The sequence below is a fragment of the Sceloporus occidentalis genome, unplaced genomic scaffold (assembly GCF_023333645.1).
Source record: "Sceloporus occidentalis isolate IW3139 unplaced genomic scaffold, rSceOcc1.0.p SCAF_30, whole genome shotgun sequence".
Lineage (NCBI taxonomy): Eukaryota > Metazoa > Chordata > Lepidosauria > Squamata > Phrynosomatidae > Sceloporus > Sceloporus occidentalis.
This window is the reverse complement of record NW_028317010.1, coordinates 4126081-4247976: the sequence shown is the minus strand read 5'-3', so window position 1 is coordinate 4247976 and position 121896 is coordinate 4126081. Positions and strand designations below refer to the sequence as shown.

The 121896-nt window shown below is 39.3% G+C and overlaps 1 protein-coding gene across 1 annotated transcript; it reads left to right on the top strand.

Annotated features, from left to right (window-relative positions):
• Positions 1 to 22027: 22027 nt before the first annotated feature.
• On the top strand, positions 22028 to 93780 carry LOC149298935 (solute carrier family 22 member 15-like). Its single transcript, XM_089486786.1, has 12 exons — positions 22028 to 22111; positions 31683 to 31829; positions 43210 to 43342; positions 44067 to 44231; positions 45142 to 45271; positions 45419 to 45634; positions 50708 to 50848; positions 54219 to 54298; positions 72872 to 72980; positions 80803 to 80875; positions 91783 to 91935; positions 93745 to 93780. The coding sequence occupies exons 1-12, from the start codon at positions 22028 to 22030 to the stop codon at positions 93778 to 93780; spliced, it is 1467 nt and encodes a 488-aa protein (XP_089342912.1).
• The last annotated feature ends 28116 nt before the right edge of the window (positions 93781 to 121896 follow it).

The window sequence follows — 121896 nt, the reverse complement described above, 5'->3', positions numbered from 1 at the left end:
GAACTAATTTATCTAATTCTGAGGTGTTATTTTCATAGCTCTCTTGTGAAAGCGGCCTGTCAAATTAAATGCTCTGTAAAACATACTTATGAGGGGACTAATTATTTACTGGGTTCATATCATTATATTTAGAAGAAGTGATTTATTATTTGCTCTTGAATACTCTGTACTTCTTCCAAATTTTGCACAATGTATCACTGAATGGCTGATGCAGATTTTTTTGGCAGGTTTTCTATGCAACTCAAGGTTATTAATGCCACTTAATGATCCCCAAGTTTTATGATGAATTTACTTAACTTTGTCCCATAAGGATTCAGATGCCAAGAAGAAACTCAGGACAGAATGTATGTTATACAAACTACGACAGAAGGTGCATTAATTATAGTAGTTATTAGAAAATATTGTAGTAACAGTTTAATAGTGGTTTTAACCCTTTATCACCGATCGATATAGTGCTACATCGCAAAATTCTGGCAACTGACGACAGAAGATGTAATACTACGTCATAGAACTTTAACCATCTGCAGGGCTAAATCGTTTCCGCTATGCAGGAGTTCAAGCTGTCAATCTATGTTCCTTCTGCCATCTGGAAAAAATGTATGGCCCCAAGCTGAGCAATCGAGTATGACAGAGCTTAAACCGAGTGCTGGACTCACCCACACTCTGACAGAAACTTATTTCATATTTTTTAGTGTGAGCAGGAGAGCAGGGCTGCACGGTGATGGAGATTTCCACAAGAGCTACAACAGGCTGTCACAGCAGCCTGCAGGAGTATGTAGAGCGGAAGAAACTCTAAAAGAGCTGCTGCAGTTGCACTTATCCTGGACAAAAAAAATCCAAAGCAGCGTTGCAAAGTCTGTTTGAAACATTTTTTTTTACTACGGCAGAATACTATAGTTCATTACACTGGGCTATTTACTATTTAGGTTAGAGATTCATAATATCAAATTTGAAAATATTACAATTTGGAAAAACATATGCACACCATTACTGTCCAAATAAATGAAAATCCTAGGCCTGGGGTGTCCAAGTTTTTCTGCACACTAACATAGCCAGATACCTGAACACTAACATACTCAGACATGTGTTCATACACTAACATATTCAGAAACACACGCATTTTCACTAATACATTTTCACATACTCACATACCCAGAAAAGGCACATTTACACACTAAAATACCCACATACACTAAAATACCGAAACAAAGACACATATTCACACACTGACCAACACACACAGAAACGAACATATCCAGACACACACACACTGACATACCCAAAGACACATATTCACACACTAACAAACCCACACATACTAACATACCCAGACACATACACTAACACACCCATACACACACACTGACACACCTAGCTACACAGACATGTACTAATATACCCAGACACACACTAACATATGATACGTTGTGCGACCCTTCTCAACCATGCTTGCTCCTGGAAATTAGCGAGATAAAGAGGTAAGTCCAGAGCATGCCTTTTCTGGGTGGCAAATGCCCCATTGCCCCCTTGGATCCACCAATGGTTGCCTTTGTCATGAAGGGGTTAATACATAGTAGAAACCATAATTATTCTTACTTCCGGAAAATACAAGAGAAATACAATCTCTGAAGTCCCACAAAACTCCAGGCACTTGCTGCTTTTCTAACATATACACTGATTAGCTATAACATTATGACCACCTGCCCAATATTGTGTAGGTCCCCCATTTGCCACCAAAACGGCCCTGACCCACCGAGGCGTGGACTCCACTAGACATCTGAGGTTGTGCTGTGGTATCTGGCACAGGACATTAGCAGCAGATCTTTTAAGTCCTGTAAGTTGCGAGGTCGGGCCTCCATGGATGCATCCTGGTGCCATGTGTTCTCCGGGTACGTGGCGCACATGCACCCGGCCATCCATGTGATGTATCGTAAATAAAACATCTTTCATCAGAACAGGCCACCTTCTTCCATTGCTCCGTGGTCCAGTTCTTATGCTCACGTGCCCATTGTAGGCCCTTTCAGCAGTAGACACGGGTCAGCATGGGCAAACGCAACAAACTGCGATGCACTGTGTGTTCTGACACCTTTTCAGCAAAGTGAGCTACAGAAGCTTATCTGTTGGATTTTACCACTCAGGCCAGCCTTCACACGCCAAGTGCATCAATGATGCTTGGCCACCCATGACCCTGTTGCCGGTTCACTGCTTTTCATTCCTTGGACCATTTTTGACCACTATAGACCGGGAACACCCCACAAGAGCTGCAGTTTTGAAGATGCTCTGACTCTGTTGTCTATCCATTAGAATTAGCCCCTTGTCAAAGTCGCTCAGATCCTTATGCTTGCCCATTTTTCCTGCTTCTAAAACACCAACTTTGAGGATGAAATGTTCACTTGCTGCCTAATACATCCCATCCACTGACAGGTGCCGAGTGTATTAACTTCACCTGTCAGTGGTCTTAATTTTATGGCTGATGAGTGTATCTTATAAAATATTTTCCTGGGCATCAATTTAGGATACTCAAAGCTTCCTGGTTTTAAAATTAACCTTAATAAATCAGAAGCCTTGGCCTTTCCCCTGTTTAGTTCTTAGGTTCACTTAATTAACATTCATTTTGGACTGAGGGTCCACATCCTTTTGGTATCTGGGAGTTAATATTTCAGTGAATATATCTCAGGCATACAGAAACTGTTGTGCAGTGTTCTGACTTTTTACTCTCTTTTTCCATGGAAATGTCCTTTAAACCCCATTTTAAGCCTTTAGATAAGGTATACTTCATACAAATGTATCTATCCTGGCCTATGTTGTATAAATATACCAGCCAGACAATTATTATTGAATATATATTGAATGAAATTAGAGCTATGCAAAGCTTTGCATTTCAAACAAATATTTCATGAAAATCAAATTCAAATCGAATTATGTGTTTTTTTGTTTGATTAGAGGGCCAGGAGTTCTATTGGTACCCATCAGCTTCCCATCATGCACAACAATAATAATATTCAGAGATGTAGAAAGTTATTGGTATGCGGATGACATTTACTATGAACTGTTTCTGGCAAGGGATTAGAGGAAGGAGGATTGGATGAAGATGGGAGCAAAATGGGGACTTGAATAGTTCAAAAGCATAGAGCTCTGAGTTGGCACTGGCATTGAAGGAGGGAAAAAGATGGGAAATGGAAAAGCTTTTTTAAGGACGGTCTCACGGACTTCAGCTAGTCCTTACCTTCTTTGACCCTTTGTGGAATGACTCCCTGGATTCTGCTTGTGCTCCTGGCTACCTTCACAGATTTGTTGTCCTCGGCTTCCCCTCTGGCCTGTGAGTCATCCCGCACCCTCAGCCTTCTTGTCTACAGGAGTTTGTGTTTGTCTCATACTACCCTCCAGAGACTCCCTTTCCCTTCCATGACTCTTCATAAGCTACTCTTGGGCCAGGTAGGTCCATAACAGTAAGAACTGGCTGTTTAGCTTGACTTACCAACCCCTACCCCACTACCATCACTCTAATGGCTGGGAGAGGGTTCATGTAAAATATAGCTAATGTCCTCTTGAAACTTTAATCAACACTGTGCCATTGTATTTTTTTGTAGCCTTTAAATATATGTTGCTAAAGGACTAAAGGCTACAGCACAGACAGATATGGTTCAGTATTAGAAAAGCAAGGATCAGAATGTTTCCTCCTCTGCATTCTCAAAATTAATTCTCCCTTCTACTCTTCTTCCCTATAACACTTCAAATGCTAATGCTAATACTTCCCAACTATCCCTTAATATCTGTGATGTGGGACCATTTTCTGATCTTTTGACTTTATATCCCTGATTTTGTTGTTGATTTGGCACTGAACAAGCTATGGTTAATGTGCAAAGATACACTATATGACCAAACGTGTAGACCCCTCCTAATGATTGAGTTAAGGTATCTCAGCCACAACCCATCGCTAACATGTGTATGAAATATATGGAATGCCACCGCCATAGACAAAAATTGACAGTAGAATGGGCTGTATTAAAGAGAGTGCAGCAACTTTAAGAACACTATGATATGTTGATATATAGGATGCCACCTTTGCCACAAGTTCAGCAAAGAAGTGGTAGACCCCTCACACTATAGAGTTCCAAAAGCCCTCGGGAAGAAACATCAGCACAAGCACTGCGCGTTGGGAGCAGCTGCACACAAGCAGAAGATCACTATGTGCAATGCCAACCTTTAGGTGGAGTGGCATAGGACTCTGGAGCAGTTGAAAAGTGTGCTCTGGAGTGATGAATCATACATCACTATCTGGAAGTCTGATGGACGAATCTGTGTTTGGTGGATGTCCGGAGAATGTTACCTACCGTAATGCTATCGTCCATAATGCCATCTTTGTGGCATCAGTTTTGGGAAGACCCTTTTCCTGTTTCAGCATGACTATGCCCCTGTGCACACGGCAAGGTCCGCAAAGACATGGCTTGATGAGTCTGGTGTGGAGGAACTCAATTGGCCTGCACAGATCCCTGACCTCAACCCCATCGAACACCTTAAGGATGAATTGGAATGCTGATTGCAAGTCAAGTCTTCTTGTCCCACAAAAGTGCCTGACCTCACAAATGCCCTTTTGGCTGAATGGGCACAAAGTTACACAGACACAATCCAAAATCTTGTGGACAGCCTTCTCAGAATGGTGGAGGATGTTATGGCCACAAAGTAGGGGCCAACTCCATATTAATTCCCTTGGTTTTGGAATGAGATGTCTATATAGTTTTGTGCTACAACCAAGGGTTAAACAGTTCATTTACCCCAATGACTTATTTTAAAAATCTATACTACAATGAAACCATTCCTGCAAATGTTGATACCTTATTGGGCAAACAAAGATAAAAAGCCACATAAGCCTTTGGGACCCCAAAAGTCTCAGATAGAATTACCATTCACCATGATGTCACACACATTACACAAAGGTACCGTGGTGAGGTCCATATACAGGCAAAAAGTGAGCAAAATAATCTTGTTAATTGGTTTAAAGATATTCACCAGTGCATCCAAGTGTCTTACAGATGGATATAGCCATAATAGCCCAAGAGAAAATGAAGCCTATTGATGTAGTTGAAATGTTTTATTGGGCCAGTGTGGAAAACCAAAGGTCTCGTCTCTAGAAATGTACGTGCAACCAATATACATATTTAAACTTGAATAATGTTAAATAAAATTTACGTTGCTATTGCATTGTCCAGATGCAAAATGACTCTTTGTTCTGAATACGGACAATCATGCAAAGTGTGTTGAATAGTATTCAAAATAGAGAGGGGGCCTTCAAGAGGGGTAAGGAAGTAATGTGAGTAATGCGATGAACTACACATATGGAGTAAGCATAACCTCTCTATGGGTATGGTAATAAACGCCAAGATGTAAACGATACTGCCACCTGGTGTCCACAATAAAACACTTAACATTAAGATTTTATTCACACATTTTCTTTTTGCAGCAGCCATTATGAGAAAGATTAACTGTAAGGGGTAGAACATGGAAAAGATTGCAGTTTGGTTATAATAAATGTGCTGTCTTACAGGGAAGAATCATTTGGTTTAAAAGCTGGATAGTAGATTGTAAAAGAATCTCACAGGCAACTCAAACAGTTAATTAACAATGTGACACCATATGGAAGTTGCAATAGTTATTTCCAACTACCTGTCGTGAGACATTTATTTAAACATTTTTATATTTTTTGCACCAGTTAAAATATACAAAAGCTGTGAAATGTACAGCTAAGAACGTGAAGAGTTGAAACCCAGTGTCAAAAAAGTGAAAAAATAAAGAAAGAAGCCAAAATACTTTCCTTTCTGGCGGTCGGGTCTATAGCTGCAACCCTACAAAACACTCTCCACGGAATGTTGAAAAGGGGATACAAAATAGACTTCTGTCTAGGGGCGCTTAAAACCACGATCACGAATAGCTCATATACCGATGTAAAAAAGAAAAAAGGAAAAAGAAAAAATATATAGTGTAATAAAGTAAAAACAATATGACTCCCGCACAAAGCTTCAATGAATGCACTCACAATGTGGATAAGCTTTTGGCGCGTATATCACAACCACTCCTCGGTATATATGTTGTTCCTTTGGCTCCACATATATGCAAGAAAAGAAAATCTAATAGGGTGATATCTTTACCATCAATATGTGTGCTATGCAGTAATGCACTCACATTTAGTAGAGGAATATCAAGCTCATCTGGTTTCTTGTCCTGCAGTGGAGCTGATCCTTTGATGAGGTTCCTGAGAAGTTATGTTGGTTTCCACAAGAAGATTTCTTCAGTATTCCGGTATAAAAATGAATAAAGTGCAAGTGCTTATGTATATAATAAATAATATATATTCTTAAAATATATGCCCAAAAAATAGATCCAAAGAAGCGGGATGAAGTAAATAAGTAAATAATTTAATCTGGGACTAAGCCCTTACCACACGCTCGTCGGCAACTACACCATATAGGTGTTAACAAAGTTGTCCCGACGTGTTAAAAAAGTACTTGAACCATTAAAAATATCATAAATAAAAAATATATATAAAAATGTAGTAAAAAAGACGAATCAAGTCCAAAATGAACGATCCTCAACGCGTTTCGCCGTATATAGAGGCTTCCTCAGGAGGTATGATTGTGGCCGAGTGATGTTCATCCTTTTATGTTTTCCCCGGTCGCATCGTCTGTGTACTTTTCGTTCCGTCCGTCTGTTGCCGTCACGTCATCGCGTATTCGTTATGCCGCGTGCGTGCATGCTGTATGTCCCATCTGTGTGTCATTTTTCATGTTTCGTATCTTCCTACCCATACAATGTATCGAGTACGTATTTCTTCTTGAATCTACATGCGGTGAGGGATCACATATCCCGGGAACAAGAATAAAAAGTTGAATTTGTTAATACCATGGAGTTTATTTTATTTGAAAACCGGAGGGACGGATTTCGGGGGAGGGGTATTGGTATATAAATAAGATAAACAATCGGCTAGTGGAAATTACAAATACCCATCATATGGGCGGTTCATCATGAAAGACATGATTTTGCACATTTAAATAGGGGTAAATCCTAATCCATAGCCTGGTATATCCATGGCTTATACAAGTGGGTTTGTCAAGACTATGGATCCAAGTGGGTTTGTCAAGACTATGGATCCAGGCTATGGATTAGGATTTACCCCTATTTAAATGTGCAAAATCATGTCTTTCATGATGAACCGCCCATATGATGGGTATTTGTAATTTCCACTAGCCGATTGTTTATCTTATTTATATACCAATACCCCTCCCCCGAAATCCGTCCCTCCGGTTTTCAAATAAAATAAACTCCATGGTATTAACAAATTCAACTTTTTATTTTTGTTCCCGGGATATGTGATCCCTCACCGCATGTAGATTCAAGAAGAAATACGTACTCGATACATTGTATGGGTAGGAAGATACGAAACATGAAAAATGACACACAGATGGGACATACAGCATGCACGCACGCGGCATAACGAATACGCGATGACGTGACGGCAACAGACGGACGGAACGAAAAGTACACAGACGATGCGACCGGGGAAAACATAAAAGGATGAACATCACTCGGCCACAATCATACCTCCTGAGGAAGCCTCTATATACGGCGAAACGCGTTGAGGATCGTTCATTTTGGACTTGATTCGTCTTTTTTACTACATTTTTATATATATTTTTTATTTATGATATTTTTAATGGTTCAAGTACTTTTTTAACACGTCGGGACAACTTTGTTAACACCTATATGGTGTAGTTGCCGACGAGCGTGTGGTAAGGGCTTAGTCCCAGATTAAATTATTTACTTATTTACTTCATCCCGCTTCTTTGGATCTATTTTTTGGGCATATATTTTAAGAATATATATTATTTATTATATACATAAGCACTTGCACTTTATTCATTTTTATACCGGAATACTGAAGAAATCTTCTTGCGGAAACCAACATAACTTCTCAGGAACCTCATCAAAGGATCAGCTCCACTGCAGGACAAGAAACCAGATGAGCTTGATATTCCTCTACTAAATGTGAGTGCATTACTGCATAGCACACATATTGATGGTAAAGATATCACCCTATTAGATTTTCTTTTCTTGCATATATGTGGAGCCAAAGGAACAACATATATACCGAGGAGTGGTTGTGATATACGCGCCAAAAGCTTATCCACATTGTGAGTGCATTCATTGAAGCTTTGTGCGGGAGTCATATTGTTTTTACTTTATTACACTATATATTTTTTCTTTTTCCTTTTTTACATCGGTATATGAGCTATTCGTGATCGTGGTTTTAAGCGCCCCTAGACAGAAGTCTATTTTGTATATGTACAGCTAATCAGGAAGACGGAGGTAAGCTGCATCCTGGGATTCGTCATTTTTCAGCATGACAGATAGGATATGTATGGCTGAATGCTGTCATACAGTTGTATTAAAATATACAGATTTTCTGCATGTTTGGCACTAAAGGTTATTAGATCTTAGACCTTTAGACTCTAAACCTTATAACAACCACTTTTAGGACCAATAACTGCAGTTAAATGTTTTTGAAATGTAATTGATGAGTCTCTCACAGAGCCGTATAGTTTTGTACCCCTTATCTATACGGACTTGCTTTTACTCGGTAACATTTGTGCCTTTTGAACTTCGCTTCTAGCTACGGGCACATCTCAGTTGGTTGTAGATACAATGCAGAATTTGTGGTCCCTTCTATGATGGCAAGCTAGGACAGCAAGGATGGTCCTGGTACAGCAAAGCATTCCCAATCGTGACCATCATACCTGGGATCACTCACGGTTTCACTCTGAGTCTCAAGGTTTTTGCCCAAATTTCAGGGTCTTAGGGTGGAGGGGCAGATTCTTACGGTCACACAGTCTGGAATTTACTCCTTTCAATCCTACTCTTCTGTGATTTGGTGCTTTCGCTAGCCAGATTTGTATCAAGTCCATCAGTCCAAATCAGACATGTCAGCTACAAATATCTATGGTATGGTACTGAAGAATGACAGCCCACATATATATATAAAGTATGCTCTCCCACTAGACCAACAGGTCAAAGAGCTTTTAAACAGTGTCCCAAAAAGAAAGACATCAAAGATAATCCACAATACCAAGAATAAGCACCATATTGGCACAGTCTAACTGAATTCCTAGGTATGTACTAGATATATTCAATCATAGTTAATAAACTGGAGCTGCAGGAAAGTTTGTAGAAACATTCGATGGTTTCAGCTCATTGCATTCATTATGCATCATAAAGGACCATCCTTAAAAATGTCTCTACAAGAAGGTTTGGGCTTTCAGGAAATCTCACTGTTTTAAATATATTGCATACATGGGTATAAAAGCCATTCTTTGGGATTGGCCCTTTACGATGTAAAATGAAGTCAGATAAACTGCAACTCTGCTGTCAAACTAATTTTATCACTTGTCACTAACCCAATACAACAACAACAATAGATAACTTTCCCACTGCTTTGCTGCAAACAGTTGGCAATGTATAAAACAAACCCAGTAAATGGTGAAGGACAGGTACAGTACACGCGAGAAGCAGCTAATGGGAAATTATTTTCTAAGGTCAATGATTTTTCCCATAAACTGCACTGTGCAGTCACCTAGAAGCTATTATATTTAAACAGGTACAATAAAGTGATGCTGTTCTGTGCAGTTGCTAATAGTTCTATTGGAAACATTACACATATTTTACATAAATCAGTGTTAACAGTTTCTGTACTTTTGCATTGTGCATCGCTGAGCAGAAGATGTGCAAACCTTACTTTCCATATTAGAAAGGTTTACTTAATGGTTTTATTAAGTGTTAAAAATATCTAGATGCACCATAAAAATATGTTGCCATTGTAATAACCATATATGGTCTGTAGATGTCCTCAGAGTCTACTTTGTGGTAGGAACAGAGCCTTGTTTGTGAAATAAATGTAGTGTTGTAAATAGTAGATAAATGGAACAGAAGGTTGAATTTGTACATTGACAATGTTAATGGAGTGTACAAGACAACATAAAAACATGGAGACATTGAAAGTCAATTGACAAAAATTTAACCCTTTGCTGACAATCGACGGTCCAGGCACGTCATGTAAAAACAGATAGATTACGACAATTGACGTGCCAGGACCGTTCACTTTCTGCACCTAAACGGGGCTGCTATATTGCCTCCATGTTGAGGCATTCAGCACCACGAGATCGGCATCAGGGGCCATGTCTGGCCCCTCCCGGGGGGGGGGGGAGTCTAGCATACACTGTATGGCGGCGGACGCCCATTTTAAAAAAGAGTTTAGGAGGCGATCAACAATCACCTCCTAAACTTCAATGGTGTCGCGGAAATCCCTTTACAGTGAAGCATTCATTGACACAGAAGCTTGTGCCTGAGACAACTTACGCTGTTGCAGGACAGACTACATATGAGCAGAGAATGAGAAAAGACAGGGAGATAGAAAGAGAAGAGGGGTCAGCGCTACGGAATTTGATGGCGCTATATAAAACAATATATACTATATTTGCTCGATTATAAGACGACCCCCCAAAATCTGAATATTAATTTATGAAAAAAAGAAAAGGCCTGAATATGACGACCCGATAGGAAAAAAGTTTTACCAGTAAATGTTAATTCATGTAAACTATGTGAACAATTTTTTTTAATAAAAGCTATGATTGAGAAAAATTTGTTTTTATTTCCTTTTTTTTTTTCAACCTGCCCCCCCCCCAGTTATGCACATCTGCCCCCTGGCTTGCCACTCTGCCCCAGAAATGCATTATACCCCCTATATGCCACTGTGCCCCATGATATGACTTTTAACCCTCTAAATGCCACTGTGCCCCATGATATGCCTTTTGACCCCCTATGGGCCACTCTGCCTCCAGAATTGCCTTATACCCCTATATGCCACTCTGGAATTTAGGGCGTTAAAAGGCATATTATGGGACAGAGTGGCATACAGGGAGATATAAGGCATTACAGGAGGCAGAGTGGCGTATGGAGGGTTAAAAGGCATTGGGCAGAGTGGCATTTCTAGGGGTCAGAGTGGCATATCAGGGGCCGAGTGGCATATCTGAGGGGCATTAAGCATATCAGCGGAGCAGAGTGGCATATCAGCGGAACAGAGTGGCACATCTATAAGTAAAGTGCATTATGAATTAAGGGGGGGACCTTAAAATGGCTATTGGTTTTCTGCTGACTAACTGTATAATAGATATCAAAAATGTTAAAATACACGTATTCCTGTTCATTAGGTTTTCTTTAAAATAGCACCAACTTTAAGGGTGCAGCCTATAATTGAGCCAATACGGTATATGTTTCTTTGAGGAGGCACCCTCCAAAATGCTGCACCCAGGCATCACTGGTGCTCACACCTGGGAACTTTCTAGAACATGCTACCCCCTCTTCTGGGGGAGTGGCTTCATGTTAAGACAGAGAAAGTTGCATAAGGGTGGGACTAGCCCACATGGGGCTTACTCGGCGAATGTAGCAATGCCATACGGTTTAGTAATATGCTCCACTAATAATACATGAACCCATATGGACAAAGCGGAGATCTGCTTCCCTAATTTAGTTAATTACAATCTTAATTTCACAAAAAGATAAAAGCAGAATATACTGTACATTCTTAGACAAAATCAATCATCCACAACATGCAGGTAAAATAGCCTTTGTGTTTATGGAATTGCAGTCATTTCAGAGTCTAGACTTGACTTTGATGTGGTTTTCATTTATAAATCCACACTGTCCAAATTATTTCTGGAGGAATCAACAATGTGTCTAGGTCATTTTATGTAAAGGTATACATATGATCATCCATCTTTTTCTGATGTACTGTAGAAGAAACTGTGAAGCCACTTCAGTCTTGCCTTTATGGGCATGAACTTGCAATAGATTTTATCCCACCATGCATTTCTGCATATCACCCTTTTTTAACCAATAATGTCAATAGTAACTTTCTTACTTTCGCTAACTTTCAAAAGGAAGCATTTCCTAATTTACTTTAGAAAAGAAAATCATTAGCAAAAACATTAATCAGGAGCATACTTGCAGGCTAATATGTACATTCCAAATACAAAAGCAAATATTTTTGGACATACCATGCTAATAATGAACAGAGTTTTGTTTAATTTCCAAAAATGCTTTAAAAAAACTCAATTTGCAAATAGGCTACGTGTAAAAATGTTACAGCCATTTAAAATGTTGTCCACATCAGAAGACATGCTAGATAATGGTGTAGCAAAACACTCATAAGCAATGTTTTTCTAAGTAAAAGGTACTAAGACACCTCGGCATGGGCTGCAAGTCTGTTTTGGGTTCCCTCGTGGAGTCTAGAACCAAGAGTGTGTATGATGTCACTGGTGTCCAATACATGCTACAGACTCTATTTTCATTGTAACACACTGCTTTCCTTAAAGTTGCTATTCTAAAAATGTCCTTATAAAGGATTGCTTGGTATAACTATTGAAAAAAAGTGTATGAAAGAGAGAATAAGAAAACATTTCAAATAACTTTCCTAAGACTAATATAACCACACCAACATCATGTAGGTTGACCACATTTCCTAACTGCTATTCATGGACATTTACTTTCTTACTTACACAAGTACATTGCCACAGACGTTGGTATAGCATGACTCCTATCATTATACAGCGAGTAAGACAGTTGTGCAGCTTGACGCCTATCATTATATAGTGATCCAGAGACAGACAGAAATACAGCATGACTCCTATGATTATAAGTGATCTAGATACTGACAGTGGAACAGTATATACTTGGGCGCTGAATATTCCACACATATTTGCCTGTTCCTATGTGTTCTTTGTGTTTGGTTTTCTCTTCATTTTCTGGTGTTTTTCTAGCGGGGGTTAATACAGAGTTAACACTGTAACAGTATGCAGCAGCTTTGGCGCCATGATTTTAAAGGTCCGTATGTGCGACACTATTGGTCACCGGTAAGGGGGCCTCATCTGGAATCAACCAATGAAGACCAGCTGCTGCCTTTTATTTGTCCTGAGTCTAAAAACGCCCAATGTTGTTTGTTTTTTTTTCTTATACGGCAATAAGTACAAGCATATTGCTATTTTAAAACTGGTCATTCTACCCCATGTGCCATTTGGGACATCTTGAAGCCAGTTAAATTTAGCCCCATCAAATCATATATTTTTGAAAAATAGACACCCCATTATATTTCTATCAACAGCCTGAACCCCTTGATGACAATAGCCGGTCCGGGCACGTCACGGAAAAACAAGTCGTTTACGACAAATGACGTGCCAGGACCGTCATTTGTTAAAATGGGTGAAAAAAAACCAAAAACGATCCGTGATCAATTTTTTCACCCAAACGGCGTTGCTGTAATGCCTCGACCTCGAGGCATTCAGCAACGCCACGATCGGCACCAGGGGCCCCTCCCCGGGGCGTCAACATCCGCCATACATTGCATGGCGGCGGACGCCCGTTTTAAAAGTGTTTAGGAGGCGATCAACGATCACCTCCTAAACTTAAATGGTGTCGCTGGAATGCCTCGATCAGAAGGCATCCAGCGACACCAAACACTTACCCCAGGATGCCGCTGATCTTCACCATCAGCAAGATGTCGGCGGCCCGGGAAAAAAAACAATAAAGATGAACTCTGGCTCCACTTGCAGGTTAAATACAGGTACTGCATTCAACCATGCAAGTCAATGGAGCCCAGCTTTCTAATCACAGTGTGATTAGAAAAATAAAATAAATTTAAAAATAAAATAAATAATTAGAAAAAAAATCGTAAAAAAACCCAGTAAAATGTAAAAATAATTTCCCACTGATGTCACTATCAGGGGAACCTTCAAGTTGAAAAAAAAAAATAAAAAAATTTAAAAAAAAGGCAAAAAAATATATATAAAAAATATTTTTTTGTGAGCAAGTCCTAAAATTAGCACATTAGCTTAAAACAATTCTCGCATGGAAAGAGTTAAAATACTGGCATATTAAATGCCCATGGGGTGTCTACTTTTAAAAAATTTATGATTGTATGAAATTGAATTGGCCGGGTTCAACAATGTCCCAATTAACACGGGGGGGAAAGGATGGCCACACATCTAATTTCCAATTAGAAAAATGCACACTTACCAAATGTGGCCTTTTAGTTCCCCCAAAAAATGACAAACCCATGCATGTGGGGTATCACTGTACTCAGAAGATGTTGCTGAACACATATTGGGGTGTCATGTGACAGCGGCATATGCCAGGAGCTGTAAATTCATACATAACATAGGTGTGTGGGGGAAAAACACACACAAAAGAATACTACTGCAAACTTTGAAAAAATTCTGGTGGTAAAATGTGTGCATGCAAAGAGTTAAAATACCAGCATTTAAAATACCCTATGGTGTCTAGTTTTCAAAAATATATGGTTTTGTTGGGTACACTGAAATGGCCCGGCTCAAAGATGTACCAAATAGGGCATGGGCAGTGGATCCCCAAATGCCAAAGTTCAACATTGAAAAATGCGCATGCCCCAAATGTGGCCCTTTTGCCCCCAAACAGCCAGGCAAAATCATTCATGTGAGGTATCGCTGTACTCAGGAGATGTTGCTGAAAACATATTGGGGTGTTTTATGATAGTGACTTATACCAGAACCTTTTAATTCATACCTGAAGTAAAATGTGTGTGACAAAACAAATCCAAAAAAATGACTTCCACAAAGTTTGCCAAAGACTGGTGGTAGATATGGTGCATGGAAAGAGTTAAAATACTAGCATTTGAAATACCCTGGGCTGTCTAGTTTTCAGAAATATATGACTTGATGGGCTAAATTGCATTGGCCGGCTTCAAAGATACCCGAAATGGCACATGGGGGGAAGAATTACCAGATTTGGAAAAAATGGCTTTGAAATAGCAAAACGCTACCTGTACTTATTGCCCCATAATGTGTACAAAAAAGCAAAAAAACATTGGGTATTTCTAAACTCAGGACAAATAGTAGAATCTATTTAGCAGGTTTTTTCATTACCTTTTATAGATGAGTAAAAGATTTTTGAACTAAAAGTTAAAAACAGTCATTTTTTTCGAAATTTTTCACCATATTTTATACTTTTTTTAATAGTAAATAATATGATACAATCAAAACAATGTCATCTAAAGAAAGCCCTTCTTGTCCTGAAAAAAACAATATCTAATGTGTGTGGGTTCAGTAAACGGGAAAGAAGAAAATTACAGCTAAACACGAGCAGCGCAGAAATGTTAAAACGGCCATTGTCACGAAGGGTACAAAAAGTAAAATTAGCCTTTGTCACGAAGGGGTTAATCAAACTTTGTGGTAGTAATTTTTTGCGTTTTTCCCCACAAACATTTTACTTCATGTATGAATATATAGATTCTAGTACATATCACTTTCAAACACCCCAATATGTATTCAGCAACATCTCCTGATTACTGTGGTACCACCCATGCCTGGATGGGTCAGGTTGTTTAGGGGTGATAAAAGCAACATCTGGGTCAGGCGCAATTCAGTTTTTGAAACTGGAATTTTGACATTTATAAATTCTGACCCCACAAACTATTTGGGAGATAATTGAAACCAGACAATTTAATTTACCCCATCAGTCCATATACTTTTGAAAACTAGACACCCTAGCATATTCCAAATGCTGGTATTTTAACCATTTCCTTGCAATACTTTTACCACTAGCCTTTGTTCGTAGTAGTATTTTTTGGGGTATTTTTTGTTTTCACACACATAGTTCTTCAGGTATGAATATAATAGTCCCTGGTATATCTCACTACCAAACAACACCCAATATGTGTCCAGTAACATCTCCTTAGTACAGTGATCCATGCATAAGGTCACATTTGGGAGGTGCACAATTTTTTTGTTGAATTTTGACATCTGGTCAGTTTGTGCCTATGCCCTATCTTTGAAACGCAATTTACCCGATCAAACCATATATTTTTTCAAAAAAAAAATAAAAAAAGACACCCCAGGTGACCAAATGCTGGTGTTTTAACTCCTTTCGTGGCAGGATTTTTGGAAAGATACAGTGCCAATTTTAGGACTTGTTCATGAAGATTTCTTTTAATTGTATTTATTATTTACATATCTTGAACGGGATGGTTCCCTTTATGATGTCGTGGTGAAATCAATAGGGTGTTTGTTTTGAACTTTATTAAATTTTTTATTTATTTATTTATTAACTATTTTTACATTTTCAATTTTTTTATATTTTTTTTAACTTATTTCACTGACCAGTGACTTGCATGGCTGACTTCAGTACCAGTAGTCCATCTGGAAAGACCCTTTGGGAACTCTTATTTTGAAAGGACACTGCCATCTTGTTAGAGGCAGCAATGCTCCTAGGAGTGATCCAACGGGGCCCTTGTCTTGTTTTTGTGTCGTTCTATCTAGAGGCACTTCAGCAACACTGGCTAAGTTTAGGGCCGATTGTTGAGGGGGGTTTAAATCACCACCGCTACCATACATCCTTGGTATGCAGTAGATACATTTGCAGCACAGAATCTATATCAGGAAGTTTTATCACCTTTACAGTGGTTATATTGAGGAAAGTAAATAAATGTCATGGTAACCCCCTGAGGCTCAGGACACATGGCGGGTATGTTTGAATTTGGGAGGGGGGCACTGGTGGATTCCTGGGGAGACTCCTTACTTGTCTGCCCAGTCCCCTCTTATGTCTAAATAACCCGTCTGGTCTGCCCTAACCAGACTCCCATGGATTAACCGGCTATGGGGGCTCTGCAAGCCAGGAAACACCCGATGCGCCTTACCAGGACCTAGCTGCAATCTTTTGGAACTGTATGGGGGCTATGAACCATGGTGATGCCTGCCGACAATTTAAACTGCGTTGCTACAGACACCTTTTGTCCCACCACGTTGGTCTTTTGAGATTACATTAAGTTTGTGGCTAGCAACACTTGGTGTGGGTTACAAAAAGGGAGCTCGTTTGGGAACCCTGGTTTACCCAGCGTGGGTATGGAACTCTGGCTTGGCTACTGCGCAGACTCTTCCCCGGGGAAGTTTCCGACATTGTTGCTCTCCATTGATACCCCTGGGATTGACACCGCTCCCTCTGGATCCCCCCAAAATAGCGATTGCTGGCCATAGATCTTTATGGCGGAGCCGGGTTGTCTGGTGGTTGATGAGATACACCTTATCCTATGATGCATTGTGTATAAACAGAGTTCTGTTTTACCCCTACATTGTCTGGACTAATGCTTGCAGGGAGGATTACAGAGGATTAACCCTTAAACAACTGGGCATTCACAGCACAGAAGATTTCTACGGCAGAGCTACTCAGCCCGAGTACAGGTCTGCGTCACAATAAATAAGGAATTATTATAAGACGATTATAAGACGACCCTGATTATAAGACGACCCCCCAAATCTGAATATTAATTTAGAAAAAAAAGAAAAAGCCTGAATATAAGACGACCCTATAGGAAAAAAGTTTTACCAGTAAATGTTAATTCATCTAAACTATTTTTTTTTAATAAAAGCTATGATTGAGAAAAATATTTTGGTTTTATTTCCTTCTATTTTCCAACCTGCCCCCCAGTTATGCAGATCCGCCCCAGAAATGCCTTATACCCCCTATATGCCACTGTGCCCCATGATATGCCTTTTAACCCTCTAAATGCCACTGTGCCCCATGATATGCCTTTTAACCCTATATGCCACTGTGCCCCATTATATGCCTTTTGACCCCCTATGTGCCACTCTGCCTCCAGAAATGCCTCATACCCCTATATGCCACTCTGGCATTTAGAGGGTTAAAAAGCATGTTATGGGGAAGAGTGGCATATAGGGAGGCTTAAGGCATTTAGGAGGCAGAGTGGCGTATAGAGGGTTAAAAAGGCATTTCTGGAGGCAGTGTGGCATTAAGGGGGTTAAAAGGCATTTCACAGAGCACTCTGCCTCATGCCCCCCATTTAACACTCCCCCCCCCCAAACTTACCGGTGCTTCTGACTTCCCTGTCATGTAGCCGGGGCAGCGTGTAGATCCCACACACTTACGCTGCAGCCGGAAGGAGGCATGGCTAGCAGCGGGGGTTGTCTGCGTCCATCGCGCAGAGCTTCCCCGACTGTCAGAGATCAGAGCTCCCCGCACCGGCACCGATGCGGGGAACTCTGATCTCTGACAGTCGGGGAAGGTCCGCGCGATGGATGCAGACAACCCCACTGCTAGCCACACCTCCTTCCTGCTGCAGCGGAAGTTGTCTACGCGAATCGCGTAGACATCTACACGCTGCCCCAGCTACACACCGGGGAATCAGAAGTACCGGTAAGTGGGGCGGGGGGGGCGGAGACAGGAGGATCCAGGTCCCCTGCAGCTGCGGGGGATCTGGATCTTAGTCGTCTCATAGTCAGACCTATTTGAGGTCTGATTATAAGACGACCCCGATTATAAGACCTCGTCTTATAATCGAGCAAATACGGTATATTGATACATGATTATATATTATTAGAGCTGCAGAGAATTAAAAAAAAAATTGTAAAAAGTAACATTTCCCCAAACCTAGTGCCTTATTCACATTTTGTGCTGGTAAAGTTCGAGCAAGTGTTTTGCATGTACCTAATAAGATATTAGGGACAATAGCTTAGTAAAGTTAAGTAACCTTTGGTTGTGTGCTACAATTCTCATTATGCGCGTGTAGGTGTTATAGTATAGCTCTCATGAGTATACAGTTAGTCAGACATGATACAGCATAACTCCCATCACTATATCCTTAGCCTGAAGGTTGTACAGTATAACTCCCATCAATATATACTGAGCATGATAGTGGTATACCACAACTCCCATCATTACATAGTGATCCAAAGACAGTGGTACAGCTTTACTCCTATCATTATATAGTGATCCAGATACTCAGTGGCATCGCTACAGGGGGGCAATTGCCCCCCCCCTAAGATATTCCTGGGAGTCTGTGGACCTCCATCATCACCTACCCCGGCGATCTGCCCCTCAAACTGATCATCATATAGCTATAAAAAGTCACATTCCCTTTTTAAAAATGGCCGATACTAATTTTTAATCCCACAATCCCTTTGATCATGGGGTTAAATTTAGCCAACGGTTGAGGGAAGCAAATTTTTGAAATCCTGATGAACTGCAAATATTATTAAAATCAGCCATTTAGCCTGTGCGGTACGTGAGTAACCATCTCATCCCTGCAGCGCCTTGCATTTTTACTGCAAGACTTATTTTTGCTGTAAAAGTGATTTTTTTTTCTCCCTTTACCATCATTTCTTTGGGATTGTAAGGGGAAAGAATGGTGTGTGCTCCTGTGAGTGAATGTATGGAAAGTATGGTGTGTGCTTCTGCGAGTGAATGGAGATATGAAAGGCGTGTGAATGATCAGTAATTAGAGTTGAAGCCTTGACGTGGCATTACTGCTCACGTAGGAAGTTAAAATATGGCACAAAAAGTACACATTTACAAAAACTACACCCCTTGGCGCATCAAATGAGGGGTTGTATGTGTTTCTAGTACAAACCTGGAGTGCGCAAGACACAAATGAACATGTCGCTATGGTTAGAAAAAACATATTTTCTAGCCAAAGCGACATATTCCATCATTATTTGTGCACTCAACTTTTGACCTAGAAATACATGTAGCCCCTCATTTGAAGCTCCAAGGGGCGTAGTTTCTTAAAATGGATGAATTGTCCGAATGAGGGAGAGCATGCGTTAATATGTGGATGAATTGTCTGAATGAGGGAGAGCATGAGTTAATGTGTGGATGAATTGTCTGAATGAGGGAGAGCATGAGTTAATATGTGGATGAACTGTCTGAATGAGGGAGAGCATGAGTTAATATGTGGATGAATTGTCTGAATGAGGGAGAGCATGAGTTAATGTGTATCATAGATGTATAATTGTGGAAGGGCAAAGATGGCACTAGCAGGATGTTTGAGCCTTGGGGACCAAGATGGCACAGGCAGGGTGCATATGGGACAAAGATGGCAAATCTTATGTGTGTTATCTGGGTGCTGGCCAGGTTCTATGTGGGCAGTGTGGACGCCAGGGCTGACTTTGGGGTGTGTAACCTGTGATCTATGCCTGTAATTTAGGGGGTTTTAAATATACTTTTAATGCTGTGTTTTTATGTGAATTCCAATTGATCTACACCTGCAAAGCTGGGTTTCTGTGTTATTCTGTAGATCCATATCTGGTATGCTATGTTTCCATACATTATTTATGTATACCTGCAAATACAGGGTTTGTATGTCTTGTTCAGTTGATTAATACCTGCAAAGCTGTTTCCATGTATTTATTTGATCTATACCTGCAATGCTACGTTTCATATATTATTATTGTATACCTGCAAATACAGGATTTGTATGTCTGATTCTGTTGATTTGATATATACCTTCAGTGCTGAGATCACAAGTGAATTTCAATTGATCTATACATGCAAAGCTGGGTTTGATGTGTTGATCTATATATATATATAGGCAACAGGGACTAATATTAATATATATATCGGCAACTGGGGCTAATATTAATATATATGGGCAGCAGTGGCTAATAAATATATATATATATATATATATATATATCTCAGCAGCAGGATCTAATATTAGGCCCTGAAATCATTTAGTGCAAAAGTTAAGGTATTGTGTTGTTTAAAGGATTTCAAGGATTAGTCGTACTAAATTGTGGCTTCAGGCTTCCCATGTTGAATGATCAAGTATTGTATTGTCCAATAACAAAAGTATCATTCCATAGCACATTACTTTTGGCAATATATATATATATATATGTTTTTTCAGTGGTATGATTTAATGGTGGAAATTATTAATGCCCCCCCAGTTTGACTGTGGTATCTTGTGTGCCCCCCCTATATATTGTTTCTAGAGTCGCCACTGCAGATACTGATGGTTGTATTCACTCTTGCACTCTCTCTTAATGTCTCCCGATCTTCTCTGCCAATCGGTTCAAAGTCCCTATCATTTCATGCAGCTTCAATTCTTCTCTTGCCTTTTTTTTTCTTCTGTCCTCTCCGTGGTACCAGCTCCTCTGACCAAGGCCTCATGGAGCATGTCCTCAAAAGGGCAGAAAAGTTTGTTCAGGGAAGTTCCTGAAGCCCTTGCCAGGAGACACACCTGCGCATTTCAGATCCAGGTTCTCTGAGCCATAGCGGTTCAGTAAAGCTTGTCACAGGGTCACAGCCAATCTCTTCAGAGGTAGCGACCCTTCCACAAACTGTACTGAGTATCGTCAGCTCAGTGAAGATAGGTGAGACACAAATGCTGGGACAAAATTTTGCCAGGCAGTGCCTCAAAAATCAGGATAGTTGGCAAGAATGATATTGCAGCATTAGGCACAAGCATCTGCCCCCCTTAAGGTGTATATTGCATGGAATTAAGAAACCATACACCACAACATTTCAAATGGCCAGAGGGTCACCTTGGTTTTAGAGGTTGCAGAGAGCAGGCAGGGCACAAGGCTTTTTATGTGACGTTGTGACCAATAGAAATTTTTTTTTTGTTTTAGGGCTACACTCATACCCACCAACTATTTTGAGATAACAGAAATGTAAAAGATAGACTGTCCCTCCTAAAAGGACACTTGGGAGGTATACCATACATTAAAAAACAAACAAACTAAAAAGCTTTATGCACAATGTGCTTGTTAAAACAATCCCAGATCGTTGGTTCATCTATAATCCTACTTTAAGAACAAGCAGACCGGAAATCTTCAGCCTACTGATAAATTCGCTGCATCCTAAATCACTGCGAGTTTCGTGAACAAATGAAATTAATGCGTGTCTAGAAAAGCCCGTATACGCCCCTCTTTTACGAATCAGCCAATCAGAAAAGCGCTGGGAACCAACATCACCAAAACAAATATGTACGCTTGACTTGCTTCCAAAAGGAGGCTTGAAACGCATTTTAAAAAAAAAACGCGCAGTGAGAGGAAAGCCACGTAATCTACAAACTGCGTGACGTCAAAGATTCAAGGATGGTAGCATGTCATTCACTGCGTGACTGACAGCCACATAACGCATCGGCTGCTGCCAGCAAATGGATCTGGATGAGGCTTTTCGGTCTGTCGGAGAGTTCGGCCGCTGTCAGAAGCGGCTGACTGGATTCCTGGTGCTCCTACAGGTAGGTCATTTAAGTAAGTTGTAGGTGGGCCGAAGGAGCCGTCTGGCGTTTCCTTATCTGTGATCTCCTGAGGGGGCGCTAGAACCCAAGGAAATACCTCCGCTAGGGGAGAAAGCTGCAGAAATGCGGCCCCGGACACCAGCCGTCACACGGCCCTACAGCCTGATTGAAGAGGTTCACTTAACTCCACCCAATACGTCATGCCCTTTATATACATATACTGATAAAGTGGGTGTGGTTAAACCTCATGAGCTGACAGTCAGTGTTCTCTGCCCCGCACAATGTGATAGCTTAGAGCTTCCCCCATAGCTTGGCTGAAGAAGTTGCTTAACTTCAACCAATACATTCTGATCTTATGGCTAATATATATGTGTGTGTATATATATATATATATACACACACATATATATATATATATATATATATATATATATATATATATACATATATGTGTTATATGTGTTAGTATAGTAGGTTGCTGCACCTCTTGTGCAACGGAGCTGATGGTCAGCGTTCTCAAGCGTGCACAATGTGTTGCAAGTGTAAAGCAGCGAGATATTGACACCACATCTTCACACACACGTATGTTTACAAGATAGCTGGAAGATCAATCAAGTTACGTATACCTAAAATTAAACGGTTCTGGGGTTCCCAGGTTATGGTGTATGTCCCATTGTACAGGACCCTAGAATAAAATCAATCAACAAATAATCTGTAAAATGTGATCTTTACCAGTCGTTTCAGAAGACCCCCTGGTTACATTGCTGCTGCCGCTTATTGTAGCTTTAGTTTAGTGTCAGTTCAGTAGATGTCAAGATCTGCTGTCCTGTATACAATTTTTTCTATACAATTTATTTTTATTCCGTGCCACAGAATGGGCTATAAAAACACATTTTGTACACAAAATAATATATACTTTAATCTAAGCTATTTTCTAGCCAAATAGCTATCACAATGTACTGATGACATTTGGTTTACTCTACCAAGTGCTCTTTACATGCTGCAGTTATTTCTTTGTTTTAAAAATATATGGGTTTTATATTGTTGTTCTTATACTTGTGGCGGATACGACCTGTTTCTTATTTTTAATGGTTATGCTTTTATTTATTTAATACTGATTTGCATATTATGTGCTTCATAATATACACTCTTTTACTGTGTAGTGGGTTAAGAAGTCATTGAGCTTTCCTCCAAAATATTACTCATAGTAATGAATCTTACTTCTCTAGACCCAGTAGTTCTTTGGGTCATCCAACAAAATAATTACCTTTTGGCCATCTTGTAACAATGTGCCAAGCAGTAGATGCTGGTGAGCAGAAAGCAGATTGACCAGTATCCATATCCTACGAGTTGGCTGCTTGAACAGAAGTAGATGGTGGCAACGGACCATAACCTGAAGGAGACACTGTAACCTACACAGCTTTAAGGCATCATTCAAAACATTTCTACCTAAAGCCTGTATTTTTTTTTCTAATTATGGCCATTGATTTTCTTTAAATTGGCAAGTAAATGTTTACTTTATCTTGAAAGGTGACAAAACAGGCATAGCAGGTCACTTTGTGTTCAGAAGTCTTCTCCTTTCTCAGCTTCCACCGAAATATGAGAAATACTCAAGCGGATCCTGAGAAGCTTTGAAGCTTTGGTGGCTCTCAGAAGTGGAGCAACCATATTAGCAACTTAAGCAGCTTCTTAGGGCCTATATTTCTCGTAATGTATAATATAATCACTGTAATGTATCATTTTTTAAATACATTTGTGATTATGTATCATTATTAAGTTGATGTCTCCTATGTCTTTCCACTTAAGACCCTTAAAACTTAGAGCACATCTACACATCTTTTACGTTCATAAGCTTATTATAAGTATTGAACAGAAACAGTTAGGACTCTAAAAGGTTCCATTTACTAGGTTTAAATTAGTCTGCTTTATTTAAAATTTTAGGTAGTAGGAGCTCTGCCAATCTGATCCCAGCCTCCAGATTTGTGTTTAAGAGTACAGTAGCTGGACAGCATGGGGTTTGTTTGTGCTGAACCCTAAATAAATTATCTAGCATCTCAGTCGTGTTCCAGAACCCAACTGTCTGGGCAATTATCATCCAAATGATGCACTGGAGGCATGCGGCTTCATTGGTGGCAGGGGCTGAGCCAGGACGCAACAAATATTTACCGTGTTAACGTAAACTAGTATGTGCACAGACACCTCTTCCTAAATATAAAGTAATTGACTTTTATATTGTGGCATAAATTATACCAGGAATAAGCAAAATCTGTGGTGAGTACTATATAAAACCATAATCAAAGGCTGTTACAAATACTATTGAGACTCTGGTTTAGGTATATTTAACTAATTTCATATTTAGGCCTCAGTGAGACTTTTTTGAAAGGAACATCATTAAAACCAGATAATTCCAAGTTCAAGCACACAGTAGTAAAATTATTAAAATTCTTGATGTGTCTTATATTCCAATGAAAAGTATCTGTAGAAATGGTCATTGTTTTATTATTGTGTCAGAGCATAGTTTGCCATGGTTCCCAAAGTGTTAACATACTAAGTTAGCTAACGATTAACGTGTTGATTAAGGCTGAAAACAACATTGCAAAACCGCTTCCCTTGGCATCAGTATTGACTAATTGCATCCCTGTATGTGCACACATCCCAGTTGCCAGGTGGGAGTGCCAACTAAAATGTTAATGGCTGCAAAATCATAACCTTGATTTATTTTTAAGGTTTGTGAATGCTTATAGTGATATGTAGCAGTTAATACATATAATTGTATATGACTATGTTTTTTTTGTACTAGGAGCAGAGCATGGGCTTTAATTGAATATATAGAACTGACCCTGACCTTGCCTTATGTTTAAAAAAGCCTTATGTCTATCCTATAGGTACTTAACCTCTGCTTCCCCGAAGGCAATGCCACTAATCCACCACCCTGATCTTACCATCTGCCAATTACTATGTTAATAACTATGTTTTATCCGATACATGCTGGGTTCTAGACTGTTGTTACAAGGCTAAAACTGTCATTTAGATGGCTGAATGTACATACTGAAATACTTTGCAACTTAAATGTTTAGTTGTACTAAGCTTCTGCCAACCAAATAGATTACATCACAATGGATGTGTAAAAGCATTGGGCTCAGCCTGGTTGGGATAATTGTTGGATAATTGCGAGCATTGATTTCTGCAGTTACTTGATTGCTATCTCTGATGTGGAAGAAACAAACGAAGCTCTTTAGCTTTTTATCGGAAGGCGATATATCCACACTCTGCTGCTCTAGCAGAAGTGTTTTAATACATACATTGATGGTCTAGGTCAGTAGATGGAGAGCAACATTTTGTATGTACCTAAACAACAAAATCTATAAAGTTTCCACTTCTGCCTTAGTAATCATTTGCAATATACCGTATTGGCTCGAGTATAGGCCGCACCCTAAAAGTTAGGTGCTTTTTTAAAGAGAAAAAATGTAATTTAAAGTATAATAGATATGCTGCCACTCTGCCACCCCCGAGAGATGCTGCCACTCTGTGTGTCCCAATGAGACATGCTGCCACTCTGTGTGTGTCCCCCCGAGATATGCTGCCACTCTGTGTCCCCCCCGAGATATGCTGCCACTCTGTCTCCCCACCGAGATGTGCCCCCCTCCCCTAGACTTACCACTGCAGACTCCCGGAGTCCCCGGTGTCTTGCGGGGCCGGCGGGGGACATCTATTCTACACAGAACGGTATACAACTTCCGATCTCACTGGGGGTAGCCCATTCTAATGCATAATGAACTCACCTGCAAACCCCAGTTTTAGAGAATAAACTCCGAAAGCTTTTCAGACCATAATTGGTCAAGTAGTCGACCTGAGTGAATCCAGGCCTTCTCTTTTCAGCCAGTCTTTCCTATTTATTTCCATGGGAGTGCTTTCCTGCCACTTATTGGCTGCTTCAGTGGAGTGAATCATCTGAGAACAAATGAAGCAGAGAGCTACAGCTTCTTCCTGAGGTAAGTACCTTTTTTATAGATATTTTTATTTATTTTAATCTGCATTCTTCTTTGGTAAGGCGGTCTAGGACATTAAACTCCTTGTTTAACCCGTTAACGTCCAATGACGTGTCTGTGACGTCATTTCATTAAACCTGCTTAGAAAGTGATCTACGATCACTTTCTTCGCTTAAACAGTGTTAACACCGAGATCGGCATCAGGGGCCATGTCTCGCCCCTCCCCGGGGCATCAACATCTGCCTTACCCTGCATGGCGGCGGACGGCCTCAACGATTGCCTCCTAAATTTCAATGGTGTTGCTGAAATACCTTGATAATGAGGAATTCAGCAACACTGAACACTCACCCCAGGACTCGCTGGTGGCGGCGTATCCTTTAAAGTTGGAAAAGTTTGCTAGAGGGTCTCCAGACCCTCTTGAGAACTCTGGCTCCACTTGTAGGTTGAATGCAATTCAATGGAGCCCATCTTTCTAATCACAATGTGGTTAGTAAAATATTAAAAAAATAATAAAATAGGCAACATTTAAAAATAATTATGCATCAGAGGAACCATCCAGTTCCAGCAAAATCTTAAAAAAAAGTCCAAAAAGAATAAAGTTTATTATTATGAGCAAGTGCTAAAATTAGCACTGTATCTTCCCAAAAATCTTGACATAGAAAGAGTTAAAATAAAAGCATTTGAAATACCGAAGGGGTGTCTAATTTAAAATGAATGGTTTGATGGGGTAAATTGGAGTGGGCATGCTCAAAGATAGGGCATAGGCACAGACTGACCAAAATGGGGGGGGGAGCGCACTTTCCAAATGTGGCTTTTTAGCCCCCAATCACCAGACAAACCCATGCATGGGTGGTATCATTGTACTCGGGAGATGTTGCTGAACAAATGTTAGGGTGTTGTTTGATAGTGACGTATACCTGGAGCTATAAATTTATCCCTGAAGTACAATTTGTGTGAAAAAAATACAAAAAACTTTGGCAAAGGCTGTAGGTAGAATATCGTGCATGGAAAGGGTTCAAATACCAGCATTTAAAATGCCTTGAGGTGTCTAGTTTTCAAAAATGTATGGTTTGATGGGGTAAATTGCATTGGCCAGCTTCAAAGATACCCGAAATAGCACATGGGGCAGAATGACCAGATTTGGAAAAAAATGCTTTTGAAATAGCAAAAAGCTACTTGTACTTATTACCCAGAAAAAAAGCAAAAAAACATAAAAACATTGGGTATTTCTAAACTCAGGAGAAATAGTAGAATCTATTTAGCAGTTTTTTTCATTAGCTTTTTTGGATGAGCAAAAGATTTTTCAAATAAAAGTGAGGGTTTTTTTTTTCAATTTTTCATCATATTTTTTTTATAGACAATTAGATAATATGATCAAAAATGGTATCTGAAGAAAGCCCTTCTTGTCCTGAAAAAAACAATTTATAACTTGTGTGGGTACAATTAACCTAGGTCCCAAAGGGTACAAAAAGTAAAAAACAGCCCGGTCCTTAAGGGGTGAAAGCACTTGTGTGAGCATTGTAATGTGCAATTTACAATTAGGTAAATACTACCTCAGATGAGTAACAACACATATTAGACCATGTCATGATTTATTTAACAAAAATAAAGCCAAAATGGAGAAGCAGTGTTTGAAAAAGTACACCTTTTGATTTAATAGCTTGTAGAACCACCTTCAGCAGCAATAACCTGTAATTGTTTTCTATATTACTTTTTTCAATTTCTCACATTGTTTTGGAGGAAATGTTCTTTACAACATTGGTTTGAAACGTACTGCCACAGCATTTCAATTGGGTTGAGGTCTGGACTTTGACTGGGTCATTGCAACACCTTGATTCTTTTCTTTTTCTACCATTCTGTTGTAGATTTACTGTTTTTCTTAGGTTCATTGTGCTGTTGCATGACCCAATTTCAGCCAAGCTTTAGCCTCATATTGGACTCTAGAATACTTTGGTATACAGTGGAGTTTATGGTCAACTCATTTCCTGCAGGTCCTGTGGCTGCAAAACAAGCCCAAATCACCACTGTGGTTGACAGTCAGTATATGTCAGTTTGTGCTGATATGCTGTGTTTGTGTCTAATTTTACTGTCAGGAACTTTAACATTTAACATGGTAACTGAAGCCTATAGAGTCTGAGATGTAACTCGCTGTAGAATTGTGTAAATTGTTTGGAAATGGCCTCATAACCCTTTCCAGATTGATGGGTAGCAACAATTGCTTCTCTAAGATCATTGCTGATGTCTTTCCTCCTTGGCATTGCGATAACACACACACACCTAAATGCTCCAGACCAGCAAACTGGTAAAATGCTGGCTTTTATAGAGGTGGTCCTCAATTAATTAATGGCATTTGATTAGTAGCACCTGTCTGCTTCCTATTTAAGAAGTACTTGGTTATTCACACATGGCTTCTTTATTTTGGCTTTATTTTTGTTGTATAAATTATAGTGTAATATGTCATGTGTTGTTCGTCTGAGATTGTATTTACCATTTTTTAGACGTGCTAAGGAACAGATTATTGTTATTATGTCCTAAAATGTAAAACCATAGAATTTAAAAAGGGTGTACTTTCTTTTTCACACAACTGTATATGAAGCATACCTAATGTTAGTGTGCATTACTATGGTATATAATATTTACTGTGCATTACTCAAAATGTATTTATTTACAGGAAAACCGGTGCTATCAAAATAATGAATCAAATAATGTTATCAGTGTTTGGGCTGCACTTGTATAAACACTGTTCTTTTAATCTCTCTGTGAGTAAGGTATTATCTGTTCATTGAAATGATGTCAAAAACTGGTAGAATTTTTCTTTGTTAGATGTTATTATGGAGGCAGGGATGACAAATTTGTAGTCCGACTTCTTACACCTTTTTTTCTGTAAACATTTAATCACTTTGCTAATTAAAGCCTTGGAGAGTAATGTCACATACATTATCATTCTAAAAGGCTTCAAGTGGAATTAAATGAAGTATTATAATTTGCCAATTAACATTTAGAAAAACAACTCTTTTTTTACATTTAATATGGGTTTGTGCGCTTTTCTCAGTTTCTGATTTCTGCTATTTATGAGCAAGAATAAGCAGTAATGCCCCAACATCCATTTCAATAACCATATTTCCTTAATTCTCTCTGAATACAGTGATCACTGTACAGATAATAGAACTATCATGTGCTGCAAGATTGTATTATTATCAGTCCGTTTAGTTCCTTTCTTTTTGTTATTATTGAGGTGTTCTGTATGCATTACTTGTGTCCTCGCTTCATGAGTTCATGTCACCAAAGAGAGTCGGGTCTTGTTCTGTAAACAAAGTTTGAAGGGGTTTATGCTGGAGCCATTTTTTGCCTATAAATACATTGAGACAAATGAGTTGTGCATTTCTCTGCATATTGGGGCTTGGAGGTCAGTCCACTAGGGATGGAGATTGCAGAAGAGGAGAACATTTCAACTCCTCTGCATTATCAAGGCCAAACCATGGTAAACTTCTCCTACAAGAAGGGCTAAATTGGCTCTGCATAAAAAATAGGCTGTATGGGAGATTTCCTAAAACTCCCCTCACTAGTTTACCTATGCAGGACCAAATCCTTTCTTGTAGGAGAAGCTGGCTGGGTTTTCCCTTTCCTAATGTATAGTGAGGTGTAGTTGAAATGTTTGTCTATAGTGAACAGTACTCATTGTCACGTATGTCAGGAATTGAATTGAAAGTCTGAATATCAGTGTGGCATAAGGGACCACCACTATTAATGTGAATTTGAGATTCAGCCCCTGTGTGCTTTTCGTGAGATCACCTTACTTCATCAGGTAGAACGGGACTTCACCGATAGCTCCACGTATTCCAATACCTGACAGCTAGCAATATTGGAATATCGGATGCTTTTTTTTAAACAATTTTATTCTGGAAATTAGATACTAAAGAGAAACATGGTGATTTAATGTAATACACTATAGTCCTTTTTTTGTTTGTTTATGATGAAGATTTAATGTCATCAATTTGTGCCCTTTTTCTAACACCTAATTGAAAGTGTCTGAAGGCTATCTTATGAGCTTGCTGAACTTTTCATTTCATATAATATTTAATTAGTTAATTGATTATTGATTTGTTAATCAAGTAATTATTCCATCAATTTAACCAATTGATTTATGTACTAACCTTAATCTATATTTACACATTTAGCGATTATTTTCTACAGATTGTATACATAGATTATTAATTGTAATTAATTCACAGAAGCATTTATAGAATTACTTACTATCTCTTTAAGTCAATTGATAACATAAATTACATTGCATCACGTTTAAACTAATACAATAAGACCTGAACTATCTAGGGTAACCCCATGCACAATTACTACTAATTGTTTACAGTGGTATAGGCTTGCACACTCCTTTCATGCAATTTTTGTGGAATTAATTACCCTACCAAAGATAGAATAGGAACAGTCCGCAAATTTGTGTGAGAACACTCACCACTATATCTTCTTATCAATACCAAAGAGGAGATGATGAGTAGAAATTTTGTTTATGTGCTTTAATGCTAAGCTCTCTTGTATGTTGACATATTTAAATGATAAAGGAGTATAAATATGTTGTCTACCATAAGAGTACCACTCAATTTTAGATCTCCTTATGTCCTTTGAGCTTGCTTGCTTCCAGCCATGTCTTCGGCAAGATTTATAAACAGGTTGCATGGCTGACTGGTGGTAATGAATTTAATAATAACCTTGTCCTCATGTTTGTTCTACTGCAACTTACATCCTACAAAGCAACAGCTTGTTAGCCTCACCAGCAGTTTGAAATTTGAGTGCCCCTTGCTTATGGAATTCAACGTGTTGTCCGACTATAAGTTGTTAATGTGAACAATTTATTTTGTATCTCTAGTTAATGACATATGGTAAAAGTTTAAACTCGTTCTGAAAGATCTGCAGGCTCTGCTCATTGGTGAGTAGAACTTTGAAACTGTGATTGATGGGACCTTAAAACGATAGAATCTTTCAATTTACAATTTAACTTATGTCTTAATTGATTTTGGAAGTCAAACCAATCCATGATCTCCAAGAAACCCATTCAAACTTTTTTTTTATGTTTTCCTTGAAGAAATGAAACATCCACTGAAATGCCATTTTCAATGGATTCACATAACCACCCATGTCATCTTATCAAATAGTTATATTTACATTACCGGCAATGACTTAAGCCTTTGTCATTTACCTTGTTTGGACTGAGTGCTTCTCCTTCTTTTTGGTATATTTACACTACTAAGAGGTCACATTGCTAGATCCGGACGTTTAGCAGATCAGTTGTAGAATAAAAAGACATGGTAGATATTTCAAATGATTGTCCACTGATTTAATAATTGGCACAATGAAAAACCTCAATTACTGTCCTACATGTCTTTCCTGCTTGATCATGTCCTTGGGAAGTAATTGTGCTTCAGAATATTTTCTTAATTAACAATATACAATAGATCAGGCAATCTGAGAAAAAAAGTACCTTTCTATTTCTTGAAATTGACATTTAACTATATATACAGTGTATATATATATATATATTTTTTTTTTCTCTGCTTTTTTCTTACAAGGTTTATGTGGCTTGTCAGTCAATGCTGATTGTCCTTGTTGGAGCAGTCCCAGAGTACCATATCGACAGTGAAATAGTTACGACCAGCAAAGAAGAATTTAATAAGCACATACAATTCGATAAAAACTTCACCTCTATCGTCACAGAGGCAAGTATTTTGGTTTTTGCATGTCATTATTTAAGAATTTGCATCAGTTTTCTACAGTAGTGTTCATGGTTGCAAATGTTGTTACAATTATTATTATTGGTAGAATGTTGAGACATGGAGAGATTGTTCAATAAGATTGTTTTTTAACGCCCCCCCAACCCTGTTTTCATTTGACGTTTTGTTCTGAAGTTACTTCAACCATCGATTGAAGTTTTATTGCTTTTTTTTTTTGTATTGTCCGCCTCATCTTTATCAAGATCCTCGATTACTTGCACACAAGTATGCCTTGTGCAAGGGACTCTGTATGAAATCACACATCCTACTAAAATAAAATAAAAGCTGTAGATTTTACCTTTTTGCATTATAATGAATTGAAGCTAATTTGTATTTCAAAAAAACTTCATGCATGAATAAACTGAAAAGATCAGACTCACAGCATAGTTTTCTAATAGGAATTGAGAGCTTCAGCCATGACATTTAGTTCCTATTAAATTAACTGTAAATTACAAAATATCATGTGCTTAAAGGGATATACACCACTCACAAGAGATTAACTAGGTAACCGCACATTATATCACCAATAAGGAAATATCTATTAGGAAAATATCTATTAGAACACAAATCATGAAAAATGCCTGCTGAGTATCAGTAATCAAAGGTGAGTGTATTACTAATAGATCTCCATGTTACCAGACACTGTGGGTTTAAAAGGGGCTTCAAATGGGTATTTGGTTTGGAAAATGGTTTAAAAATGCTTTTAAAAAATGACTAAGAACATGAGTTCAAGGGATTCAGAGGTGCTTATCAGGACCCTACTGTATGTGACAATTGCCCTCCTCCTGCATGTATTTGCTGTAGGCAGCTGCTTAGGGTTTCCTATATGATAAGACCAGCCTTGTCTATTTCTAGTTGCATCCCCTAAGTGGCTTTAAGCATACTGTACATATGCAAATGCATTCCTGTATGGGCCTCCATTACTCGTGTAGCAAAAAGATCTTTTAAGATACCTTAGAAGCCCAGCAGAGGCAAAATAAAACTTACTGCGGTTGGGTATTTTAATGTATTGTTGTTAATAATTGCATATTACCAGCATTCATATGTGCTATAGCAGCGGTGTTGCCAGTCCTATTTATCCATATAAATATCTACTAGAGTATACACATTTTACACTTTAAAAACCTTTAACCCCTTCGAGACAAAGGCTGATTTTACTTTTTGTACCCTTTGTGACAATGGCCTTTTTAACATTTCTGCGCTGCTTGTGTTTAGCTGTAATTTTCTTCTTTCCCGTTTACTGAACCCACACACATTAGATATTGTTTTTTTCAGGACAAGAAGGGCTTTCTTTAGATGACATTGTTTTGATTGTATCATATTATTTACTATTAAAAAAATTATAAAATATGGTGAAAAATTTAGAAAAAAATGACTGTTTCTAACTTTTAGTTGAAAAATCTTTTACTCATCTATAAAAGGTAATGAAAAAACCTGCTAAATAGATTCTACTATTTGTCCTGAGTTTAGAAATACCCAATGTTTTTATGTTTTTTTGCTTTTTTCTACCCATTATGGGGCAATAAGTACAGGTAGCGTTTTGCTATTTCAAAGCCATTTTTTCCAAATCTGGTAATTCTTCCCCCCATGTGCCATTTCGGGTATCTTTGAACCCGGCCAATGCAATTTACCCCATCAAGTCATATATTTTTGAAAACTAGACAGCCCAGGGTATTCCAAATGCTAGTATTTTAACTCTTTCCATGCACCATATCTACCACCAGTCTTTGTCAAACTTTGTGGTAGTCATTTTTTTGCATTTGGTTTTCCACACACATTTTAATTCAGGTATGAATTAAAATGTTCTCGTATATGTCACTATCACAAAACACCCCAATATGTGTTCAGCAACATCTCCTGAGTACAGCGATACCTCACATGAATGATTTTGCCTGGCTGTTTTGGGGCAAAAGGGCCACATTTGGGGCATGCGCTTTTTTCAATGTTGAACTTTGGCATTTGGGATCCACTGCCCATGCCCTATTTGGTACATCTTTGAGCCAGGCCATTTCAGTGTGCCCAACAAAACCATATATTTTTCAAAACTAGACACCACAGGGTATTTTAAATGCTGGTATTTTAACTCTTTGCATGCACATATTTTACCACCAGCATTTTTTCAAAGTTTGCAGTAATATTTTTGTGTGTGTATTTTTCCCACACACACCTACTTTATGTATGAATTTACAGCTCCTGGTATATGCCGCTGTCACACGACACCCCATAATGTGTTCAGCAACATCTCCTGAGTGCAGTGATACCCCACATGCATGGGTGTGTCATTTTTTGGGGGAACTAAAAGGCCACATTTGGTACGTGTGCATTTTTCTAATTGGAAATTAGATGTGTGGCCATCCTTCCCCCCGTGTTAATTGGGACGTTGTTGAACCTGGCCCATTCAATTTACCCCACCAAATCATACATTTTTTAAAAGTAGACACCCCACGGGCATTTAATATGCCAGTATTTTAACTCTTTCCATGCGAGAATTGTTTTAAGCTAATATGCTAATTTTAGGACTTGCTCACAAAAATATATTTTTTATATATATATATATTTTTTTTTTATTTTTTTTTTTAAAAAAATTTAACATTTTTTTTCAACTTGGAGGTTCCCCTGATAGTGACATCAGTGGGAAATGATTTTTACATTTTACTGTTTTTTTACTATTTTTTTCTAATTATTATTAATTTTATTTTATTTTTTAATTTATTTTTACTAATCACACTGTGATTAGAAAGCTGGGCTCCATTGACTTGCATGGTGAATGCAGTACCTGTATTCAACCTGCAAGTGGAGCCAAAGTTCTCTAGATGGTCTGGACTATCTAGCGAACTTTTAAAATTTGTGGTTCCTGTTACAGGACGGCGGCCATCTTCCTTGATGGCGAAGATTGCCGGCAGCTGCGGCTGTGACCGCTCTCCGGAGCGGTCACAGCCCATCAAAAGGTTAGTGTTTGGTGTCGCTGGATGCCTCCTGATCGAGGCATTCCAGCGACACCATTTAAGTTTAGGAGGCGATCGTCGATCGCCTCCTAAACGCTTTTAAAACGGGTGTCCGCCGCCATACAAAGTATGGCGGATGTTGACGCCCCGTGGAGGGGCCAGAGATGGCCCCTTCGTGCCGATCGCGGCGTTGCTGAATGCCTCGAGGTCGAGGCATTCAGCAACGCTTTTTGGGTGCAGAAAGCGATTGTAGATCGCTTTCTGCACCCGTTTAAAGACGTGCCGGTCCTGGCACGTCAATTGTCGTAAAGCACATGCTTTTCCGTGCCGTGCCAGGACCGGCAATTGTCATTAAGGGGTTAAACAGATATGGGACATGCTAATATTTTAAGAACTAGTGACACCTTCTGTGTTTGAAAGTCCTTTGCTGGAGTAATTTGTGAGGGGTGTATTTAATCCAGAAAATTTGTTATTTTATAGATTATGTTTCGATAACTGTTTGTGACCTCTGAAGCAGAATAGTGTGTCTACCAATGGGTATTGCTTTTGTGTCAAGGATAATCCATATCATTCCTTTAATGGTCTGAGGAATGCAGCACTTAAAGGAGTATACTTGTGCCTGATCACACGAAAGGATTAGTTTCCTTGTTAATAGTAGCTTTATGTAGATGATGACCATCAGTAACCTCAAAGGCATCCAGGCCTCGAAAATGATTTTTCATAATCAATTATTATAATTTATATATAAATGTGTGTACATACATACATACCTGTAGTGTACGGACATATATGCATCCATCAGCAACTGCTATTAACTAGCTCTATTGCAGACATAGTCCTCGTCAGGGCTCAGATAAGCAGGTCAGGTAAGAGCCCCAGTTGCAGGGAATATCAGAAGCTCCGTTTGTACTCTACAATGCATCATTACCGGGAGGAAGGTACAGACAGGCAAAATGAAACACACCGCTGGCTGAAAATAATATGATAGTCTGTATTGGAAAATTAATATGATAGTCTGTATTGGAGTAACTGGCAAGACAGGTAAGTACAGTACTGTAGACACTACCAAATAGGGCACAGGTACAAAGACAAATGTATAGCACGATAGCCCTTAGTCGGCACAAGATATTTCTAGAACACTGAAGCTGGACTGGCGGTGCGCGCTCTCTCTCTGGAACATGGCTTGGAAGCCCTCCCGACAGGGTCCACGGCTTGGAAGCCGTCCCGACAGGGCCCACGGCGTGGAGGCCCTTCCGACAGGGCCCACGGCTTGGAAGCCCTCCCGACAGGGCCCACGGCTTGTAAGCCCTCCCGACAGGGCCCACGGCTTGTAAGCCCTCCCGACAGGGCCCACGGCTTGTAAGCCCTCCCGACAGGGCCCACGGCTTGTAAGCCCTCCCGACAGGGCCCACGGCTTGGAAGCCCTCCCGACAGGGCCCACGGCTTGGAAGCCCTCCCGACAGGGCCCACGGCTTGGAAGCCCTCCCAACAGGGCCCATGGCTTGGAGGCACACGGCTGGCAGCCCACAGAATGGAACTGGACACTCACTCCTGGAAAGAAGTCAATTTCATTTGTTTCCAATATCTTGGAATAAATACTTTTGCAGCATTTAGTAGGTGTATCGTGAATGCTTGTACATGTTTAATGCATGCCTAGTTCTGTGAATAAGAATAGTTAGACCCTCAGAAGGGAACTCTGCATCCGCCACCACTCTGATACTGGTAATAACAAGCTTACAAAATGGCTGGAGCTTGGAGCGACTCAACCAAGTGTGGAGGAAGTCATCTCTAGCAGTACTACATCTCTGGCACCAGTCAGGTAAATTTAGTGTATTGTGGTAGGCACTCTGTAGCATATATTTAGAATTTTAAACAAGTACTCTTGAATTAACCAAATTCACCAAAGTGCCACTGTTGATCAGTGAATATAATATATTTTTCCACCTCTGGATGTAATAACGTTTTTGTGGATGTTTGGTGTTCACTAGCTGATGGAGAATGGCTGACAAAAGTCTGCCTGGAGTGTCTGTAGATGAGCACAGTTTTAGAAAGGTGTGAGTGTATCTGACATGCCTTGTCTTTCATCTTAGACACTGTAAAGTGTTGGTAGTTGTCATGACCCTGGTAAGCAGGTCGGGTAGGAGTGCAGTCGCAGGGGATACAAGGGGTTCTGTCTGTACCCCACGATGCATGACGGCTAGTAGGATGGTACAGACAGGCGCAATGAAACACAGCACAGGCAGAATACTTTGAAAGGTACTGTATTAACGAAGGTAACAGGAACAGCAAGTACAGGCAGTAAGTCTCTAGGGAGGATGCCCACTGGCAGGGCGGACGGCAGGAAGCCCACTGGCAAGGCCGACGGCAGGAAGCCCACTGGCAGGGCAGACGGCAGGAAGCCCACTGGCAGGGCAGACGGCAGGAAGCCCACTGGCAGGGCAGACGGCAGGAAGCCCACTGGCAGGGCAGACGGTAGGAAGCCCACTGGCAGGGCAGACGGCAGGAAGCCCACTGGCAGGGCAGATGGCAGGAAGCCCACTGGCAGGGCAGACGGCAGGAAGCCCACTGGCAGGGCAGACGGCAGGATGCCCAATGGCAGGGCAGACGGCAGGATGCCCAATGGCAGGGCAGACGGCAGAATCAACACAGGGTCAGATACAGGGCCAAAGCAGAGCAGTCCAAACACTTTAATGCAAAGGCCCTGACTGAAGGGCAGGGCAGGTCTTTTAAAGGCAGGGCTTCGCTCAGGTAATAAGGCTCAGCTGTACTTGGTAATCTGATTCTGAGCACTCCAGAGGGAGGAGAGTGGTAGCAGATGGACATGACAGCAATATAATTACACATGGTCCAGGCTAGCAGGGTGGAATCCTGACAGTAGGGTTGCCAGTTAAATAGCGGCTTATTTGAGTAATGTGTTTGTGCCTAGTGAATCTATACTAAATTCAAATTCGGAAGTGGAATTTCCCTAAACACAGGTTGAAAATCATTATTATGGGTTAATGATATTAAGCGGGATGGAATTTACAATAATCCCCTCCAATTTGGATGTCCCTCTCCAAGCTCTTAGTGTAGGGGTAATAGTGGGATGGGAAACATCCCGCTGGTGCTGGCACCAGTGGTGGCACCATCATGTGGCCTTGTTCCAGTGGTACACAATATTTAGCTGTGGGAATCTAGATGGGATGCCCTTTAGCATGTTTCTAGATCTGGATGGCCCAGTCCTCCAAGTGTCTTATGGCAGATAAGATATTGATGGCACAATCTGGGTGTCTTTAAAATTCCATGAAAATCTCCTAAATTATTGTTCAAATCTTTTTTTTTAAAAAGCGTAATTAGTATTTGGATGATATAGAGTAGTCTCGGGAAAAACGTTCATTTTTTAAGGCACCATTTACACCACTTGAACAGGAATTACATTTGAAGTGTTTGGCCATGGGCTCTGGTATAGAAATTTTCAGGACCTCAGATGTTGTCATGTTTATAAGTTTGATAAGGAGCTATAGACCTTCAGCTCTTTCAAAATATTGATATATATGAGGCTGGGTGACCACGACGAGGAGGTCATCTGCAAAGGCTGCCAATTTATTGTGATATGATCCCACCTCATGGATGTCTACATTGCTCATTAGCACATTTAAAAGAGGCTCCCCTGTCTCTTTCCATTTGAGTGGGAGATCGGTTTAGAAACACTGCCATTACTGTGTATTTGTGCTGCGGGTGCCTGATATGAAGAATCCACCTACACTGAACAGAGAAAATGCCAGTTCATTCTATGAAATGCCTTCTCGGCATCCGTTGAGAGGAATATGGTAGGTATATTCTCTGTTTTGGCAAGGCGAATCAGGTTAAGCAGCTTCTTTGTGTTATCTCGAGCCCCCCCTAAGCCTATTACTAAGTAATTTCTCATCTACATTTATGAGCAGGATTGGGCAGTAGCGGCTACACGACTCCAGATTCTTTCCAGGTTTCAGGATAACTGTTATCTCAGCTTCTTGTGCCCAGGGTGGCAATTTATTTCCCAGTGAATAGAGTTAAAGTCTCTAAGAAAGTGTGGGCTCAATATGTCCTGAACACCTTATAGTACAGGATTGTCAGTGCTCGGGTTATTCCCAGCGGGTGGAGATTTAATAGCTTTAGCTAATTCTTTATCACTCAAAGGGACAAATTTTAAATAGTTTTTATGTAAGGCAAGCATGGTACAAGCTGTTAAGATTACTTGTCCTTGAGCTACAAAGTATAACATATGGAAATTTAATATAGGTTTATTTATACATGAGATAGGTACAAAATAGTAAAGACTAAGCAATTACCGAGCACCCTTATAGTTCAGGGTGGTTTCATATCAGTACTTCTTAAATCCAAAGTTACACTTTTCCCCTTATTCTCTACCGTATGAATATATATGAATGGATGCATATTCTGAAAATAACAAAACTTGATTTGAATATCAATTCTTTCTCCAACCTTAAGGACTAAAGCATGTATTCAACTATATAAAAATGGATATCATAATATGCTGAGGAAAAAAAAGATTTTCAGACATTTTTTACTTTGTATGACTGTGTAGACTAAATAGGAAGCAGTTGATAATTCCACATGTTTAAACTCCAACCAAATTTGTGTAAAATGTAACCAGACTGAAGAGTTTAAGAGCCAAATAAAAGTGAATGTTATGGCTACTATGCATCTGATATTTATTGTCATGTTTAAAATGTTTTCCTTAATAGATCTATACTCAGGACACACTTATGCTGTGCCATATCCTTCTGGATGAGTTGCAATTTGGCAAAATATTATATCTGCAATGGCTGGCTGTACACTATATTTCACACCCCTCCAGTATCAATCGCTGCATTGATTGCAATGAAGTAAAGATACTTAAAAAATAAAGATGTGCGTGTGTGTATACTATATACACAGTTGCAAGAAAAAGTTAGTGAATCCTTTGGAATTACCAGCATATATGTATACATTTATCTTGAAATATGATATGGACTTTATAAGTTACAAAAGCTAATTGGAGTCAGGAGTTAGCAAACCTGGAGTCCAATCGATGTTAAAAGGATTGTAGTTGTGTTTTAGGGCTGCTGTGACTTATGAAAAAAACTACTGACTCATTTTGAGTTTGCTATTCTTAAGAAGCATCTGCTGATATTCATCTGTCCACACTGAGAGAAATAGTTTATAAATGGAGATTATTTGTACTGTAAGGGCACAATGCAGAATACCCAGTGAGGTAAAAAAGAACACTAGAATAACAGCTGAAAGCTTGAAGGAGTAATTGGAACTGGTTAACATCTCTGTTCAAGATTCTATCATATCCAAAACATTGAATAGCTTGCCAATCATTGAGGGGACAATACATTTCCAAGTTTATCAAGGTATAGTGTCAGGGTAGCTGTCTGCTAGCTGAAGCTCAGTAGAAGGTGTGTGATGCAGCAGGACAATGACCCTGAACATCAAAGTAAAATCAGAATATGGGTGAGCTTAAGCAGTTCTGTAAGGAAGAATGCTCTTTTTAATACTGTGTCCATTAAAGTAAAGCAATAAAACCATTTGTTTATTTTCACATACTTTTTTGTGACTTATTGTGTCAATTGTTATCCGTGGTTTTATTTTTGAACCGCTCAAGTACTTCCTAGTATCCTTGATTCTCTTTTACTGTACCAAAATCATAATATAGGTACCCCCCAAGAACCCAGTCTTTGTATGTGGATGATCTATTCCTGATAAAACAAAGTGTAAATATTGTAATGGATGTACTAAAGGGCAGAGATAGAGCTGCATGCTATAGTTAATGAGAAGTAAGAGAGGTTCAAAGGCATGAAAGACAGCACAGCCCTACAAATTGTAAAGGAATCTGAAGCTTTGGAAGAGTGTGATTTCTGTGATGAGGGTTCCTTTGATTCAGGAGATTGGTTTATTTTTTTCTTCACATCAATCCTCTTCAGGGGAACAAAGAGTATAGGGAAGATAATAATTCCTTTTCCGTTAAAGACGCAGATGAAGTTTTTTAAGCATTCAAAATGTTAATGGAAATTGAAGATGTTAAGTCCAAGTTTAGCTTTGAAAAGGTGTTGATGCCTTGGGAGAATTAAAGTTTATCTGACTGAGACACGAAGGTATAAATAAAGATATAGAACTTTTAATACATTTTTGCACAGTGTGATTGTTTTGAAAACAAGTTCCTATCCTTATACATTTTACAAATAGTACAAGTAGTAAATTTTTTATACATTTGATATGCATTAAAACATCAACTGTGATACTAGTTTACTTTATATTAAACTAAATATATACTTACATGTATGTTTTGTGGATGAGTACTTGCCACTATTCACTAAACTGTGAGTGTTTACAATTTCTCAAAGCAAGTCAAAGTTGAGTTGGCACAATAAAAAAAAATAAATCACAATGTACCTGTCTATGGGCACCATTAAAGTCTAGTGGACCCATTCAAATCAGCGGAGGATGCAATGCAACTTCCAAACACTGTGGGTTGCTGCTTCACAGTACATGCTCTCTCACATCCAATAAATATTTTTTGGCATCATTTTTTTCCTTTTGATGGGCTCTTAAAGGTAAGTATCTTTTCCCCCACTGTTTTATATGCTTTATGAGTGCCAGTGGTTGGCACCATGGTGGCATCCAGGTGCTTTAATGGACATGGGGCCATTAGAGGTGGGAGGGGTAAGTAGGGACCCCACAAGGATCCCACAGGTAGGCATGTGGCATGGAAAGGGGACTAAGGGCTTTTTAAATAGTTTAACACCCTCATCCTTAAGGGGCAGGCAGTTCTTATTTTAACCCTCATCACACAAAAAATGGCACTCGGTTAGGGTGAGGTATAATTTGGGATCTTTGAACTTGCATGCCTCCACCTAAACCTTTCAAGTTACATGGTCTTTCATACCATTGCAAGCAACAGTCTTAGCATCATAAACATGCATGTTCAGTTAAGTTGAGTTAGTTAAATTAATCCTTGACTTTATCCTATTGAGTATATATTTCTATATATAAATGTTGGTAAACATTTAAACTAAATATCTCCAAATAATGACTAAATAAGATGTATAGGCTATTGGTAGTTTTAATAAAGGATAAGTTATACTAAAAGCTGTGATGGTGACAGTTCTCTTTAATGCAAGCTCCTAAAGATCTACAGTCGTTTTCAAGATGGGCTTGGGATTACGTTTTTCCCAAGGGGTTGTGTTGCAAGGGGGTCCTTTTAAGAGTTTTTTAGGTTTATATATGTGTATAAGTTTGTATGATCCCCTAACGAGTAAGGTTTATATTTGTGCATGAGTGTGAATTTTCCTTAAAGTCTGTACATTACTATACTTGATAGGTGATCTTTTCAGTCCACAAACACATAGATAAACTCATTTCAATCAATTGCTTTTCTGTTCAACTTTAAATGTATATGTACACATCATTCTCTTGAAAAAAGAAAGCTATACCAAAATTCCTTTCAAGGTATGAATCTAATCAAGATTGAAATACTTTTTAGTAATGTTCTATGTAGCATTGCCATGTGGATAACGTGCAGCAGGGGTTTGGTAAATAGTTTTCCAGATGGTGTGGGAAGATACTTTATTGCAAGACTCTCCAGTGTTTGTGTGAAGCTGTAGAGTGAAGGAAATGATTAATGGAAATGCAACAGATGTTTCAGTATTAATACATTCTGCTTCGTAGATTAGGCATGGCTATGTGATAGGATATGTTACAACTGTGCAAAGTTTCTTTTATGGCTTATCAAACCCTTTTCCATAAACATAGGTTGAACAAAGTGCCCCATTCTCTACTTCAAAACTTATTAGGTTCTTGTCCTGTAGTTCAGAATTGTCCCAATATATTAACAAAATATGGCTACATGACTATTACATGAATATTTAGTTTGGTATATTCTCACAAGTGCTGGGTACCTTCCTCAACTACAACACAGGTGCCTGAATAAGCAATGTGTCTAGACCTTAGCACCATTGTTCATGACAACTCCCCTGGAAATCACTGGAGTCTGTGAAACATCTGTGGAAATGGCTGCTATAAAGCTTGAAAGTTTTAAGTATGTTTTATATTATTCTAGGTTATTTAATAAAGCAACAAAAAAACAATAGTCAATATCACCACTTATTGCTGGCTTGTTTTAAGTTGCAGTCTTTGTTTTCCGCTGTGTTTGTGATGATTCCTTTACCTCTTGGCATGTTACTCTCAAACTTGTGATGCCGACTTTTGCGATCAGTGGGAATCCACTGCAGTTCACATGTGGTCACAAGGTGGCTCTTTGATAGGGTTGGCTGTGGGTATGCATGATTTTTATGATCTTCCATAAAAATTTATATGATTCCATGTGTTATAAATATATGTTTTTACTTTAACAGTGGTACTTGATCAAGGATGACGCGTACAAAGTTAATTTGGCATCTTCATTATTTTTTGCTGGTCTTCTTATTGGAAACATGTTGTTTGGATCCTTGTCTGATAAACTAGGAAGGAAGCCAGTATATTTAGCAGGTATGGATCATGGCATCTTAATCTGTTTCCTTTGATAAAGAACAATTAAAAGCACAATTAAAAGTCAAAAACAGACTTTCTTTGAAATAAGTAAAATGAATAATATACATTTAGTTATATCACTGTATTATATACCCTTAGTATTTCTTCAGGACTGCAAGCTGTAACGTACAGGGGTGTCTGGACAGGAGCACTGGTGTGAGAGGCACAATTGTACAGCGCTACGGAATTTGATGGCGCTATATAAAACAATAAATAATAATAATATGGGTAAATGGGTAACTGAGTAGCTGTCCTGCGACAGCTGCTAGGTACCAGGGAAATAAGGCAGGAAATAGGTGGGGAGGTGCACCAGCAGGGGGCTCCCAAGAGCTGGTAAATACACAGAGCATATTGAGCTGCTGTCAGATTTATTTTGAATCATCTCTGTTATTCCCATTTCACTCATGAACATTCCTGGGGATTCTATTGCTAAAGTCCTGCTTCCATGGCTTTCTGGGTCAATCTTTGGGTAGGAGAGTGGTTTTTGCCCATGCCCACTCCCTGCTGTTTGGGACTAGCCAAAGCCCAATAGTGTCTTGCTCTGCCCCTTCACAAAGCCGCACTCCTAGTAGCTTACACTAGGAATTTCTCAGGTATGCTTATAAATAAAAAAAAAATGTAATACCCTTGTTTTGTATTTGAGTAAATTCATTTTGTACTCTTCTATTCCCTTCTTCTGTAGGTCTCTTTTTTGATACTGTTTTTGGATACATGACAGCCCTAGCTCCTAGCTATGAGGTTTTTGCAGTTTCTCGTTTATTTGTTGGGATAATGAATGGGGGCATGTCTTTGGTGTCTTTTGTACTAACACAAGAGTATGTTGGAAAATCCTACTGGGCATTGACAGGTAGGTACACTCCTGTGCTGCGCTAAATATACCCCTTCAGGACAAGGGCAACAACATTTTCAACATTTCTCCACTATCCTTGTTCAACCGCCATTTCTTTCTTTCTTTTAGCGTACTGACCCGCTAAATCCATCATCCATAATTTCCATTTATTTTGGCAGTTATGGGGCAAATATTAAAAAGTGCATGTATTTGTTTTCAAATTGTAATATTTTCAACTTTAACTTCAATAGAGTGCACAGATCTTAAAACTGCTACATAAACATATATGTTTCATAAAAATAGGTAGTTTTCAAGCAAACTTGTGCACTTCTGGCCATACATTTTGGCCAGAACTAGCATGGGGGAGACCTCACCCAACATCAACTGGCAGAATTTTTTGATGTCCTATTACGTCCGTCGTCACAAAGGGATTTTGACCTAATTGTTTTTATTTAATGTTTAAGAATGAGCAAAACAAAATGACTTCTTTGACTTTACAGAGATTCAGGAATGAGTCTATCTTGAGGTTTTCTCATAGGTTTCAGTGAGTGTGGGGACAAAGAGTTTGCAATCTGCAGCATAGTTCTTGCATTGCTAATGCATGTTAAGTATTACACAACATTATTATTACAGTAAAAGCCAACCTTCAAATTCAAAGACACATTAAACAAGGCCCACCCTCATTAAATAATTAGATCATCTGATTTTATTATATTATTTTTCTAGAGATATATTTCTAGAGTATCTTATGTTTTTACAGTCTGTGTCTTTGTTTAAAAAGTTGCCAGTTGTAATGACTGAACAAGTATAAATATTGTTCATGTTGACACATAAAAGTTAATAGATTTCTTTTTAAGTGGATTTGCTTTATTTTTGCAAATATTTGCAGTTAATTGTATTTTCATATTTCCTGTTTCTTCCACTTTAGGTTCGTTAACTAATCTCACATTTGCTGTTGGTATAGCTGTGTATGCTTTGCTGGGTTATTACATCCGAAATTGGAGGACACTTGCAATTACAGCTAATTCTCCAGGGTTTTTCTTTTTTCTCCTGTCTTTGTAAGTCTCATTGTGATCTTTTTTTATTTTCCCGTGAAAAGTTTTTGCTTTTGTTTTTAACAAAATTGTTCAAGGATTAAAATAACAATAAGAATATCTTAACCTTAAACAAAACTCAATGTATTTTGTATTTTTGTATTTGATTAGTTTGCTCCCCGAGTCTCCAAGATGGCTATATTCCCAAGGCAATATAACAAAAGCAGAGGAGGTACTCCAGTATTTGGCAGAGGGTAATGGGAAAGAAGGAACATCCATAAAACTGTGTATTGCACCTGGAAGGACAAGTGTTTCTGGTCACAGTGTGTTTGACTTGGTTAAATACCAAATACTTCTATGGAGAACAGTTATCTTAATGTATATCTGGTAAGTTTCAAGTAACACATCTTAGGGTCTTTTTTTATTATTTTTTAAAAGACATTTAAAGAGAAGTTTAATTAAATTTATTGATCAAAACTGCCTAAATTTATACTTTTTTTTATTGTCGGCCGTATAATTGTAAATATTTAAAAGGTTATTTTAGAGAAGCTGGCAGGTCCGCTATAAAGAAAGCGTTGGGAACCCAGATTAATGCCTGTGCACATGCACATATGCACTAGACACGGGAATGCTGCCGACCTGCTTTAACCCCTTCGTGACAAAGGCTGATTTTACTTTTTGTACCCTTCGTGACAAAGGCCGTTTTAACATTTCTGCGCTGCTCGTGTTTAGTTGTAATTTTCTTCTTTCCCGTTTACTGAACCCACACACATTAGATATTGTTTTTTTCAGGACAAGAAGGGCTTTCTTTAGATGACATTGTTTTGATTGTATCATATTATTTACTATTAAAAAAAGTATAAAATATGGTGAAAAATGACTGTTTCTAACTTTTAGTTGAAAAATCTTTTACTCATCTATAAAAGATAATGAAAAAACCTGCTAAATAGATTCTACTATTTGTCCTGAGTTTAGAAATACCCAATGTTTTTATGTTTTTTTGCTTTTTTTTACACATTATGGGGCAAAAAGTACAGGTAGCATTTTGCTATTTCAAAGCCATTTCTTCCAAATCTGGTAATTCTTCCCCCCATGTGCCATTTCGGGTATCTTTGAAGCTGGCCAATGCAATTTACCCCATCAAGTCATATATTTTTGAAAACTAGACACCCCAGGGTATTTCAAATGCTAGTAGTTTAACTCTTTCCATGCACCATATCTACCACCAGTCTTTGTCAAACTTTGGTAGTCATTTTTTTGCATTTGTTTTGTCACACACATTTTACTTCAGGTATGAATTAAAAAGTTCTCGTATATGTCACTATCACAAAACACCCCAATATGTGTTCAGCAACATCTCCTGAGCGCGGTGATACCCCACATGAATGATATTGCCTGGCTGTTTGGGGGTAAAAGGGCCACATTTGGGGCATGCACATTTTTCAATGTTGAACTTTGGCATTTGGGGATCCACTGCCCATGCCCTATTTGGTACATCTTTGAGCCGGGCCATTTCAGTGTGTCCAACAAAACCATATATTTTTGAAAACTAGACACCATAGGGTATTTTAAATGCTGGTATTTTAACTCTTTGCATGCACACATTTTACCACCAGCATTTTTTCAAAGTTTGCAGTAGTATTTTTGTGTGTGTATTTTTCCCACACACACCTACTTTATGTATGAATTTACAGCTCCTGGTATATGCCGCTGTCACACGACACCCCAATATGTGTTCAGCAACATCTCCTGAGTACAGTGATACCCCACATGCATGGGTTTGTCATTTTTGGGGGGAACTAAAAGGCCACATTTGGTACGTGTGCATTTTTATAATTGGAAATTAGATGTGTGGCCATCCTTCCCCCCCGTGTTAATTGGGACATTGTTGAATCCGGCCAATTCCATTTACCCCATCAAATCATACATTTTTTTAAAGTAGACACCCCATGGGCATTTAATATGCCAGTATTTTAACTCTTTCCATGCGAGAATTGTTTTAAGCTAATGTGCTAATTTTAGGATTTATATATATATTTTAATTTTTTTTGCCTTTTTTAAAACATTTTTAACATTTTTTTTCAACTTGAAGGTTCCCCAGAGGGAAATTATTTTTACATTTTACTGGTTTTTTACTATTTTTTTTCTAATTATTATTAATTTTATTTTTAATTTATTTTTTCTAATCACACTGTGATTAGAAAGCTGGGCTCCATTGACTTGCATGGTTGAATGCAGTACCTGTATTCAACCTGCAAGTGGAGCCAGAGTTCTCTAGAGGGTCTGGAGACCATCTAGCGAACCTTTTCATCTTTATTATTTTTTTTTCCCGGGCCGCCGCCATCTTGCTGATGGCGAAGATCACGGCAGCTGCGGCTGTGACCGCTCTCTGGAGTGGTCACAGTCCATCAAGAGGTAAGTGTTTGGTGTCGCTGGATGCCTCCTGATCGAGGCATTCCAGCGACACCATTTAAGTCTAGGAGGTGATCTTTTAAAACGGGGTCCGCCGCCATACATTGTATGGCGGATGTTGACGCCCCGGGGAGGGGCCAGACATGGCCCCTGATTCCGATCATGGCGTTGCTGAATGCCTCGAGGTCGAGGCATTACAGCAACGCCGTTTGGGTAAAAAAATCGATCACGGATCGATTTTATTTTTTTTTTACCCGTTTTAACAAATGACGGTCCTGGCACATCATTTGTCATTAACGACATGTTTTTCCGTGACGTGTCCGGACCGGCAATTGTCATCAAGGGGTTAATGACCAATTCTGCAAAATGTTACTGTATGGGAATGTTACAGATCCACATTAATTTTAGAAGTGGGATGTTCAGGACCAATAAATGCAGGTATAATTAGTACACAGTGCCCCTATGCTCTGTAATCTATTCCTTATCTCCAAAATCCAAACATCCAGGGCACCCAAAAGAGCCAGTTTGAAGTAAATAATCCAACTGGAGAATAATCCCATAAATAGTTTTAGAATTGTAGGGTTTTACAGCATAAGGACTGAGAAGTGGATTATTAATAAACATTTGAGCAGATCTTTAAATCCAGAAAGAATAAGATATCTTCTAAAATTACTGGTAATAAAGGACTAAACCCAAGCTTGTGTACAAGTAAAAACAAAAGTGGTTTGAATTCCTTTTCAGAGATCAAATGTGGCAGATCAGTGTGTTTGCGTATTAGGGCAGCAGGGACAATAATACAGAGAAGTGTGGAATGAAGGCCTCCATCTGAGCTGTCACTAGACGTTTTCTTTCAAACGGTTCTTCATCAAAGCACTCATTACTTTGGCAATTACATTGGCAAGGAACCTAGACCAACTATATGCACTGTCTAGTGAATTCTCCGGATTGTATAATTTATAATGACAAGATATATCTCTGAAGAGTAGCTTGATTTAAGATGCAGCCAACATGTTTGCATTTAACCTGGAAACAGAAGTCTTTAATCTTAATACCTTTTGAGCAATCCTTGCTCGGAATATCTTGCGAGCACTAAAGAAATCTGTTCAACTATAACAATAACAAAGGCCATTTAGAAATTTGGAGGAATTTGAATAATTTTGTCAGTAGAGAAAATTGTCAAGCTGCTTCAGAAATAAGGAAATACGCAGTAAAAGAACAGTTGTTATATAATCAGTAGAATATATTAGTAGTTCCCAAGACACTGACACAAATGAAGATGGGTTGAATCTGTTTAGGAAGCTTTTCGTTATTCCACAAAGATGTTTTCTTAATAAGCTTTCCTTAACACATTGACTGCCAAAAGTAGCTAATATGAAACAATGATCTAGATACAACAGAAAAATAGTGGGGATAGAAATAATGGCATGAGACCCCAACAGTTAAATTCATTAATGTGAGTTGAAGCAAGCAGAAACTCTAAACTTGCTATTAGAAATATAGATGGCCAACTTGGTCTTTCTTGGAGGAGAAACATGGTGGCTAACATATGTTTTTCCATGGTAGAAGATCACGGTGATACTGTCTAGGGGTATGAGAAGCCCAGTAGTCGTTGCATATGATGGGCTTGCTTAGCATTGTAGATTGCATGTAAAATATACATTCTAGAGTCTGATGCAGCCTCACCAATGAGGTATACATATAAGAATACTTTGTAAGTAATTTAATGTCCATTTCCTTAAAATAAATAAAGCCACTTTGCTTTAGAAGAAGCACCACCCCGTGCTCCACTAGTTTCACAAACATTAGCTGCAAAAAATCTCTCCCATTGAAATCAATTGTTGCTTTTCAGCACATGGGTGAAGGGGGCTGCTGGATGTTGGTGTGTGTGGGAGGGTGGGAGCTGCCACATAGGTTTGTGTAGAGAGTTGCAAGTAAGAGGGGAGGAGAGGAAGAAGGGAGAATAGGAGGAAAATATATCCATACACATCATTTCAACATCAGTCATGTAAATCTAGTATTCTTGTTACATGAAGTGCTGAAATGTAGGATTTAGTAGAACTTGCTGATAGAAGTCCCATGGCAAAAAAAATAAATTCTTTGAACAACCTATAGAGTGATGTATACAGTTATGGAGTTTAGCATTGAGGAAATGTAGTTTTATCTAATTTTTAAGGCTGAAATTGTCATGTGATATTTTGGGTAACTTTCCCTGCTCAAACCACTACACTGAGCTGATTCTTTATGGCAATGTCCAATGTTGCTGGAATCTATTGCATTGGATCTGCTGCATCTAATTATGAATCCGATAGTAATGATTGTCCAAATCACCTGCATTAATAATTAGTTGTGTTTGACCTTGGCCTTGTTCTCATAGTTGAGTCCATTTTTATTATCCAATTTAAATTTAATAGCAAATGTATTATTGTGAAAGATGTTTATAGATTAGTAAAAATGTACTTTAGTCTTCAACTGGTTGATTATCTCTGGTGTATTCCTAATCGTCCTATAGAAATGCAATTCAATTATAATCTGTCATGTAATTTAAACAAATGTACCCAAAGCTAATCAACCTCTGTTCCACTGTATAAAATGAGTTGGCTCCCAGCTAATTAACCCCGGTCTAAAATAGGGGTGTTGAACTCCAGGCCTCAAGGGCTGCAAACGGGCGAGGATTTTGGTTATTCTTTACTTTCAACGCAAGCATAAACCAGTTGTAATCATGGAATTTAAAACAGGATATCCTAAAATCCTGGCTGGATTATGGCCCTTAAGGCTTGAAGTTTGAAACCTCTGGTCTAAAAATATTTGCAGAAGTTATAGTGTTACATGTGTAGCAAATTAGGCTGTATTTATAGTTAAAAAAAGTACTAAAAAGTCTCCTTAGACATACAATGATTTGGTAATTATCCTTTTGCAGTTTAATCATAGCATATTGAATACCGTTCTATGTAATCCTAGCTCATAGTTCTTTGTTTACTGCTGAAGTTATTCTTTCAATTATATTTTTAGGACAAATTCCGTACTCATTCAAAAATATAATTCTTTCAGGTATGTCTGCAGTCTGGTTTATTATGGCCTGACCTTAAATGCAGGGGAGTTAAAAGGCAATCTTTATTTGAATGTGGCACTTTATGGCCTTGTGGAAGTTCCAGCTTTCCCCCTGTGCCTGTTCTTTATTGAAAAGAAATGGTAAGTCTTTTGAATACTATGAAAGATTTAAACACCTTGGGTACCAAAAGTGTTATAACAATGTGTTGCGGCTCAATAAATTTATGAGGTACAATATAGAATGCACCGAAGAAGCAATCTTAAACTTGTATGCACGTTCTGCAAGAACTAGTAATATTACTTTTTGATTTATATAGCGTCATCATATTCTGCAGTGCTGTACAACAGGTAAACAGGACCTGACAAGTAGAGTGTCACATAACAATATGGACTCACAACAACAAAAGTAAGGCTTGGAAAGGTTAACCTGTAAGTTGGTAGGCTTCCCTAAAGAAGTGGGTTTTAAGAGATTTAAGAAGGACCAGAAAGTTGTGAAGAGTGTGATAAGCAGGCGTAGGGCATTCTCTGCCCTTATCTTTTGGAAGTCTGGACACGACAAAGATCATCTGATGAACGGATGGACCAGGTAGATGTGTATTTGGAGATAAATGAGATGTAGGTAAGTCAGTAGCGTACCTGGCGGGGGGCGGTCCGCCCCGGGTGCCGATCGTCAGGGGGGTGCCACGGGCTAGGGTGACCACATGTCCGGATCCCCGGCAGCATCGTCTTTTTATTTTTTTTTTTACACGGAGGAGTAAACCTCAGTCTCCTTCGCCAGGCCTCTAACTCCGTCGCGGTGCCGGCATGTCATGTTGAGCACCGAAATATGATGTCATATTTCGGCGCTCAGCAGTGAAGCAGCGCAGCGGCCCAGCAGGAAGCAGCGGCAGAGCAGGAAAACGGAGGCGTCGTGCTCCCACTGCAGGGTGGTAAGTAAAAAAACTTTAATTACAAAGGGGGAGGGGGGGTAGATAGTGAGAAGGGGTAGGTAGATAGTGAGAAGGGGTAGGTAGATAGTGAGAAGGGAGGGAGAGGTAGATAGTGAGAAGGGAGGGAGAGGGGGGTAGATAGTGAGAAGGGAGGGAGAGGTAGATAGTGAGAAGGGAGGGAGAGGGGGGTAGATAGTGAGAAGGGGTAGAAAAGGGGGAAAGGTAGATAGTGAGAATGAGTGAGAGAATGAATTAATGTGTGGATGAGTTGTCTGAATGAGGGAGATAATTAATCAGTTTGTGAGAATGCATTAACGAATGTGTAAATTTGTGTGAATGAGAGAGAATAAATGATTGTGTGAATTAATTATGTGAATGAAAGTGTGAATTAGTGCTGGTCAGGTTCTATGTGGGCATTGTGGACGCCGGGGCTGGCTTTGGGTTGTGCAACTATATGCCTGTAGTTTTATCTCTTGCTATGTTTCCATAAATTATTATTGTATACCTGCAAATACGGGATTTGTATGTCTGATTCTATGCCTCCAGTGAACAATAATAACAACAATATATATATATAATTGCTAACAGCAATCACACTTCTATCATGCCAAGTCAGCTAGTACATGCTGGAATCTGGGCATGCCTGGGCATGATAGTAGTGTGATTGCTGTTAACAATTATATATATATATATATATATATATATATATATATTTTGCTGTGTTACTTACTTTAAATAAAAGTGTGAGATTTTTTTTTATGGTGGGGGGTCATATTTGGTTTCGGACAGGTAAATGCTGGATGTTCGGTTTCAGTCCAGAATTTTCGTTTTGGTGCATCCCTAAGCCAGACAATGAAGTGGTAGGCCTACACCATATCAATGTTTGGCTTAGTATATAGTGATAGGAGTTATGCTGCACTATTATCAGTGTCTGTCTCAATGTATAGTGATAGGGATTATGCTGTACCACCGTCAATGTCTGCCTCAGTATATAGTGGAAGGTGTTATGCTGTACCACTGTCAATGTCTGCCTCAGTATATAATGATAACAGTAATGCTGTACCACCTTCAATGTCTGCGCCAGTAAATAACGATAGAAGCTATGCAGTTTTAAAGTGTTTCGGGGGGGGGGGTGACACATACAGGATCCGCCCCAGGTGCCAAATACTCTAGGTACGCCCCCGAGGTAAGTTAACTGTTCTGAAGAGCTTTGTAAGTGAGACGCAGGATTGTAAATTAAATCCTGAAGAGTATAGACAGGCATTGAAAAAAATGAGGTGAGAGTTGTTAGTAGGAACAAGTGTGTGTTTTAAGAATGGGTGGATACAAGCAATATAGAATTTAAAGGGAAAAGATACCAAACAACATATGTTAACAAATATATAAGCAAAAGCCGATGTGGCCATCATTAAATTGACGTTAGGTGTCCAACCAAGGAAGCACATATTTAGATTGTGGTTTGCAATCAATCACTGTGCTGATTGCCACTGTATGTCTGGGAGACACAACATGAGGAGATGGCTTTTTATATATAGAGATTTCTTCTTTTTCTGATGTACCCAATCAATCTATGTAATATATTTGTAGTACTTTGTAAAACATTTTATAGGTCTCTGTTTTCCGGCAGTAGTCATTATTCCATTATTTTGTATGTTTTATATATACAAACACAGACCTCTTGCCTACCTCCACTACTTCCAGCTAGTCCAGTTAGCAGTGGCGGAGGAGGTGTATCCTGAGCACCTTTTGAAAGACACATTTATAGATGGGATCTAGATAAAATCCCTTCTGTCGATCTAGGTCAAAACATGACCACTCATTCTAGAAGCAGTAAGCTCCTGATGGTGCCTGGAGCAGTGTCTGCAAGCATTGAGTGCCAATCAATCAGAAAGCAGTTTTAAACACATAACATGCATTGTGAATTGTTGCTTCTTTCTTCAAAAGAAGAAAAAAGGTAATTTTAAGAATTTAGTGTCATATCCTGGATATCACTGTGCTAGGCCGTCTCTGTCCTTTGGAGATTCCCTTCGAAACCCATAGTGTATGCTTTGATGTGTAATTCTTATTCTCACTTCAGCTCACCTACAAGTATTTTTTTGTGGATTAAAACAATTGTGTTTCAAACAAAATAAAACAGTTAATACACTATGAGTTGCACGTGTGAATCTAAGCTTGGTTCTGGCTCTGTGCCAGGCCATCTTGTACTTTGTGGCTGGCTACCTAACCTAGCTTTATTTTTTTTACATTACCATGGATAACGTGCTAACAATTACCTTTTTAAGCTGTGATTTAGTGGTATATGGAGTTACAATGAACCCAACAAACACATTTGGAATCCTATAGTTCATGGAAGTGTTACCATAATTTCTCCTTTGTAAGGTTTTAATCTATGAAATGCTGTTATTTATTTTTCTTTAAATTGCAGATAAAGCTATTCAGCCATCAGCAGATGGATTCAAAATGCAGTTAGAATACATAGTGGGACTCAAATAACTCTGTTTGCTGAAATATAAAGAGATTAACCCAGAGTTTAATGTGCATGCCTTTTTTTTTTTCATTCTGTGTCCTTTTGGTCTTAATAGGTGCGGACGGGGAAGGGCAACTTCTGGATTTCTTGTATTTGCTGGCATTGCTTGCATTTTCACAATGTTTCTACCAGATGGTAAGGAAAAAAGACATGTTGTGTAATCTGTATCTGTTTAATAATTATAATTTATGCTGTCAACATTTTTATTAATCATAGGCAAAACATAACTGGGTATGTCAAGGAGTAAACCTAATTTGGAGTGGGCCTTTTTACTATAAGCCCCCCCATGCAACTCACTACACTCAATATAGGCTCATAGAAAATGAATGCATGACGGGACTCGAAATATGTAGAGCTATCTAAGGTATGTGACAAACCCTATAGCATGAGGGCCATACATGTCACTTTTAGGGGTCCTAAGCACAGTCCTCTAGGGCAATCAGAGTCAGGAACAGCAGCTTTAAACAAAACAGCGCTTTATTTTAACCACTTAAACCCCAAAAACCAAATCATAAAAAGAAAACCTAGCTCCCAATTGGAGCCCTCTCTAACTTAACTATGCTGGTCTAAACTGACCAGCCTAACCACCCACTACCTCAATCTCCCAGCCAGACCCAGCTACACCAGGCTCTGGAAAACCTCCCCCAGACAGCACACAAAATGTCCAGGCAGGTATTGCCTCACTTGGCTCAGGGATTGTCTTGTTCAGGGCCTCTCCTTGCCCTGGGAGTGCAGGGAACTTCCTCTTCCCCCAACAGTCTCTCTGAGTCTCAGGCTCCAGGGGTTTTTAATGCCCAGCACCTGTGCCTGACGCCAGCCCCATAGGAATCCTGGACCGGATCCTGCAGACTTCTTGCCTCCTGGAAAACCCGGCATGGAATTTCCACAAAATAGGGAAACGGAGCACTGGCCCACCCTGCTCTCCAATTGCTCCACCCCAGGGACCCATATGTGTAATCTGCATAGCAGCTGTACTCAGATGCCATGCTAATCATCTCCCTGGGGTTCACAGTCTCACAGGTAAATGAACACATTTATTAAAAGTTAACACCAATACTAAGCATATGCACAAGAGATTCTAAAATACACGTTAACACAGACAAATTAACACATTAGGTGAGATTTTATATGCGCCATTATTGCTATGCAATACAGAACAGAATATTGCTAATAATAATGACAATGATTCTGATTACATTAATAGCTGGAAGAAAGAATCCCTGCACAAATAACAAAAAGAGGGCAAAAATACTAAACGGCTTACTGTAATTAAATATTATTATCCACAATTAACTACTTTTGTTGCTGACTGGGAACTAATAAATCTATGCTTCTTCCCATATGCCTACCTCACATAAATATCTATTTTACATTTCATTTATTTATGTAGCACCAGCAGATTCCTTAGCTATGTTACAATCAGGGTATTCGTTTAAAAGCACACACAGTAACTGGTACAAAAGGAGAAGAGGGCCCTGCTCTTGCGAGCTTATAATCAAGTCACTGATTGAGGAAGAAGTGAAACAGTAGGAGACAACTGCTAGAATGAGGATTAGGTGATACGGTCCGGATGATATGTAGCAGTTGTTGATCGTTCAGATGGCTTGAGAGTTTTAGAAGGAAAGGTTGTACGGTGGGTCTTCAGAGAGCAGACAGATAACAAATGGGATTGTGATTTTTGGGGATTGGATGGTTGGTGGTAGGGAGGGTATGAGGAAAGGAGAGAATGGCATAGGAGCTAGGATAGGGCGATTGCAAAAGGGTGGGAGAGATGTGGACTGGAGAGGGTTCATAGTAAAGATTAGGGTGATTGGGACAAGATTAGGTGGGTTACCTGCTGATTGCATGGGAGATGGTGTTGCACTCCCTGCAGTTTCCCTCCAGTGTGACTATGCAGCTACTTTTCTAAGCAAGCTTGTTTCCAAGTGAGGCCTAGAAATGTATGGGGGTACCTCACAAGTGATCAGATAAGGTGCCTGCATGTAGGATACAGATGTTTCACACCTTGTCTTAAGAATTGCAATTAATCAAGACAAGAGGAGACCAAAGTTAACTCTTTGAAATCAGCACAGTATAAAGACATGCAGGATAGAGGCATACCAAGTGAAAGACAAGGAGTTATGTCATCCATCTAAATGTATAAAAAGCACTTCATTCACCGAACCACAAGTTTTGCATATGCTAAACAACAAGAATTAACTTACGTAGTACCATATTTGCTCGATTATAAGACGACCCCCCAAATCTGAATATTAATTTAGGGGGAAAAAAAGAAAAAGCCTGAATATAAGACGACCCTATAGGAAAAAAGTTTTACCAGTAAATGTTAATTCATGTAAACATTTTTTTTTTTTATAAAAGCTATGATTGAGAAAAATATTTTGGTTTAATTTCCTTCTATTTTCCAACCTGCCCCCCCAGTTATGCACATCTGCCCCAGAAATGTCTTAACCCCCTATATGCCACTGTACCCCATGATATGCCTTTTAACCCTCTAAATGCCACTTTGCCCCATGATATGCCTTTTAACCCTATATGCCAATGTGCCCCATGATATGCCTTTTGACCCCCTATGTGCCACTCTGCCTCCAGAAATGCCTAATACCCCTAAAAGTCACTCTGGCATTAAGGGGGTTAAAAGGCATATTATGGGGCAGAGTGGCATATAGGGAGGTTTAAGGCATTTCAGGAGGCAGAGTGGTGTATAGAGAGTTAAAAGGCATTTCTGGAGGCAGAGTGGCATTAAGGGGGTTAAAAGGCATTTCATAGAACACTCTGCCTCCAGAAATGCCTTATTCCCCCCATTTAACACATCCCCCGCCCCCCCAACTTACCGGTGCTTCTGACTCCCCTGTCATGCAGCCGGGGCAGTGTGTAGATGTCTACGCGATTCGCGTAGACAACTTACGCTGCAGCCGGAAGGAGGTGTGGCTAGCAGCGGGGGTTGTCTGTGTCCATCGCGCAGACCTTCCCCGGCTGTCAGGGAACTCTGATCTCTGACAGCCGGGGAAGGTCTGCGCGATGGACGCAGACAACCCCCGCTGCTAGCCACACCTCCTTCCGGCTGCACACCGGGGACGCAGAAGCACCGGTAAGTGGGGGGGGGACAGGAGGATCCAGGTCCCCTGTAGCTGCGGGGGATCTGGATCTTAGTCGTCTCTAGTCAGACCTATTTGAGGTCTGATTATAAGACGAGGGGTATTTTTCAGAGCATTTGCTCTGGAAAAAACCTCGTCTTATAATCGAACAAATACAGTAATTACTGTAAGTGGACTCGACACAAGATGTTAGCTGTCAAGCTTCATCGATGGCATCCTCCATATGAGTTTTTGGAAATAGTCTATATAAAACAAAGTGGTTGGATAGGAACTTTCTCACCACAAAGTTTTTGAGTTAATTTTCCAGGGATCTCAACAAAGTCTATGGAAAAGGAAACTGCCTGCAATGCATTGTGGGTAGTCTCTGTAAATGTCCTTAGGAGGAGGCCTCCCTTTTTGCCATCAGTGCCTAGTCCTTGTGTCTTTTGGTCTGCCTGCTCAATGCCACAGTCCAAACCATTCCTGTTGTAGCATCAGAGAGCCATGGATTCTGTTCCATTGTGCCCTTGACTCTGAGCTTATAGATCAGGCTCTTCCGGAGAGGGAGCAAGTAAAATGGAGACATGGAGCCATTTGCAGTGTCGCATGCACACAATTTTCCAGTCTGTCTCCTGAACTTTTTAGGGCCGTGCCGTTTTTGCCAACCCAGACTCCTAGAATCTTGATGAGGTCTGTAGCAATGATGAAAGGCAGCAGGTCAGAAGGCAGATACCAATGTCTAAAGAACATGGTCTCTGACTTCCCTCAGTTGAACCTTTGTGCCTGAAGCTTTGCCCAAGTCCTGGGATGTGTTCTTACTGACTAGCAATCTGCATGGAAGACTGTAATGTCATCCATGTAGCGCAAGGTCTTTATCTCTGTCTTGTTTCTTCCTCCTGGTGTGATGATCCCTCCTATCTCAGAGTTCCATCTCATGCAGTCTGTGAAGAACCCTATGTGGCAGACGAAAAGAAGAAATGAAAGAGGACAGCTTTGTCTGATCTAAGGACAAACTAGAAATGGGTCTGCTTTCCAGCTGTTAACTGACACCAAGCTGAAAATGTCTCAGTTCATTCAGTCAATGTAAGAGCAGAACATCTCCCCTATACCAAACCTATGTAGGGCACCACCCATAAACTCGTGGGACAATTGACCTGCAATTCTGCGGCTAGGAATGCCACAAGTCTGGTCAGTGTGGGCAGTCTGTGTGATGTCCGAGTGCAACTTACTAGCTAATACCTTAGGTAGGATCTTGTAGTCCACATGAGGGAGGAAGATGGTCTGCCAGTTCTTTAAGTGACATCTCTCGCCTTTCTATTTGTACAGGGTAATTATACGTAAGAGGCATCTTGACTTTCCAAGCAAGAAGGGTAGTTGTAGGTGTGGCTCTTCAAAAAAGTATCTCAAGGTAAAAACCTACATTGCAGGGTTATTCTTGGGTAATATTTACCTTTTAGTGAATATATTGTTAAGCATCAGGAGCAACCTAAACAACTAGAGCTTTCACTGACGCTGAAAGGGTTCCACTAAGAATTTTTGTATATTGAAATTGTGCAGTACATTTTGACATAACCATGTACTGCTGCATGCAAATTAACTGGTGAAGGGTAACCTATAAGGTTACATTCCTTTAAAAAAGAGGGTAGAGAGCAAAGACTCTTCAAATCTAGCGCTAGAGCATATATACTCAAGACCAATGTACTGATTGGGTACAGAAAATGCATTAGAATATCTTTGTATGGAAACCATAATTATGGAAACCATATTACATCAACATTAAATACATTTCTCCATTGTTACCAAATGCCTTTTTTGAAATGGAAACGGGCCATTTTCAGTGATTTACCTACAAATTCTTTATTGCAAGGCATTTTATAGAGTTAAATGTTATTGCTTAGAGACCAACGTGACATATTCAATTTTGTTACAACCATGTTTTCCTTATGTTACTGGTATTTGCATGGGTCAATGAAAAGGAGCTATAATCAATCAAACTTTGCTTAATTAGAAGCTGCGAAAGAAAATTAATGTCTGTGGAAACAAGTAACAAACCATTCAGTTGTTCATTAATTCTTATTCTACATTAAACCTAAATTTTCTTTAGCAAATGAACTATACTAAAAGCCAGCTCGCTGAAGAGCAATTGAATGGCTTTTATGTTTCCTGCACAAGGGTAGCACATTAATATATTTTTGTTAAATACAATGACAATATTTCCTGTAAGTAGAAATTATTCTCATGCTGACTTTAATTATGAAAACAAATAATTAAATTAATGAAGTCGTACCTGCAATTAACCTTCAAACAAGTCTGAACTGGTGCAAAATATTTCTCTATAAAAAAGAGAAGCGCACCCTACAAACAATGTTCCCTCTAATTTTTCTTAGGTGGTGTGCGCAGAAAATTTCTCTTGTGCAAAAATTTTCCCAGAGCCAAAATTTTGTAAGCACAATATGCTTCTGCAAATGTTAAATTGAAATTGTTATTCTAAATTTTTGGTACAGCTCGCTCATGGTTAATAACACTACATTATAGTGTGATAATGTAGTATAAGTTACACAACAGTATTACTTACTGTAATGCTTTTTTAAAGGTGAAATTCTCACTGCATAAGTAAATTATGAGCGAATCACGAGCGGAGGCTCCAGGCCGCATAAAGGATAAAAAAAATTGGGAAAAACTGTTGTGTGCAGGGGCGTACATAGAGTATTTGGCACCTGGGGCGGATCCTGTACGTGGGACCCCCACACACACACACTTTAAAACTGCATAGCTTCTATCGTTAGGCAAACATTGACAGGGGTACAGCATAACTGTTATCATTGTTTACTAAGGCAGACATTGACGGTGGTACAACATAACACCTATCACTATATATTGAGCCAGACATTGACAATAATGCAGCATAACCCCAATGTTATCCAATGATGTGGTGTAGGCCTACCACTTTAGTGTCTGGCCTAGTAGATATATATATATATATATATATATATATATATACTATATATATCCATATAGGGATGCACCGAAATGAAAATTCTGGACCTGAAAATTTAGCATTCACTTGACTGAAATCGAAAATGACCCCCCCCCCCCACACACCTTTAAAAACAAAAACACACTTTTATTAAAAGTAACACACCAAAATTAGACAAAAAATCTATAACAATATATATATATATATATATATATATATATATATATATATATATACAAAGTCCAAAATTAACAATTGCACACCAATCACCACTTTTTTAGCCCGGTGCCAAGTAGCTGCAAACAGCAAATCATATAACATCCAAAAATAGTTACCGGCACTCCAGGGACTTCTTTAAATAATCACTCCAGAAACTGCAGTTTCCTAATCAACGTTTCAGTCTGTTTATTAGACTTTCATCAGGATATATATATATATATATATATATATGATTAATATAGCAATCACACTCCTATCATGCCCAGGCTTTAGCATGTACCGGTTGCTTGGGCATGATAAGAGTGGGATTGCTGTTAGCAATCATATATATATATATTAATATTGTTATCAAATGTTTCTGTCCAATTTTGGTGTGTTACTTACTTTTAATAAAGGTGTGGTTAACACACCAAAATTGAACAAAAAAATATATAATTGGTAACAGCAATCTCACTCCTATCATTCCCAGGCAGCCAGTACATGTTGGAACCTGAGCATGATAGGAATATGATTACAGCCTCCCTATTCCATGCTACCCCCCCCCACACTTTCAAATCCATGCTATCACACACACACACACACACACTCATTCACAAACATTCAGTTTAAACTACAGCATAACACCCATCACTCTCACACACTTACTAATTCACTCTCACAGAATGTTTTCCTACCTTTCTCTGTCACTTTTCCTCCTCTTCGTTCTTCCTCTTCTATAAAAATTATTTAGTTCTAGATTCATGAATTTTCCTAGTAATTGACCTAACATTTATTAATCCGAATGTCATTGTCCACATCTTGCCATGTTTAAATAGCTTGAAACGTATTGGGTTTGATTAATAACTAGTATACAAGTTAGACATTACACGTTGACTGCATATTTTTATGACATGTGTGGGAGTATAAAATATGTAAATATATTATTTTAAGTTAATTTCTTATGTACTGTAATAATGCCTCTTAACACCATTTTCACTAGGGTCAGGTTTCTAACTTTTAATGAGCTTTACATGGTACCTTTTTAAGAAAAAGTATCAATTACATTTATTTTATTGTCTTATGATTTTTGCAGTTTACTGTTCATAGAAAATCACCAGTGTTTTGAAATCCATCATTTCTAATTGTTAAATACCTGTTTTATTAGTGTGTACTGACATTTTTATCCTTTTAAACTGAGAACAGAGGTTAGAATTCAAATATTATAAACTGATCTGCAATTCAGCTCATATAATTTCTCACTTTATACATTAATATTTTTATACTGGCTCAGTACCATATAATTAAAATGTTATGCTTTTTATATTTGTCTTAAAGCAGGACATTTCTGTGTACCATTTTAGGGTTCTTATTTGTTTATGGCCCAGCACATCCAGGGCCAGACTGGAAATTTCTAGGCAGGCCAGTGAACAAAAGGACACCCTTACACAAGAAACACAAACAAAACCCATCCATCCACTCGTCCACATCAAATGTCAGCATGGCTATTCTGCCTAACCTAGCATACCAAAAAACTCATAAAACAATGTAAAGAGTAAGTCAGCAACATAGGACCCAATCCTCAAAACTCGTCAAGTGTCTCAATACGAGTTCACAACTCCCCTTACTGAGGCGGCAGAGAAAACAGGAGCCAGACTATGAAAATAGCCGCAACCATATTTAACCGTGGGCGTGATGTACTCTTCCAAATGGCTACCTCTCTGTGTACCAAACCCACCCCTGGTGCTTATTTTTGTGCTTGTTTCATCTGATAGAACCCAAACCCATTCAAAGTTCCAGTTGTTTCTGGCAAACTGAAGATGCTTGAGTTTGTTTTTAAGGGGCAGTAGAAGTATTGTTAAACACTCATCTACACACACCAGACAAGCCAGAAGGCTTGCTTTTCCCTCAGATATCTCATGGTGCTTTCACAACCACAAGGGATTCTGGGTAGGCACATGCAAACAAGGTTAACAATTATCACCTTTGCCTCTATATCCACTTTATACATGGATTCCTTGAAAGTAATTGCCCGCTGTACAAGACAGCCTTTAGACAAAACTCAGGAAGAGGTACAATAGCCAGATCACCACTCATGGACAGCTGTTTCGTCCTTCATGGGACTCGTCAGCATGAGGTTGTGATACTGGCTTAATAGTATGAGGCTTGGGGTAACTAAGAAATATCATTACATAAGTTGTGGTGGGTAAAAGGTAACAGAAACCCTTCCACTTAAATTTAAGGGGCAGTAGAAGTATTGTTAAACACTCATCTACACACACCAGACAAGCCAGAAGGCTTGCTTTTCCCTCAGATATCTCATGGTGCTTTCACAACCACAAGGGATTCTGGGTAGGCACATGCAAACAAGGTTAACAATTATCACCTTTGCCTCTATATCCACTTTATACATGGATTCCTTGAAAGTAATTGCCCGCTGTACAAGACAGCCTTTAGACAAAACTCAGGAAGAGGTACAATAGCCAGATCACCACTCATGGACAGCTGTTTCGTCCTTCATGGGACTCGTCAGCATGAGGTTGTGATACTGGCTTAATAGTATGAGGCTTGGGGTAACTAAGAAATATCATTACATAAGTTGTGGTGGGTAAAAGGTAACAGAAACCCTTCCACTTAAATTTAAGGGGCAGTAGAAGTATTGTTAAACACTCATCTACACACACCAGACAAGCCAGAAGGCTTGCTTTTCCCTCAGATATCTCATGGTGCTTTCACAACCACAAGGGATTCTGGGTAGGCACATGCAAACAAGGTTAACAATTATCACCTTTGCCTCTATATCCACTTTATACATGGATTCCTTGAAAGTAATTGCCCGCTGTACAAGACAGCCTTTAGACAAAACTCAGGAAGAGGTACAATAGCCAGATCACCACTCATGGACAGCTGTTTCGTCCTTCATGGGACTCGTCAGCATGAGGTTGTGATACTGGCTTAATAGTATGAGGCTTGGGGTAACTAAGAAATATCATTACATAAGTTGTGGTGGATGTATAAAGTGGATATAGAGGCAAAGGTGATAATTGTTAACCTTGTTTGCATGTGCCTACCCAGAATCCCTTGTGGTTGTGAAAGCACCATGAGATATCTGAGGGAAAAGCAAGCCTTCTGGCTTGTCTGGTGTGTGTAGATGAGTGTTTAACAATACTTCTACTGCCCCTTAAATTTAAGTGGAAGGGTTTCTGTTACCTTTTACCCACCACAACTTATGTAATGATATTTCTGAGTTTGTTTTTGGATGAGAGTAGAAGCTTTTATTCTTGAAGTCCTCCCAAACAACCTGTGGTGATGTAGGTGACGTCAGATTGTAGTTTTGGAGACCTTCTGACCCCAAGATGTGACTAACTTCTCCAATTCTCCAGCTGTGATCCTTGAAACGTTTTGGGCCACTTTGAGACAATATAGACCCACGTCCTCTTCCGGGTTGATTCATAACATTCACAGTTGACTGAAACTTCTTAATTGTTACCCTGAGGCTAGGTTTCCACTTGGTTTTTTTTAGCTAAAAACGCCCATAAAAACGCCAATAGCGCCACCTGGCGTTTTTTTAGTGAAAAAACGCAGCAGCCAGCTGTTAGCTGTTCTTCAATAGGAAATCGCAGAATGCCATATCCACTTGGCGTTTTTTTGTTTGGCGTTTTTTCAGTCCTCTGGCGTTTTTCTGCTTTTTTGGGCTCTGTGGCAGTTTTTCAAAATCGCAGCATGTTGACACTCTGGCGTTTTTTGCAAGGAAATCTTGGCGTTTTTCTCCAATAGAAGTCTATGGGAGAGAAAAAACGCCATGAAAAAGCCATGTGGGTTTATTGCCTTGGCGTTTTTTATGGCGTTTTTTCCACAGTTACAATGCAGAGGATGGACCCAGTATCTGTGTGTCCTACGAGAAATAGGCTGGAAACAAACAGTTTCACACAAAACAAAGTTCATATTGAATTCTACACCATTTGGAACAAACATGCCATTACAAACAAACATACGCGACGCATCAACTGGATCCTGCGTGCCAAAAGCAACAGCAAACAATTTGCACCATCATTTGGGGCCAATCTTCCTAGAGGAGCAGACATTCGGAATAAAGCATGCCTTACAAAGCACAGAAAAGTGACAAAAGGGTCCGCCGGGGCGTTTAAGTAGAACTCTACCAAGTAAATGACATCAGGGGGCAGATACTTGCCATTTATCCTAATCCCTTTTAGCTGGGTGAAACTTCTAACTTGTAAAGGCTGGAAAAACTGCCTAAGGTCAAAAAAAGCAATTTCCACAGAAAGGCTAAAACGCCAGAAAAAACTCCAGAAAAAAACGCCAAAACGCAGGAAAATGTTTTCTTGGCGTTTTTCATCAAGAAAAAAAACGCAGGACAAAAACCCAAGTGGAAACCTAGCCTGATGATGGAAATGGAAGCTCAACAACCTTTTGCTGCATAACACAGCTATATTCCTTAGTCTTACCCATTGGGATGGATGACTAAGGGGATTTGGTCTATGTGATACCTAATATTTATACCCCTGTGATACCAGAATCATGGCTGAACAATTTCCTGTTCCTAGTCCTGTTCCTAGTTTTAGTAGTACTAAAAGTATAAAATATCAATGTGAATATACGTCAAATATATTTTTCTCATGTGAATGAGTGGATGGCATTGTATGTATAGGATTTTTAGCAAATATTAGAAAATTCCTCTGCTTTAATGCAGTCTTTGGTATAGCATATATATTAATAACATGAATTAGTATTTATGACATACGTACATCTAGTGTACTCGTAAAGTCTCCATATGTGCTTTTGTTTGTGAATAGAGTTCAGATAGTAAATATGTAGCTGACATTGTTCCTGCTGACAAATCAATGTCCTAAAACGTATTCTTATTTTATAAGCAGGTTTATAAGAGGTAGGAACCACAGATCTTTTTTTTTCTTTTGTTGCTGAAAAATATGTTAATACTCTGCTTCACAGCTATAACCTGAAATAATCAATTATTTCTTCTCTAATGGCTGACATTTGTCACATAGCCTTGATTTTATGTTGTCGAGTTTACCAGAGTGAAACAAGATAAATAATAATAATAATCCATTGCCCAACACTAGTTTTATGACTCAGTTTCTACTGCTGTGTGGTTAAATTAAGTTTACAGTACATATGTGAGTATGATGCTGGTCTTACACAACAGACTATCATTATGTATAGTTCTTTTTTACAGATATTTTTTTTAAGTATTTGAGAATATGACCTACTGTTATTTCAGGTGATATTACTTCTCGTATTTTATCCTCCTATAATGAGTGCCCATTTCTCTCATGTTGTGTTACATATGACATTTCTACAAGTATGCCAAAAGATCTGGTGGGTCCAAATATTGCTGTAGTAGCCTTATTTGCATGACTCTCCAACCCAATTAATGTAATCCACTTCTATAACTGAGGAGGCCCCTGTTGTATTTAGGGCTGAAACAACTAATCGATAAAATCGATAATAATCGATAATGAAAATCGTTGTCAACGATTTTCATTATCGATTAATCTAATAGATTTTTATCGATTAAAAAAAGAGTTTTTTTTCAGAGCAAATGCTCTGAAAAACCCCTCTCCTTATATAATCCGACCTCAAACAGAGATCGGATTATAACACTAGAATCCAGATCCCCCGCAACGCTGCAGGGGACCTGGATTCTCCTCACTGTCGGCCGATCTCTCACTTCCGTCTCTCTCCCCCCTCCCATCTGCCTCCTCCCCCCTCCCATACATCACTCTGCCTCTCTACCCGGCTCCGTTACTGACTTCATAGAAGCCTCAGTGTAAGTGAAGGGCAGTAACGGAGTCTGTCTGTGCGATGCAGACCCCCACCGGCTGACAGAGGATCATCCTCTCTGTCAGCCGGTGAGGGTCTGCATCGCACAGACAGCCTCCGTTACTCACCTTCACTTACACTGAGGCTTCTATGAAGCTGCAGTGAAAGTGCCTTCAGTAACGGAGCCGGGTAGAGAGGCAGAGCGGTGTATGGGAGGGGGAGGAGTCAGAGGGGTGTATGGGAGCCACCCTCCCATACACCACTCTGGCTCCTCCCCCTCCCATACGGCACTATGCCTCTCTACCCGGCTCCCTGGTGTCTTGTCAGCAACGGAGGTTCACAGGAGGCAGAGTGGAGTATGGGAGGGGGGGAGGAGGCAGAGTGGAGTATGGGAGGGGGGGAGGAGGCAGAGTGGAGTATGGGAGGGGGGTGGAGGCAGAGTGGTATATGGGAGGGGGAGGAGCCAGAGTGGTGTATGGGAGGAGGCAGAGTGGAGTATGGGAGGGGGGAGGAGGCAGAGTGGAGTATGGGAGGGGGAGGAGCCAAAGTGAAGTATGGGAGGGGGAGGAGGCAGAGTGAAGTATGGGAGGGGGAGGAGGCAGAGTGGTATATGGGAGGGGGAGGAGGCAAAGTCATGTATGGGAGGGGAGGAGCCAAAGTCATGTATGGGAGGGGGGAGGAGGCAGAGTGGAGTATGAGAGGGGGGAGGAGCCATAGTGGTGTATGGGAGGGGGAGGAGCCAGAGTGGTGTATGGGTGAGTTATAGTGGTGTATGGGGGATATTATGAGTTTCAGGGCATATAGGCATATCAGGGGGCATAAACATATCTGGGGTAAAAGGTATCAGGGGGCTCAGTGGCATATAGGGGGTATAAGGCATATCGATATTAGGCATATCAGGGGGGCATAAAACAAATCTGGGGGTAAAAGGTATATCAGAGGGCTCAGTTGCATATCACTGGCATATAAGGAGTATAAGGCATATCAGGGGCACAGCGGAATCTGGCATATAAGAGGTATAAGGCATATATGGGGGCAGAGTGGCAAGCTGGGGGTCAGATGTGCATAACTGGGGGCAGTTTGGTAAATAAAAAAAAATGTGAACAAGGCTTTTTTCTCAGTTTTTATTAAATATGAAAAATAGTTAACATATGAATTAATATTTACTAATAACTTTGTATTAAAACCTAGTTTGAGAAACACAGTGTTTGGGTTCTTGTAGCTTTTATTATTATGTCAGTAAAATAAGAAGGTGAATAGAGAGAGGCCATTGTGATAAAGAGATGAAAGTGTAAATTGTACGTTTTTTATTGCAATTTTTCTTCAATTTAAAATAATGTATTTTTTTATCCGATTAATCGATTAATCGACAAAATAATCCGTTGCAGCCGTAGTTGTATTATATCCATACTCAAGACCACATTGACAGAAAGCACATATGCCCTTTCCACTGTCTGACATGTTGCTGTTTATACTACTGTTGTAATAATATCCCCACATCCCGCTAATTGTGGAGAGCCCCACTTGCCTGCCAAGTAAGAAAGGACCTTATGTGCCTCCGTATTGGACTGACTTGAAAGAGCTCAGCACTCATCTAGTCCTCGGGAGCTGGGCCAAGTCTGAAGATGGGCTTGACCCTAAACTGGCTCTAATACATACTTAAGACTGCTAAAATGAATGATGTAGAAATACATTTTTACTTACATGTTTGTCTTACTGAAGTCTTTCGCTCATAAAAGACTGACGTAGTGCTCAAAAAAGCTACATGTTTGCTGTATGTAACATTTGTGTAAAATAGGTGATTGGGTGTTTTTTAATAACATGTTTCTATTAGCCTGTTTGGTCTCTTTTGAAGTTTCCCAGCAATAACCTGGCATCCCATTGAACTTGTGAAGAAAACAGGAAACACACAGCAGTTTACATCTGTGCCCAATGCTCTATTCATTTCTTGACAGCCATATTAAGAGTGAGATCTTTCACCTCCCAAACTACTCATTGAGAGCTATACTCCTAGTGAATCGGCACTGGGACTATAGCTCTCACTAAAGTCTTAGAGGTATAACAAACAGTTGCATATTGTAGCCTAGGACAACTGTTTTTTTGACCAAATGAGAATGTGGAAGTGTTGCGTAAGTTCCTATCCTTTCACATCTCTTGATATCTTAACAGGACATTTCTTTTCTAAAGCTGAGCTTTGTTTCACCAAATTACAAGGAAAACTGTAGTTTCGAGCCTATATTTAGCTCCCTGTTTTGTCTTGTCACAGCACGTTCTGCACCTGCAAGAGTTTCAAAATCAGTCACATTGAGTTTACCAGAAAGCTTAATTTATGATAATTGGATTTATGTATATGTGCTGCATATTTTGAACCTATTGGTACCACAAATGACATGCAAGTATATATTTGCACAGTCAAAACTGTGTTCTGTTACTTTCCACAAATAAAATAAAATAAATGAAAATACTGTGAAGTGAGTATTGGCACATTTTTTTTATAAAAGGCTCCTTTAGTTCCTTAAGCTTTCTTTTGGTTTACTGCTTAATAAAGGCTATACAGAATAACTCTGGTGCAAAGTAATCCAACCCCACTAGCAACCTGTGTAGTAATCATGCTGATTGTTACACTTGTACAACTATGCATTAGAATTGCTATTTTACATAACGCTTTGCAGGAAAGTTGTGGTTCAACTACGTGAGCTACATGAGCATAAAAGCATAGAGTGTGGTCACACGTATCCAGCTACACTTAAAGTGCCAAAGCCACCCTGTTATCACTAGTCTGGCCCTGTCACCATTCATTATGAATTGCCAACAGTGGCAGGTTTCTCCAACGAGACGGCCCGAGCTTGCCCTGTATAATGCAATAATTCAACGTGTATGGAGACTGAAGAAATCTTGCTGATTAGCTGTGCATTATCCAGGTCCAGCCTACCTTTTCCTGTACCAAAAAGCTCAATAGGTTTTGTGCTTCATGATGTAAAGTGAAGTCAAGAAAGGAAGCGCAGCTCTCATTACGTTTTTATTGCAATATATTTATATGAGATTGAACCTTGAAGCCAAATAAAATGTGTTGTAATATCACCAAAAATATAGTAAGAGAAACTTTTCCATGGTCATTGTGTATTTAATCTATCACATTACTTTTCAGTGAAGTTAGATCAGATTTTTACTGTGTTTGATAATGTAATTTCTAGTCATTTTATACAGCATTGTATTCACAGCAAGCAGGATAAAACAGACTTGTGTCAATATGGACATGTCTAATAATACGACACAAAAAACCAAAATGTATGTAACTGATTGTAACACTTTTACATATATTTGGTCTATGATAGGAACAGCTCTGCTTCGTGCAGTGTGAATCTTGAACAGCATAAAGCCAACAATTCTTTATGGTTGTGTTGTAAAATGCGCTTTTGATTACTTAAACAAAAAGCCAAGTCTTGTTAAGTTGAACTTGACTGGTGTTGAGCTGATCATTGATTATGTCAACAGAATTAATTTTGTGAATCAGGGATTCAGTCTTCCAGTCAGTAAGTTGGTTGTTAGCTTGGCAGACCTATTGAGTCTGATGGATTTCTTTTACAAATTTGTGTCAAGTTGAAGCCTGGTAGGAATGACAACTCAATTGTTGGTTAGCTTCACTTCCATGAAAAGAGGATTTGCTTATTTTCAGGCAAATCAATCTGGCATGAGTAACTTGACCCAACTTGGACCTTTTGTAGACACCACAGTTTTAAAATTTCTCTTTGTGAAGTTTCTCCTGCAAGGAAGGCCTGATTAGCCCTGCATAATGCATAGTTGCATGTCAAACTTTTAATGAAGTATCCCTATTGCAATGAGATTCCCTTAAGCTTGTTTAGAGGTTCTGGAAGGGGAGCGCAGCTATTCGTATACCCTTGACCGATGATTGGTGCTTCTTGTGCACGCAGCTTCGGGAGGGGGTGCACATGGATTGATGAGGGAGGAAGGGGACACACACCTAGCCAAACAGATCAGCCGAATCAATCCTAGCAATCAATGGGGTGACAGATGACGCAGCCAGATCGCCCTCACATCTAATGAGTTTCCCTGAAATGAATCACCCTTGGGTGATTATTTTATTTTGAAACCCAACATGGTCTTCATTCCAGAGGAGCGTGTCAGAGTTTGGAGGTCTATGTGCAGGTGAGGGTCTATAGATAATTTTTTGGGCTTTAACTCAATCACATGCCATGTGAGTCTTTTTAAACCCCCCACCTTAACTAATTTAATTGAGGATTATTGACTAAGCTACCTGTGAAGTATTGCCCCCAAATTTTACCGTGCACTGCAGAGGGCTACATTTAAGCGTAATTATAATTACATGTTTGACGGCTTCGCTTAAACTTTTTTTTATTGGACCCTTGCGGCGTTTAAGTACACATTTCTTCTGAAACTGCATTTTGGCGTGCTTATCATCATATTTCTGTTTTAAGTAGCTGAACTCAACGACCCCTTACGGTTTTACCTGACAAGCACGGGAGAAATAATTAAGTCAGACAGGCATCTTGAGCTCCCACAAAGGGAAATAAACCATATCAAAGGCAATTCATTATTCAAGGCAACAAAGCTGCTAGAAAGGAAAAAGTTATTCCCTTATTAAAGCCCATTCAGCCTGAGCCATAGTGATCTCTCGAATGGTGGAAACTGACACTTCCACCGCAGACATCCTGCATAAGGCTACTTGCTTTGCCTCCTCTCAAATTATTTTCAGATCACGTCTGCCTCAATATTCAAGCCTCTGCTGATGTAAGGTTTGAGCAAATATTGCTTCAAGCTGTTATACAATTACACACACACAAATAATTCCCATCCAGTAGTGACTTTTTGGTTACCACTAGTAACGGTTGCTATGGAGGTAGAGAAAGACCGAGATGATATTTTAACATTAATTTTGCTACTTTAATTTCTTTTGCGGTAGCTTAGATTTCATGGACTCTTCGCTGTATGGTTAAAACTGTTTGGAACCAGTTGAAATAGGTTACCAGTGCTAAAAAAAACCATGCAGAATCACTCTGGAACACAAACAGAACACAATGTAGAATTGTGTACATTTGTATGTACAGTATATATATTCCATACTAGGTAGCTGCCAACATGTACATTAAAAATGAACTGTAGCCCTAAAAAAATCATTAGTGTGCAGAAAATATGTATTTAAGCAAGGGTAACATGGTTCCACAGATTTGAATATACTTTTTAAAATTGCTTATTGAAACACAACGTATGTTTGCATTCTTCATTGTGATCCTTCTTTATCCAAAAATTCCTGTAATTGTGGCGTGCAAAAAAAAAAAAGCTTGATTTTGAGGTTTATTACCTAAGCCATATATTTGCTGATTAGATGAGATATATTTTATCTCACTAACTTAACTTTGATGGCCTGGTGAGCTTATTCTGCAAAGTCGACCAAGTTGGTCGTTTGTTTTTATGGTAAGGCTGTTATGTGGACGCTTTTAGGGAAGTTAACTCACCAACTTTGCCATGCATTACTAGTGAGCTTCTCCTGTAAGAAGAGCTGATAAAGACAGTTGAGTCTCCCCATTAAATGATTATTTTGTTCCTTGCAGGTGGATTCAGCAAAATCCCCTTATGCATTTGGCTTCTTTCTCTGTTCCCAGCTGCTTGGCTTGCAGGAGATGTGTGCTGAACACATCTCATGTCTGCAGGTAGGCACAGGTACTATATTCGCTGCCAACCAACTCCAGTGCTAGGTAGTGCCAGAGTTCAGAGGGCCCTAAAGAGATACCTCGTGGACATAGGCAGGAAGCACTCCTATTGATTTCATTGGGAATTCTTAGCTGCCAGTGATTGACTGCTTCATGCAGGCAAAAATGGACCACAGAGGGTATTGTTCACCACAGCTCTGCCTTTTTTAAGCAAATTAGTTCTTTGTGGTGGGGCTCTGATGTGTTTCAATGAGATTTGTTGAAAACAACCTCATAAATCTTTTAATGCCTTATACAATATCATATTGCTCCTTATTTGCCAGAGTTGGGGCTTCATAGTGAGTAAGAAAGTTAGTGAGTTGAAACCCACTAATTCCCTTCAAACCCCTCAGCATTAGTGACTTTAACTTTGCATTATTCAGAGGAGATACTAACTTTTCATAAAACATGGCTAGATTGGTGGGTTAAAGTTTTTCATGTTGCCTCAACTCTTTGCCAAACTCATAATTTAGTGATTAGCTCTTGGCTTTTGCTGGGAACAAAAGTCTGTGTGTATCTATCTGTCTAGAAAAAGAGGTCACTCCGTGTTCCAATATTGAAATTAGGTCAAGTTATTGATCTGATTCCTGTCTTTTTAGCATCAGTGATGAATAAGATGTTTAGAATATTTTAAATAAGAAGAACATTTAACGCATCCAAAGAAGGTCACTTGTTTTAAGACAAGTGGTTAGTTGTTGCTTGAGGTAAGGTCTTACCAGGACTATTTGTTCATAGCTATTTATGTAAAATCATAGAGCAATGTATTTATTTACAAATTGTAATTCATTAAAATTCACATTAACTGCTGTCTCTATACACAATTTTATGACTTTTTTAGGGACATTTGGGAGGTTTACATAATCATATGCTTTTTACTGCTACTAATAAAGCCTACTTCCTTTTCTGAACTATTTTGTTTTTCTTTTAGGATTTTTCATAAACCAAACAGCCCTTGCCTTATTTGGGAAATTGTCTGTCAGCGCAGCTTTCAACGTAGTATACATTTACACTTCGGAACTCTATCCAACCGTCGTGAGGTAATGTATTTTATCAGTAGTAATATACAATGTTTAGTAAAGTATTTAAAATAATCAACATTTCATATTGACGTTATCACTTTGCTAAAAGTACTATTTAACTTTTTTTTGGCCACTTGAATTTATAAAAAAAAAATTAAGTGTGTCTTCTTGAATACATCTTTTTCTCCAGCTGCATGAATGATAGCTGATCTAGCACATCCGCATGCTGATGGTGTCAGTGCACATCATAGCCGATGAGCAGAAGCAGAAAGCATAAAATGCCGTTTTCTCTCTCTTATCCTGCGTTGAGAGACACTTGTTTTCAGTTGAGATTGGCAGAAGCAGGGCCAGACTGGGAATGACGAGCTGGCCCTGGCAGTTTAAGGCCAGTGGCCGCCCGATAACATAGACATGGCCGTACATTCTTTTTTTACACTGACATATCGTGCGGCCCGGCATCTCCAGACACAGGCTGCACGCTTCAGCACCCGATCAGATGAGTGTGTAGCACTGTTGACCAGCGGCTCACTATGCCAGATGGCCAGTTTGAGCCTGGGTACAAGGAATCTAGCAGATCTGAGGATCCCTCTTATCAATGTAGATCAGTACTGAGTCACTCATTTGGTTTTGGCCGTCAGATTAGTGTCTGCAAGCAGACAGTGCTGGTTGCCCCAAGAAAGTTACGTCTAAAGTTCAAGCTGCTTTCTCAGAACCAAATGGATAATGTAAAAAAAATAACTGCGGATCTCAAAAGGATGCCAGAGGTTTTTTTTTAAGTTTTTAGTGGTACTACAAGCATGCAACTTTAAACTGACTTTCATAAAAACTGTAAATACTGTATATATTTAATAGTTTTTTGAAGCAGAGAAGTTCCGAACCCAGTGTTAAAGGACCTGTCACCAACTAATTAGAATAGAATGTATGGCGTTGGTGACGGGTCCTTTAAAACTACCTGTCAAGGTTGTGAGTGTCTTGTTGCTTTGCTTATCTCTCCAAAAATTAGCCAATATCCACATTATAAAAAGATCATGGGTCTCATAACCATGACAAAACCTCTGCCCCAGGCCAACCTGTCTCTGCATGCACTGTTCCTTTTCAGTTCCTTTTGGTCATATCCCAATAGTCATCGCACATGTCCTTCTTCGTCCTGTATCCCACTCGTTCCAACTACGTTTCTTCATAAGTTTGTCTGCAGTATAACTACTCTGTACCCACACATTTCCATCTGTTTTTCTTTTGTTCTTTATTCTGCTCATTCTTCTGCATACAGCCTTGTGTTTTTCTCCCTACCTATCCTATTCCTTCTTTAAGACTTGAGTTGTTTCGTCCAGACTGCCATCTTACCCTTCTCTAAATCTTATCCAGTTTACTCTAAATTCACTAGTGCCAATGAATGGTGCAATGCATAAATGAGGCAACATTTCAGATGCCAAAAAAGAACTATTTTCCTGTTAAAGAAATGCAGTTTAGCGTAATTACAGATAAAAGTAGTTTCCATAATTAGGCACTGTATATTTCAGCATCTGTATATTTCACATTTATATATTAGATTGTGTAATCCTTTTTTCATGTTTGCTTGGCTGGGAAGTTTCCAAATGTGCTGAAAATATTAGATCTTTAATGGCCCATCGGAAAGTTTCTCTGGAACCATAAGTGTCAACTATAGTAACCAAATGGCTCAAAAAAAGTGTAAATTCTCATTCATTAGGGTATAATTTAGAGGATTTACCATACGAACTTCACTCCCTGACTTTTCACCTCTCAGTAAATAAACCCATGTGTGCTATTATACCTTCAGCCTTACCTGGCACTTAAGTGAATCTATTCTGCACATTTACGCATAGAATTCCCAGGTGCTTGCCTCAGTTATGGAGCTCCTCATTTTTCATATTTGAAGAACTCTCAAATATTAAAGGTATTCAAATGAGAAAGCTAGAATATCAGAATTCTATATTTGAATATGCTAGCCCTTGAGTGTCTCTCACATATAATTATCTAATTTATTGAAGGAGCTAGTTTTCAAGCCACTGTAAGTCACCCTCTTACATCTTCACCTAATTTATTGATGAAGTTGGATTGCTTTGATGTTGTCTGGCTTCAGAATTAATGAGGGTAAATGGCCTTCCAGCTAAAGGTTTGAAGCTACTGAAGTTGAATTTTAATTTCTGCTTGATTTGCACAAAGGTACAATGCTTATGGGCATGTCAACTAAATGATGTCTGTCCTGTCATTCTATATTCTATTTTTTATAAAAGACCAGAAGTAGTTACCAGATTTCCTATTAAGTCCAATACCTGCCATCGTCCCTATTTTAGACAACTGTACAATTCGCCTATAAATACCAGGATGAGATGCACATCCTTATGAACCTTGGGTAACTATTTCTGTTTTAACTCATCGTTCTGTTAATCTCGAAAAGATGTCTGACTTGCAACCCTCCAATAGTTTAAGATTATTGGACTGGACAACAAGCTACCTCCATGATGCCACCCAAAAGGCAGCGGATCTTTTGCATAATAAATCTTTGGCTCCTTTGGATTTATGCACAGTGCAGAGCACCGGTTATTGTGTTTTAGTACTTCTGCTGCTAGGAAAGTCCACCCGTGCACATCAATGTTTCTTGGGCACTGGTAAAACATCTGATTTGAAGTGAATCAGCATACAGTTCTTCTGACTGGTGAACCATTCAGAATTATTAATGTGCTTGTTTTCCTGTTAGTGGAACACTGAATTAAAAATACAACTTATTTTAGAGTCGAGTGCCATTCTTCACAACAGCAGGTTTGTCTACAAAATATTTCCAAACATTGTCTCCACTTTGTTTCATAGTCAGACAACTGCTTTCAGAGTACCAGCAAAAGTAGGAGGGTGCAAAGCCTCTTCTGTAAAATAAGTAACATACCCTTATACTAGAGTAGAGATTGGGTGGGATCATGAGCGCACTACCCCGCACAAGAGAAGAGAGTGCTCCAGTCTCACAATACAGAAGAAAACCAACGGCTGACTTGAGTATAAAGCAGTGATGTTGTTCAGTCAATCATTGTTCTATCAGATAACAATAAGGTGTAGTTTTTATTTACGGCTCAATCAATACTTGTCATGCTTGGTTTTCATTTGATTTCCTGATAGCATATCACATTGTTATATGCTGACAGTTCTTCATATACATAAACAGTGCAGTAAATATAAAAAAACTAAAACTATAATAGGAGTGGTAAAATAACGCAGAATGCATAATGGAAAATGTGCTTCTCAACACTATTTTATTTAAAAGCCGTCCATGGATTTTGTGTAATATTTTACTCTAAATCTGTTAGAGTAAAATATTATTCTAACAGATTTAGAGTAAAATATTACTCTAAATCTGTTATCCAGGCCATTTTATAACTAGTAACTAGTAGTGGGTAGCAGTCCCTTTTAGAAAAGACGCAAACCTATTCCACAGGTTATTCCACCCCTCATGTTGTTACTTGTTACTCCCAACAGAAGTATCTCAGACATTTTCAGGCATGGGCTGGTATGTTCTGGCTCACCCCAAGCTTTTGCTTTTTCAGGAGATGCTTTGGATCTCCACAATATCCAGATCCACAAACCCAATGTAACAGGTCAGATTAAAAGTGATTATGGCTATTTCTTAAAAAATGCAGATATGATCTATTGCCTTTCTACCCCAAAACATTGTCTATTACCCAAAACACAGATTAGGTGTTTTAAGGCAGCCAGTCATTTATTAATTTTATAATTTTTTATTTGTTTTGTTGAATGACACTCTAAAGTTTTTGGGGTGAACCAATTGTTGAATATACACTTTTAAATAATCTACGGTATATTCTCTACATCTCTACATTTGGCTGCAGAAATGCGTCTGAGAGCATTGTGAAAATTGATGTAGCTGCATTTCTTTGAGATAACACAACAGCCATGTAAAAAGAAGTTAACCCACGTAAACTCCCCGTTTACTTTAATGTCATGTATATTGTTAACAATTTTATAATAAACTTTTTGTTTGGGTTTAATAGTACAAACTAATGTGTATTTGCTATTCTTTAAGCTAATGAGATACTGGTAATATTGTTTTTTGCATGGTAGTGTGGTGAAGCAAGGATAATAACTAGACTTTTCTGTAAATGTATATATAAGTGGTTTTTCATTCTGCTGCTTGACTTTGGTAACCTGCATGTATTTGGGTGGATAAATTTCACTCAGGTAAACAATAATATATTATCTGTGTATTACAGAAGCAACTGTTGTATGATTGTGGAATTCTGTTCACACTGATTATGCTGATGGTCACATAAGGGTATCGATGTCAGCGGTTTTGAAATTCGGACCTGTGCAGTACACTCATTGCTTAAGTCGGCCATTGGCATGCGGTTAATTGGTACAGCAACTTTTGTAAAACATATAACCGTAATCTAAATGAAAACCAAAGCAGAATAATATCTAATATTAGATAATATTGCCGTAATAACGCAGATGAAGCAACTAATGGGTAGTTGAATTTCACAGATGCATGATGATTTATAAAGCAGTTTGAATTGACATTTTGCTCAGGTACCTCAAAGCTAGAGGAAAGTGAAATCATGTATTAGGAATACATAGGAGCTGCTGATGCGGGATACATAGATCTACATCGGAAACTGTTTATTTTTTTGGTGATGCACATAGATGTCCAGCAATTAATTAGCAGCATCATGATGCAACCCGTTTTTGCTGACCACTTGAGGCCCAAGAGACGATGCTGCCCATAAGGTAGTTTGCTCATACATTCTTCTCACCAATGGTGTAGAATGAGCTTCATGATGTCTGTAGAGTAAATTATATTCCCTTTTTTATATTCATGTAAGAGCAGTATAATTTATATATTAATTATTATACCAGCATGAAGGCAGAAGGCAGAGCTCGTATTAAGACACGCTAAATTTGGCTTTTCTATTTTCATTTTTTCTTTTATTTGGAGCCAATGCTGGATTTATATCCTTTTTGAATTTTGCTTAAAAAATAGTCTTTTGATGCGCTGAAATTTAATTAAAATATTCACGTTTGCAACCAAGGTTCGTACGTCCGTTCTTATTCCATTGTTATACTGCTGTTACTTGTGAGCTGTGCTGCTGAGCATTACAATGTACAGCCATTATACATTATACAATGTACGCCATTTTATCAGTCATTAGTATAATACAGCCAGCTTGTCCTTTTCACTAGTAATTTGATACTAGTTCATGTTGGCATATGTAGTTATTTTAAAACTAAACTCTTTCCTGCTATTCCTTGCTATTGTTAGCATGAAATCATTAACGCTTGTATATTTCATAAATAAAGATGTGTTTTCTGTGTTAAACATGCATATTATATATAATATACTGTTTGAATATTTCAGCCACTGCTCTAAGGTTGATGAGAGAGCAAAATGTGATGCTATTAGTGTAGTGTAACCCCTGTGCATGATAGGTCTTTCAATGAAAGATTTATCAGTGTTCGTCTCAGGTGCTCAGGATTTTAGCTTCTATCCTCAATCGATGCAGTAATGCTATGTGATGTGGTTATTAAAAATATTCATTAAAATCAAAGCTGAGCTGCTAATAAAAGAAAGTACTGCATATAACAGAGAGAAGAAATAACCATCTGGTATTGTAATTGTAGAAATTTTTCTGTATGAATGTTTATATATATATATATATATATATATATATATATATATATATATATATATATATATATATATATATATATACCGTATTTGCTCGACTATAAGACAACTTATTATAAGATGACCCCCCTCCCCCAAATTTGAATATTAATTTAGGGGAAAAAAGAAAAAGCCTGAATATAAGACTACCCTATAGGAAAAAATTATTCACATTAATTCACATTTTTTTTTTCCTATTTAATATAAAACCTCTGCTTCTGCCCGGCACTTCCGCTGGGGCTTCTATGGTGGAGCATCGGAAGGTCATGTCACTCTGGCCCTCAGTCATAGAAGTCCCAGAGAAACTGCCGGCAGCAGCGGAGGTTGTCTGTGTGCATTGCACAGACATTTACCGGCTGCCAGAGAGGAGGATCCAGGTCCCCTGCAGCGCTGCAGGGATCTGGATCTTATAGTTAGACCTTTATTTGAGGTCCGATTATAAGACGACCTTGAATGTAAGACAAGGGTATTTGCTCTGAAAAAAACGTGTTATATATTTGAGCAAATATGGTGTGTGTGTATATATATATATATATATATATATATATATATCACTGGCCACATTATTAGTTACACCTTGCTAGTACCAGGTTGGACCCCCCTTTTGCCTTCAGAACTGCCTTCATTCTTCATGGCATACTTTATACAAGATGCTAGAAACATTCCTCAGAGATTTTGGTCCATATGGACATGATGGCATTACGCAGTTGCTGCAGATTTGTCGGCTACACATCCATGATACAAATCTCCTGTTCCACCAAATCCCAACGGTGTTCTGTTGGATTGAGATCTGGTGACTGTCTAGGCCACTGGAGTACAGTGAACTCATTGTCGTGTTCAAGAAACCAGTTTGAGATGGTGACATGATGCGTTATCCTGCTGGAAGTAGCCATCAGTAGATGGGTACACTGTGGTCATAAAGGGATGGACATGGTCGGCAACAATACTCAGGTAGGCTGTCGCATTTAAATGATGCTCAATTGGTACTATGGGGCACAAAGTGTGCCAAGAAAATGTCCCCCCCCATACCATTACAACACCACCAGCCTGAACCGTTGATACAAGTCTGGATGGATCCATGCTTTCATGTTTACGCCAAAGTCTGGCCCTGCTATCTGAATTAGTATGCCTTGTTAAAGTATTCACGCCCTTGCTTTGCAACCTGGAATTTAAATGGGTTCGTAAGGGGTTTGTATCATTTGATTTATACAACATGCCTACCACTTTGAAGATGCAAACATTTTTTGTGGAACAAACAAGAAATCAGACACAAAAAAACAAAAACAGAGAACTGTGCGTAACTATTCACCCCTCCCAAAGTCAATACTTTTGTAGAGCCACCTTCTGCAACAATTACAGCTGCAAGTCTCTTGGATTATGTCTCTATAAGCTTGGCACATCTAGCCACTGGGATTTTTGTCCTTTCTTCAAGGCAAAACTGCTCCAGCTCCTTCAATATGGATCTTGTGCCAGGATAACAAGATTAACAATGTTATTCACTTCACCTTTCAGTGGTCATAATGTTATGGCTGATCAGTATGTGTGTGTATGTATGTATGTATATATATATATATATATATATATATAATTATATGCAATATAGCTGAAGCAAATATAGCTGCCAGCAGATTCTGTTGCTCTGTTACAGTAGAGGAGATTGAAAATATTTACCAATTTACATTTGTAAAATTTTAAATTGACAATAATTTTAACACACTTTAAAGCATGCTGGTACAGAAAGAAAAGCCTGCACTTGTGAGCTTACAATCTATTGCTTACTACTAACAGAGCTGACATTTAAATAATTTTACAATCAGATACCAAAAATGCAGAAAAATACTTTTAAGACACGTGGGATGATATAAGTGAAATGTCGAGTGTTAAGCTATCAAGGAGCTGCCTTCCAGCTGGTGCCTTTTTGAGGCCAGAGTGTTCTCAGAAGACTTCCGAAAAACGAAGGCAGAAGAGAGGCTATTTAAATATATCTAGGCTTTTGGGTTAATGGCATGCAGCTGTGCGTGTGCCTTATTTTTACAGCCTACAATCCCTTTGTTCAGAGAACCCTGTTCCTCTATTTTTAACCCTGTTTCTACTGTATCATCAATTGCAATATAAAGTCCTTTTATCATGTTTCTGATTTTTTTCTTGCAGGAATGCAGGACTGGGGGTGTGTGCAATGGCCTGCCGATTCGGTGGTATTCTTGCTCCATTTGTTCCTGCAATGGTAAAGTATCATATTTAAACTGCTTGCGTATTGTGAAATCCCTTACCTAAATTATAAATGGCCCTTTCGGACTGCAATTTTGTGTAATGTGGCACACAAAAATCTTTCTTTCATTTATTCTTTGTTCATTACAGTTTTATGACATGAGCTCTGTCTAAACTTATTCCCAATGCGTAATTTTTTCAGATTAGGTTTTCCTTAAATTCAGTAATAATGTGCTAGCATGAAATCACAGTAAATTAGAATTCACACGGTGTTGGTAATCAGCTCCTTCTTGCACAGGGTTTTTAAAGGTAGTTGTTCACAGGCCAGTGATCACTGCATCTTGCATAGCATGAATTTACCTTCTGTGTACTGTTGACAAATCTTACAACATCGATCTGGCTGCCTTGCATGTAAAATGGCACTAGTGCTAACAGATTTCTGAGATTCTCTCAGACCCTCTGGTCAGGTCCTGTCTGGCGCTGCTTGTCTTGGGTGTTGAGGGTTTAGAACATGACACTATACCCTGGAGCTCTGCACGGTGCCAGATATGAGATCATAACCGGGTCCGTTACAAAAAAGAATTCAGTTTATGTCGCCGACTGGTGCTAATCTGCTAAACATTGCAAATGGCAAAGCAACAGGATGATGTATAAAATCACAACATCTCATGAAGACATAACGTGTTCAACAACAGAATTTTAGATAATATAACTTTTCTCCCATGCTAAGTTATAAATCTTCTTGTCATTCTTAGATGTGTGTATTCGCTTACATTCTGCAGGGATGTACACAAAAAATAAGCAGTGACGCTACAGGTTTAGACATACTGGTGGACAGGTGTGTGGGGAGGCTGATGTATATAACACAGCAGGGTTCGTGGCCCAAGTCTGTGGGATGTTAGCCCTAGTAAGATTTAAAAGGGTAAGAATTTGGCAGAGAATAAGTGGGGAGCGGGTGGAACCTGGCCAAGTGCTACTTCCCTGCCCGGAGATTGGACAAAGTAAACAAACCCAAAAAGTCCCAGGTTTGAGTACAGCCCTGCATGTTAAAAGGAAAATAAAAATAATGTAGATATATCTGATAAAGTCATTGAGCTAACTTAGTTCAATCGGGCAGATTAATAACTTGAGTATTTCATAGTATAACAACATTCAACGTTCATCTGTGCGTTAGAAAAGCAAGATGGCCTCTACCACTAATTTTAAACCGCTGGTGGAACATATGGATGCATAAAGGCAATGCCCCCAGCCTCCCATTCCTCGGCCACCATTTTCACTACGGGGCACTGGGATATGACTTGCACAGTGCCTTTTATTGCATTGTATAGATGCAATGCAGAGATCTTTGAGCAGCAGCACATAGGGAGACTTCATCACCCAAGAGGACAGCCTGCTCCCTGGTTTTACAACAGGGGAACTGCCACCCCCTTGGACTACCTAATTGGCCTAGGCCAAGATATGTCACTGTTAATGCCTGCCTATAATAGCAGAATTCTGTGTCTAAATATCCTTTTCCAAAACACGGTAACATTAGTCAGAAATAAATGCACGGCAAAAAAACAATGATGAATTTGGCACATTTTATTTTAAATCAATTTGTACTTAATTTGAAATATTCCCTTATAATTAATTTTCATAATGAAGCTCAGTATAAAATATTACCCAATGCATATTGCATTTGGCAGCTAATCACTGGAAAGGTTGTAGGAATAATTTTTTTGACTATGATTCTGGAAACACTATTTTGTGGGTCATTTGTAGGGGACCTCACTTTGAAACACCTTGACTTCACTCAGTTTTCTAATTTCCTGTATAAATTGTAAGTGTTGTCCCTCTGTAATATTTACTAATATGTGCGTTGGAAAATCTCCATACCTTAGTGTTTGCAATATGTTGGCTTGGGTAAACATTTTCATTTGTGCTTTTCACTTCCACTTTAGTGCATATGATAGCTGACGGGTCCCTATCAAATGTTTTGGGGGCTTTTGCAGAATCTCCTCCTATGCATTTGCCCCTTTGCCCACCGCCAGGTATTTTTCAATCAGGGGATGTGTCCATCATTCAACATTTTCTTGCCTATGATATTTCTACCGAGCCGGTCAGCCCTAGTGCTAGCTTAGTTAACAGGGTATGCAGCAGTCTATTTAAACCCCCCATGCACACGTGGCGAAAATACCTCTATTGATTTCAATAGGAGCACTTTCCAGCCACTGACTAGTGGCAAGAATTGCCAGACCACTTAGAAGACAAGCAGCTTTGGTTAAGATGATACCTTTATTCATTAAGTGAAGTACACTGGTGGGCAAAGCAAATGACAAGTAAATTACTAGAATTGTAAATATTGTGGCAGCTACAGTTTAATATTAATAAATATAAAATAATACACTTGGAATGGAAAAATCCCAAAGCAGAATATAAGATTGGGGCAGTGCTCTGTCAGGTACAACAGAAGAGAGATGCAAAATAGGGGAGTGCGCAACCTAAAAAGCATAAAAGGTATACACATTCAGATTTCCAGGTTGCTGCTAGAAAAATAATGACCAATAAGTAACAAAATAAAGCAGGAATTAAGTGCATACCCAGCAAATACCAAAAAAACCCACTTATCTATGGCATAAATATTGGGCATTCCATCCCATTATATGGCCATATATTGTTTAGCCCGCCAATGCTGCAAAGTACCCCATATTTGGTGAGTCCTATACAATTTTTAGTGGATCTATTGCTTACCAGTGAGATGAATTAGTGGGACTGCTTTCCATTTTAACCCAAAAAGGGACTCTCAAGCAGTTTAAAGCCTACTGTGGACACCATTAATGAGGGATGCTCAACCCTAAGGTTTGGTCATGGTAGATAATTGGAAAAGCGTTCCATCATATATGGTAGAGGCTAATATAGTGATTGATTTTAGACATCCTGATTATAAGACCAGATCAAGGACTGATACAAATTTGAGTCTTTAAGTCAGGAAATCTGTGCCCATTCAGCCAACAGTGCATTTATGAGGTCAGGCATTGATGTTGAACAAGAAGGCCTGACTAGCAATCGGCATTCCAATCCATACCAATCTGTACCAAAGGTGTTCAGTTGGGTTAAGGTTAGAGATCTTTGCAAGCCACTCACGGTTCATCCACACCAAACTGGTTAAACCATGTCTTTATGGACCTTGCTTTGTGCACATGGGCACAGCACGAAAGGGCCTTTGTATGCTGTAGCATTAATAGTACAAATCACTTGACCTAAGGGGTCTAGCTCAAACCCTGAAAACCAGGTAGCGTTCTCCTGTGTCCGCTAAATCAATATATGTCCAGATAGTAAAGAGTGATCTATCACTCCATAGCACACGTTTCCTCTGTTTCATAGTCAGTGGCGTCTCCAGCTTTCATATTTAGGGGGGGCACATGGGGGGCCAGGAACCAAAGTATGGGGGCCAATTATAAAACGGTACATATACACTATATATATATATATATATATATATATATATATATACACACATATACACACACACGTTAGGCAGTTATTTCTCATTCTTTAATATTAGCCCCTGCTGATGACAATATATAGAAATATTACACCCTGCTTCTGATATATATTAATATTAACCCCTGCTGCGGATATATATTGATATTAGCCCCTGCTGTGGATATATGCTTATATTATACCCTGCTGCCGATATACATAAAAATTATACCCTGCTGCCGATATATATTAATATTTGACCCTGCTACCAGTATATATTAATATTAGCCCCTACTGCCAATATATATTATTAGTCCCTGCAGCCAATATATATATAAACTTAGCCCCTGCAGCCAATATATATTAATATTAGCCCCTGCTGCCGATATATATATAAATACTAGACCCTGCTGCCAATATGAATATAAATACTAGACCCTGCTGCCAATTAATATTAATATTAGCCCCTGCTGCCAATATATGTTAATATCTCCCTCTCCCTCCCAAACTATCCTAACTACCCCCTCTCCCTCCCAATCTATCCTAACTACCCCCTCTCCCTCCCAATCTATCCTAACTACCCCCTCTCCCTCCCAATCTATCCTAACTACCCCCTCTCCCTCCCAATCTATCCTATCTACCCCCTCTCTCCCTCCCAATGTATCCCTATCTACCTCTTCTCACTTCCTATCTACCTCTTTTCACTCTCTAACCCCCTCCTAACTTTCTACCCTCCTCCCCCCCCTTTGAAGTTCACTTACCTTGGGTTTGTAAAAGTCCAGCGGCGGGATCGCGAGGTCTCTGTCTTCCTGGTTCTGCCGCAGTGTGCGCGGCTTCATTGCTGAGCGCCGGATATGACATCATATACCGGCGCTCGGCTTGAAATGCCGGCACTGCGACCAAGGCAGAGGCCTCGCGGTCGTGGAAAAGAGTGAGAGGCGCCGAACGGTCGCTGAGAACTTATTCCTCAGCGACCGCTCGGCGCCTCTCTCTCTCTCCTCCGGATCTATTAAAAAAAAAAAAAAAAGACGGCGTTTCAATTGGGGGGGCACACCTGGGGGCACAGCATGATTTAGGGGGGGCCATGGCCCCCTCTGGCCCCCCCCTGCCGACGCCACTGTTCATAGTCCATTGCTATTGTGCTTTACCCCACTCTAGCCTACTATTGGCATTGCACATAGTGATCTTCTGCTTGTGTGCAGTTGCTCAGTCATGGAAACCCATTTTATGAAACTCCCGCCTCACAATGCTTGTGCAGATATGGCTTCCAGAGTCAGTCTGAAACTCTGTAGTTAGTGATGTTACAGAGGAAAGGCAATTTTGCATCCAATGTGTGCTTCAGTACTCTGGGGCTCCGCTCTGTGTGGTCTTCCCTTTGTGGCTGGGCTGCTGTTACTCCTAGACGCTTCTGCTTCACATGGGACTGGGGCAGATTAGCAGGGTATACATTTCTGAAACTGATTTGTCTCTAGGGTGGCATTCTATGTTTAAAGTCACTGAGCCTTCAGCACGACCCATTCTACTGCCGATGTTTATCTGTGGAAATGGCTTGATTTTTGTTAGCAATGGGTGTAGCTAAAATTGAATTAACATGAAATTAGAAGGTATGTGCTCATGCTGTCAGTTCACCTAATTATCTAAATAACAGTCACAGATGGAAAAAGCGAAAATGCCATGTAAGATTTAGCTGTTTTTAATGATTAAGGATTCTTTAATGAAGCACTTACCGTATTGGCTCGAATATAGGCCGCACTTTTTTCCCCCACTTTAAGTCTTTAAAGTTGGGGTGCGGCCTATATTCGGGGTCTAGCGCCCGACGGCCGGGACATGCAGTCCCGGGCGCCGGGCAGGCAGCGGGGTTAGGATACAGATCCCCTGCAGCGGTGCAGGGGACCTGCATCCTACTCTCGGATGTGCTCAGACAGCCTCCCCTGCCAGCACTTTCCACGGGGGGAGTGCCGGCACGGGAGATTGTCCAAGCGCATCGCGCAGACGTTCACCAGCAGCGGCGATGAGCGTGAACGACCTCCGCTGCCGGCACGTCTGCTCGATGTGCTTTAACAATCTCCCTTGCCGGGAATTCCCACGGGGGGAGTCCCGGCAAGGGAGATTTTTAAAGCACATCTTGCAGACGTGCCGGCAGCTTAGGTTGTTTCTGCTCGCATTGCCGCTGCCGGTGAACGTCTGCGTGAACAATCTTCCACTTCCGCCGCGGGAAGTACCGGCACCGGGCGTTGAAGTGTTATGTGTAGATGTCCCCCGTCGGCCCCGCAAGACCCCGTGGAGTCTGCACCGGTAAGTCTGGTGGGGGGGATATCTTGGGGACAGAGTGGCAGCATATCTTGGGGTGGGTAGAGTGGCAGCATATCTCGGGGGGGATAGAGTGGCAGCATATCTCGGGGGGTACATCTTTGGGACAGAGTGGGAGTATATCTCGGGGGCGGGCAGAAACCTTTTTCATTAAAAAAAGCACCTAACTTTTAGGGTGCGGCCTATATCCAAGCCAATACGGTATATTTAGGGCTGGATTCAGTTGCTATATGTAAATCTGTTTTATGGTAATCTTCCCATACACTGCAACAGGAAACCATGGAATAAAAAAACAGAAATACATTATATTTCAGGTAATTCAATCTGGACCACATTGCAGTTCTTAGAAATTTGTGTTTATACATAGGAGAAATCCCCACTTGAGCTTTCTGGAAGGGAAGTGAACCTGTGTGTTTGTATTGGTATTCTGATGGCACATAACCCACTAGTTGTGATAAAGAGGATTGAGGTTTTATAACTACCTACGCTATGTTTGCACTGAAAGGTTTCTTTTAAGTCTAAATTGCAGTCATCATGCACTAAGGAACATAGTCATCTTGCTATCCGTGAATCAAGTAACCATTGCTAGAACCACTGCACGGCAAATTGAGTCAATTCAAAATGTACAGTCATAGGCGACACATAGAGAGAGAGAATGAAGCAGGCAAGTAGATTGCTCATATTGTGCTATAATGGTCCTGTTTCCTTGGTGCTGTTCTGCACAGTAGCAACACTGAGCTCCTCATATCAGCCTTGGTTGTTATTCTTTGTATGGACAATTAAAGAATGCTGCATACTATTGCGTTGCTATGCTATGCGATTATTTAGGAAACATTTTTTGTTCTTTATTTTCAGTCTTGTTTCCTTTTTTTATTCATTTACAGTCTCTTCACCTACCTAATTATTTTATGGAACAAAGTTTTTCATTACAACCCGAATGGCATTCTTGCATGTTTTGTTAGGAGTTTTCTGCGTGAATAAAATTTACCTAATATAACCCAGAAAAGCATCCTTTTTTTAACCTGTTTTTGTATTGGTGGTAAATAATTAAAGTGAACCTTTTATCAACTTAACATTAAACAAAAAAACATTTATTGGCAGAAACAAAACATCTAGTCTGCCCATTTTCTCCTGCTGTAAAGACTCAAGCCTTAATCAGTCCTGGTTCCATCTTAAATTCAGGATAGCCATATTTGTGACGGAGTGGGCATGATGGGAACGAGAACACTCATTAATTTGAATGTAGACACTTCTGTGATTAGTTGCCCTCCCTCAATAGCTTAATCTGATTGGTCATTCTTATACATGGAGGTAGCCTGCTCTCTGATCACTGGCCGTCTCCTATTGTCTTTTCTCCACCCCAGGGGCGTTGTTAATTCACACCCACTAATATTCATTGGTCCCCTCTTTGTAATTCCTCATTAGTCTCAATTCCCCATTTAAAATATTATCAACTGTTTCATTGTCCTCCTTTGATTTGTTTTCCCCGTAATAATCTTGTTATACTCCTTGACCAAATCTTTACTGGTTCTTGTTGGGATATAAGGTGCCATTTCACTTCTACGCAGCTGCAGGCAGCAGCAGAGCTTCCCCTGTGAATGTTGAAAAGGAGTAGGTGGCGAAGACGGCAGGATTTAACCCTTACACCTTGGTTTCCATCACAATATGCCTATCCCATGCATTTTTTATTTCTTTGCTGTATGAATCCCTGCCACTTCTACTTGGATGTCATTATACTTATCTGCCATTGGTTTGGTACAGTACCAGATATAAAAATACATGATTTCGATTATGAGTGCCAGTTATTTGCGTTACACAGATGAGAGACAATATGATATATAAGATAATTAGGACCCTTTTTTGGAGCAAGATACATACAGTATTCAAGATGGGTGAATTGACTATCTCTGTAGGTAGGGCTGGGAGAAGATGGAAGGTAGCCAGGCGGTGGTATCAACAAAATGAAAATGAGGTGTAGTTGATTGAGTTGCAAGCTAGAGCTGAGATTTGAGAGGGAGGGCCCTCTTTACCTAATGGATCGGTTTGTCATTGTCTGTGGGCTCTAGATTTGTCATACTCCTTGAATGAATATATATATATATATATATATATATATATATTGTAAGAACTGCTTTGTAAATTGTTGGTGCTATATAAATACATTTGAAATGTGTCATCTGATTCTTAGAGAAATGTGAATCCAATAGATGACTACACAATAGATAAGAAGGGAGATACAACATCTGCAGAAGATAAGTCTAATAGCAGCACTCTGTATAGATCAAAGTGGATTAAGTCAGACAGAATGGTGCAGACGTAGTCCGGAAAGGAGATAATTGTGCAAACAAGAGATTCAGTGGTGTCATTCGTGAGAAACAAGCATAAGCAGACCATTTTCTTTGGGTACAAGCGGCAGTGAACACTGGCGTAACTACAGGGGCCGCAGCAGTTGCAACTGCCTTTTCAACCTTTTTCGTACCTTTTCAAAATAGTTGGAAAAACCGCACAACTCCATGTCCGATGGGACCTTCCTAAACTATTTTGAACGGCACAGGGAGACAGGGGCGTATCTGGGTCACTTGATGTGGTAAAACAGAGGCTGTCTGCACAGCATGGATGTGTAATTGTGTGTGTGTGTCAGCATCGGTGTGTAATTGTGTGTGTGTGTGTCAGCATCGGTGTGTAATTGTGTGTGTGTGTGTGTCAGCATCGGTGTGTAATTGTGTGTGTGTGTGTCAGCATCGGTGTGTAATTGTGTATGTGTGTGTGTCAGCATGGATGTGGGGGTGTGTGTGTAAGCATGGATGTATACTTGTGTGTGCCTGTGTGTTTGTGTGAGCATGGATGTGTACTTGTGTGTGTGTGTGTGTAAGCATGGATGTGTAGGTCTTTGTGTATGTTAGTGAGCATGAGTAAGTGTGTTTACATATGTGTGCCAGAGTGTATGTTGTAAGGGAGGGCAAGTTGCAAAGAAGGCACAGACAAGTTGTGAAGTTGGGGGCACTTGTCGTACCAGAGCCCTGGGGTTTCTAGTTACGCCCCTGCTTGTGAGCTGTTTAGCGAGACAGCCACACTTGCTGGACTACTATGTGTATTGTCCTACTCGCTAGATTCTGGATTGAAACCAACCATATAGTACCCTATAGATTCCTTTTTAGATTCCTTCAATACAGTGCTCGATAAGTGCTCTTAAAATTATCTTTGGTTTGCACTATTTTAAGTATTATTATATTATTTTAATATTATTATTTTATTTCTATGAATATGCTTCTATAAAAAAATCTTATGCCTAATTTTATCTGTCCAACATTATACAAATGCGTGTTAATTCCTATCAGTCTATCAATGTGTTATTTGACTAGTTTCATAATCTTAATCCTGTTTTAGGAATGCTGTTGTGAATATGTGTTTCCAACCCAGGCAAGCACAGTTGAATAGGGTTTCCCTGTTGAACAAGTAGGAAGCTGCAATTTTAATAACATTTTCTTTTTGCCAATTAGACCCCTGAGAAGCTTAATAAAAGCACCAGTATGGCATTCAAATTATTTACCAGTAAATTACCTTTTTACAATGACATATTCTTTTTAAAGTAGTTTCACAGTTGCAAGTAGCACATTACAATCTTAATTACTCCACATACACATTGCTGATTTACACTTAACTGTACTCAGTCAGAGTTTTGGTAGTCCTGCTATTTTTCTCATTATAAAGAGTTGTTAGTGTCTTTTTAGGGATGTGAATTCATTAGGTTGTGGCGTGATCAGCAATTCATTGCCTGAGCCTCTTGCACCCAGGGCTATGATTAGATCACTAATAAACATGACACAGAGGCTGTACAGTTGGCTTTATTACCAAAATGTTTTTTTTTCTCTTTTTTTATAATCTAGTTTAATTGGATTCCCAGTCTAACCCACCTCAAAGCAAGTAAATTAACTGTCGTTATGATCCATTATTACTTTAGAAATGCACACTTTTTCTTGAGCCTTGATGGTATCTTAATAGCCTAGAATTTATCTTTTTTCATGAGTTCTGTTAATTATATCCATCTGTGTGGATGTTCTGTTTCATGCCTATTCACAGTTTCATTCTATAATTGCTATTTTCTTATGAACACAGCTTGGGGTCTGTTCACACGGCGGGCTTTAGATACCTTACTGAATAGCTAGTTATCAATGGCTCAGTTTAATCCTTCACCTTGCTGAACTCCTAAAAAACATAACATTTGATGACAGATTGGTCTGTCTGTTTTTTGCACTTTAAAGACTCAAACCTTCATCAGTTCTTGGTCTCTTCGTAGATTCAGGCCAATGTCAATCCCATAAGTGTTTAAATTCACTCATTATATTGCCAGCTTCTGCTGGGAGACTTTTCCACTTATCTGCCACGCTATTGGTAAAGTAAATCCGTGTTACTTTATATCTGACCCTCCAGTTTTACATTATAACTTACTGTTCTACCTTCTATCACCCTTTGAAATAAACTTCCCTTCTGTACTTTGTTAAACTTTAACTCAGAGGATCACCCCTACATAGCTTGCATAGAGACAAGTACAAGGAAATTCTACAACTGGCTCGACACTTAAACTCGTCTAGATATACATGGCCAAAATCCATTGTTAATGTAAGGCAGCCTGTGACAGTGTGTACATTTATGAACACATACGTTGATAATTAGGCACCATTTTTGTTCTGAAGGGCCCTGATTGTGCTTGTGTTTACCTTTAAGTGAAGTCTAGCTTGTGTTTGTCATCACTGGCCTTCATGGGACTAATCTAAGGACAAGGTTCTAGCTACAGCATTCCTGTCCATTTTAACTGACAGCCGTTCTGTACTGTGTAATAAAATCAGAATTTCGATAGAACAATGTTTTGCAATGAATTGAAACTCCATGTAGCAACCCTTATATTTCATGTATACTTAGTAAAATGTATGCTCTGGTTTGTAATTCATGCGCTAAACATTTTGTATATAAATAATGAACTTCAACTGTGTTCTTTCTGAGATTTTTATGCTCTGATGCGTCTCAATTTATAGCGGTTTGTGTTTTTCCAAGATCTGTGGGTGTCCTGCTTGGTTAATAAAAGTAAAACCACTGTACTGCTATGCTTGATATCATTCTGAAGTCCATTTCTTTGGGTAATTTTCATCCTAGAAATCTCTAAATCCATCAATGCCATTCATGGCATTTGGAATCAGTGGCTTATCAGCAGGAATCCTGAGTCTGTTACTGCCAGAAACACTTAATAAGCCAATTGCTGAGAGCATTGAAGACTTACAGTCTCCTGCATACCAATTGTTAAACAAGGTAAGGTATCAATGAATGCAAAGAAAGATACATTATCATTAAGATGGCTTTATGTGGAGCTGATGGAAGTAGGGCCTTTCTACAAAGTCGCATGCTGTGTTTACATTTTCAGCAACTGCACGACTATTCTACATCTTTTGAAATCTCATAGCTTTGTTGAGAAATTACATATCTATTCATTGATAGAAATTAAAACCTACCTTCACATTATGCAATGTGCATTTAAATAAAGCAAATAAAAAAATTACACATATTACAAAAAGAACATATTAATCACTGACAAACCTAGAAAGCACTAATTTTGGCTCTACCCGCGATGCAATGGATCTCGCAGAACAAAATTCTGTTTCAAGCGAACAATCATTTAGTTTTCTCCTAATCATGAGACTATTCTGTTTCATTTCTGCAATGCACTGATCATATAATTTGCTTGTATTTGGGATATACAAATAGAGCTAAATAATTATTCCACCATCCTACTTGGTAAATTACCATTCTTTGCTGATCTCCTTTTTTTAAATACTTTATTTAGTAAAAGCGCAATTGTTTCACTGTTTAAATTTTGACACAATGTAACACATTTAGTGGGATACAAGTATTATGTAACTGTAATTATTTAATGTGCCAGATGCAGAATGTAAAATTATTATGTAGTTGCAACCAGTCCAATTATAGCAGTGTTGGTTTTAGGAAAAAGAAAGGTGCACACAATAACCAAATGAATGATTTCTTTGCTAAGTGTCAAGCCCAGAAAACACTGTATTAATGAAAAACTGCTAAATAGATTCTACTATTTGTCCTGAGTTTAGAAATATCTAATGTTTTTATGTTTTTATGCTTTTTTTGCAAGTTATTGGAAAATAAGTTTTTACAATTTTTCATCATTTTTTTTATATAGGAAATTAGATGATATGATCAAAATGGTATCTGATTGTATCCTGAAAAAACAATATGTAACTTGTGTGGGTACACTAAATTGAGGATAAAATTACAGCTAAATATGATTCCCGAAAAAGTGTTAAAACAGCCTTGGTCCCAAAGGGTACAAAAACTAAAAAACAGCCTGGTCCTTAAGGGGTTAATGTATTGCATATTTACTCAAAATATATTGTTGAAACAATTTTTTTATATGGAAATGTTCTCATGGTTTTTCAGGGAAAACAGGATGAAGGCCATACCTGAAGCAGACTGTATAATGTTTTTGAGCCATACATCGTGTAGAAGCATTGCTTTTGAAGACAACCACTAAGTTCAAAAGAGTGAACTCCAATCAGAATGTTAAATGCTAAAATGTGCCTCTTGCTTTTAATTCAGCCCACAAAGATACTGTTTGGCACCCACAAGGCACTTGGGTTTTCTTATGTCAGATGAATTCAGTGAGTTATTGTGCCTTTACTGCAAGCGTATAAATTTTGCTACCTAACATAGAAAAGGCAATTTAATGCCTCAATCACTTTGGTACAAGCGTTGTAAAAGTCATGTGTCCTCTGTTTTATGGAAATTGTAAAATTGTATATTTAATGAAGACATATGTCCGTATCATGCTGAGAAGACGCATTATGTAAATACCACAGCTCGGTTTTGAGTGGAGGGATAATATTCATTGTCTGCGAAATGGCAACACCAACATACTCAATGGTTTTTATTATTTTTTTCATGTACTTTGACCTTATGTTTTGATAGTAATTTTCGAATTCGTTTTTTTGTAAACCCAGGTTGTAAATTTAAGATCAGAATGTGACCATGAAACTCATTTAATAGATGCATCTATAAAATTATATATAAAATTCTTATATTGTTTTCTTTCAGGCAAATTTACACGTTCATAAAAGTGCTGTAGCATAATTTTCTGAACACATTGGAAAAAAGTAACTCAAAACATTATTTTTATATAATATTTTTTGTGTCTTTTAAAAGTTGCTTGAGTGGTATTGCATTCAAATTGTCTGATTATGATCTTGCTGTGACTTATGTTCTGCTAAAATAAATCTTTATCCTTTTATATTAATACTTTCCTGTTAATAGACATTTCTATAGATGATGTGCCTAGCATAGGATTTACTAAATACATTCCCTTATTACCAAATGTTTGTTAAAAACAGTGTGATAGTAATGTTTAAATATTGAATAATTTTATATGGAATAGGTGTTTTAAAGGGCATAATATATATATATATATATATATATATATATATATATTTATATTTATTCTTGAAGTGTAATACTCCCTTTATAAAAGGTATATACTTTTGCATTTAAATATGGGTATTGCAGTCCTTCTTCACAACCCTACAGTAAAATGTTGCATAGAAACAGTCAATGCTCCTTTTGAGTGTGGACTATTTAATATTGATGATAATGATTCACGAATGTAGCAAAAAATCTTAGAGCTCTTTGAACTTTGGCTGTATTAATGTTACCAATTATATTGATGGGTCTCTGCAGCCAAAGAATTGACAAAGTCATTGGAGGACATTTTCTTCTTAATTTAGCTGGAGCTCCTAAACATGAAAAAGCCGGTGTGGTGCCATCCATTCCAACTCACAATCATAGATGATGTTTTTTTTATTTTTTGTAAATATCTTCACTATTGTTTGTCTTTTAAAAATAGATTCTGATACATATAGTATAGTAGGTTGAAAATAAGACTCCAGTCCATCAAGTTCAACCTTTCACACATACCTACTTCTAAAGTTCTAAAGTTGATCCAAAAAAAGCCAAAAAAAACCCTACTTGGAGCAATTACCAATTCTTATTGTTCTTAATCTGAAGAACCCTTTCCTATGCTGATGCTGAAATTTCCTTTTCTCAAGTTTCAACTGATGACCCTGTGTCTTTTTTACAGACCTCTTAATGAATAGATAACTAGAGAGCTTTTTATACTGACCTTGTATCTATTTGAACAATGTGATCATATCCCCTCTTAGACGTCTCTTTTCAATTAAAAACAAGTTAAGTTTTTCTACACTTTCTAAAATTCTCCAGCTCTATAACTACCTTACAATACAATAAAACAATTTTAGTTTATTTTGTCCTTGCTAACAGTTGAAATTTAATTTAACTTTGCACAAACATCCAGTTAGTGACAATTGACATGCTCGGACCGTCACAGCTTTAAACGGGTGTAGAAAGCTTTCTACTTTCGCTTTCTACACCCAAATGGTGTTGCTGTAATGCCTCGATAGCGAGGTATTCAGGGGTGCCACAGAAATGCCTCGATAGCATTCACCGACAACGAACGCCCCACCCCACAACTGCCACTGGAAGATTTTGCCACTTGATGCAATAGTTAAAAGGTAATATGCAAAAAAGAATTTCCCATTGATGTTACCACCAGGGGCACCTTCCAGTTCCAAAAAGTTTATAAAAAAATATATTTTTATGAGTAAGTCAGAAAATTAGTGCTTTATCTTCAAAGTATTCTCTGATGGAAAAGTTGTCTACTTTGAAGATGCGCCGTGACTCTCAAGGGGGCGGGCTCACACGGAAGAGTTCCTTTTGACTGGGAGAAGAGCATGTCGGAGGAGAGCGGTCTGCAGGGGAAGAAGTAAGTATTTTAAAAAAAATGCTTATGGTGATAGATGGAAGGGGACCCATATTCAAAGGGGGGCTGCCTTGGGGACAACAATTTAATAATACAAAAAGGGGGTGGCTGAGGGTTATAAGCACACAACAGGGTGGTTGGGGCATCACCTATAAATCAATACAAAAAGGGGTGTCTGTTTACAATACACATGGGTATGGGGGGCATTACATTAACCAGAACAAAAGGGGGTGAGGGCGTCAATACACAAGGGAGGGGGGCTGGCTGGGGGCATTACATAAAAATCAATACACAAAGGTATGGGGACATAAATGCACAAAGGCAGCTAGCTGGGGGCACAAATGCACATGGGGCAATACACAAGGGTGTGGGGAGTACATTAATACTAAAGGGGGGCCTGGCTGGGGCATCAATACACAAGGGTGCAAACACACAAACAACAAAGCAATGTGGAAAGCATGTTTTATACTTTGTGTAGCTTAACCCATCCTGATGCAGGTGTCGGTGTAGCAGAGCCTGTCCTGGTGTGTGTTTGGGTGTCGTTATGGCAGAACCTGTCCTGGTGTGTGTGTGTGTATTTAGTCATCTGTTTCCTGGCACTTTACTTACTGTAGCAATAAATAGAACTATTTAATTTTTACTTATCTAGAGATAAAACACCCTCTTGAATTTGTAGTCACTTCAGATGACACTTCCTAGGCCCAGAAATCAGTGAGGAAAAGTAAAGGTTTTGTTTTATTTACTCTATCTCAATCTGCATATTTTATTAAAAAGGATCAGTGGTACTAAATTGTGGCTTCAGGCGTCCCGTGTATGATGACTTTTTTTAGTGTACTCCCAATCCCAATTTGTAAGCACGAGCATTAGTGTGTATGTATAAGTGTTGTGGAGAGGGAGTGTGTGTTAGAATGAGTTGAGTGTCTATGTATGGGTTAGTGAGTATGTGTATGTGTAAGCATGTGTATGTGTGGAAGTGTGTTTACCTATCTGTGCTAACGGGTATATTGAAAGGGGCAAAGAAGGCACAGACAAGCAGGGGACAATGATGGCACATAAAAGCTGTTTAGTTGCAATGATGGCACAGACCAGTTGTTTGTGGGCAAAGATGGCATAGGTTGAATGTTTGGGGGCAAAGGTGGCACTGTGGGACATATACATTCATGCTCACATACACTTGTACATAAGTATTTGTGAAAAAATCAATTCAATTCCATTTTTTCTTATAATCCATCATCTATATGATATGTATATAGTATGCTGTATCTGGTGGCTGGTCCTGAGCCTTGGGTGTAGGCACTGATCTTCATTCTAAAAAATAATGCCAAACCAGTGAACACTTTCTTTCTTACAAATGGCATTTTTTTGCATTACTGAGCATTGCTTTATGCCAATTTTATGTCTTCCTCTTCACTTGAAATGGTTTTCTGCTTTCCTTAATCTAATCATTGCATGTAAAGTAGCTTTGTTCATAAAAGTTTGTGTTGAAATTTACTCTTCATAGTCCCAGATCCTTTTAGTTCTTAAGCAACTTTAATACCTAATACAGCTTCGAGAGCATTTGTCTCCTCAAATATAAGCAACCCACATAATCTCCGAATGAGTGGGTAAGATCTTCCTTTTAATTCAAACGCTTTATTCTTGCCGATGCACACACTGCATCCTGTGATGGGTTTTCGGTGTCACTGAATGCTTTGATATTGAGGCATTTCAACTACACTGTTTAAGCTTATGAGGCGATCAGCTCTTTTAAAGCAGGTGTCCGGCTCCATATTGTACATGACGCACATGGATGCTCCAGTGAGTGATTGCATGGGGACCCTGGAGGCATTGCATACAGCAACACTGTTTTTGAGTAACGTGAGCCAACTTTTGGTTGCATTCTAACAGCTGGTGGCAGATGTATATGAAAAAGTGGTAGTCAGGTGACCCCTGGTTTAACTGTCCCAAGTAGGCAGAAAGAAGCCTTCTTGCTCAGAGTCAAAACTACCATGAGCCACATGCAGCAGCAGCACCAAATATCCTTGCTCTAGTAGTGCTAAAATCTTGCGCAACCTCGCCTACCAAAGAAAGGACTTCTTTTAGTTACTACCAAGGACTTATGGAAGGGTCATGTGCTGGTGGTTTTAGTGAAGCATGGACTAAAACCACCGGTGCCAACCCAACCGCCTCGCCTGCTGCCACTATTGCCCCTGGTAAGCCAGTGCACTGCCACTTTGGGCCAGGTCATGTCCTTACTTACCCACCTTAAACAACACATGAATGAATTCCTGGAACAGAATAAGGTATTTCTGGGCAACAGATTACATGTGGTTGAGAAGCTGATCAGTAGGCTGAGCAACTGCAAGCCGTCATGGACACCCCAGAGTACATGCTGACCACTCTCCGTGACCCAATGGTGACCTCAATGTCCTTCCTTACTCTGGGGATCAATTCTTGTTCTTTTTAATAATATGGGAGTCTATCTGCCAGTTCCTTCCCTGTGTCCTGCATCCACTGCTGCATCTCAATCTCCTTCCTACACAATCTCTCTTACTCTGGGGGATCAATTCAGTGTCCTGTACCATGAGCCTGGATGTGTATCTGCCAGTGTCTACCCAGTGCCCTGCTATTGCTGCTGCCATATCATCTTCCTTACTCTGAAGTATGAATTAATCAAAGTGGTGCAATTTATGGAGAACTACCGTCTTATAGCATGCTGCTGGATGTATGTATGGATTGGTGCACTGCTGGTGGTCCTGCAGTGCAAAATCGACTCTGGATTTGTTCCTTAACCATGAGATGGTGCTGCTGTAGGTGAAAGGTGAGTCCAAAAAAAGCTCCCGAATTTCATCTGAACCAAAAAGTCAGAAAACAAAGTTAATTGTCCAAAAACCGATGCAGGAAAAACAAAACAAAAATTTCATGCACAAGTCTAGTGAATATGCCAGGGGTGTCCAAGATTTTTTCTGCAGTGGGCCTCTTCACCAGAAATGTATGTGTGCGTGGGTCCTATTCATTTTTCATTAAGAGAAATATGGCCAAATCTGCCCAAAATATAGTGTATAACAAAATTGTAAAATTAAAAAGTGTCAGGTTTAAGTCACTGAGATTGATCGGTGAGCCTGATTCATCTAAGCATTAATTGGTGTTAACAGGGGTGGAAAATGTGAATTAATTACCTGCCTAAACCAAATACTACGTCTGTGTATTGTAGACTGCAAGTACAACCGATAGAGAAAACAACTACTTCTTAACAATTTAATGGGCTTACATGTGCATTCCAGGTCAAACCTCAAACACTACAATCAACACATCTATGGAAAGTTATTGTACAATACAAAGTGCAAGTAAACATGTTGGAAGGCTAGCAGGCAAAAGTATACCAAGGGAATTTTAACTATTTCAGTGACAACAAATGGACGGCATTATAAAAGGGAAGCCAGTATGGTAAATGATATACCGCTGTATTAGAAATTACTTAGATTTATTGTCACACACATTCACTGTTACTTTTATAAGGATGGCTTCTTATCCAATAATACATTTTAAAAGTTCAGTCCAGTTGAGAAAGCTGCAAAAGCAAAAATAAATCATTATATTAACCCCTTCAGTATTATTTTGCCATTTTTACCATTTCTTGATTTAATCAAGATCCTCCTTTTCCGTGTTTGATGTATCCACACAAATCAGACATACTTTTTAAAAAAAACTATAGACACACACAAAAAATAATAAGCGGTCAGTTGTATACTAAAAAAAACTTTTGTAATTTTGCATAGAATTTCTTCTACATAGTAGATACTACTGCTGAACAATTAGCCAATTTAGGTTAAGTAACAGCTCCTAATTACAGTAATACCCAGCATAGATATTTTGTATGTTCTTGAAGGACAAATCTATCCTTTACATGTTACCCTATAATGCTACTGGCTTAAGGGGTTTGGCACTGTTCTCAGTGTAATATGGTGTAATATTTTGCTTATTTATTTATATATACACTGCTCAAAATAATAAAGGGAACACTTAAACAACACAATGTAACTCGAAGTCAATCACACTTCTGTGAAATCACACTGTCCACTCAGGAAGCAACACTGATGGACAATCAATTTCACATGCTGTTATGCAAATGGAACAGACAACAGGTGGAAATTATAGCAATTATAGGCAATTAGCAAGACACCCCCAATAAAGGAGTGGTTCTGCAGGTGGTGACCACAGACCACTACTCAGTTCCTATGCTTCATGGCTGATGTTTTGGTCACTTTTGAATGCTGGCGGTGCTTTCACTCTAGTGGTAGCATGAGACGGAGTCTACAACCCACACAAGTGGCTCAGGTAATGCAGCTCATCCAGGATGGCACATCAATGCGAGCTGTGGCAAGAAGGTTTGCTGTGTCTGTCAGCGTAGTGTCCAGAGCATAGAGGCGCTACCAGGAGACAGGCCAATACATCAGGAGACGTGGAGGAGGCTGTAGGAGGGCAACAACCCAGCAGCAGGACCGCTACCTTCACCTTTGTGCAAGGAGGAGCAGGAGAAGCACTGCCAGAGCCCTGCAAAATGACCTCCAGCAGGCCACAAATGTGCATGTGTCCACTCAAACAGTCAGAAACAGACTCCATGAGGGTGGTATGAGGGCCCGACGTCCACAGGTGGGGGTTGTGCTTACAGCCCAACACCGTGCAGGACGTTTGGCATTTGCCAGTGAACACCAGGATTGGCATATTCGCCACTGGCGCCCTGTGCTCTTCACAGATGAAAGCAGGTTCACACTGACAGAGTCTGGAGATGCCGTGGAGAAAATTCTGCTGCCTGCAACATCCTCCATCATGACCGGTTTGGCGGTGGGTCAGTAATGGTGTGGAGTGGCATTTCTTTGGGGGACCGCACAGCCCTCCATGTGCTTGCCAGAGGTAGCCTGACTGCCATTAGGTACCGAGATGAGATCCTCAGACCCCTTGTGAGACCATATGCTGGTGCGGTTGGCCCTGGGTTCCTCCTAATGCAAGACAATGCTAGACCTCATGTGGCTGCAGTTCCTGCAAGAGGAAGGCATTGATGCTATGGACTGGCCCGCCCGTTCCCCAGACCTGAATCCGATTGAGCACATCTGGGACATCATGTCTCGCTCCATCCACCAACGCCACGTTGCACCACAGACTGTCCAGGAGTTGGCGGATGCTTAAGTCCAGGTCTGGGAGGACATCCCTCAGGAGACCATCCGCAACCTCATCAGGAGCATGCCCAGGTGTTGTAGGGAGGTCATACGGGCACGTGGAGGCCCCACACACTACTGAGCCTCATTGTGACTTGTTTTAAGGACATTACATCAAACTTGGATCAGCCTGTAGTGTGGTTTTCCATTTTGATTTTGAGTGTGACTCCATATCCAGACCTCCATGGGTTGATAAATTTGATTTCCATTTAGAATTTTTGTGTGATTTTGTTGTCAGCACATTCAACTGTGTAAAGATCAGTGGCGACTCTAGAAACAATATATAGGGGGGGCACAAAAGATACCACAGTCAAAATTGGGGGGGCATTAATAATTTCCACCATTAAATCATACCACTGAAAAAATCATATATATATATATATATATATATATATATAATTCCCAAAAGTAATGATACTTTTGTTATTGGGCTAACATAATACTTCAACATGGGAAGCCTGAAGCCACAAATAAATAACACAATACCTTAACTTTTCCACTAAATGATTTCTGGGCCTTGAAAGTTTTATCCCCTGAAGTCACTACAAATTCAGGAGGGCGTTTTATCTCTGGATATAGCTCTGCCATACCGCCACCTAGACAAACACACCAGGACAGTCTCTGCCACACCAACTACCAAACACACACACCAGGACAGGCTCGGCCACACCAACATCCAGACACATGCACCAGAAAAGGCTCTGCCACACCAACATCCAAACACACACACACCAGGACAGGCTCTGCCACACCAACATCCAGACACACACAGCAGGACAGGTTCTGTCACACCGACACCCAAACACACACCCCAGGACAGGCTCTGCCACACCGACACCCAAACACACACCCCAGGACAGGCTCTGCCACACCGACACCCAAACACACACACACCAGGACAATCTCTGCCACAATGACACCCAAACACACACCAGGACAGACTCTGACACCCAAACACACACACCAGGACAGGCTCTGCCACACCAACACCCAGACACACACACCAGGACAGGCTCTGCCACACTGACACCCAGACAGACACACCAGGACAGGCTCTGCCACACTGACACCCAGACACACACCAGGACAGGCTCTGCATGTATAGATCAATTGAAATTCACTTGTGAACTCAGCATTGAGGATATAGATCAAATAAACAGAATCAGACATACAAATCCTGCAGGTATACAATTATAATGTATGGAAACATAGCACTGCAGGTATAGATCAACTGCAAATCACATGTAAACTCAGCACTGAGGGTATAGATCAAATAAAGACATGGAAACAGCACTGCAGGTAATGATCAACTAAATATGACATACAAACCCTGTATTTGCAGGTATACATAAATAATGTATGGAAACATAGCATAGCAGATATGGATCTACAGAATAACACAAAAGCACAGCTTTGTGGGTATAGATCAATTGGAATTCACATAAAAACACAGCATTAAAGGTATAGATAAACCCCCACTTGGTATTTAGAGCTCACACAATAAAACACAACAAAACAATTACACACAGAAAGCTCAGCTGGACATAAGGCAATGGATTCAACATGGTTTTGTGTAAATAGCTTCATTCTACAATATCATATTATTCACAATGGTTGCATAATTGAGTTATTGCATTTTTCCAGCATACCTGGAATGCATAAGGGAAACTGGGGGCAAACGCAAACTCTGTCCCCAGTTTCCCATAGGCATCTTTGTCACTAAACATGGGACCAAAGATGCCTATGGGAAACCAAAGGCAGTGTTTTCCTTTGCCCCCAGTTTCCCATAGGCATCTTTGTCACTAAACATGGGACCATGGTAAGCTATTTACTGACAAAGATGCCTATGGGAAACTGGGGACAGAGTTTGCCTTTGCCCCCAGTTTCCCATAGGCATCTTTGTCACTAAACATGGGATCAAAGATGCCTATGGGAAACTGGGGACAGTGTTTTCCTTTGCCCCCAGTTTCCCATAGGCATCTTTGTCACTAAACATGGGACCATGGTAAGCTATTTACTGACAAAGATGCCTATGGGAAACTGGGGACAGAGTTTGCCTTTGCCCCCAGTTTCCTATAGGCATCTCTGTCACTAAACATGGGACCATGGGGAGCTATTTAGTGACAAAGATGCCTATGGGAAACTGGGGCCAAAGGCAAACTCTGTCCCCAGTTTCCCATAGGCATCTTTGTCACTGAACATGGGACCATGGGGAGCTATTTAGTGACAAAGATGCCTATGGGAAACCGGGGACAGAGTTTCTCACCAGTTTCCCATAGCCATCTTTGTCCCAGCCTCCCACTGACAACCATGCCCCCAGTTTGTTAACTTACCTGACTGAAGACACGCGGCCTGACAGTGGACTCTGCTGAATTCCCGCTGCCAACTTTCTCCACCCACTTCACTGAACGGGGCTGGCACCGCCCCACAAAGGTAATTGAGCCGTGCTGACGCCGCCCACTAATGTTATTGAGCGGCGCCGGCTGACTCAATTCAATTTCAAATCGACAGGGGCGGCATTTTAAGAATACACCCCAGTCGATCCGAAATAGATTTGAGTCAGCTGGCCAGCGCGGCTCAATAACCTTCGTGGGTGATGACACCCCCGTTGGGGGGGGCAACAGGGGGGCAAGGAATAACCAAGGGGGGCAATTGCCCCCCCCTTGCCCCCCTGTAGCGACACCACTGGTAAAGATGAAACTATGTCATACGATTAGTTCATTCATTCAGATCTAGGATGTGTAATCTTAATGTTCCCTTTATTATTTTGAGCAGTGTACTTTATTTTCAAAAAGATACTTTTTATTTTTCCATTTCTTGAAAGAGGGAGACACTTTTCACTCTCTTTCCTCTGATCTCCCCTGATTTGATCGAATTGAGAGCAGCAGGCATGGCTCCAATGTTTGCAATCAGCCAGCAGGACAGACCCTGCTGGGACTCTTCTCTCCTCCAGAGTCCTTCAGACGCATGCAACCTTTGACACCTGCTGGAAGGGACTGCCAGACAGTGTTATTGGCCATACATGTTATAATGTCATACCGGTGCTTACAGCGACTGTCATTATACCCAATCTGTTGGCAGAAAGCCACCAATAATCTCCTGTGCAGCGGCAGTTATATGTCCCTGCCAGTGCAAAAAACATAGGACATACTGGTACGCTTAGCTTAGGAAGCTTTGCTCAAACAAGCTTACAATCTACAAGGAGTTAAAGGTATATTACAGAAGATGTGAAAACTAAACTAAACCAAATCATCGATTTTGAACCCTGCTGTTGATATAGAACAATGCAAAAATCATGCCTCGAAGCAGTTTCAACTTGCGTCTCAAAAAAGGTGAAAAGTTCCTTCCTGGCTCCAAAATCGTTTTTTTTCACTAGATTAACCTTAAATATCCTTAACATTTATTTCCCTGTATAGTCTGCTTTGCTAACAAAATAAAAGATTTCAATTTGATTATACTACCTAAGTAGTGAGTTTCATATCTGTATTGACCCTCTTCAACCTTTTCTCTTAAGTCTCTATGGTTGACTTCTTTCTACAGTCATTTAAATGGTCATCAGAATATGTCAGGGTAGACTACCTGGAGCTCTGTCTTCCGGTGAAGTGGCTTTGTGAAGAGCCTTCAGTGGAAGTGACTTAGGAGGAGGGCAAACACTGCCCTCTTCCCTCAGAAAAAGAAGAAACTGACTTGGAGACCCATGGAATGCCCTCATTGGTGCTTTAAGCTTAATATGACATAGTTACTAAATTACTATAGTAGAAATGTATGTAACAGGAATAAATATTCATATGTCAATTAAAATGATGGGGAAACATAGTTGTTTTAAACAAATCACATTATCAGCTTTATTTTGAATTATAATCAGAACAAAATACTGGCATGATGTTTACTTATAGTCCTTATTACATATAATACAGTTAATTGCTTTTAACAATCTTCCAGTGTACCTAAGCCATTAATTATTATGTCTCCAATCAACCATAGTAATTTATATTCAGCTCTGTTGAATATATTATGTTAAGTAAAGCTATTTGGCCAAGAAGCAACTTTTAATTGCATTCTTATTAATAATATGTCATTGGTGGCCAACAGGTAATATTCCACATGTTCCACATAATCCACGGCAGTCTTGTTTATAGTCAAATAAACTATTGACTTGGATAAAATCAGTTGAATTAGGTTTAATTCATCATTTAATTTCGTCATTTGAACTATGCATTATACAGGGCACACTGAAGTTTTAGAACTGTGTTCCTCTAAGTTGCCTTAGTAAAGGCTAAGTAATCTAGTTTAAACTACATTGGTTTAGATTGATTTCATTGTTTCCCAATGGTGTACAAACTTGAAAGGTCAAATACTATTATTGTTTGCCTTTGCTTTAAAACACTGTTCACTTAGCTGGCCTTTGCCTGTAGGACTCCTAAGATCACTTTCATCTCCCAAACAGTGTTACTATAATGCCTCGATGTTGAGGCATTCAGCAACACACCAAAATCTGAAGCAGGGGCCCCATCTGATCGCTCCACTGAGAGTCAATGCCCAAAGTTAGGAGGTGATCAACGATTGTCTCCTAGGCTTCATCGGTGTTCCTGAAATGTCTTGATGTTGAGACATTCAGTGACACTGGAAACCCACCCCGGGCACATGGTGACCAATTCGGGGAGCGATCACAAGCGCTACAGAGAGAAATGTTGCCTCTCACAAGATGACATGGCCCATTAAAAAATAAGCAAGTTCGCAAGAGGGTCTCTACAGGTACTGCATTCAACTATGCAATTCAATAGAGCCCAGCTTACTAATCACAATATGATAAAATACATTTTAAAAAAGGAACTGACCAGCTTCAAAGATGTCCCAAATAGGACATGGGAGCAGTATGGCCAGATTTGAAAAAAGCTACTTCAACTTATTGCCCTATTACTTGCAAAAAAACACAACAAATTGTTGTCAGAACAAATATTAGAATATATTTAGCAGTTTTTTTCATTAGCTTTTGCAGATGGGTAAAAGATCTTTCAAATAAAAGTCACCAACATAATGATATCTAAAGAACACCCTTCTTGCCCTGAAAAAAAATAATGTATAACATAATAAATACATAGTAAAATGAGAAAGAAGAAAATTACAGACAAACATGAGCACCTCATAAATATTAAAAAGAACTACAATTTTTTTAAAAAAGCTCTGCCCTTAAATACAGCATTATAATATTTTGGTCATACAAAATTTAAAACTGCATATTTTACACAGTGGGTCTCAGTAAAAGTCATACATAAATTTAACTGATAAAATAAAATTCATATTCATTATTGATGGTGATACACTTGTATCCAGTGAGTACCTACTCCTCTGTTTCCCCTGTCTCTCTCATTGAGAGCTTTTTGAACATTTATTGTTGCTACTTACAGAGTGGAGTTCATATTTATAAGCAGGTCCGGTAATCCTTTGCTATACTGATAAAATACACATGTGATTTTCACAAAGCTGTGCACCAGTAGCAAAAGGGGCTTTTAACCAAATTAACAATTGGGATATTAAACTCTTGTTCTAGGAAGCAGAAGATTTAGGAATCTATATTTCAACTAATAATTAAGTAATTGAAGTAAATTAAATTGATACAGTAGTCCAGTATTATTCAATTTCTCTATGTTTTCAACTGTTATAGTAGTTTTCCCAGAGTGCGACTATGACATCATTGACATACGTATTCATAAAAAACACTCTCTGTTGATGTTTTAATCCGCACATTGTCTCTCTCTCTCATGTGTCTTCTTGGGCTCTATTTTTTATTTTTTTTTCTTCAGTGAACCGGACATGTCGTCCCTGACATTACATATACTCTCTTCTGGTTGTTGCTCGGGGCTGTGTGAAATCTTTCATCAATTTAGAAGGAAACAAGTGTGATAAATATCTTTAGAGAGATGGGGACACCACTGAAGTGTGAAGTTGCTTTGAACTTAAATTGCCTTTTTTTACTCACCGTGTATGTTGGAATTCAACTAAAATCAGTAAAGAGAAACGCTAGAGTAGGAATTTTGTAAAACAAGGTTATAAAAGAAAAGACAATATTTAATAAAGTGTGTTGTTCGTGAACCTTTACAAAAATAACGTGCACCAAAATATTGCAGTAATAGGCTAAATATGTATTCCAATCTGACACAGAGAATATGGTTTCTAACACTAGTTTTCATGCTTTACGGCACCAATATGCTTGTGTGTTCTCATGAGTTAGGGACTGTGTAAACCCCATGCATCCTGGCTTCTTCACGAGCTAATAAAATTAAAGAATATAGAAAGTATCAAATTGTAGACCCTGGTTACATGTTCGGAAGAGAGTAACCAGCTTATATAACTCACAATAAATATATATATATTATGTTATAATTATTTATGTGCCTATTTTATGTAGGTAGTATTTTTATGTTCTCTGATTTATGAGATCGAAGAAACAAAGTCTCCCTCCATTAAAAAAAACGAATTAGAGAGCGCTAGATGAGGAGCCCTCATTATGGTGAAGGATGTTTCAGCCAATCAGGAGAGACCTGTCAATTCTCCTGATTGGCCGAGCGTTCAAAAGCCTCTACTGATTGGCTGAGACCCTCTACACAGAGCTCAGTGTAAGCTGTAACCAGAACCAGGTAAGAGATGCACTGTGTGTGTAATATGAGTGTGTATGTGGCTGTGTTTGTTTTTGTGACTGTGTGTGATGTCTGATAATTAAGGTGGGTTAATTGCTTGAGACTGCTCATGTCTAGTAATCACTGTATGTATATTATAAAAATATTATTAAAACTGAAATCAGCATGGTTCCTATGGCTTCCAAATAATGTGTATGATATAAAATATATTTTATGTATATGTCACATTGTGCATATGTAAAACATTGTGTATGTGAGATATATATAACAAACGCCTGTGTGTGTAATCTCATCCGCTCAATACTGTTATGGAGAAAATGTGGTCACCCTAGCCCTTGCTTATAGAGTCCTCAATAGTCTCCCATGAAGCTATGATGACGTCATTGAGCTCAAACTGATTTTTGTGCCATCTTTGCGCCCAAATGTCTTGTTTGCGTCACATTTTCTGCCAAAAACATGAGTAGAAGTGAAAATCCTGGTGTTGTGGAAGGAGAGACTACAATTTCACATCTTAAGGGACGAGTTAGGGAAGATCTTCTGATGTCCCTAACTGTTCCACAATCCCCACTCCCTTCAAAGGCAGGGCAGTTCCAAAAAATCCAGACCATCCCACTTAAATCGGGACAGTTGGGAGATATTAGATGACAAAACATTTCTGGTTAAATTCATATGGTTGGCTGAAAGATAAATCTCCTGCTGCTGCAGGCCAAGTGGAAACAAGAGTGTGACACCTATCGCAGACAGTTATGTCTGTTTACTGTGTGAGCTGGTCATGTAGAAGAAAAAAACAGTAAACTCAAAATTCAGCGTATCTAAAAATGAATAATACTTATTTTTTTACATTTACTCGAAGAGTGTTTTGTGAAACCTAAATAAAAGTAACTTTATTCTTACTATTCTTTAGTAACTTTATTCTATATTATCTGTATGTTTTGTCAATTTTTCTTCCTAAGTGCTCTTAAAATCTGCTTTAAGACTCTTTTAACCATTATTTAATAGATACAGAAATACATTGCTGGGAATAGAATTTATAGAATGTCTTTCTCTCCTTACAATGCACCAAATTAACCAAATGTTATTTGCTATTATAGCAAAGCAGTAAATTTAATGTAATTTAATTGTTTTAGGTTATCAGTGAGGATACTGCAACATTTAGTTGGGCACTTTAATTTGCAGACCATACCACCCAGGGAAACCATGACAAGCATAAAAACACACATAACCCTCTAACAAGATGTAGATGTGCATATTATTTTGAATTACTTAGTATACCAGTACACCCAGGCCCAGACTGGCCATAGGGCACACAGGGCATTTGCCCGGTGGGCCGAGCCTCGGCAGGGCCGGATTGACTTAGGGGCTAATGGAGCTGCAGCTCCAGGTCCCTACTTTAAAATAGGCCCAGTCAGGACCGGACTGACTGGGCCTATGCGGCCGTCCTTAATGCAGCGGGCCCGCTACTTACCTGGCAGACGTGCGTGAGCAGCGTCTCTTCTACCGCCAGGGGGACGCAGGAATCCAACGGAACCATGTGACGTACGTCACGTACGTCACATGACCCTGCTGCGCGTCTGCTTCCCCTGTGCAGATCTGCAGAAGTCTGCGAGCGGCGCGTACAGGGGGTGAGGGAGGCTGTGTGGAGTATGTGAGATTGAATGAAAGAATGAATTAATGAGTATATGTGAAGGAGTGAGTGAATGAATGTTTGTGAATGAGTATATGTAAATGAGTATCTGAATGAGGGAATTAATGAGTATCTGAATGAGGGAATTAATGAGTATCAATGTATGAATGAATATCTGAATGAGTGAATGATTATCTGTGAATTAGTGAATAAATATTTGTGAAAGAGTGAATGAACATGTGTGTGTGATAGTATGGATGTGTAAGAGGGGGGCAAAGATGCAACAGGCAGGCTGTTTTGGTGGCAAATATGCCACAGACAGGCTGTTTTGGTGGCAAAGTTGCCACAGGAAAGCTGTTTTGGGGGCAAAGATGCCACAGGCAGGCTGAGTGAAACCGTCCGTGGAAACCCTCCGGATGCGGGTGTCAGTGTGGCAAAGCCTGTCCAGATGTTTGTGATTGGGTGTCAGTGTGGCAGAGCCTGTCCTGTTGTGTGTGTGTTTGGGTGTCGGTGTGGCAGAGCCTGTCCTGGTGTGTGTGTGTGGGTGTCAGTGTAGCAGAGCCTGTCCGGGTGTGTGTTTGTGTATGGGTGTTGGTGTGACAGAGCCTGCCCTGGTGTGTGTGTTTGGGTGTCGGTGTGACAGAGCCTGTCCTGGTGTGTTTGGGTGTCGGTGTGCCTGTCCAGAGCCTGTCCTGGTGTGTGTGTCTGGGTGTCAGTGTGGCAGAGCATGTCCTGATGTGAGTGTCTGGGTGTCAGTGTGGCAGAGCCTGTCCTAGTGTGTGTGTTCGGGTGTCAGTGTGGCAGAGCCTGTCCTGGGGCGTGTGTTTGGGTGTTGGTGTGGCAGAGCCTGTCCTGGTGTGTTTGAACGTGAAAAAGGGTGAAACCAAGTGTCAAAAAGCAAGAATAAAAATAAAAGAAAAAAGGGAAAAGTACTTTCCTTTTCTTTGATCGGGTTTATAGCTGCAACCCTATAAACACTCTCCACGGAATGTTGAAAAGGGATACAAAAATAGACTTCCGTCTAGGGGCGCTACAAAACACACGATCGCGAATCACTCATAAAAAATAAAGTAAATAGAAAAAGAAAAAAGAAACTAGTGTGATACAGTAAAAAGCACAAGGCTTCAACGGTTGCACTCACAATGTACATCAATCTTTAGCGCGTGTATCGAACCACCCTTCGGTATGTTTGTTGGTTCCTTAACCTCACGTGCATGGAAGAAAAGAAATCTCCAATAGGGTAATATCTTTAAAACCAATATGTACGCGGTGAAGTAATACACTCACGTTTAGATGAAGAATATCAAGCACATCTGGTTAATTATCCTGAAGTGGTGGTGGTCTCTGGATGGAGTTCCTGGTGCAGCTTTGCTGGACTCCAGGTTCCGCTGAGTTCCAAAAAGTTGTTGCTTTAATGTTCCAGTGTGGATTTCTTGTGAAGTGCAAGTGCTTGTGTAAATCAAATTTCCATTAAATTGTATTATTGAGAATGTAGTAGGTGATATACACTTTTACATTTATAAGCTGATTCTATGTATTATACAGTGATCAATATCAAAGACCAATAGATATACAGTTAAAAGTTTTTATCTATTTATTACGGACAAACTTTGTAAAACACTTATATAGCGTAATTTGCCGATTAGTGTACGGTAAGGGCTATTTTTTCATATATCTATTGGTCTTTGATATTGATCACTGTATAATACATAGAATCAGCTTATAAATTGCTGAACATATATCACCTACTACATTCTCAATAATACAATTTAATGGAAATTTTGACTCCAATCAGCTTCCAATCCTTAGGTTACTTTATTCAAAGAAAGCAAAACAAAAAAGCAACGTTTCGGCCTGCTAGCTCCCAGCTTCCTGGGAGTTGAGTGCTGAACCATTTCTTCTTTTTTTAACTGTCCTGGTGTGTGTGTGTGTTTGGATGTCAGTGTGGCAGAGCCTGTCCTGGTGTGTGTGTGTTTTGATGTCGGTGTGGCAGAGCCTGTCCTGGTGTGTGTTTGGGTGTCGGTGTGGCAGAGCCTAGTGTGTGTGTCTGGGTGTCGGTGTGGAAAAGCCTGTCCTGGTGTGTGTGTTTGCTTATCTGTTTCCTTAATTTACAGTAGGAACTATTTCATTTTTACTTATCCAGAGATAAAATGCCCTCCTGAATTTGTAGTGACTTCAGGGGACAAAACATTCAGGGCCCTGAAATAATTTAGTGGAAAAGATAAGGTATTGTGTTATTTACTCTAATATTTTTTTAAGGATTAGTTGTACTAAGTTGTGGCTTCAGGCTTCCCATGTTGAATGACCAAGTATTATGTATATGTATGTACATATATGTTTTTTCATAAAAATGGGCTGCTCAGTCTGAAATGCCCGGGCCTATTTTTTGTCCCAGTCCGGGCCTGAGTACACCATCCAGTTTTTTCAGATCTTGATCATTAGTTTTGATCTGCAAAACATTGTTTTATTATTCCACAAAATCATTTTAGTTTTTTTTTAAGGAGACAATAACCTTATGTTATTATTTACCAACTTTAAAATGCATCATATAGGAATAGCATATTACATGTGATATCTCACACAGCACACATATGAATTGTCTCCCATAATACATTTTGGAATATTGTTAATTAGGATAATACTGTGCAACAGTATTATATGGTCATTAGTTTTTATCCCAATGGGCATGGTAGAGTTAAAAGCACATGCTATGCAGGTTACATGGATCAACCTATTATAATCTATGATTCTGCAAGCTAGAAACCTAAGAATCAAATCTAACATTAATGTTTCTTTTGGTCCAACAAGTCTTTATAGCTATAGGCTTATGAGAAAGGAGGGTATTGAAATCCAATACATGAGGCTTAAATCCTGCCATGATTAAAGCAGACATATTATAAATCCACACGTAATAAGCTTCACCTCTCATGCACCCACCAAAAAATCCACAAGATGATTAAACTTGTTCTTAGAGAAAGATTTTTACTCCTTTTCAATGAAATTTAAAAAAAAAAAACAGGCTTTGGGTGCTTCTAGCTATTTTTAGATGTTGGTAAAGCTTAAACCCCCAAATCCAGGTTTGTTCATCATGGAGAATCCATCTTTAATGCTTTAATCTTTACATACTGTACAAAGATATAGATATAAATAATCTGTATGGATAGATTGTACGTTCCCAAGAGCAGCGTCCTTTTCCTCTGCTTCATCAATGTGATTTAGATTTAGATTTTTCCACGTTATTTTTAATTTTGTATAGTTAATTTAAATATCAATGTTAATTTGGTATTCTGCTCTCATTGCTGGCCATTCCGTCATCTGTAATATAGATAGATGTGTATATGCCAGATGGTTTTTGTATTTTTATCCCTTAGCTACATATCAAGAAGCTAGCATTGCACAAATCATGGCTTATAATATATATGAAATAATGTCTGAACACCTATTCTATAATTTTTTATGTAACCCCTCACAACATTTTGTAAATTATCTCAGGCCTTCAAATAACTGTAGTAAATCACAAGCATTAAATGTTAGTCTTCAAAAAGCCAACAATGAAAATTCTTCTGTTAAGCTCTGAAATGAGTTAGCAAGATATACTGTATATCTGAATTACCTTGGCTAGGAACCTTAAAAGAGGAACCGCGACAGTCATAGTATATCTTCTAGTATATCTAAATTTAGTTATACATTTTTCTTTAATTAATGTCTTTTGTTTTGGAGATATTTAGTTTAAACAGACACCACATATAAGCTAAAATTTGCAGCAGCTTGTGGAAGGGCCAGCACTATCTGATCAGTTTCTTGTCCCACCCTTAAAATGGCAGCATGAACCAATCAACAGCAATTTCTTTGAAAGATGCACCACAGCCAGTGGACAAGATATCAGCTTGATGTGACAGGAGTGAGCTGATTGGAGAAACGAAAACACATTTGTCTAGTCTACAGTGTTATATTCTGTCCTTGGTCTAGGCCAACTAGGATGGGAGGTCTAAGGGAGGCAGACCGTCTACTGAATAACAAGTAGACACTCTATTGGGCAATCAGGCTCTTTGTAGCATGACTGCTCAGTGGACTGGATTACCACTATAAAAGGATTTGCCAACACAATGGAGAACTGTTCTGCGTGTCGTTGAAAGGAGGTGCCCCAGGATTTGACATCATAACCTGATACTCTAATGCGGCACACAGGAGGGCACTGCCCAGGCTTAGACCACTGAAGACAGTGAGCTCAACCCATAAACCTCTGAGAATTTTCCTATAAAATAAGATTCATTATTTCAAGCACTGATGGAATGAAAAGCATTCTTAATTTATATCCTAACTGTGTGCGTGACGGTTCAATTATATAGCAAATTTAGATCTAAGTTGTCATGTCACCCTGAAACCTTTTATGTTTTAAATGTCTTTTTTTTCCCTGACAATCCACATTTATTACAATTGTATCTAATTCCTTATACTCACCAGTGTCCTGTAATTCTGCAATAATATATCTTTCTGGTTTTATTTGCATTTCAATCTGATCATAGTTTTCTTTATATTTCTACCGGCTAGGAGATTTCATAAGTAATAAACAGTTGTTGTTAGAAAATTATACATTCAGACTTGCTATTTGCAAAAGCAATTTGCTAGTCCTTAACGTTATTTACTCTATATTGTAGATACTATGGTCGAATTTTGTGATGTCTAACATTTCTACAATCAATTATGGATTGTGATTTACTATGCATGCGTTAAGAAAGCAAAACATTAACTCCTCGATCATTAATTTCAATATATTGTCCTCATGAGCAGACTCACTGACAGTGTTATCACCCCTGTTCCAAACTCCACTGATGAGCATTAAAAACAGAAAGTCTCATCAATTGGGGAATTTTATAAATCAGATAACCCTGAGATAAATATTAACCCATTGTCAATCTCAAAAATTCTGTTGTAACTCGCTAGCGGTGACACATACATGCTAACAATCCTAATGAAAATAATCCCTAACCTAAAAATAATCTAAATTAAATCAAATGTATTTAAACAGGCATTTCATCTGTAATATATTGGCAAGAGACACACAAACTGGGATTCTCAGATATCATTAAAGAAGATCTATTACTTTTCCCAAATCACACATTTTGCATGCAAGTATTCTTATTCTTATAGAAGCCACAGGGTGCAAAAATTGCTCCAGGGCCCCCAACTTTATCAAAAAACATATCCCATAGCTCCACCTTTGACCCCAAGCATTTTATGAGTGCCATCCTAACAGTCTGTTTGTGTCATCTATGCCCCAACTTGTCTTTCCCCCAAACAGTTTATCTTTGCCCTCAAACAGCTTGTCTGTGTCTTCTTTGCCCCTTGTTCCCTCCATTACAACCATTTTGAACCAGTACGAGGACACAGGAACAAGGTGTCACATTAATAAATGCAAATTTCTTAGTGTACTGTTTTGAACAAATGAAAAACATACCAGGAAACTTGATTGAATGTGTTGTTTCAGGTTTCTACAGCTGGACACCTTCGTTAAAGATGGGGGCATGGCTTTGGTGTAGTTGGGGGTGATAGACATGAGGACAGGGGAAGGTAATATACCTAACTACCCCTCACAATTTTGATAATCATTTCCATACCTAGGAACCTCCAGGCAATGGCTACCTGGAGCCCTCCCTCTTTGGGAGGAGTGGCTTCAAAGAAGTGGAGGAGTGTGGAAGAGAATAGCCATAAATACATTAACTTTGTATGGTGGTGGGAGGTGAATAGGATGGGAAGTGTTCGTGCCTAATCTCAGAGAACCAGAGAAGCTGTGCTTCACCTGGATTCTCCGGAGTACACAGGCATGGTTATGCGTGACACTTGAGAGGTTTGATGTATTATAGGTGCAGGTAATTTTATTTACACACATTCTAGTAATGTTATTTAGTATTTTAAATGTTATTTTAATTTTTGTAGTGCTACATATGGATGCCTTGACATTATATATATACAAGGTTAACTTTCTGTTCCGTTCTGGACTCTTAGGGGCTAGAATGTTTTAACGTGTAACAATAGACAATGTCTACAAATCAATGTCGCTCCCCTGCCCCTAAGAAAGTAAAAAGTAACCCGGAGAAGCAGCAATTGACCTGGAGAATTCCCGGATATGCTAGTTTGAAAAAGTGTTTGTTGAATTCTGTTATTAAAATCGTATTATTTTAGTTTTTGTGAGGTAATTTGAATATTACCATGCACATGCTGTACTGTTTTAAAATACATATAGACATCCTGTATGTCTTATTGTAAAATTACGTTTAGAGGATTGGTCCACTATGCATTTTAGCCAATATTTTTATACCACCTAATATAAAATACGCAATATTTTAATGCATGTCACAAATGCTCTTGTTTAGGTGTTTCATCATGAATTTGAAAGGCGTCATATGATTTCAAGTAGTCATAGAGACCTAGCTTAGGGCAAGGTGTCCCTGTTTATGCTTTTGAAGGAGACCATTTAGAGTTTTTGACCTATTTTATTTTGTAAAAGAAAAGTGCTATAGTGATTAGTACATTACCGTTAAGATTCTGGAGGCATAGAACTAATGGAACCTTCAAATAATAGGACAGAAATTCCACTCTTGGATTTTAAAATGAATTTCAAATGTAAGAATCACTTGTTGATGAAGCCAGTTATTTTTTCCTGTTGGGCAACAAAAGTACTTGAGTAGGCACTTGTTATGTCACTAATGTCATTTAGGGACAACGATAATTCAGTTATGTATAAAAAACACAGTATAAAGCCGTGGTAGTAAATATACATTTAGGTGTTCTAATGTTTTCAAGGTGCCACCAACTTCTCTCCCATGTTAGCAATTGAATCCATGCAGAACTAGGTGCTGGAGATGCAGTTCACCTAGGGCGCTAGAAACCCTAGGAGCGTCTTATATTTTAGCTTACATGAAGGCTTAGGCTACCCCAAAAGGGTAGCATGATGAGTACTACATAATGTACTGTAATTAGCTATTTTTAAGAAATGTTCCAACAAACTTTTTTTTTTAAAACACATATGCATTTTGCTCATTAATTGGCCATATTTTTCCAAGCTCTATAAATGTTCTAAGCAATTCTTTTTTTGTAAGTAATTTCGTTTTTGGATGCTCTGTTTCGGACTTTTAATAATTAAACTAAATTGGTAAATATCACAGATATCTATAACATTATCCCATCATGATGAAAGCAACTGGAAAAGTTATGCATAGTGGAGGAAGGGACTTTAAAAAGAGAAACTTTAAAATGAAACATTTTGTTTAGTATTCGATACCTAAGGTTGTGTTAATTAACTGGATTAACGCAATACCGCTTAGCCTTTTAATGGCATGTTCCTGTTTTTGTAAGTGACAGTACTTTACACTTATAACCCTAGTTTAACAGTCTTAAGTGATAATGATATGCAAATAGTATTGTAATGAGACATTGGTATGCCATGCCATGGTCATTCTCAGTATGTGAAATTCCACCTAACCTTAATTTGGCACTAAGGCAATGTTTTCAATAAATCTTTTTTTCCTTTTGGAAAAAATTATTATAGAGTAAAATCATAAAAAATATTTTTATAATCTTTCGTAGATTTTGGTTTTCATTAGTGTTATACTGACATCAAGCGACTTATAATTTATTAAGTAATGTATGTGCTAGAGTTAAGAAAAAAAATGCACACTACCACAATATATTTCACAATGATGCAATGAGCCAGGAGTACTTGAAAGACTAATGTCTATGGCAGCAGAGACATAATCTGGGTTATAGTTGGCTAAGGTCACACAATAGTAAGTAACCAAAGTAGGGTACTGAAGGAGGAAACAAGACCAAGCCAGAGCCAACATGTGGTGAGCCAAACAAAGTACAAAAAGGACTAGATAGGAAAATACAGTCCGATCCAAATATGAGAATAATGAGATCCAAATTATAGTACCAAAGGGATGAGAATTAATCGTAAAGAAGCCTAAAGTCAACGTCAAAACCAGAAGACACTACAACAAGCCAAACCTAGGAACCATAAATTAGGGCCAGGAACAATGCTTCTGTAGGGGAAGCTAGGAGGAACCCCAGTATATAAAGGCCACCGATGAGTTGATTGGCCACAGGTATGTTTGAAACCGTGCAAAAGTTAAAGGGATAAGAGGATGTAAAGAATCCAGCCTCCTGCAGGTGACATGGGAAGGAGAACAATCTCCTATGCTCATGATGACTGGTTTGATCAATGAGAAGAACACATGGTGTCAAACTATGTAGACACTGCAGTGCTACCTTCATAAAGTCTTGCAACATGCAACATGCATAATATGACTCAGCTGAGCACCCCAGTTACCAGGATGCCTGGGTGTTGTGCATTAGCCGTACCTCACCTCTGCTCGTGGGCTGGCTCTAGTGATAAAGACACGAGGGGCAGATAAAACCTCATTACCAGCAGCAGTTCCAGCTGAGTGCAAGGCTGAAGAGTCTCATCTGCAGTGGCAGGTTGAGATGCCAAAAATGCCAGGGCATACATTATATGTATCCGTATAGATTAAGAAAAGCCTTCTTATTCTTAAACTACACTATAAACGTGAAAAAGGAAATGTGAGCTAAATAAACATATGATAAAAATTGAAGCACATCTTTAAGATCTTAAATACTTTATACATGGAGGGGGTAAATGTATAAAGGGGAAGTCCATTAAAATATTTTTTCTTTGTGTCTTAGCAGTAAAAATAAAGGGATAGGGAGAACAGGGAACGTAAGCTGGTTTTTTTTCCCAGGCAGAGAGTGAGGTTGTCACCATCAAGTAACCACTTAAATAATACTCTCATTCACGCGAGAATCTTGCCACTAATCAGGACCCAGAGGCTCCTGCCTGGGCAAACAATATTGGGGCAAGCAGCAGAGGTGAAAATGCCCCAGTAAGGGGTTCCTGGTCCCCCCCCTCTGTTATGTGGCCCCTCCACTTGAGTGCCACTACCTCCGGGGCTGTTCTTTCCCTCCTCAAACACTACACAGGCAGTACGATGTGGAGTGTTTGGCTAAGATAACAGAGCTAGAACACATTCAAATGGCTAATATGCAGCTGCCCGAGAACATTATTGTATGCAAAAGCTAGGACTGGTTTTTTTTTTATTAAAAGAAAAGACTTTTACATTTTTTCAAATTATTTTTAATGTGATTCTAATAAACATACTAGTGGTAGTTCCCCTTTAAGAAAGACCTTGTAGCTTTCCCAGAAAATGTCCCCTTCAGTTTAAATTTTCCCTTGTGACGATAGCTAGAGTTGAAAGGAAGAATTTTATTGATTATGCTTATTTATTAAATAATTTACTAGGAACAAGCATATTTTGTCCTCTTCTTTTAAAGTATGCCTTTGAAAAGCTTATCATTATTACAAGGCATTGTTACACAAATTTTACATCAACATCAACAATCAATGATGCTGTTGTATTTGAATACACAGGGGCAAACATTTTTTAAAGCTTTCGAAATTAATTATATTCATGATTATTTGTAAACATAGTCTTAAGAAGTGCAATTTACTTATTCCCATGGTTACCAAATTACACGAAATTCTGCTTTTTAATTCTCTGAATTGAATTTGCAATGTTGCTCAGTTTATGTATCTTATATAGAGATCTCCATACATATATAGAAAACATAAAATACAGTAAAAAAATATAAACCAACGAATCAACTTGCCCCAGTTGGTAAAGACACTTAGTCATCTTTGGGGTCTATTCACTAAAGAGGGATACTTCAACTGATAAACCATTATGAAGGTAATACCCCGATGAGCTTCTACTGCAAGAAATTGATCCTCCAAAATTAACATATATGAATGGAGGTATGGTCTAGAGCTATGTAACACCGATGCAATCTGAGTTTGCTGTCCTCAGGAAGCATCTGCTGATGTGAACCATCAAAAAAGAAACCTCAGAAGACCTCCAATCCAGAATTGTTGATTTGCTTAAACTAGAAATGGTTACATCTAAAGACTTGAAGGAATCATAGGAACTGGTTATGTAATGTCAATTCATGAATTGGCATTTGGTATGCAATATAATGTGTTTTGTGTATGTTGTTATAGTCATTATTGTGGGCTATGATAAGGAAACCTCTGGTTTGTCTAACACCAGGCCTAAGCCATAACATGTACTTCGAAGATAAGGATCACCAGAGCTGACTGTGGGGGGTCCTAAAGTATATTGAGACATGTCCTCTGAATGACCCAAAAGCCACAGCATAACCACATAAAATGAAACATTGAGAACATGTGTATGTACTGTGAGAGGGTCCAAAATGAATGTATATTTAGATTGCCCAGGTTGTATCCTTTTGTTGGGTACCAAACATGGCCAGCTGGTGTATTTCTCCTCTGAGAGATAAGTATGGCTACTTTCCAAAATAGATAAACCTAGTGTGTTTGGTGTCTAAAGATTCACAAAGATATGAGAAATATGATCATATCAAAATTATAATGTAAATTGCTAGTTTTGGGAAGACTACTGCATTCTCAGGTCTCCATGAAATTGTAAATGCGTTTGAAAATAATGTGTTATCCGTATATAACAAGATTGATGAAACATACTGTTTTTAACATTATTTTGTATTTGAAATGATTACATGAAATTATTTTTATTTGAGTATTAATTGATGTTTATTAACTATACTCTGACTGATCCCCTTGATGGTGCATTGTTTCCAATATATTTTGTTGTGTAGCAGCTGTAATGTGTTTTGTTTAGGGCGTCATAATCATTTTCATTATTATTAAATTATTGGTAACATCACCCTGTCAGTCATCAGATCGGCAGCTGTTCAGGTTATTATATAATTCACTCTTTCCTTTATTTTCCCATAATGCAGCAGTTTTCGGTAATATGTCATCATGTGATGCATATATTTTTCAGTTTTTCATGCATGATAGTTCAAAGTGTATTTATATAGACTTTAAGGGTTGTTTGAAATTGCATTATGGAGTCTTATGCTTTATGAAATCAGAAATGATATAGATATTGAGATTTCCTGCTTGGTTATAAATATCACACAATAATTCCTTTACAGAGTTAGCTTGCACCATGGGTAATTCATTGTATTGCATTTTTTCTGCCTTTACATTATTCCAATATGACCTTCTGTATATTTGAATGAGTATAATATGCAGGGCTAGCTCTGAAGGTTTTAGAACAGGTAGGGATAAAGAACATTTGGGATCTATGGGGCATTTTAGTTGCAATGGCCCCTTTTTAAATTATTTTTATATGTGTTGGGTATAAGGCCGGCTGGCCGCCATTTTTGTGTTATCTGTCAGAGCAGAGGTCAACTGCCTTTTTTCAACACGTTTCTTTAATATTAGTTTAGCTATACCTAAAACATTGAAAAACTCTAAAGCGAGCATACAGTTTGTTGGTTACACCAACCTGCATATTAATATGTCCATACCTTAAGGAACTAGACGAATAATTCAAAAGGAATTGGCACTGTTTAAGTTAAAGCGGGCAAGTTTCTTAGGTTAAGGAAACAGATAACCAAACACACACACCAGGACAGGCTTTTCACACACCGACGCCCAGACACACACACCAGGACAGGCTCTGCCACACCGACAACCACCAGAACAGGCTCTGCCACACCGAAATCCAAACACACACACACCAGGACAGGCTCTGCCACACCGACATCCAAACACATACACACACACCAGGACAGTTAAAGAAAGAAGAAATGTTTCAGCACTCAACTCCCAGGAAGCTGAGAGCTAGAAGGAAAAAGGGCAAAACAAAAACAGAAAGCATAACAAAAATAGCAACGTTTCGGCCAAACAGGGCCGTTTGAGCTTGACAAAGACCCTGTTTGGCCGGAATGTTGCTTTTTTGTTTTGCTTTCTTTGAGTAAAGTAACCTAATGATTGGAAGCTGATTGGAGTGCTGGGGTTCTTTTCTGTGTTCGTACACACACCAGGACAGGCTCTGCCACACCAACACCCAAACACACACGCACACACACACTAGGACAGGCTCTGCCACACTGACACCTGAACACACACATCAGGACAGGCTCTGACACACTGACACCCAGACACACACATCAGGACAGGCTCTGCCACACTGACACCCAGACACACACACCAGGACAGGCTCTGGACAGGCACACCGACACCCAAACACACACACACCAGGACAGGCTCTGTCACACCGACACCCAAACACACACACACACAACAGGACAGGCTCTGTCACACCAACACCCATACACAAACACACACCAGGACAGGCTCTGCCACACCGACACCCACACACCCACACACCCACCAGGACAGGCTCTGCCACACCGACACACACACATACACACACACCAGGACTGGCTCTGCCACACCGACACCCAAACACACACACAACAGCACAGGCTCTGCCACACTGACACCCAACCACAAACACCAGGACAGGCTTTGCCACACTGACACCCGCATCCGGAGGGTTTCCACAGACGGTTTCACTCAGCCTGCCTGTGGCATCTTTGCCCCCATAACAGCCTTCCTGTGGCAACTTTGCCACCAAAACAGCCTGCCTGTGGCAACTTTGCCACAAAAACAGCCTGCCTGTGGCAACTTTGCCACCAAAACAGCCTGCCTGTGGCAACTTTGCCACCAAAACAGCCTGCCTGTGGCAACTTTGCCACCATAACAGCCTGCCTGTGGCATCTTTGCCCCCCTTACACATCCATGCTATCACACACACATATTCATTCACTTGTTCACAAATATTTATTCACTAATTGACAGATAATCATTCACTCATTCAGATATTCATTCATACATTGATACTCATTAATTCCCTCATTCAGATACTGATTTACATATACTCATTCACAAACATTCATTCACTCACTCCTTCACAGATACTCACTAATTCACTCTTTCATTCAATCTCACATACACCATACAGCCTCCCTCACCCCCTTACCTGAACCGATGAT

Excerpts from the sequence above, each read along its gene's own strand:
- LOC149298935 (XM_089486786.1), top strand. The coding sequence starts at position 22,028 with ATGGATCTGGATGAGGCTTTTCGGTCTGTCGGAGAGTTCGGCCGCTGT. Across the intron at positions 43,343-44,066 it reads GAAGCCAGTATATTTAGCAG|GTCTCTTTTTTGATACTGTT; the intron begins GTATGGATCATG and ends CTTCTTCTGTAG. Across the intron at positions 54,299-72,871 it reads CACAATGTTTCTACCAGATG|GATTTTTCATAAACCAAACA; the intron begins GTAAGGAAAAAA and ends TTTTTCTTTTAG.